The sequence below is a fragment of the Cetorhinus maximus genome, chromosome 17 (genome assembly GCF_964194155.1).
Source record: "Cetorhinus maximus chromosome 17, sCetMax3.hap1.1, whole genome shotgun sequence".
NCBI lineage: Eukaryota > Metazoa > Chordata > Chondrichthyes > Lamniformes > Cetorhinidae > Cetorhinus > Cetorhinus maximus.
This window is the reverse complement of record NC_135895.1, coordinates 63,735,693-63,879,871: the sequence shown is the minus strand read 5'-3', so window position 1 is coordinate 63,879,871 and position 144,179 is coordinate 63,735,693. Positions and strand designations below refer to the sequence as shown.

Here is a 144,179-nt window from a genome sequence, read left to right as displayed (position 1 = left end):
CACATCTTCCACCTCCACCCACAGGTTACCATTTGGTCTCAAATAGTCCCTACTCTTTCCTTAGTTATACTCTTGCCCTTTAGGTATTTATCTTTTGAGTATTCCTTGATTCTGCTTGCCAATATTTTTTCATGCTCCCTTTTTGCTTTACTGATTTCTTTTAATTTCACCTCTGCACTTTTTATTGTCCTCTGAACTTCCTGCAGTACTGAGCTCTTGGTATCTGACATAAGCTTCCCTTTTTTGCCTGAGGTTACCCTGTATGCTCTTTGACATAGCAGGGAGGCCTAGATTTGGGAGTCCCACCCTCTTTCTTTGTGGGAACATATTTGTTCTGAACAGTCTCTGTCTCCTCCTTGAATGCCTTCCACTGCTCTGACACTGATTTACCTTTAGCTGTTTCCTGTCCACTTTTACCAAATCACATCTCACCTTAGTAAAATTGGTCTTTCACCAATTGAGAACCTCTACTCCTGGTCTTTGTCCTTTTTAATAACAACTACCAAATGCTCTCCTTCTATCTACCCAGCTTCATTTCCTAAAACCAGAACTGCCCTTCTCTTGTTAAGCTTGCTATATACTGGCTAAAAGTTCTCCTGAATAATTTTCAAGAATTCTACACGTTCTATACATTTTACACTGAGTCTATCTCAATTAATGTTAGGGTAGTTGAAATCCCCTACCATGATGGCCCTATTGTTTTTGCATTTCTCAGCAATTTGCCTACAGATTTGCTGCTCTATCTCCCTCTGGCTATTTTAGGGTCTGTGGTGTTTTGTTGTGTGGTAGGGATTAAGGTGAGGTTTGGGGATTGTCTAGCCTCCCAAAAGTATGCTGCTCAAGTCCACAGTCTTTTTTTTATTGATTCACAGGATGTGGGCTTTGCTAGATGGGCCAACATTTATTCCCATCCCTAGTCGCCCTTGGGGAGGTGGTGATGAGCTGCCTTCTTGAACCGCTGCAGTCCATGTACTGTAGGTATACCCACAGTGCTGTTAGGAAGGGATTTCCAGGATCTTGACCCGGTGACAGTGAAGGAACGGCGATATATTTCCAAGTCAGGATGGTGAGTGACTTGAAGGGGGACTTCCAGGTGGTGGTGTTTCCATCTATCTGCTGCCCCTGTCCTTCTAGATGGTAGTAGTCATGGATTTGGAAGGTGCTGTCTAAGGAGCCTTGGTGAATTCCTGCAGTGCATCTTGTCGATGCTATACACTGCTGCTACTGTGCATTGGTGGTGGAGGGAGTGAGCATTTGTGGATGTGGTGCCAATCAAGTGGACTGCTTTGTCCTGGATGATGTGAAGCTTCTTGAGTGTTGTGGGAGCTGCACTCATCCAGGCAAGTGAGGAGCATTCCATCACACTCCTGACTTGTGTCTTGTAGTTGGTGGACAGGCTTTGGGAAGTCAGGAGGTGAGTTCCCACAAAGAAAGAGTGTGGGATTCCCAAATTTAGGCCTCCCTCCTATGTTAAAGAGCAAAAAAGGGAAGCTTATGACAGATGCCAAGAGCTCAGTATTGCAAGAAATCCAGAGGATTCCTAGCCTCTGACATGCTCTTGTAGCCACAGTATTTATATGGCTAGTCCAGTTCAGTGTCTGGTCAATAGTAACCCTTAGGATGATGAGATTCAGTGAAGGTAATGCCATTAAACATCAAGGGGCAATGGTTAGATTCTCTCTTGTTGGAGATGATCATGCCTGGCCTTTGTGTGGCACGAATGTTACTTGCCACTTGTCAGCCCAAGCCTGGATACTGCCTAGGTCTTGTTGCAATTGGACATGGACATTTTAACTAGAACTGTTCTTTCATCATATGTGCTCACAATCCATCTATCTGTCTTTATACAGGAGAAGGCAGCCCACAACAGGAGGAGGAGGGAGAAAACAGGATGGGGGGGATGTCTGAGCTCAGGCCCCTCATGCAATTTGAACAGTGGGCTCCTGAGCCGGTAGGGGAGAACCGTGACCATGCCTTTGCTAATGGCGAGGTCGGCACCCCCAAACATCTAGTGAGGAAGCATGCATAACCCAGACAATCTCGGAATATAAAGGTGATTGATGATTTCCAAGTTTGAGATAACCTACAAGAGCAGGTCAGAGACTAGGAATCATGCGGTAAGTAACTCACCTCCTGACTCCCCAAAACCTGTCCACCATCTACAAGGCATAAGTCAGGAGTGTGTTGGAATGCTCCCCACTTGCCTGGATGAGTGCAGCTCCAACAACACTCAAGAAGCTTGACACCATCCAGGACAAAGCAGCCCACTTGATTGGCACCTCTTCCACAAACATTCACTCCCTCCACCACCGACGCACAGTAGCAGCAGTGTATACCATCCACAAGATGCACTGCAGAAACTCACCAAGCCTCCTTAGGCAGCACCATCCAAAACCATGACCGCTACCATCTAGAAGGACAAGGGCAGCAGATGCATGGGAACACCACCACCTGGAAATTCCCCTCCAAGCCACTCACCATCCTGACTTGGAAATATATCACCGTTCCTTCACTGTCGCTGGGTTGAAACACTGGAACTCTGTCCCTAAAGGAACTTTGGGTGAACTCTCTCCCGAACAGCACTGTGGATGTTCCTACAATACATGGACTGCAGCGGTTCAAGAAGGCAGCTCGCCACCCTTCTCAAGGGCAATTAGGGATGGGCAATAAATGCTGGCCTAGCCAGCAATGCCAAAGTCACTCATTCTCTTGTCTCTCCATTCTAGGTGCCAGCAGGAAGACAATGAGGCTAGCCCTCGCCGTAGAAGTCAGCCCCAGGCCGGAGGAGACCTTGGAAGAGGACGAGGATGACTTGTCACCTGTAGAGCCATCACAGCGTTCAACTGCACCCTCCACCAGCCCAGAGACACACACCTCATTGGCTCATATATCTAATTTAGGCTCGAGCTCACACTCTGGTGGTCACCACCCAGACACATGTCTACAGCAGAAGGAGGCAGTGACAGCCAAGGTCTCTGGCACTCAGAGGACTCCTGGAGAAGCGACCCTGATAAGTCTGTCAGATGATGAGCCTCTGGAAGTGGTCATGGAGAGGATGCTTGAGTATCAGCGAGACACGGGAACATCAGGCAGATGTCCCGGAGGCCCTTAACAGAATGGCACATGAGGAGGAGGAGGAGACCATGTGCTCTCTAACGTAGTGGCTCTGACGTGTGAGTGCATCAAAGTCTCCATGGACAGGATGGCAGATGCCATGGAGAACCTGGTCCAGCAGGATGCCCAGTTTCTGCCGGAGATGTGCCCAGACCTGCACTCCATTGCTGTAGCTATGGGCGAGCTTTTGCAGTAGCTATGTGAGAGGGGGACAAGGCCCCTTCTCCTCAAGGTGTCAGGGAGGGGTTTTTGGACACCCAAAGGAAGGAGGAATGTCAGACAGGCCCCCTGGGGGCAACCACCCAGGAATCTCCAATGGCGTACAGCCATTCCCAATCCCCTCTGCCTGTGACCTCATCAGCTCCAGCTGCTCAGGCTCATGGGGGTGCACCTGCCCAAAGCAAGAGACCCAAAGTAGGCCAGGGCCCTCCAGGAAAAAGATTGTTGGTAGGTGAGTGATGGAGGTGTGATGAATTGAGCAGTGCCTGAAGCTAGAGATGCAGTTTGTAGGATATAACATTTGGAGATGTATGCATGACCTGCCTACACGTGTGAGGTCATTAAACCTCTTGCAACATTGCATCCAGTTCTTGGGCTAAACGCCTCACATTGACCTCTGCGATATCCGTTCCCACTATCTTCTCACCGAGTATCTGGAGGGCCACCTCGGGCACTCCAGCCCCCACCCCACCAATGCAGGAGATCATCCCTCCTTTCCGCCTCCTCCACCTAAATCTTCAGTGCAGCGTCCAAAAACCAGAGTGCATGCTCTCCCTCATGGTCAGTGATTGCTCTTTGTTGCGCAGCACTATTCTGAATGATCATAGCACCCCAGAAGTCAGAATGCAACTTGCTTTAAGGCGGGGGCAGGTTTGCTTTCAGTAGTTTCAGCAAGTGATGATATTGGGCCCCCTGCTGACGCATGCAGCAAATGAACAGTACAGTTAGCTGTAATGGCTGCACGTAGCAATCATTATAATGAGCAGGCAGCATGGAGATAATTGCACGTTGTGATCCTCATGCCCGGTAGGCCCCAATCTTTTCTCAATGTGAGCAAATCCAGTTTCTTTCGCCTTTCCAGATGACTTAAAAGTTCTGAGATCTGGAGTCACTTGGCTGACCTATGTTTGCAGCTGCAATTACTGTTTATATCTGGTAGTTTTTTTTATGTGGTTTTGCTCAGTTTTTTTAGCATCAGTTTTCTTTATGTATTTCAAGATCATCTCCATCGCCATTTGATACTGATACATTACTCAAAAAATTTCAACCTCCTTTATCTCAAGAGATGAAGGGACCACCTGGTTTGGTGTTGAGCCATGCAAATGAGAAGGCAACAAGTTCAATCACTGGTTAGCTAATCTCACCTAAGCAGCAATTAGGCATTACAACTAGAATCAGTGTCCAGACTGGTAGGAGTGAAAGAGGAAAAACAGTTAGGGTTCCAGCTCCTGACCACTGAGTCTTGCTGTAAAATGCTGTGTGTAAATGTTAGGAGAGAAGATGATCAGCCTTGTTTGTAATGCTTGTCCATTGTCAATTAGCCCATTGTTGATCAGATCAGTTCAGGACGGTTTCATCAGCCCATCCAAAGTGAGACAATTTGCAAACACTAGGGGTTTGCAGGATCAGACCAAAAGGACTGGAACTCTCAAAGACAACAGGTTTGGTAAGCGACAAAATGATTTAAAAATGGGGGTAAAGACTGTATCCATTAATGTGCGTAGTATTAAATCTACTACGCGATTTGTTGCAACCTTGGGTTACTTTGCCAAGGTCAAAGCTGACCTGTTTCTGCAGGAGTGTGCCATACCGCACCTCAGCTCCTGCAGGCACTGGTCATAATGGTGTTCCCATGGGCCATCGACCCGGTCGGGAGGAAATGACCCATATTCCTCCTGCCTGGGTATTCTGCTGTGGGGAGGCAACTTCACCATCTCTGAGGTTAAGGAGGTGGTGGGCGGGTGCCTCCTCATAGCAGACATATTATACAAGAATGCTCCACTCCGGTTAATTAATGTGTATGCCGTGGCTCAAAACAGCGAGCGGCTGGCAGTCCTTCAGCAACTCCCACTGCTGCTGGCAACTTCCAGGCCGGTCATTCTGGGCGGTGACTTCAACTGCATCATCGACGCAGCTGGATGATCTGTCAGGGCTGACAGCAGACTGGACGCCACGTCCAGACTCCTGATGGAAACAGTAAAAGATGCTAAGCTGCACGACATCATCAGCAATCCTGCAGATAGAGCGGAGCATAGATACACCTGGTCACGAGCAGACGGGTCCAGCCGTTCCAGGATAGATTTCCTGTTTGTGTCCCAAGCGTTCACGGTCAGATCCAACATCAAGCCGGTGTTCTTCTCTGACCACTGCCTCCTACTGGCTGACTGTCACTTACAGGAACACCAGAGGGTTGGCAGGGGGACATGGAAGCTGAATGTGCAACTGCTGCCCCCAGAGAACATTGAGGAACTCAAGAGGGATTACAAAGGTTGGAGAACTGTGAACCCCCTCTTTGAGCCCCTGACACACTGGTGGGAAGCGATCAAGGAGAACATCAAGAAGTTTTTTATTCTCAAAGGTGTCCAGAAAGCTAGAAAGGAACAGAGAGAAATGTTCCGACTCCAGAAAAACATGCAGAACCTGCTCCGCATGCAGTCGATGGGCGTCGATGTCAAGGAGGAACTCCAAGTGATGAAGAGCCAGCAAGCCTCGTGCTTTGCCTCGGAGGCCTCCAAGATCATCTGCCAGTCCAGAGACCACTCCGTGGAGCAGGATGAGATGTGCTCATGTTTCTTCTTCCAGAAGGTACACAGAGAGAGCTCTGTGATCAGCAGCCTGAAGGAAGGAGACAGCTCAGTAAAGTCATCGCAGTCTGACATTTTGAGGATCAGCAAATCCTTTTATGCTGGATTGTATGACGTGAAGCCCACAGACAGCACAGCCTCCCAGTCCTTCCTGTCCTCTATCACGGAGGTCTTAGACGACAATACACAGGAGAGTCTGGACAAACTGCTAACTCCTGATGAACTGACTAAGGCCCTTCGAGAAGAGTAAAACTCCCATAAGCGATGGCTTACCGGCTGAGTTGTATTCGGCCCGTGGGACTGGATCAGCCCAGACCTGCTAGAAGTGTACATGAGTATGCTTCTGGATGGCAGCATGTCAGAATCCATGAGGAAAGGCATCATCACCCTCATCTACAAGTGGAAGGGGGAAAGGGAGGAACTTAGAATTTGGAGACCCATATCACTGTTGAATATGGACTATAAGGTTCTGTCCAAGGTCATCGCCAATCGGATCAGGTCTGCTCTGGAGTTGGTGATCCACCCTGACTAGACCTGCATTGTACCTGGCAGAAAGATCTCTGACAGCCTCGTACTACTCAGGGATATCATTGCCTGTGTATGGACAGGGGTGTGGACACCTGCCTCATCAGCCTGGACAAGGAGAAGGCCTTTGACAGAGTATCGCACACCTACATGGCGGACGTGCTCTCCAAAATGGAGTTTGCTGGGGGGAATCCACAACTGCTCTGCACAAACATCAGTAGTGCAGTTTCAATCAATGGGTGGGAATCAGAAAGCTTTCCAAATAAATCTGGAATCAGGCAGGGCTGCCCTCTCTCCCCTGTCCTGTTTGTATGTTGCATAGAACCCTTTGCTGAGTCCATCAGGAAGGATCCGGGAATAAGAGGAGTGATGATCCCAGGCAGTAGAGGCACTTAAGTTAAAGCCTCCCTGTACATGGACGATGTCACCGTCTTCTGTTCGGATCCGCTGTCGGTGCGCAGACTGATCAACATTTGTGACCAGTTCGAACTGGCCTTGGGAGCCAAGGTAAATCATGGCAAGAGTGAGGCCATGTTCTTTGGGAACTGGGCTGACCGGTCCTTTGTCCCCTTCACCGTCAGGTCAGATGGCCTGAAGGTGCTAAGGATATGGTTCGGAAGGAACAGGGCATGCGTTAGAAACTGGAAGGAGCGAGTGGAAAAGATGAAAAGAAAATTGGGCATGCAGGAGTGACGCTCCCTCTCCAATGCAGGTAAGAACCTGGTCATCAGGTGTGAGGCACTCTTGGTGTTGCTGTACGTGGCTTAGGTCTGGCCCATTCCTCAATCCTGCCTGGTGACGATCACCCGAGCCATCTTTCGCTTTATCTGGAGGTCGGAAATGGATGGTGTTCGCAGGGAAATTATGTACATGCCTCTAGATAAAGGGGAAAAAAGCATACCCAACTCCGCCCTCATCCTGATGGCCACCTTTGTGTGTGACTGCATAAAGCTGTGCGTAGGCCCTCAGTACATAAACACTGTGTCACTACTTGCTGAGGTTCTACCTGTCTCCGGTGTTGTGAAGGATGGGTCTGGCCACGCTGCCGTGGAACGCTCCAAGAAGTTGGACCGTGCTGTACTACCTGTCCGTTATGGAGAAATTAATACAGAGAAACACCTTTGACCACAAGTCCATCAGGCAGTGGCCGGCACGTAACGTCCTAGAGGCCCTGCAGGAAAAGGAGGTGGTGGATCCTGTCAGATGGTTCACCGAACAGACTGTCAAAGTCATTTGGCAGAATGCCCCATCGCCAGTACTTTTCAATAAGCGCCAAGATGTATCTTGGCTGGTGGTGAGAAAGGCCCTCCCCTCAGGTCCTTCCTACATGCCAGGAGTCTCACCCCCTCTGCACGTTGCCCTCGAGGTGGCTGTAATGGGGAAGAGACCGTTGTTCACCACCTTGTGGAATGTACCTTTGCAAAGAAGGTTTGGAGAGAGATGCAGTGGTTTCTGTCAAGGTTCATCCTGAGCAGTGCTGTGACACAGGATTCTGTGGTCTATGGGTTGTTCCCAGGGACACACACTGAGACAAACATCAACTGCAGCTGGAGAATCATCAACTCAGTGAAAGACGCCCTTTGGTCTGCCTGAAACTTGTTGGGCTTCCAGTGCAGAGTTGTCCCCGAACGAATGTTGCAGGCTGGCACATTCCAAGCTCCAGGACTGCGTGCTGAGGGACGCACTAAAGCTTGGAGCAGCCGCCGCAAAGGCGCAATGGAGAAAGGTCGCTGTCTAAGACCTTTCTGCCATAGTGCACCGAGGGGCTGGGAATTGTATAGACCCCTCGCGCTGTCTGACTCAATGAATGTGTACAGTGAGTGTTAAATGTATTATAATTGTATTGAAGCACCTCAGAGTGCAACATGATCTATGTTGATAACTTAAATGCCATTACACTGGCTGACTGTCTGTTCTGATCATGTTGAGATGTCTGCAATGTTCATTGATTGTATTGAAGCACCTCATGATCTATGTGGAAAAGTTAAATATGATTGCACTTTTTGTGATGGCCATTTTGAAATGTTTTGTAACATTCTTTCAGATATTTTAAGAATAAAGTATATATTTTTTAAAACTAAGGATAGGGCAACCTTGCCATGTCATTCACAACTCAAGAACATTTTTTTTAAACTTATGATGATATATGAGAATGGACTCTGCAGGACAATATATGCCTATGGAATTATTTATCAGTATAGATTAGTAGAAAAGAAGAGAAATTTGGGAAAATATTTTTTTAAGTTTAGGTTTGTTGTGAGAAGTGACTGGTTATGCATCTAAATCTACTAGTATAGACATTGGTATTGAGCAGTGACTTATATATGCATAATTAATTCCCATCTTTGGGAACAGAACTATTCTAAGCAATCATGATCAATAATGTAATATTGGTTAATCAGCTTATTTTATGTTGATGCTTGTTTATTAAGGTGTAATTATAATTTTGTCCAGTTAACTGAACAATGCCATCAAATATTGACCCAGTTTAATTGCCATATTAAATTTCTTCTGTATTAGCTCCTTATTTCCACTTCTGTTCTTAAGAAATTGCTTTTTGTTTTGCCTTTTTTAAAGAAAAACTTTTCTTACAATTTTATTCCCCAAAGCTGTTGACATTCCCAGGATGTGTCTGCCACCCTACAATACCAACTCCAACTGGACATTCTTTATATTCAGCAAGTTATTTGACCTTGGTTGGGGCAGTCAGCCAATTTGAAATTGATCCTCTCCTTGCCTGACATCCACATATCTACATTTTGCAGTAGGCATTAATGGATTGCGATAAGGACTGGAAGCCCTGCCTGATTTCTCTGTCCTAGTCTAGGATGCTAATGAGTTTCCTACCATGGCACTGGCTGAGATTAGCGAATTCAACACAAACTTAAGCTCCATATGGGACTTTCTGATCTGGATGAGTTAGTGCTAAATTCATGAATTTACACGATCCATTTTTTAAATTCTTTAATGGGACGTGGGTGTTGCTTGCTAGACCAGTATTTATATTTTCCATCCCTAATTACCCTTGAGAAGATAATTTAAGGTAAATTTTGTAGGAATTATTTTACGTTCAATACAAAACAATGTGTTTGTGACAAAAGCAAACATTTTGCCAGCACTAAATAAGGACTATTGTATTTTAATATAAATTTATATGGACAGAGTAAATTTGATTTAAAAATTGGATAAGAAGGTCAGACAATGTGTGTTTATTGTCTTTCAGAATGAACAGAAGTAGGCATCCCAATAAAGTAGTTAGGGAATAATTGCTGGACCTGTGACATGCATAAAGGTACTGGTATTGGTCCCTCAAAGATGTGGTCTGCTTATGAAAACTGCCCTCTGTTTTAAGCACAAGGTTAAAAAAAAAAGCAAATTTAATACTATGGAAAATATAATTGTTGAATATAGATGCAATGTTGCATGATTTCCTGTAGTAAAAGAAAGACTGCAGTCTGATAATTTATATAGTGTCAAGGACATACCAAAGCACATCACAGCCATTGAAGTACTTTTGGAATGTGGTCACAATTTTTCCATCGGCAAATGCAGCAGACAGTTTGTGCAGTGCAAGCCCCACCAAATGTCATGACCAGACAAATTACCAAAAAATATGTTGTAGTGTTTTTGTTGGTTGAGCATAAACATTGGCCAAGAGTGCTCTGCTGCTCATCTGAAAACTGTATCATGGGATCTTTTAGCTTAGCTGTCTAAGTAGCCCACATAGAGCCCTGGTTTTATATCATATCTGAAAGACAACACTTCAGACAGTACAATGCTTCTTTGGTACTGTACTGAAGTGTCAGCTAGATGACATACTTTAGGCTTTGGATCAGGTTTTAAACCCACAACCTTTTGCCTTAGACACGATTACGCAATGACCGAACCAAGGGTTGATGTTAGCAATACAAAAGCAAAATATTTCAGATGCTGGAAATCTGAAATAAAACAGAAAATGCTGGAAATACTCAGCAGGTCTGGCAGCATCAATGGAGAGAGAAACAGAGTTAATGGGCCAGATTTTTGTGGAGCCTGTGGACCTTTAAAAATGGCTGATGGAACCCAGATGCAAAAGTTCCACCGCCATTTCTGACAAACCCAATTTTTGCTGGTGGAGAAGGGAGCGGATCAATGCTGGGTTCAAACAGACCCCATTTTGGCTGTTACAAAGGCCATAACGCACAGTGTGGGAGTCACGAATTGATGGAGTAGACATAAATGCTCTTGAAAGGTGGGTAAGGTCTGTATAACTGTCATGATCTCAAGCTTTTTAAATCCCCTGCTCTTTAAACATGAAAAAAAGGCTTAAGCTGTCAATGAGAGTAAAAAAGAGCCTCTGCTAGACTGCTTTGATTGACAGGCTATCTGGCATAGGTTAGAAAAAACATTACCATTTTTAATAGAGGTCTATTTTGGTATTTCCCTAAGGGCTATTATTATGTAATTATGAATGATTAAGTTTCAAAAGCCACAATTAATTCAGTGGGGATTCTGAGTTCACAGTTTGACAGTTTAAAAAGTCTATTCAAGGATTAGCTGTCTTTGATGTGGTGTCTGAATAGAAGTTTGTTTGTTTTTATAAGAGTTTAACCACTTGGGGAGATTCAAAAGCTTTGAATGGGTTCTATGAATATCAAATGTCTAGGAATGAGAGATTAGGTCGTTATAAGTTTATTTCTTTTTCATCTCCACATAGCTGCTGAGGTGTGCCCATGGTCGTTGCTGGGTGAGCAGCTATGGAGGTGGCATGGAGTGTACAATGAGCCATGGGGGTGAGGGTGCATGAGTTGGCATTGAGTTGGCGTGGAGGGTATGAGGGACCATAGCAGGTGGGTGGAGTCATGAGTGGGCATTGAGATGTCATGAAGGGTGTGGGGGCCATGGGCTGGCGGGTGGGGGGGGGGTGGCAGGTGGGAGGGTGAGGGCTATGAAGGGAGAGGGCTAGAGTGCCCAACAGCTTTTGAAACAACTGGAACAAAGTTAGAAAGTTGGCCTTCTAACCAACCTGCCATGGCACTCACCCGCCCCTGTGGTGAGCTATGTGCTGTTTCCTAGATCAATGGACCTGATTCTATCCATACCTGCCCTCCCAGAGCAAAAATTGTGCATTTCTGGGTACTTTTGATGGAAGCAGATCTGGCAAGTCAGGAAATTTCACTACTCGAGCTCCCATCTCGATACTGATAATCCGACCCCCAGTCTCCATCTCCATGTCTTCTCCAAATCCCCAGTTAATTTTTCAATCTCCCCCCCTCCCACCTCCGCATGCACCCAGCATTTGAGAATTTTCAGTAGTCCTGTTTTAAATAATATACACTGATTGAAAGAAGTGTCCTGAGAGAACATGGAATGTCGACCTGAAAAGGTTTCATGGCCTTATTCAAGCAGAGACACATGAAAGGGAGATCAAAAAGATGCAAAAGACAACTTTAATCTCCTGCAGTTGTGGAGAAAAAGACTGATTTGCATGTCTCAGCAGTCACCCAAAAATCCATCTCCTGTTGATTTATATCTCAGGATGTGTTTATAGTTCTGAGATGAATGCAAAACATGACTATTTCCTCTCCTGGAATACACAGAAAAAAATGGTTTAAAAAGCTAGCTACAGAGTATTGCAGTGTGTGCTGATGCTGTGGGAGTGACAGAAACAAGAAGAACTAGTCACCCCTGCAGTTTGCAGGCAAAGTCCCTTTCTCTCTCTGTAGCTGGAGGCAAGGCTCAGCAGAAGCCACAATCAAAAGGGAAATAGGACAGCCTCTTCAGCTACCCTGCAGAACTAAGTGTCTCCAACTAACTGCGAATCTTCCAAGGTCAGCTCTACTGGAATTTCCCAGCTTAACAGCCGCAATTATTTCGCCATCGATGCCTCACAGACAAGCAAGGACTGAGTTGTATTTTTTTTAACGTTAATTTGGACTCTTAATCTCTCATTTCTGATGTGTGTGTGTGTTGTATTTTTATTATTTGTCTCAGGTTTTAGTAACTAATAAACTTACTCTTTCTTTGACTCAAGAAAGCCTGGTTAAATTGGCTCCTTAATAAAAGTAAATACATTTGGACTGGAAAAAGGTAACCACAGGGAAAAGTTTTTTAAATTAGCCTCGTTGTGACCAACCGAGGGGATTGAATAAAGAAGGGGAGCCAGCTCAATTTCTCCTCACACAGGATCATAAAATTGGGGTCCTGTCCTGGTCATAACAAATGGGGATCTTGTCTGGGAATTTAACAAATTGGGGACCTCATTCAGGGACTGGTCCTAACAAATCAGGAGCTCGTGCCGAGATCCTTCTCACAGACGAAACAAAAGAATCAAAGTGGAGAAAGTAAATTGTTTCTTTGAAACCAATTTTAAAAACTGCAAAAAGGTTTTCTTAATCTGTACTACTAAAGTGTAAAAATGGCTACATTTGATGTCAGTGCTTCTCTAGCAGGAGGGGAAGTTACTTTTGAGGATTTAAAAGTTCTTCCCTCGAAGAGTTAAAAGAACTAGCTCGGCACTTAGGAGTAGAGATTTCCTCGGATGAGATGAGATGTGTAGTATTACAGCGCATGGCCAGAACATTACTTTGTGAATGTAAGGCAAGGCTACAAAACTGCTGAGAATGCAGGTAGAACAGCAACATGAGTTGGAAAATGAGAGGAGAAGAAGAGAAAGAGAGAGAGAGAGGAAAGGGCATGGAGAGAAGAGAGAGAATTTCAAGAAAGAGAAAAGGAAAGGAAAAGTGAGAGAAGGAAAGAGGAAGCTTTCCAAAGAGAGGAGAAAGAGAGGGAAAGGGGGAAGTTTTTCGAAGAAGACTGCATGAACTGGAAAGGAAGATAAAGGCAATGGAGGCAGGCAAAAGGAAAAATCACTCGAATCAAAAGGAGCTGAAAGGGCTGGAGGAAACCAGCTAGGATCTGTACTAATGCAGAGAATCCAGAATGGTTCAGAGGCCTTAAAGGGGTCAATAGAGCCTGTAAGGGTTGGAGTAGCTAGGCAAGGGATACTTGCAATCAAAGAGGCAGGGAACACGCAGCCAAAGTCTGCAGATAGGCAGAGAGCTGGAGAGTATTCAGGGGCCCAAGAGGAGGAGATATAACCAGTGAGTGTTGGAGTAGTTAAGAAACAGCTTCTTGAATTTAAAAACACCATGATGAGGTCTGTAGAGTTAACGAGGATCCAGAAAAGACTGATGGAATTTAAAATGGGCAAAAAGGATGGCCTGGAAATTGAGTTAGTTGGTACATTTTTTGCAGAATTAAACAGGGACTGGGGGGGTTCCAAGACAAGTAAGGAGACAGTGAGAGAGGTGCATGCCCAGCTACAGAGCCACTGGAAGTTAAAAAGGGCCAAAGACAGGCCTGCAGAAGTATAAAGAAACAAGTTAGAACTTGAGAAAGTTAAAGGATCAAAGCTAGACCAGTAGTAATAAAAGAGGTCCATGAGGGACCTGTAAAGGCTAAAAAGGAGAAGACCAACGATCTGTTTGGCAGACAGCTTCATGGCAGATTTAGACGGGAACGAGGAGAGTTCCAAACAGAAAGGCAGGTGGTGAGGGAGATGCCTCACTTGGTTGAAGAGCCACAAAGGAGTGCGGCAGGAGCTGAACGTCCACTTGGAAGTGGTAATTTTCCAGGAGACGTGGAACAGGCTAAGGGAAAGCAAATTCCCAAGACAATAGCAGGTGCTAATGAACCAATGTTCTGTTTGATTAATGCCTTCAAGGCAAATTTAAATAGGGAATAAGACAGCTGTGCCTATAGGGCTGCAACTCAGAAGTTGCTGTCATGACAATTGCACTGTGGATATGTGGGAAAAACTGCCCTGTTTAATGTTGATGTCCTACTGCAGGGGACATACCAAAGGGGCCGAAGGCCAACCTTCAGTAAAAACAAGGGTGCAAAGTGCATGGATGGTTATTACCAACCAAGTTGTTACAATGATCTTAGACCTTTACATACGGCTGTAAATGAAAGGAAGTTTCGTCGTATCAGGAGGAAAGTAACAGTAAGCTCCTCACTCTTGCTTATTGTAGCATCCATCAAGCATGGCACAGATCTAAGTTGGGACTTTCTGGTGTGTGTGGCTCCCTTCCACCACCTCAAACCTTTTTTAAAAGAAATATTCATGGGCTGCGGACGTTGCTGGCAAAGCCAGCATTTATTGCCCAATCCTAATTGCCCAGTGCTGTATTGGAGTGTCAGCCTAGATTTTGTGCTCATTGCTGGGGTGAAACTTGAACTTCATAACCTTCTGGCTTAGAGGTGAGTGAGTTACCTCTGAGCCACGACTAACACTTAACTATATATTATCATGTATTATAACTGACAAGATACCTGATTCTTATTGATGAGAATGATAAAGTGTTTCAATCAGCAACAATTTGTACTGTTAATCAATGCAGTTCATGCAAATTGTATTCATTTTGCTGAGCACGGAAGCTAAATTTAAAAATCTGTCTCATTATCATTAGTAATGTTTGTATTGACATCGGAGTCTTTAGAGATTAGAGTCATGCAGGCATTGAAGAAGATTTGGTATGCAGGAGAGGAGTTTGGGTGCACAATACATACAAATGTCAATTTTTATTTGAGTGCAGTCAAGTTCCATACAATGTTTTGCACCAGATGCTGCTAGATAGAATCATAAAAGCATAGAAGGTTTACGGCACAGAAAGAGGCCACTGGGACCATTATGTCTATGCTGACCAAAAAATGAGCCACCCAGCCTAATCCCACTTTCAGCATTTGGTCCGTAGCCCTGCAGGTTACAGTACTTGAGGTGCATATCCAGACACCTTTTAAATGGAATAAAAACAGAAAATGCTGTAAAAGCTCACCAGGTCTGACAGCATCTGCGGAGAGAGAAACAGAGTTAACGTTTTGAGTCCACATGGCTCTTCTTCAGAGCTTTGAAGAAGAGTCATACGGACTCAAAACATTAACTCTGTTTCTCTCTCCACAGTTACTGTCAGACCTGCCGGGTTTTAACAGCATTTTCTGTTTTTAATTCATATTTCCAGCACCCGCGATATTTTGCTTTCACCTTTTAAATGAGTTGAGGGTTTTTGCCTCTACTACCCTATTAGGCAGTGTGTTCCAGACCCCCAGATGAAGAAATTTTCCTCATCTACCCTCCAATCTTTCTACCAATCACTTTGAATCTATGCCCCCTAGTCACTGACCTCTTTGCCCTTCCCATCCACTCTATCCAGGCCCCTCACAATTTTGTACTTCTGAATCAAATCTCCCCTCAGCCTCCTCTGTTCCAAGAATAACCCCAACCTATCCAATCTATAGCTGCAATTTTCCAGCCCCGGCAACATCCTCCTAAATCTCCTCTTTACCATCTCTAATGTTACATCCTTTCTGTAATGAGGTAATCAGAACTGCACATAGTACTCAAGTTGTGGCTTAACTAATGTTTTATATGGTTTCAGCAGAACCACCCTGTTCCTATATTCTTTGGCTCGGCTAATAAACGAAAGGATTCCATATGCCTTCTTAACCACCTTATCAACCTGTCCTACTACCTTCAGGGATCTGTGGACATTCGCTCCAAGGTTTCTCACTTCCTCTACTCCTCTCAGTATCCTCCCATTTATTGTGTTATCCTTTGCCTTGTTTGACATCCCCAAATACACCACCTCACATTTCCCTGGGTTGAATTCCAGTTACTGCTTTTCTGCCCACCAGACCAGTCCATTGATATCTTCCTGCAGTTTACAGTAATCTTCCTTGCTATCTACCACATGACCAATTTTTGTGTTGTCTGCAAATTTCTTGATCATTCCCCTACATTTACATCCAAATTATTCATATATACCACAAAAAGCAGGGACCTAGTATTGAGCTTTGTGGAACACCGCTGGAAACAGCCTTCCAGTCACAAGCATCCATCAACAATTACCCTTTGTTTCCTGCCGCTGAGCCAATTTTGTATCCAGCTTGCTACATTCCCCTGGATCCCATGGGCTTTTATTTTTTTAACCAGTCTGCCTTGTAGGACCTTGTTGCTCAGGAGGGAATCGAGGAGAACCCACTGTCAAAGAACGGAATAGCCCCAAACATTACACTGCTGTAGTGTTCCCATCCCTCCCTCCTCCTCAAACCTAAAAAAAAAAGAGAGAGGAAGAGGCAGTGCCTTCAGGAGTGCACCAGACCTGTGAGGGACACTCTTCTGAAAGTGGATTTTAAAGAAAAAGCAACTGATTGGTGAGTAAATCCTGGGAGCAGACTCGGAGGGAGGAGCACCAGAGCGGTGTGTATAAATCTAGTTTACCTCGGGGATTCGCGGCCTTGTCTCCACGGAGCAGACTCGGAGGGAGGAGCACTGGAGCGGTGAGTATAAATCTAGCTTACCTCTGGGATTCGCGGCCTTGGTCTCCAGGGAGCAGTCTCGGAGGGAGGAGCACCAGAGCGGTGACCTCGGGGCACAGAGTAACTGAAGCCAAAACTGTAAAAATGACATCACAGGAAAGCTGTGACCTGATTGGTTGGTAGGAAATCTGCCCCAAATTTAAAAAAAAACACTGCAAAGCTAATTAATAAATTAATTAACTAAGTCGAGATGGCTGGGCAGGTGATGTGCTGTAGCTGTATTATGTGGGAGCTGGCAGATCCCATTGCGAGCCTCAGTGACCACATTTGCAGCAAGTGTTGGTTGCTGGAGGAACTCCAGCTCAGAATTGATGAGCTGGAGTCCGAGCTCTGGGTGCTGCGGCACATCCGGGACGGGGAGAGTTACCTGGATGCTTTGTTTTAGGAGGCGGTCACACCCGGTAGATTAAGTACCTCAAATTCGGTCAGTGGTCAGGGTCAGCAGGGTGTGACTGCAAGTGAGGCAGGTAGAGGGATCCTGTGTTCAGGAACAGAGGAGCCTCAGCTCTTGACCTTGTCCAACAGGTACGAGGTACTTGCTCCCTTGGTGGATGAGAAACAGGGCTGTAGGGAGGATGAGCCAGCTGACCACGGTACTGTGGCACAGGAGGCCATTCAAGAGGGGGGAGCAAAAAGACAAGTGGTAGTTGTAGGGGATTCTATAATTAGGGGAATTGATAGCATCCTTTGTAAGCAGGATCGAGAGTCCCGCATGGTACGTTGCCTGCCCGGTGCCAGGGTGAGGGACATCTCTGACCGGCTTGAAAGGATATTGGAGAGGGAGGGGGAGGATCCAGTTGTTGTGGTCCATGTCGGGACAAATGACATAGGTAAGACTAGGAAAGAGGACCTGTTTGGGGATTATCAGGAACTAGGAACTAAATTAAAGAACAGGTCCTCAAGGGTTATAATCTCTGGATTACTACCCGAGCCACGTGCAAATTGGCATAGGGACGCGAGAATAAGGGAAGTAAACACGTGGCTAAAGGAGTGGTGCGGGAAAGAGGGGTTCCATTTTGTGGGGCACTGGCATCAGTGGAACAGGAGGGATCTGTACCGTTGGGACGGTCTCCACCTGAACCGATCTGGGACCAATGTTCTAGCGAACAGGGTAAATAGGGTGGTCAACAGGACTTTAAACTAGAAAGTGGGGGAGAAGGGAAAGGTAAAACTCTAAGAAGTATGACTAATGGGAAACAAAGCAGCAGGTTAGCGTGTGGTGGGGTGGATTCAACTTCATGGAAAATTATGAAAAAACTGAAAAGAAAGGAGAGCCCAGGAGAGGCTATTAAATTCTCCAGAACACAAAATAGGACAGAGTGTTTGGAAAGGGCTAGGAATCTAACTTCAAGCACATCAGATAAAGGGACGACAATGAGAAAGGGGATGGGAAATACAGGACTGAAGGTGTTGTATCTGAATGCACACAGTATACAAAATAAGGTAAATGAGCTTGTGGCGCAGATTGAAATTGGCAGGTATGATGTGGTGGGCATCACGGAGACATGGCTACAAGGGATCAGGACTGGCAGCTAAATATCCAAGGATATACATCCTATCGAAAAGATAGGCAGGTTGGCAGAGGGGGTGGGGTTGCTTTGTTAGTGAGAAATGAGATTAAATCGATAGCAAGAAACGACATAGGGTCAGATGATGTAGAATCTGTGTTGGTAGAGTTGAGGAATCGTAAAGATAAAAAAACCATAATGGGAGTTATGTACAGGCCTCCGCACAGTAGTCAGGATGTGGAGCACAAGATACACCAGGAGATAGAAAAGGCATGCAAGAAAGGCAAGGTTACAGTGATCATGGGGGATTTCAATATGCAGGTAGACTGGGAAAATCAGGTTGGTAGTGGATCCCAAGAAAAGGAATTTGTGGAATGTCTACGAGATGGCTTTTTGGAGCAGGCTGTGGTGGAGCCCACTAGGGAACAGGCAATTCTAGATTTAGTGATGTGTAATGAGGCAGATTTGATAAGGGGGCTTAAGGTGAAGGAACCCTTAGGAAGAAGTGACCATAATATGATAGAATTTACCCTGCAATTTGAGAGGAAACAGCTGGAATCAGATGTAACGGTATTACAGTTGAATAAAGGCAACTACAGAGGCATGAGGGAGGAGCTGGCCAGAATTGACTGGGAGATGAGCCTAGCAGGAAAGACAGTGGAACAGCAATGGCAGGAGTTTCTGGGAGTAATTTGGGAGACACAGCAAAAATTCATCCCTAGGAAGAAGAAGCATACTAAAGGGAGGATGAGGCAAACATGGCTGACAAGGGAAGTCAGGGACAGCATAAAAGCTAAAGAGAAAGCATACAATGCGGCGAAGAGCAGTGGGAAACCAGGGGATTGGGAAGCCTACAAAGACCAACAGAGGACAACTAAAAAAGAAATAAGGAGGGAGAAGATTAAATATGAGGGTAAACTAGCCAGTAATATAAAAGAAGATTGCAAGAGTTTTTTTTAGATATATACAGGGTAAGAGAGAGGCAAAAGTGGACATTGGTCCGCTGGAAAATGATGCTGGAGAAGTAGTAGTGGGGAACGAAGAAATGGCGGAGGAACTGAATAGGTACTTTGCATCAGTCTTCACGGTGGAAGACACGAGTAACATCCCCAAAGTTCAAGAGAGTCAGAGGGCAGAGGTGAGTATGGTGGCCATTACCAAGGAGAAGGTGCTAGGAAAACTGAAAGGTCTGAAGGTGGATAAATCACCTAGACCAGATGGATTACACCCCAGAGTTCTGAAGGAGATAGCTGAAGAGATAGTGGAGGCGTTAGTGGTGATCTTCAGGAATCACTGGAGTCAGGGAGGGTCCCAGAGGACTGGAAAATCACTAATGTAACCCCCCTGTTTAAGAAGGGAGTGAGGCAAAAGACGGGAAATTACAGGCCGATTAGCCTGACTTCGGTCGTTGGTAAGATTTTAGAGTCCATTATTAAGAATGAGATTTCAGAATACTTGGAAGTGCATGGTAAAATAGGGCAAAGTCAGCATGATTTCATCAAGGGGAGGTCATGCCTGACAAATCTGTTAAAATTCTTTGAGGAGGTAACGAGTAGGTTAGACAAAGGAGAGCCAATGGATGTTATCTACTTGGACTTCCAGAAGGCCTTTGACAAGGTGCCACACAGGAGGCTGCTCAGTAAGATAAGAGCCCATGGTGTTAGAGGCAAGGTACTAGCATGGATAGAAGATTGGCTGTCTGGCAGGAGGCAGGGAGTGGGGATAAGGGGGTCCTCAGGATGGCGGCCAGTTACTAGTGGAGTTCCGCAGGGGTCAGTGTTGGGACCACAACTTTTCACTTTATACATTAATGATCTAGATGAAGGAACTGAGGGCATCCTGGCTAAGTTTGCAGATGATACAAAGATAGGTGGAGGGACAGGTAGTATTGAGGAGGCGGGGAGGCTGCAGAAGGATTTGGACAGGTTAGGAGAATGGGCAAAGAAATGGTAGATGGAATACAGCGTGGGGAAGTGTGAGGTCATGTACTTTGGTAAGAAGAATAGAGGCATGGACTATTTTCTAAATGGGGAGAGAATTCAGAAATCTGGAGTGCAAAGGGACTTGGGAGTCCTAGTCCAGGATTCTCTTAAGGTTAACTTGCAGGTTGAGTCGGTAGTTAGGAAGGCAAATGCAATGTTGGCATTTATTTCGAGAGGACTAGAATATAAAAGCAGGGATGTGCTGCTGATGCTTTATAAGGCTCTGGTCAGACCACATTTAGAATATTGTGAGCAATTTTGGGCCCCATATCTCAGGAAGGATGTGCTGGCCCTGGAGAGGGTCCAGAGGAGGTTCACGAGAACGATCCCAGGAATGAAAGGCTTAACATATGAGGAACGTTTGAGGACTCTGGGTCTATACTCGATGGAGTTTAGAAGAATGAGGGGGGATCTGATTGAAACTTACAGAATACTGAAAGGCCTGGATAGAGTGGACGTGGGGAAGATGTTTCCATTAGTAGGAGAGACTAGGACCCGAGGGCACATCCTCAGAGTAAAGGGAAGACCTTTTAGAACAGAGATGAGGAGAAACTTCTTTAGCCAGAGAGTGGTGAATCTATGGAATTCATTGCCACAGAAGGCTGTGGAGGCCAGGTCATTGAGTGTATTTAAGACCGAGATAGATAGGTTCTTGATTGGTAAGGGGATCAAAGGTTACAGGGAGAAGGCGGGAGAATGGGGTTGAGAAACTTATCAGCCATGATTGAATGGCGGAGCAAACTCGATGGGCCAAATGGTCTAATTTCTGCTCCTATGTCTTATGGTCTCATGGTCTTATGAAAGCCTTGCTAAAATCCATGTAGACCACATCAACTGCACTACCCTCATCAATCCTCCTTGTTACTTCCTCAAAAAATTCAATCAAGTAAGGCACAACATTCCCTTAACAAATTCATGCTGACTGTCCTTGATTAATCTATGTCTTTCTAAGTGACAGTTTATCCTATCCCTCAGAACTGATTCCAATAATTTGCCCACGACCAAGGTCAGATTGACTGTCCGGTAATTATTTGCTGTATCCCTCGCTTCATTTTTAAATAGAAGTACAACGTTAGCAGACCTCCAGTCCTCCAGCACCTCACCTGCATCCAGTGAAGATTGGAAAATGACCGTCACACCTTTTGCAATTTCCTCCCTGGCTTCCTTTAAATGCCTGGAGTATATTTCATCCGGCCCAGGTGATTTATCCACTGGATTCATGGTTCTGAAATTTTTTTGATTGAAGGACCAGTTTTCAAATGGATTAATAATCATGGACTCTTCATTTAAATATTATAACATAATACTCTAAATAAACATGTAAAGAGTTTTAAAAAATAATTCTTTTAAGAAAACAGTTTATATTTACATATATCAGTGAGGTGGGTGTGTCTGCTTCTCATTGCAAATATCTATCCATCCTTGCACTCTCCCCTCCTAGGTGAGTCAGCCAGTTCCTCTGCACGCCACTTTTGCCTCTAGGTTCATATTTCATGTTATTTTGCAGACCCTCAGGAAAATCTCTATGGGCCCCAGTTTGAGAATCACTGTGCTAAATAATTGAGAGGGAATAGCCTAGATTTTAAATGCAAGCAGAAGTAAATTGGAAGAAATTGAAGTTCCTACACTTCATCACTTTCCAACAGAAAGTTGCATGTACATAGGTTCGCTGAATACATCATGGATGCACCACTACATTTCTACTGCCCTTGCCTCACCTATTCCCACTTTCTCACCTGGCATTATGGTCACACTATTCCCTGCCCACTCCTTACCCCATCCCCACTTCTTCCCTGTGATTGCTTACTACCTTGTACATTGTCACATTTACCTGCACGCCAACAACATTCTCTTTACCCTCTCACATTTGCTACCACCTCTGTCCCTCAGCCTTACAACAATTACTTTGGCTTCTGGTGTATCAGCAAGGTCCCAGTTCCAACTCAACACTGGCCTATCCCCAACTTCCATCACCCCATCTCTTACCACTACAGTTGCACCCTTGATAATCTCTCTTCACTGCAATTCCAGTCCATGCACAGCCTCATCTGGAATGCAAGTTCACCCATTCTGTCTACACTAGTTCCCACATGAGAACTGGCAAATTGTTACACATCACCAGGCTCCTCAAATGAAAGGCTAAAATAATTTAAAAAGAGATAGAAGAAAACATATAAAAATAGAGAAAAACATAAGTCGAGAGAAAGGAACAACCAAAAGAGAAAATGGGCAGTCAGCAAAAGATATAAGAACAGGCGTAGGCCATACAGCCCCTCAAGCCTACTCTTGCATTCAATAAGATCATGGTTGACCCTACCTTGGCCTCAATTCCACTTTCCTGCCTGTGCAACATGACTCTTGGCTCCCCTAAAGTTCAGAAATCTGACTATATCAATCTTGAATATATACAATGGCCCAGCCTCACAGCTCCCTGGGGTGCAGAATGCGAAGGTTTCAAGACCCTCTGAGAGAAGAAATTCTTCCTCATCCCCATCTTCAATGGATGACCCTTTATTCTGAAACTATGCCCCCTTTTGCTTGATCTCCCCCACAAGGGAGATGTTGGGTCCCTTGCTGTTTGTGGTACATATAAATGATTTAGACTTGAATGTAGGAGGGTTGATCAGTAAGTTTGCGGATGACACGAAAATTGGTGGGGTGGTAAATAGTGAGGAGGATAGCCTTAGATTACAGGAGTATATAGACGGTCTGATCCGATGGGCTGATCAGTGGCAAATGGAATTTAAACCTGATAAGTGTGAGGTGATGTACATGGGCAGGACAAACAAAGCATTGGAATACACGATGATTGGTAGGACACTGGGAAGTACCGAGGATCAGAGGGACCTTGGTGTGCATGTCCACCGGTCCCTTAAGGTAGTGGGACAGGTAGATAAGATGTTTAAGAAGGCATATGGGATACTTGCCTTTATTAGTCGAGGCATGGAATATAAGAGCAGGGAGGTTATGCTGGAACTGTATAAAATGCTTGTTAGGCCACAGCTCAAGCATTGTGTGCAGTTCTGGAAGGATGTAAGATTGCACTAGAGAGAGTGCAGAGATTTACCAGGATGTTGCCTGGGCTGGAGAGTTTTAGTTATGAGGAGAGATTGGATAGACTGGGGTTATTTTCCTTGGAGCAGGGGAGATTGAGGGGGGACATGATTGAGGTGTATAAAATTATGAGGGGCATCGATAGGGTAGACAGGAAGGAACTTTTCCCCTTGGTGGAGGGATCAATAACCAGGGAGCATAGATTTAAGGTAAGGGGCAGGAGGTTTTGAGGGAATGTGAGGAAGAATTTTTTCACCCAGAGGGTGGTGGGAATCTGTAACTCACTGCCTGAAAGGGTGGTAGAGTCAGAAACGCTCATAACATGTAAGAAGTATTTGGATGTGCACTTGCAATGCCATGGCATACAAGGCTGTGGGCCTAGTGCTGGAAAATGGGATTAGAATAGTTAGGTACTTGTTTGACCAGTGCAGACCCGATGGGCCAAGGGGCCTTTTTCTGTGCTGTCGACCCCAATGACTCTATAACATGTCCAGTAACCTTTTATGTGGCACTGTTACAATCCCTGTTGAGACTGATCATTTTTAAAAAAGAAATTTGAACTTCCAGTTAATAGCTGATAGAATGATGCATCAAGATTTTGCATTTTATGATGTAGCAAATGACTATAAACACTATTAACTAAACACGGGCCTGAATTTTTTAGTCAGCGGGCAGGCTCGGCAGGAGCGGGCAGGGGTGGTCATGGAGCCAACCACCACCTGAGATCAGCTCTGCGCCGCAATTTTATGTGGGCAGGCCGATTAAAGCCCGCCCAGCATAAGACCCGAGCTGTAGCGCTTATCACTTCCTGTGCGGGTGGGGGCAGGAGGGAGAGTTGGAGCCAGCGCTCTTTCACGCATGTGTATGAAAGAGTGCTTCAATTTCCCAGAGGCAGGTCCATGCTTTTGAAATAAATAAATAAATGGATCGAAAATTTAATTAAACATGTCCCCTCATATGACTGTGTCACATGAGATGGGACGTGGTTTTATTTTTCAAAAATTTTTTTATTTAATTCATAAAAGCTTTAGGAAACCTCATCTCACATGTGGATGAGTCTTCCTAAAAAATGTGAAGGCTGTTTGGCCTTTTTGCCTGCCCGCCAACCTTAAGGTTGGACGGGCAGTGTTTACAATTACCTTAAGTACTTCCTTAATGGCCTTAATAGTCTGTTTAAATATTGGTGGGCACGCAGCCAACTCTGGCGTGCGCCTGCCAAACAAAACAGCGCGATGACGTCAGGACGCACGCCTGAAGTCATCGCGCGTCATTTTACATGCCAGCATGTCAGGCCCGCCCCCGCTCGACGACTGAAAAATTCAGGCCATGATCTTTGTAGACAACTTATACTTTACACCACAGAAAGAAACGTTCTTCTTTTATACTTCTCGCACATCACATGCTCCACAGAATTGCAGCCCTCATAGAAACAGTCCACAGTTGCTTCCAGCTTCCAATGAGTCCATGTTTTCCTTGTTTCGTCGAGTAGTAACTTTGAGTGACCACTTCCAGGGTGCTCCCCTTAGTTTTCGGAAAGTTGCCTGAATCCACTACCATGAAGAGAGCCTGTCCCGATGATTCTTCCCCTCTGGCCATGCCAGGATGAATCACCCTGGATCCTTAGATGGCTGCAGGATGCATCTCTTCAACTAGAGGACTGCTTCCATCCCGCATACAACTGTGGTAGTTTGCAAAGCCAAATGGTCTTTCTCTGCTGACCACACAAAAACTGCTGTCTGTGATGTTCACTGATTTGTAGGGAACCAGCAACCTTATCTTAAAAGTGGCCTCCTCTGCATTTTCCCCAAGGCAATGTGAATAAGGACATAAGAAAGAGGAGCAGAAGTCGGCCACTTGGCCCCTCAAGCCTGCCTCACCATTCAATAAGATCACGGCTGATCTGCTTGTGGCCTTAACTCCACTTTCCTGCTTGTCCCCCATAACCCTTGACTGCTTTGTCAATCAAGTATCTGTCTAACTCAGCCTTGAATATATTCAATGACCCAGCCTCCAATGATTTCTGGGGAAGAGAATTCCACAAACTAACAACCCTCTGAGAAAAGAAATTCCTCCTCATCTCTGTTGTAAATGGGAGACCCCTTATTTTGAAACTATGCCCCCTAGTTCTAGATTCCCCCACAAGGGAAAACATCCTTTTAGCATCTATCCTGTCAAGTCCACTTAGGATCTTAGATGTTTCAATAAAATCATCTCTCATTCTTAAAAACTCCAATGAGTACAGGCTCAACCGTTCCTCATTAGACAAACCCCTCATCCCAGTAATTAGTCTTGCATTGAGGTCGAAATTCCGATTAGGTATTCTTGAACCCAAGTCTCTTTCACCTTAGAAGTAAATGGACAGTTTACAGCACAACTGTTTATAACCTGATACTTTCAACACTTTTCTGGGACTTTGGGAGACTCAGCGTTTCCACTGTTAATACACAGGCTGCTGTCATAGTCTCTAACGATAAATGCCTTGCACCTTCTTCCCAGTAAAACAATCTAAGCCTCCCTTTGTTCTCTAACAATCAATTCAGTCAGACTTACTGTCAGGCAGACTTCAGAACAGGTCACATGACCCTCTTCATTTTACCCTAAATTTAGAAATACAGTCCCACAAACTAATCTTATAAATCTCATAATTTTACAGGTACCTTATTAAATGCCTCTTTGAAAACTAAATAAATTACATCTACTGGTTCACCTTTATTAACCTTACTCATTACAAGTTCAAAGAACTCAAAAAAAAAATTGTCAAACACGATTTCCCTTTCATAAAACCATGGTAACTCTGCTTGATTGTAATATGATTTTCTTAAATGTCCTACTGCTACTTCCTTCATTATAAATTCCCACAGTTTCCAAAAACAGATGTTAGGTGAACTGGCCTATGGTTTCCTGCTTTCTCTCTCCCTCCTTTCTTAAACATTAACGGTTTTCCAATCTTCTAGGAACTAGCAACTACAACACCGGCATGCAATAAAAAATGCTATTGAAGATCCTTATGCAGATTACAAATGTGCAATATTTATGGAATGGTGGTGAATTTAGTTGGTCATTTACACAGCTTTTCCAGGATTTCCACAGCTCTTTAACCAAAGTTAATGGTTAAGTGGGAGAAACCCAGCAGAAATTCACTCCAAACCTCTAGAAAGTATTTATTTCCTTTAAACCATTGACTATAAATTTATGGTATTTACTATCTGTATATAGTTAGCTGCTATATTTCAGGATTTTTGATGAATTTTCTACAGAAAGAATTTGAAAATGAGTTACTTTTCATATATTTTGAGCAAATTGTAATCTTAAGGTTTTTTGAAAAGGTGTCTCAATAAATGATGGTTATTATGATGAATTGTTTCTGGATCATTTCCCGAAGGCTAAACAATAAACAATCTATCAACTTGTATATAAATAGAGAAAGCATCTCACACCCACTGTTCTGAAGTACTTTGAATGGAGGGATGAATAGAGAAAGGCATTTTAAAACAGAAAGGCTGCAAGGGGAGACAGATCTTTAATCAGATAGCTGCAAAAGTTTTAGTCAGGCTCAGAAAGTCAGGAGTGCAGGGAGAAGTTATAAGACATCAGCTCTGATCTTTACTTCAGACACAATTCGAGAAGTCGAGGACAAGGGTAGCAGAACAAACAGGAAACCTCGTTGTCAATTCCCATTAAGCAGAATATGCAACTTTGAGTGTTGACCTTTGTCAAACAGTATACTTTTAACAGTGATATATAACTGATATTTCAATATGTAAAATCCATTATATCACTGTGCCATGTTATTCAATACATTATATATTTACAATATATACAATCTATTGCAATATAAACAATATATATTTGCAGAACACTGCCATGTAGTATACAATACATTTACAGTATAAATAAATAAATAGTATGTACAATCTATATTATGTAGATAATGTTAGGCATTTTTATACATTTCTGATATATTGCCAGGTCCTGTTATGCAGTCCGATTCATTTACAATGTATGCAATATATATTGATAATACCGATTATTCAGTATGTGATGTATCTATGAACATATGAAATAGATGCAGAAGTAAGCCTTTTGGCCCCTCGAGCTTGCTCTGCCATTCAATAAGATTGTGGCTGATCTGTTTGTGTTTCGAGCTCTATATTCCCATCTACCCCCAATAACCTTTGATTCCTTTGCCTAACAAGAATCTATCTACCTCTGCCTTGAAAATATTCAATGATCCCACATCTACCGCTTTCTGAGGCAGAGTGTTTCAAAGTCGCACAACTCTTTGAGAGAAAAAATTTCTCCTCATCTCTGAATATAAGGGTGACTCCTAAATTTAAAACAGTGCTCCCTAGTTCTGGACTCACCCACAAGAGAAAATGTACTTTCCATGTCCTCTTGTCAAGGCCATTCAGGATCTTATATACTTCAATCAAGTTACCCCTCACTCTTCTAAATTCCAGTGGAAACAAGCCCAGCTTGTCCAACCTATCTTCATAAGACATCCTGCTCATTCCAGGTATCAATCTAGTAAACGTCCTTTGAACTGCCTCCAATGCGTTTATATTCTGCCTTAAATAAGGGGACCGAAACTGAACACATTATTTGAAATGCAGTCTCACCATTGCCCTGTATAACGGAAGCATATCATCTTTACTTTATATTCAATTCCTCTCATAATAAAGGATAGCATTCCATTAGCCTTCTGGATTTCATGCTGTACCTACATACTAACTTTTTGTGACTCATGCATGAGAACACCCAGATCCCTCTGCACCTCGGAATTCCACCGTCGTTCTCTGTTTATTTTGGACAATCTCTATGAATCAGCAATTCCTTACTATGTAGTATAAAATACATTTACAATATTATTTGTTAATCCTGTTTTGGATCAACCGCATATGATACATTTACAATCTGTACAATCTCTGATATTTTCTATTCCCTATTGTGGAGTACATGATACATTTACAGTGTGTACTATATATTTGCTAATCCCTGTTATACAGTATATAATGCATTTAAGAAAAGTAATTAGCTATAGACTACAAGGGACCATAGGAACTCTCTCTATTGGTGAGAGCGAGACAAGTGGTTATATGGCTTGAAGGAAGCCTGTCTGCATCAAGTCTGGGGCAAGGCAAGGAGGCAGGCCTCCATGAACTACCACAGCTGGTATGGGGATTGAACCTGTGCCATTGGTATCATTCTGTGCCATTACATTCATAGTGTGAATTACATAAGAACATAAGAACTAGGATCAGGAGTAGGCAATTCAGCCCCTCAAGCCTGTCCCACCATTCAATACGATCATGGCTGATCTCATTTCGGCCTCAACTCCAATTTCCCGCCCTCTCCCCATAACCTTTCAACCTGTTACTAATTCAAAATTTGTCTATCTCCTCCTCAAATTTATACAGCGTCATGGCATCCACTGCACTCTGAGGTAGTGAATTCCACAAATTCACGACCCTTTGAGAAAAGTAATTCCTCCTCATCTCTGATTTAATTCTACCACCCCTTAGCCTAAAACAATGGCCTCTCGTTCTAGAATGCCCCACAAGCGGAAACATCTGCTCCACGTCTACTTTGTCTATCCCCTTTAGCATTTTATATACCTCAATTAGATCTCCTCTCATCCTTCTAAACTCTAGTGAGTATAGACCTAAACTGCTTAATCTCTCCTCATAAGACAAGCCTCTGGAATCAATCCTCTGAACCGCCTCCAATGCACCTACATCCTGTGTGAGTAGAGCTTAGGAATAAAAAAGGGGCAGCCACATTGTTAGGTGTTTATTATAGACCCCCAGATAGTCAGCGGGAAATTGAGGAGCAAATATGTGCACAATTTGCGGAGGTGTGTAAAAACAATAGGGTAATTATATTAGGTGATTTCAACTTTCCCAACATTAATTGGGATAGACATAGTGTTAAGAGCTTGGATGGAGTGGATTTCTTGAAATGTGTACAGGAGAACTTTTTAGGTCAATATGTAGAGGTCCAACAAGGGACGGTGTAGTGCTGGACCTAATTCTGGGGAATGAAGCCGGACAGGTGGCTGAGGTGCTGGTGGGCGAGCGTTTTAGTGATAGTGACCACAACATGGTACAGTTTAAGTTTGTTATGGACAAAGAAATAGACAAGTTGCAAAAAAATGTTTCGGATTGGGGGGGAGAGTGGATTTTAGTAAAATAAGGCAGGATCTGGCCAAGGTAGACTGGGAACAGATACTAGTGGGGAAATCTACAGAGGAGCAGTGGGGGGGCATTCACAAAGGGAATGGGGAGGGTACAGGCTCAACATGTTCCCTCTAGGGTGATAGGAAGGAGTAACAAGCCCAGAGAACCATGGATGACCAGAGATATTCAGGTTACGATGAGAAGGAAAAGAGAGGCTTTTAGCAGGTACAAGGGAAGCAAATCAGCGGAGGCATTAGTGGAGTACAGAAAGTGCAGGGTGGAGCTTAAGAAAGCAATTAGGAGAGCAAAGAGGGGATATGAGAAAGCACTGGCTGGTAAAAGTAGGGAAAATCCCAAGATATTCTATAAGTGTATCAATGGGAAGAGGATAACCAGGGAAAGAGTAGGGCCCATAGGGGACCAAGGGGGCAATCTATGGGTGGAGCCAGAGGACATCGGTAGAATGTCGAATGAATACTTCACGTCCGTTGATGAATGAGGATGAAAGTATCGACTTCGGGGAGAGAGACTGCGAGGTTCTTAAGCAAATTGATATAGGGAGTGACAAGGTATTGGAGGTGTTGGCAGGCTTAAAAGTGGACAAATCGCCAGGTCCAGATGATTTGTGTCCCGGACTGTTGAGGGAGGCAAGGAAGGAGATCGCAGGGGCTCTGACCCAAATTTTTAATTCCTCTCTGGGCACCTCTCGGGGAGGTGCCAGAGGACTGGAGAACAGCTAATGTGGTTCCGCTATTTAAGAAGGGTTGCAGAGATAAGCCAGGGAACTACAGGCCAGTGAGTCTCATGTCAGTGGTAGGGAAACTATTGGAGAAAGTTCTGAAGGAGAGTATCTATCTCCACTTGGAGAGGCAAGGTTTGATCAGGGATAGTCAGCATGGCTTTGTCAGAGGGAGGTCATGCCTAACAAATTTGATTGAAATTTTTGAGGAGGTGACCAGGTGTGTAGATAGTGCAGTTGATGTAGTTTATATGGATTTCAGCAAAACCTTTGACAAGGTCCCACATGGGAGACTTATAAAGAAGGCAAAGGCACATGGGATACAGGGTAATTTGATAAGGTGGATTCAAAATTGGCTTAGTTGTAGGAGGTAGAGGGTGATGACTGAAGGATGCTTTAGTGACTGGAAGCCAGTCTCCAATGGCGTACCAAAGGGATCTGTGCTGGGTCCTCTATTATTTGTCATTTATATAAACAACATTGATGACTATGTGGGGGTAAGATTAGTAAGTTTGCGGATGACACAAAGATTGGCCGGGTGATTAACAGTGAGGTTGAGTGTCTTTGGCTACAGGAAGATATAGACGGGATGGTCAAATGGGCAGATAAGTGGCAGATGGAATTTAACCCTAAAAAGTGTGAGGTGATACGCTTTGGAAGGAGTAATTTGACAAGGAAGTATTCAATTAACGGCATGAAACTAGGAAGTTCTGAGGAACAAAGGGACCTTGGCGTGTGTGTCCGTAGATCTCTGAAGGGGGAGGGGCATGTTAGTGGGGTGGTGAAAAAGGCTTATGGGACACTTGCCTTCATCAATCGAGGCATAGATTACAAAAGTAGGGAGGTCATGTTGGAGTTGTATATAACCTTAGTAAGGCCACAGCTGGAGTACTGTGTGCAGTTCTGGTCACCACATTAAAGGAAGGATGTGATTGCACTGGAGGTGTTGCAGAGGAGATTCACCAGGATGTTGCCTGGGGTGAAACATTTAAGTTATGAAGAGAGGTTGGATAGACTTGGGTTGTTTTCGTTGCACCAGAGAAGACTGAGGGACGACCTGATCGAGATGTACAAGATTATGAGGGGCATGGACAGGGTGGATAGGGAGCAGCTGTTCCCCGTAGTTGAAGGTTCAGTCACAAGGGGACATAAGTTCAAGGTGAGGGGCAGGAGGTTTAGGGGGGATGTGAGGAAAAACCTTTTTACCCAGAGGGTGGTGACAGTCTAGAATGCACTGCCTGGGAGGGTGGTGGAGTCGGGTTGCCTCACATCCTTTAAAAAGTACCTGGATGAGCACTTGGCACATCATAACATTCAAGGCTATGGGCCAAGTGCTGGTAAATGGGATTAGGTAGGTAGGTCAGGTGTTTCTCATGTGGCGGTGCAGACTCAATGGGCTGAAGGGCCTCTTCTGCACTGTGTGATTCTGTGATCCTTCCTCAAGTAAGGGGACCAAAACTGTGCACAGTACTTCAGGTGCGGTCTCACCAATGCCTTGTACAGTTGCAATAACACTTCCCTATTTATATACTCTATTCCTTTAGCAATAAATGCCAAAATTCCATTTGCCTTCCTTATTACCTGCTGTACCTGCATACTAACTTTCAGCGATTCATGCACGAGGACACCCAGATCCCTCTGCACTGAAGCATTCTGAAGTTTCTCTCCATTTAAATAATAAGTCACCTTTTTATTCTTCCGACCAAAATGGATAACTTCACATGATAATTGTACACCTCTGTTACACGGTATGATGCATTTAAAGTGTGTACCATATGATATTTTCTAATCCCAGTTGTGGAGCATATGATACATTTACAATCTGTACATGACATTTGCTAATCCCTGTCGTGCAATATATTTACACTGAGTACTTTATGTTATTTGCTAATGCCTGTTATGCTGTATGATACATTTACAGTATGTATACACAGGTAGAGTACCACAAATCCAGCTGCCCGAAAATCGGTGATGTCTAAAATCCAGACATTTTTTTCCACGCTCCAGCAAACTTTGACTCCACCCGACCCAGTGCAGATGTGGCAGAGATGGTTGAACTCACCCAGTAAGAGCAAATGACCCTTGCAGAATCCAGATACCTGTATTGAGTTTTGATGCCATTAAGGCCACCGAAATAGAAGCCACAGTCTTCAATTCAAACATTGCACTTGATTCCCAAAATGTCTTTTTTCAGCCATAATCATATTTGTAATCCTTGTTGCGCAGTATATTTATAATGTGTATTTATATATTTGCAATCCTTTTGCAGTGTATTTATAATGTGTACTATTTGATAGTTTTAATTCTATTGCAGTATATTTATAACGTGTATTATATTTGCAATCCTTGTTGTGCAGTATATTTATAATGTGTACTATTTGATATTTGCTAAAACCTTATTGTGCAGTATATTTGAAACGTCTATTATATTTGCGATCCTTGTTTTGCAGTATATTTATAATGGGTACTGCATATTTGCACTCCTTGTTTGCAGTATATTTATAACATGTACGAAATATTTGCTAAATCCTTGTTTTGCTGTATATGTGTGCTACATGATAGTTGCAATCCTTATTTTGCAGTATATTTATAATGTGTACTCAATATTTGCAATCCTTGTTTGCAGTATATTTATAACGTGTACTATATATTTGCTAAATCCTTGTTGTGCTGTATTTGAATAATGTGTACTATATGATATTTGCAATCCTGTTCAGAATATTTATAATGTGTACTTGCAATCCTTGTGCACTATATTTATATTGTGTACCATATTTGCAATCCTTGTTGTGCAGTATATTTATAATGTGTACTATGATATTTGTAATCCATGTTGTGCAGTATATTTACAATGTATACTAAATGATATTTGCAGTCTTGCAATTGTGCAGCGTATGCTTCCGGTCCAATCTACACGTCACGTGAAGTCGGTGCCGCACATGCGCAGTTCCTCCCCTGGTCCCGGATGTTCGGTGGCGCCATCTTGGGGAAGGAGCACGGCGCCGGAAGCGGCGCTGCTGTGTCGTGTTCCCTGTGAATATGAATAATATTCATACTGTGCATCAAAATGGAAATCGCGCAGTGATGGTATGTACAAGTCTACTTCACCAGATGGAGTTTGCTGTCGGCACAAGTGACTTGTGCCTGGTTTATCGGTAATTTTTTTTGACTCGGGTGTTTGCTGTTGTTCAGCCGTTTTCTGTTCAGTGTCGCTGCATGATTGACAAGCGAAGCAAATGAAAACTACACTGAGTAGTCTCTGAAAGGCAGCGTCGTATAGTCCACCATAACAGTGCATTATTTCACGAGCCAATTGCCATTTAAAAATTTGGATTCATGAAACAGAACTTCTGTCACTCTTGAACTACAGTAAAGGAAATGGTATACCAGACATTGGTTAGACCACACTTAAGAGTATAGAATAGACACTTTGGAGCCATGTACTGCTAAAAACATCACCCTTCCTGAGAAAGTTCAACACCAGGCAGCTCATTTTGTTAAAACAATTAATTATGAGATACTAATATCTCCCAGTTGGTCACGTTGCTGGGCTGGCAAAGCCCCTTGAACTGAAGAAAAGCCCCATAGGTTGCCATGCCTCTATGAAGTTTTGAATGAACAATTAAATATTTTTATGTAGCACATTAAGCCCAAAAGTGACTGAGCAAGGCGCTTTTTTTGCTAACTCCTCTTTCCCAAGAACAATCAACAATCTTCCACAAACCTTAATCTCTCTGCCCTCTAAGGATTCATTTGGGGAAAATCTGTTGAACTTTTTAAATTAATGTGATCATCGAATGCACTTATTGTGCACCTCCTGTGAAAATTCCCTGGTGGAAGACTACGGAGGGAAACCTTAGCAATTACTGATTTAGCTTCTTTGTTGCTGAATACAAACAGCACCGTGGATCATTTTTGATTCCTGTATGTGGCCATCTGGGTGGGAAACTGCCCAGCTGGTAAAGGCACCAAAAAGGTTAAACACTACTTTTTTTTCTGTAGCCTTGGTGTCATTTTAGAGTACTGTTATTGATGAGCTAACACATCTCTTAATTGTTTTAAATGACTGATGTGTGACCTATGCTGCACTTTATTCTATATCCAGCTTTGATTGGCATTTTTAAAAAATTAATTCACGGGACGTGGACTTTGCTGGTTAGGCCAGCATTTATTGCCCATCCCTAGCTGCCCTTGAGAAGGTGGTGGTGAGCTGCCTTCTTGAACTGCTGCAGGCCATGTGGTATTGGTACACCCACAGTGCTGTTAGGAAGGGAGTTCCAGGATTTTGACTCAGCGACAATGAAGGAACGGCGATATATTTCCAAGTCAGGATGGTGAGTGACTTGTTCGGGAACTTCCATGTGGTGGTATTCCCACCTATCTGCTGCCCTTGTCCTTCTAGGTGGCAGTGGTTGTGGGTTTGGAAGGTGCTGTCTAAGGAGCCTTGGTGAATTCCTGCAGTGCATCTTGTAGATGGTACTCACTGCTGCCACTGTGTGTCGGTAGTGGAGGGAGTATTTTACCATATCCAAAACTGTGTGGGGCCAGGGTAAGGAGAGTGAAGCAATTGCAGTTTAAATTTTGATATTTTCTTGTCAACCTTATCCCAGCTGTTTCTTTGATGTACCATATTAAAAGAGAAAGCATAGCTGATAATTCTGCAAAAGCCTGGTTACTTGGCAGAAAGTGGCAATTGTAATGTCACTCTGGTTGATTTGTATTTTAATATCAATTTCTTCTCCGTTTGAATTTGAAGTGGTATTATCTTCACGGTAAGATTCAAATAGGGCAGAAAATGCAATGGCTTGGAACCAAGACAGTAACATACTCTGCGAATAAAACCTGTGGTTAAAGTGTCCTATTCATTTTTAAGGTGAATATTTCTTTGTGGTGTCCTTCTAGGCTGTACAGTGAACAGCAACTTACATTTATATTCTTTTAACCTAGTAATTGTCACAGTTGTTGAGGGGATTAAATAATGTTGCGATTGCAAATTAACTGATTTCCCAAAAATAATTGTCAAGCTTCATTTGTGCCTTTTTCACAGAAGATTTACTCAACAGCAAAGATATCTCACTAGACACTTCATGAGTACTTATAAAATGGCTTACTCCAGATATTTTACATGGAATTACAACTCTTGGAGTGACCTCAAGATGCTGTCATTGCCAAACCTAAAGCAAGTAGTACTTTGATAATCCTTAACCTTGTTTCAATCATCACTTCTGTGTAAATACCATTGAAGTATAGGCACTATTAAATAGTGCATAATTAAAAGGAGTTCACAACTAATACATTTATCACAATATTAAAACTCCTTGTGACCAGTATAACCTGTTCAGATTCATTGTTATCTTTATCCTCTTCCTCATGTGTCATTTCAAAGACCCTGCCTGTTCATTCTGAGCAGTTCACCACATCATGATACTTAGAGTCACATCTAAAGCACCTATTAATGTTTCCTTGGGCATTCCTATTATTACTGTTCCAATTTCACGTTCTGCTGACATGACCAGATTTGCCGTATGTGCTTTCATAACATCATTCTGCCTACTTTCAATCCTTCAGTCACATTGGCTCCTGTGATGGTGTCTGGACTTTGTAGAAACCTGGTAACCATCAAGTCTTCTATTCTTTGTGTCACAGTGGAATACCTCATTTACTCCATGAAGACCGAAGGGAATTACCATTTCCCCAGGATCCTTTTTGAAGATAGCAGCCAGTGTTCAACAGCAGCTGCCTTTCTGAGAACCGGGCATCAGTTAGAACCACTTGCCTGTCCATGTGAGACACCATAGTGCAATCTAGTCATTCAAACGCTAGTACCAAACCCAGGTTCCCTAAATTGAACTCTAACAAATTGTACAAAAGGTTATCAAAGTTCATGATATGTTCTTCCACGGAATGTTTATTAATTTTCCAATAATCTATCAAGGCAGCGGCACAATGGTATACGGTCGTGAGGGCATTGCCCTGTGAGTCCTTAACATTGACCCTGAGTCCTATGAAGTCTTTTGGCATCAGGTCAAACATGGGCAAGGAAACCTCCTCCTGATTACCACGTACTGCCCTCCCTCAGCTAATGAATCAGTGCTCTTCCATGTTGAACATCACTTGGAGAAAGCACTGAGGGTGGCAAGGACGCAGAATGTATTCTGGGTGGGCGACTTCAATGTCCATCAACAAGAGTGGCTTGGTAGCACCACTGCTGATCGAACTGGCCGAGTCCTAAAGGACATAGCTGCTAGACTGGGTCTGCAGCAGGTGGTGAGAGAACCAACAAGTGGGAAAAACATACTTGACCTCATCCTCACCAACCTGCCTGCCGCAGATGCATCTGTCCATGACAGTATCAGTAGGAGTGACCACTGCACAGTCGTTGTGGAGACAAAGTCCCGCCTTCACATTGAGGATGCGCTCGATCGTGTTGTGTGGCACTAACTAAATGGGATAGATTTCGAACAGATCGAGCACTCAAGACTGGGCATCCATAAGGCCGTGGGCCATCAGCAGCTGCAGAATTGTACTCGAACACAATCTGTAACCTCATGGCCCGGCAAATGGCCCACTCTGTCATTACCATCAAGCCAGCGGATCAATCCTGGTTCAATGAAGAGTGCAGGAGGGCATGCCAGGAGCAGCAACAGACATATCTAAATATGAGGTGTAGACCTGATGAAGCTACAACACAGGACTACTTGCATGCCAAACAGCATAAGCAGCAAGTGATTGACAGAGCTAAGCGATCCTACAACCAACGGAACTGATCTAAGCTCTGCAGTCCTGCCACATCCAGTCATGGATGGTGGTGGACAATGAAACAACTCACTGGAGGAGGGGGCTTCACAAATATCCACATCCTCAATGATGGGGGAGTCCAGCACTTCAGTGCAAAAGATAAGACTGAAGCATTTGTTACAATCTTCAGCCAGAAGTGCCAAGTGGATGATCCATCTCAGCCGCCTCCGGAGATGTCAAGAAAAGGCTGAGGCACTGGACACTGCAAAGGCTATAGGGCCTGACAATATTCCGGCAATAGTACTGAAGATTTGTGCTCCAGAACTTGCCACGCCCCTAGCCAAGCTGTTCCAGTACAGCTACAACACTAGCATCTACCCGGCCATGTGGAAAATTGCCCAGGTATGTCCTGTACACACAAAGCAGGACAAATCCAACCCAGCCAATTACCTCCTTATCAATCTACTCTCGATCATCAATAAAGTAATGGAAGGGGTCATCAACAGTGCTATCAAGCAGCAGTTGCTTAGCAATATCCGTCTCTCTGATGCCCAGTTTGGATTCCACCAAGGCCACTCCGCTCCAGACCTCATTACTGCCTTGGTTTAAACATTGACAGTAGAGCTGAACTCACAAGGTGAGGTGAGAGTGACTGCCCGTGACATCAAGGCCACATTTGACCGAGTGTGGCATCAAGGAACCCTAGCAAAACTGGAGTCAATGGGGATCAGGGGGAAAACTCTCCAATCGTTGGAATCATATCTAATCAAAGGAAGATGGTTGTGGCTGTTGGAGGTCAGTCATCTCAGCTCCAGGACATTACTGCAGGAGTTCCTCAGGGTAGTGTGCTCAGCCCAACCACCTTCTGCTGCTTCATCAATGACCTTCCTTCCATCATAAGGTCAGAAGTGGGGATGTTCGCTGATAAGTCACGAATGGTGCTGAACATTGTGCGGTCATCAGGTGCTGAAACAGTCCATGTCCAAATGCAGCAAGACCTGGACAATATCCAGGTATGGGCTGACCAGTGGCAAGTAACATTAGCGCCAGACAAGTGCCAAGCAATGACCATCTCCAACAAGACAGAATCTAACCATCTCCCATTGACGTTCATTGGCATTACCATCACTGAATCCCCCACTATCAACGTCCTGGGGGTTACCATTGACCAGAACCTGAACTGGACTAGCCATATAAATGCTGTGGCAAGAGCAGGTCAAAGGCTAGTAATCCTACGACGAGTAACTCACCTGCTGACTCCCCAAAGCCTGTCCACCGTCTACAAGGCACAAGTCAGGAGTGTAATGGAATACTCCCCACTGCCTGAATGAGTACAGCTCCCACAACACTCAAGAAGCTTGACACCATCCAGGACAAAACAGCCCGCTTGATTGGCACCACATCCACAAACATTCACTCCCTCCATCCTTGACGTACAGTAACAGCAGTGTGTACCATCTACAAGATGCACTGTAGGAATTTACCAAGGCTCCTTAGACAGCACCTTCCAAACCCACGACCCGTACCATCTAGAAGGACAAGGACAGCAGATACGTGGGAACACCACCACCTGGAAGGTCCCCTCTAAACCACTTACCATCCTGACTTGAAAATATATAGCCGTTCCTTCACTGTTGTTGGGTCAAAATCCTGGAACTCCCTAACAGCACAGTAGATGTACCTACACCACATGGACTGCAGTGGTTCAAGGAGGCAGCTCACCACCACTTTCACTGGGCAGCTAGGGATGGGCAGTAAATGCTGGCACAACCAGCGAAGCCCACGTCCCGTGAGTGAGTGGAAAAAAAATTCTAACCAGGCCTCATGGAAAGTTAACAGCTGATCTTTCTTGTAAGTACCATCATATTCTGTTAGAAACTGCAAATCTTCAACAGCATCTAACTGACTCACATCTATCTCAGAGAATAACTTATTTCTGATTTTACTTTGTGCAGGAAGCTACAACACCAAGCCCATGCCTTGTTTTCTCTTTTCTGAAGTAGTAACCTGGGTCCACATATCAACCTCATTCTACCATTGGTCATATGGGTTCAAACTCAGAGAACATTAGAGGGTCATTGTACCCCAACAATTTAAAATTGACTTCTGCAATTTTCCACAATAGCCACAAGGATTTTAGTTTTATGCCCAAAAAAGGTTGTTTTTCTAGCTTTCACCTTTAGGTGACAATCCTATATTACTATGTCAACACAAGAGAGTTGGTGAAGAATAAAGCACGAGAACAAGCTTGTCCAACCTTTTCACTTGGGGATGGGCGGGGGGGGCAAAGTTCCATTTTTTTTCTCCATCAAGGGGCTGATGAGCAAATTTTGTAAATATAAGGTTTGGCACAACATTAAATATGAATTTCAAAATAAAGTTGAGGTATGAAGAAAAGAAACAACATGTTGAGCAAAACTAAAGCAATGTTAAAGCAATAAACAGATAATTAAAATAGAGCAATCAATAAAGATGAGCATTAGAGAGTGAGAGTCTGTTTGTCTGGCTCACTCCCAATCTCTTGATGGTTACTTACTCACTCACCGTCATCCAGTGCGTGAGTATGATTGCATGTTGGTGTGTGCTGATGGGAGAGAGTGTGATTGGGAATTCTGCGAGTGAGCCAGACACACACATGCTCCCAAGCTCACTCACTTGCGCGCACTCTCTCCCGCACTTAAGTCACTTGCTCACTCTCTCCCACACTCACTCACTCTCCCACACCGAGTCTCTTCACCCGCATCATTGCCACACGCACCACTCCATCCAACCTCTCTTGGCTCGACAGTGTCAACGCACGTTGCACAGCAGCCACTCCCTTCCCCACCCGGACTGCAGCCAGCCACTACCAACCCCACAAGACCTGGCAGCCAGCCTCTCCCCGCCCTACCCGGCAGCCAGTATCTTGCTCCCCACCCAGCCGCCAACCACTCCATCCTCTGCCCTCACACCAATTCCACCCCCCCCCGAAACCCGTTCCACCCCCGCCCCCCCCCCCCCCCCCCCCCCCCTGCCTCTGTGCGTCCCTCTCCTCACCCTCCTCTTCACCTGCACCCCCCCTCCTTAGGATTTGGGTGACTTGGAGGGCAACTTCCAGGTGGTGGTGTTCCCACCAATTCCCTGCCCTTGTCCTTCTAGATGGTAGTGGTTCTGGGTTTGGAAGATGCTGTTGAAGCAGCCTTCACTGGGGATAGTGCACTGTAATATCAAGCCCCGCTGTTCTACACACACACACACACGAGAGGTTTTAGGTCTTTTCCCTTTCAGGCTAAGAGCTATTCAGCTGCACTGTTCTTCACAGAAACCCTGGTCACCTGGCCAGGAGCCAACTAAAATGCTGTTGTCAGGCAGCTGCCTTGGTCCAGGACTCCTTTCTGGCACCATCCCGTCTTTCATGGCACACTCTGTTCCAGGACTGCAACGTTGTATATATCTCTGATCCTGTTCCAGTGAACATGTCTTTCAATAGCAACCATTGTAATTTTAGTTCCCAGTCCAAAAGAAAAATAAAAAGATATGTTCCATATACTGTTTCCCCACCACCGTCTCCTGTGCCCCCCATTGCTTCCCCCATACCTGTCCTCCCCCATACTTCTCTGCCCCCATACCTCTTGTCCCTCACACACCACAACACCTCCCTTGTCCTTGACCGCAAGTCTTCCCCCGGCCCCCTCTTTTCCCCTCACCACCCCCTCCTCCCCATTACCTCTTCCTCCAGAACACACATACTGCCGCCTGTGCTGCTCCTCCTCCAATCACAGACTGTTTCTCTCCTCTGCCTACCAGCAGCAAAGAAAATTGGTAAGCCCAATGATTGGGAGCACTTTAGAATCCAGCAAAGGATGACTATAAAACTGATAAAAGGAAAAGAGAATATGAATGCAAGCTAGCAAGCAACATAAAGGCAGGCTGTAAAAGCTTCTTTAGGTATATGGAAAGGAAAAGATTAGCAAGGTCAAATGTAGGCCCCTTACAGGTGGAGACAGAAGAATTTGTCAGTGGAGAATAGGGAAATGGTGGAGAAACTAAATGATCACTTTGCCGGTCTTCACGAAGGACGATATAGAAAATCTCCCAGAAATACGAGGGAGCCAAGGGACTTGTGAAAATGAGGAGCTGAAAGAAAATAGTATTAATAAAGAGGTAGCACTTGAAAAATTAATTGGTTTGAAGGTTGATAAATCCCCTGGACCAGATGAGCTAAATCTCAGTTTTGAAGGAGGTTGCTGTAGAGATTGTGGATGCGTTTAGTGTTATCTTTCAAAACTCTATAGACCCTGGAAAGAATCCTGCAGACTGCAAAGTAGTAAATGTAACCCCAGCATTTAAGAAGGGAGGGAGAGAGAAAACAGAGAACTACAGACCTGTTAGTTTGACGTCAGTAGTAGGGAAAATGTTAGAATCTGTTATAAAGTATGTGATAGGTGGACACTTAAAAAAAAAATGATATGATTGGGCAATGTCAACATGGATTTATGAAAGGGAAATCATGTTTGACAAACCTTTTGGAGTTTTTGAGCATGTTACCTGTAGCATAGTGGATATGGTATATTTGGATTTTCAGAAGGCTTTCGATAAGGCTCCACACAGGAGGTTAGTAAACAAAATTAGAGCACATGGGATTGGGGGTAATATATTGCTGTGGATTGAGAATTGGTTAACAGACAGAAAACAGAGTAGGAATAAGTGGGTCATTCTCGGGATGGCAGGCTGTTACTAGTGGGGTACTGCAAGGATCAGTGCTTGGACCACAGCTGTTTACAATCATTATAAATGATTTGGGGGCCAAATGTAATACATCCAAATTTGCTGATGACACAAAACTAGGGAATGAGAGTTTTGAGGAGGATGCAAGGAGGCTTCAAGGGGATTTAAACAGGCTGAGTGAAGGGGCAAGAATGTGGCAGATGGAATATAATGTAAATAAGTGTGAAGTTATCTGCTTTGGTCAAAAAAAACCAGAAAGACAGAGTATTTCTTTAATATGTTGATGTCCACAGGGACCTGGGTGTCCTTGTTCATGAGTCACTAAAAGCTAGCATGCAGATAAGCAAGTAATTGGGAAGGCAAATGGTATGTTGACCATCATCGCAAAGGGCTTTGAGTACAGGAGTAAAGATGTCTTGCTGCATTTGTATAGAGCCTTGGTGAGACCTCACCTGGAGAATTGTGTACAGTTTTGGTCTCTTTATCGAAGGAAGGATGTACTTGCCATGGAGGCAGTGTAACGGAGAGTCACCAGACTAACCCCAGGGATGGCAGAATTGTCTTATGAGGAAACTGAGCCTGTATTCTCTAGAGTTTCAAAGAATGAGCGATGATCTCATTGAAACATACAAAATTCTTACAGGACGTGACAGGGTAGGTGAGGATAAGATGTTTCCCCTGGCTGGTGAGTCTAGAACTAGGGGACACAGTCTCAGAACAGGGGCAGGCCATTCAAGAATGAGATGAGGAGGAATTTCTTCACTCAGAAGGTGGTGAATGTTTGGAATTCTCTCCCCCAGAGGGCTGTGGAACCTCAATCATTGAATATATTCAAAACGGAGTTACTAATGACATCAAGGGATATGTTGGTAGTGGGGGAAAATGGTACAAAGGCGGATGATTAACCATGATCTGAATGCTGGAGGCTCGATGGGCTGAATGTCCTACTCCTGCTTCCTATGTTTCCATAATTAATTATAGATCAAGACAGGACCCTAAGTCTAAGTGTTTTATCTTCTTTGTCCTCTTTGTCTTTTATCTAAACATTGCTGCAATCCTAGACTTAACTCTTCAATTATACCTCATTACAAACAACTGCTGAAATTTTTATAATTAACTCTCCTTCCTATTGATCCAATTTGTGACCCTTGCTCATGTGGCATAACTTAGTAACCTTTCTGTTTGGAGCTCATTTCAGAATGAAATGACCATTTTTCTTGATGTTGTTGGGGTGCTGGCATTGCTGATGAAATAAATTGTTCAGTGGTTGCACTTATAAATAAATGCAGTCATCAATATTTGCAATTCAAACCTCGATTAGCTGAATAAAACCATCTTTGGAGCTATTTTCAGCCAATCATATATGGATGGATAATACATGCTGATCTTACCTTCAATGCCCAAATCTCAGGAATGAATTAAAAAAAACATATTTCCACGTGTTGACTTTATGGACAAAAATGTCAGAATGATGGAGTAAAACAGGTATGTTTTTAAAATCGCGGTTTTAGATGTTAGAGAATACCAGAGAACCATAGAAAAGTTAGGGTGCAGAAAGAGGCCTTTCAATCCCTCGTGTCTGCGCTGGCCAAAAAGAGAAAAAAGAAACTAGCTGCTCATTTTATTCTCACTTTCCAGCACCTGGTCTGTAGCCTTGCAGGTTACAGTGCTTCAGATGCAGATCCAGGTACCTTCTAAATGAGTTGAATGTTTCAGCCTCAATCACCAACTTAGGCAGTGAATTCCAGAAGCCCACCACCCTCTGGGTGAAAACTTTTTTCCTCATGTTCCCTCTAATCCTTCTACCAATCACCTTAAATCTATGCCCCCTGGTAATTGACCCCTCAGCAAGGGGAAACAAGTCTTTCCTGTTAACCCTATCTAGGCCCCTCATAATTTTGTGCACTTCAATTAGGTCACCCCTTAGCCTCCTCAGTTCTAAGGAAAACAACCCTAGCCTATCCAATCTCTCCTCATAGCTGCAGTTTTCAAGCTTTGACAACATTCTCTTAAATCTCCTCTGCACTCTCTCCAGAGCAATTATTTCCTCCCTGTAACATGGTGACCAGAACTGTACACAAAATTCCAGCTGTGGTCTGACCAGCGGTTTATACAGTTCCATCATTGCACCCCTGCTTTTGTATTCAATACCTCGCCCAATAAAGGATAGCATTCCATATGCTTTCTTGACCACCTTGTCCACTTGTCTTGCCACCATCAAGTTAATATGTTAGAAATAAAGTAAATATTAAGACAAAATAACAGGAATGAGGGAAGAAAAGTATGAACAAAGTTTTCAAAATATTTTTTCTCTATCTAAAATTGTGTTTTTGAAGTGTCTACTTAATTGTGTATGGTTAGTATTAAGGTAATGAAGCCATATTTGGGTAGCTTTATTTCTCTAAGATATCTGTACTCTTCTAATTCTGGCTTCTTGTGCACCCCCGATTTCAATTGCTGCATCATTGGTGACCATGCTTTCAGTTGCCTAGTGCTATGAAAGGATAATAATTTTCATGATTTTCTCTGGTGTTTGTTGTAAAATAGGTTTATGGGTGTGAGTGTAGATGGTTCTGTCTGTGTGGTTTAATTACATTTGGAGTCAGGTAGACTGCAAGCTTGAAATTATCAGAAGAAACTAGGTATCAAAATGTACTTGTGACGCTAATGAGTAAACATGAATGCTGTCTTATCATATAAGGTGTGAAGGGAATTTGCATTTTCAGATAATTGAAGGGATTGTTTGGATTTTGAAGGGATGTTAGTCTGTTTACAACTAGCCAGATAAGTAAGGCTAAGGAGTGTGTTTATTTTCCCCAAAGGTTACTGACAATATTGGGCCAACATGAACGTTTTTATATTATGGGAAAGGTACAGTTCCAAAGACACATTGAACAATGGAAGTTACATATTAAAGAGAAACATATAGAAAGGAGAATGAAAGGCGATGGTGGGGGCCATGTAAGATCTAACAGGAATGTGTGAAACAGCCTTGAAGAAGAAGCCTCCAGCCATTTTGTACATAAGTCTGCTGTGTCCAGTAACTAAAGTTGGAGGAAGTTATTTGGAATTCCACTGTCAAGTGGGTACTGTGTTAACTCACTGGGGTTTTTTTAAAAAAACCTGTTCTGGACTGTTGCCTTAAAAGGGGTGTGTAACTGGGAGTCAGGTTAATTAGAAATTTTAGAATTTGTTGTAGTATTAAGTAATTGTAGTCTTAAGTATGTGCTTGAAATCTTTTATGTTGTTAATAAATATTTTTATTTATTTTTAAAAATCTCTCAAGGTCTTGGTGGGCTCATTATTTCCGAATTAAGTGCACACATCTTGTAATAAATACAAATTGCAAAACCGTTGTGATAGCGTGGCGAAGTTTCCCTTGTGGATTTGGTCCACCTGGCACACATCATCTGCCACATCATAACACTAGGCCCTAAGCTGTAGAATTACCTCTCTGCTCTTCACTTCCTCTCTGCCTCATTTTTCTCTTTTAAGACATTCCTTAAAATGTACCTCTTTGACCAACTTTTGGTCATCTGATCTGATATCTCCTTATGTGACTCAGTATCTTGTTTTATAATGCTTCTGTGAAGTGCCTTGGGATGTTTTATTATGTTAAAGGTGCTGTATAAATATGGGTTGTTGTAAAAGTTTTTGTCATGGGCATGATTTTGAGTTGAAAATATTTAAGCAAAATGGCTTATCCTTGGAATTGTTCCATTTTGGGGGTAGGTGTGGGGAGCTGGTGAGTAGAGGGTTTACTTGCTGCTCTTAGCTCAGTTTCACATTGGAAAGTGCAATTACTCATTGAGCCATTAGAGCAATGTTTGTTTCTTGAATTGCATGAGAACCCTTATCAATTTTAATGTTACAAAACTAATATTTCACTCTTTCGTTTCTCAGTGAGTTCTCTGTCTTGTGTTTGAAGTCTGCTTCGTTCTGGAATACAGCAAAGTGTTCCTGCATCAAGGCAAGGGAAGCTGGGATGGCAACATCTGCTAAAAGCTGAAAATGGAAGATAGCGAACCTGATGAAGTGGATAAACTGAAGGCGAAGTTTATGTCAGCATGGCACAATGTGAAGTACAGTAGGTATTGTTCGTACATGTTCAGAGTGAAGAGAATAAGGGTACAGATCGGGTTAACAAAGGACTGTTAAATTTCAAAACAACTGCCTGTGTTTAAAATCTACAAATCACCTCTAATAATGACTCGTATGAACCATACACACAGAACAGTGCCATGTTTGATCCCAGCTCTAAGTTTGCTGTTCTCAGCTGGGACAGCCGTCAAGTGGTACAGTTATCCTCAGCCCCTCCTTGGCTGGGATAAGAAACATTGGGTAGGGTTCCTCTTTTTGATCTTGCTTCAGTGACCCTATGTGGACGTCAAATGAGGATAGAATTGGGTTTGGCTGTGATGATCGCTATGATTGAATAAGCTATCGACACTCAATCTGGTCCCCCAGGTGAAGAGTCATAGAGTAATTCATGGCACAGAAGGGGGCCATTCGGCCCACCAAGTCCATGCCTGCTCCACACAGAGCAATCTAGTCAGTCCCGCTCCAATGCTAGGTCCCTGTAGTCTTGCAAGTTTATTTCCTTCAAGCATCCACCCAGTTTCCTTTTGAAATCATTGATTGTTTCTGCATCCACCACCCTCGTGGGCAGTGAGTTCCAAGTCATTACCACTTGCAGTGTAAAAACGTTCTTCTTCACATTCTTCCCCTGCATCTCTTGCCCAAAAGCTTAAATCTGTGGTCCCCAGTCCTTGTACAATCAGCTAATGGGTAGAGTTTTTCCTTGTCTACCTTATCTAAGCCTGTCATAATCTTGTACATCTCGACCAAATCTGCCTTTAATTTCCTTTGCTCCGAGGAGAACAACCTGAACCTTTCCAACCTTCCAACCTTGTAACCAAACCACCCCAACCCTGGAACCATTCTGGTAATTCTCCTCTGCACCTTTTAAGGACCTTCACATTTTTTCCCGAAGTGTAGTGACCAGAGCTAGATACAATACTCTATTTAGGGCCTAAGCAGAACCTTATATAGGTTCAACATAACTCCCCTGCTTTCGTACTCAATGCCTCTATTTATGAAGTCTAAGATTGCTTATGCTTTGCAAACCACTCTCTCAGTAGGTCCTGCTGCCTTCAGAGATTATTGCACGTGGAGCCCCAGGTCCCTCTGTTCCTGCGCACTCTTTAGAATTGTGCAATTGAGTCTATGTTGCCTCTTCCATCCCTTCTGCCAGTATGTATCAGCTCACAGCATCCACCACGACTTGCTTCTTTCTGTCCTTAAACCATATTTTTTTATCCAGTTACACACTGGCCCGCCTATTCAATAAGCCTCAATTTTATTAACCAGTTTTTCATGTGGTACTTTGTCAAACGCTTTCTTAAAATCCCATGGAACTATTTAAAAAAGAGCAGAAGAGTTCTCCCAGGTTTCCGATTAACATTCTTCAGGCAATGTATACCAAAAAACAAATCAACTAATCATTTGTTTCATTGCTGTTTGTGAAATCTTGCTGTGATATTTTCATACAAAGCAACAGTGTATCCATTTCAAATATGATTAATTGGCTGTGAAGATCTTCAGGACGTACTAAAGATATGAAAAGAGAACCTAAAGTTGGTGATGGGGAAACTTTTAAAGACATTAAGTTGGAACAAAATTAATTGGCACTTGGAAAAAATATGGGTTAGTAAATGAAAGTTAACACGGATTTGTGAAAGGCAAATTGTGTTTGACTAACTTTTGATGAAGTAATGAGAGGAATGATGACAGTAATGCAATTTATGTTGTGTTACACAGACTTTTAAAAGATGTTTGACTTGTTAGCAAATTGAAGCCCATGGAATTAAAGTGGCAGTTATTCTGTTGATAGAAAATTGACTAAGGGATAGAAAGCAGAGAGTAGTGGTAAACATTTGTTTTTCAATTTGAAGGGATTTGTGCAGTGGTGTCTGCCTAGGACCAATGTGGGGCCAGTGCTCTTTTTGATATATTAATGATCTAGACTTGGGTATACAGGGCATAATTATAAAGTTTGCAGATGACACAAAACTCGGAAATGTAGTAAACAGTGAGGAGGGTGGGAGGACATTGACAGACTGGTTAAAAAGGAAAAACATACCAGGTGAAATTTAATGCAGGGAAGTATGAAGCGATTTATTTTGGTAAGAAGAATAAGGAGACGCCATATAAATTAAATGGTACAATTTTAAGGTGGTGCAGGTACAGAGTTACACCTGCGGATATATGTACGCTAGGAGACACAATAGCATCGTGATTTTGTTATGGACTAGTAATCCAGAGGCCTGGACTAATGATCCAGATACATGAGTTCAGCTTCCACCATGGCAGTTGAGGAATTTAAATTCACTTTATTAAATAAAAGCTAGTGTTAGTAATGGTGACCGTAAAACTGCTGGATTGCCGTAAAAACATCTGATGTTCTTGAGGGAAGGAAATCTGCCATTCTTTCTTGGTCTGGCTAATGTGACTCCAGACCTACAATAAGGTGGTTGACTCTAAACTGCCCTCTGAAATGGCCTAACAAGTCACTCATTTGGAATCAAGATGGTGACTCACCACTATCTTCTCAAGAGCAATTAGGAGATGGACAATAAATGCTGGTCTTGTCAGCAATGCCCCACATCTCATGAATGAAGGGAAAAACAAGTATTTGAAGGTACCACAACAAGTTGAAAAGGCTGTTATAAAGGGATCCTTGCCTTTATAAATAGAAGTAAAGAATGCAAAAACAAAAAGATTATGCTGAAAAGAACACTGGTTAGTCCCCAGCTGGAATATTGTGTCCAATCTGGGCACCAAACGTTTGGAAGGATGTTAAAGCTTCAAATAAAGTGCAGAGGATATTCACTAGAATGGTACCAGGGATGAAAGATTTCAGCCACATTGCACTCCTTCCATGGCCAATATGTCCTTCCTAACAGATGATGCCCAGAATAGCTAACAATACTCTAGGTGTGATTTAACAAGGGCTTTGTATAGCTAAAGCATGAGTTTTACTGCCTTGTATTCTATTCCTCTAAATCTAAAGGCCAGCATTCCATTGGCCTTTGTGATTATTGGACTCCCAAATCTCTTTGGACCTCCATTGTTTCTAGCTTTTCACCATTTAGAAAGTACTGTGTTCTATTTTTAGGTCCAAAGAGGACGACCTCACATTTTCCTACTTTGAAATCCATTTGTCACAGTTTTGCTCATTCACTTAATTTACCAATACCTCTTTGTAATATTATGCTTCCATCTACATTATTTACAAGGCCATCTATCCTTCTGTCATCTACAAATTTGTGTATGTGGCTTTCTATCCCGTTATGTAAGTTAATGATTTTCAAAATCGCAAGTGGTTTTTCTGGAAAAAATAAGGAGCAACTGTTTCCAGTTGCAGAAAAGTTGGTAACCAGAGGATGCAGATTTAAGGATTAAAAGATTAAAGAAGTAGAGATGACAGTAGGAGAAAATTGTTACACAGCTAGTTGTTATGATCTGGAATACATGTATGAAAGGCGGTGGAACCAAATTCAGTAATAAATTTCAAAAGGGAATTGGATAAATATTTGAAGGGGAAATGTTTGCAAGGCTATGGGGAAAGAGCAGGGTAGGAAGACTAATCGGATAGCTCTTTCAGAGGGGTATCAAGGGCACAATGGCCTTCTCTGTGCTGTATCATTCTATGATATAAATGCAAGTACACTTCCTTTACACTGCTGCTCTGTAACAAAGTGAAGTTGATTTTCTTTAAATTTCAGATTATTGTGTAAAGTATTTTGGAATCAAATAAAATGCTCTAGCTGCTAAGTTTGTTCTGTAACCTTTCTTGACAAAAGACCTTATCACGATAGAGTTTTATAAAATGTGTGGTATTTTAAATTTGGGTGTGAAATATGTTTGAAAAACATGGTTTTAAATGTTAGTACAGATTTTTTTTAAATGTCAGTACATATAAACTATATTTCAATCTTTAAAATCATGAAGTGTGCGTGTAATTTTCTGACTGTCACCCCCCATAAAATGAAATGTCAGTAAACGTTCTCAGAGGGATATTCAACCCAGCTGAGTTTCATAGCTGAGTGTGATCCTGTCCTTACCGGACTTCCAGACATGCATGCTTTCCAGAAGGAATCTTGGGTAGCAACCGGTGATGGGAGCTTTTTTAAAACTTCCTTTCTCTAACCCAGGCTCTGAGACCAAATTTAGTGCTCTTACTGTTGCCCTGACTTCAGCTAACTTTGCACAAACATGGGACAAAAACTGGTCTGCACGACTCAATTCCTCGCTAGATAGTGGAATTATTAACTGAGCCTTCAGAGACAATGGGCAAATATTTGCTTGGCAATTGCAGGTTTCAATGTGCAATTCAGCTCGGTGCCCTGTTCTGCAACCAGTTCACTTTAAGTATTTTTAAAAATGTTGGTGGTGCCAACACGATAAATGACCCATATATCATCTCCCATCTCAGCAACAAAGTCAATTCTTATGTCGCTGCCTGCTTCTCCCTCCCACCCCCGCCGTTGCCATTGAATGCTTTAATGAAATCTAATTTCTTTAGATGCCAACTGTGCAGCTTTTTGCCAATGGCAATTTTTTTAAAAGAAAGTTAAAACAATGGCCTTCTGTATTCTGTTTGTGAGTGAAGTTTTCTGGGTCGCTCTGGAAATAATTGGAAATGTCGCATGAAGTGCTTTGTAGTGTTGCTAGCTAATAATACTCTTCTCTGTCTTCTCTCCCTTCAGGCTGGGTTGTGAGAACCAAAACAAATTTTAGCAGAAACTCCCCTGTCTTTTTGCTGGGAAAATGCTATCATTTCAAGTCAGAGGGTAAGTACAAATACTTGCTTTTGATTTTCTTAAATGCTTTAATGTTTTCAGTTTATAATTTGGGGTGGGGGAGGTAGCATGGGTTTAAAGCTGCTATAGGTTACACAGTGTTACTTCACTTCTGGGACTAAATTTGAATATGATGTACAATATATATTATTTATTATTATCTAAACAGTGAGAGTTTGCAGAGCTCTGAGATTCAGAGGGATCTGGGTGTCCTAGTGCATGAATCACAAAAGATTAGTATGCAGGTACAACAGGTAATTAGGAAAGCTGATAAGCTGATAGAATGTTATCATTTATTGTGAGGGAAATTGATTACAAAAGTAGGGAGGTTATGCTTGACTTGTACAGGGCATTGGTGAGATCACATCTGGGGTATTGTGTACAGTACTAGTCTCATTTAAAGAAAGATGTAAACGCTTTAGAAGCAGTTCACAGAAGGTTTACTAGACTAATACCAGGAATGGGCAGGTTATCTTATGAGGAAAGGCTGGACTGGTTAGGCTTGTGTCCGCTGGAATTGAGAAGAGTAAGAGGTGACTTAATTCAAACCTTTAAGATCTTGAGGGGTCTTGACAGGGTAGATATGAAGAGGATGTTTACTCTTGTGGGAGAATCTAGAACTAGGGGTCACTGTTTAAAAATAAGGGATCAATCATTTAAAACAGAGATGAGGAGAATTTTTTTGTCTGAGGGTTGTGAGTCTTTGCTCAAAAGGTGGTGGAAGCAGAATCTTTGAATATTTGAATGTGGGGTTCAGGTTACATTCAGATCAGCCATGGTCTTATTGAATGGTGGAGCAGGCTCGAGGGGCCAAGTGGCCTACTCCTACTTCTTATTCATATGTTCGTATGTATGTATGTAGACTATATAATCCACAGCATGTTGATCAGCCTCCAAAAGAGAAAGGTTGCGTGATAGGCATAGATCTCTCTGAGAACTAGGTCCCACCTGAAACATTGGCCTTCTTTTTTTCTGTTGATCGAGTTCCTGAGCATTTTCAGTTTTTATTCACCTTTATGTTTGTAATTTCTCTTTTTTGCCTGTGGGATGATGCCAGATCACTCCTCTGGATATTGAGGTTATATGTGAAATGAGTTTTGGTGCAGTAACCCTTTTCCCAAAGCATGCTTACTTGTAGAATAAAATTGGCCAAACACCAATTAACTCTAAATTGTAGGCTGGGAAAATGAGAAAAAAATGTCACAATTCTGCAGTTGACGTCAAGGGGTACAGTTAGGATGAAGTTATAGGAGCCCTCTGTTGCGCCTATCTTGTTATTTCCTTAAGAGGAAATACTTGATTCTTTCATTTCTGTTAACCAAATGGATCATGCAGTTCTGATTGGATCATGTTACAGAAATGCAGTAAAGTTGTCATGATACTTGAATCTAAAAATGATATGATTCTGATTCTTCTTCCCCCCCCTGTATTGAAGATGGTTCCATATCATACAAAGGTGCTTCAGGATGTTAGAGTACAACTACAGCCTTTCATGTTAAGGGGGCTTATTTAATCCACTTCTGGTAGTTATAACTGAGTGATAGAGTTCAAAGAAATTTCCACAGCTGAAGAAAATACCTTCCTATTGACTTTGGAGTCACTTTTTAAAAAGAGAAATTTGTTGTTTTTTTTCCAACTTCCAACAGAGCCTAGGGAGAGTCTCATTAAACAGAGTTGCACTTTAACAGTAGACTAACACATTGGGTAATGTATGATATGATATTTCTGTTGTACAACTGTGTAACCTTTGGCTGAGCAAGAGCAACACCACAGGAGACATGGTAATAAAACACACCACAACAACTTGTACTAAAACATTCCAAAATGCCTCCCAGGAACATTATCAAACAAAATTTGACACCAAGCAACATGAGATATTGGAGCTGATGACTAAAAGCTTAATCATAGAGGTAACTCGTTGTAAGGAGCATCCGAAAGGAGAAAAGAGAGGCAGTTCCAGAGCTTGGAACCTTGTCAGCTGAAGGGCACAGCTGCCAATGTGGAGCAATTAAAATAAGGGATTCTCAAGAGGCTAGAATTGAAGGAGTGCAAAGATTGCGAAGAGCAGTAGGGCTGGAGGGATACAGCGATAGGGAAGGGGAAGACCGTGAATGAATTTGAAAACAAGGATGTGAATTTTAAAATCGAGGCATTGCTTGACCGGGAGCCATTGTAGGTCAATGAGCACAGGGGTGATGAGTAAATGGGACTTGATGTGAGTTAAGACACAGACAGCAGAGTTTGCATGACACCAAGTTTATGGAGGGTAGAATGTGGTAGGTGGCCAGGAGTACACTGGAATAGGCAAGTCTGGAGGTAATAAAGGCATGGATGAGGCTTTTAGCAGCAACTGAGCTGAGGAGGGGTGAGGTTGGGCAATGTTATTATGGAGTTGAAAATAGATGGTCTTAGTAATGGTGCAGATACTTGGTTGGAAACTCACCTCCACCAAGTGTAACACCATGGTTGCAAACAGGTTGGTTTAAGCTCAGACGGTTGGTTTAAGCTCAGACAGTTGCCAGGGAAAGGGATAAAGTTGGTGGCAAGGGAACGAGGTTTGTGGTGGGGACCGAAGACAATGGCTTGTATTTATATAATTTATCACATCTCTCAAACCTCTTAAAGTGCTCGACTATACAATGATACTTTGAATTACAATTACTATATAGACAAAGTAAGATTCCATAATGAACAAATCTGTTTTTTGAGGTTATAAATGTTGGCCTGAAACTGGGAAAACTCCCTGCTCTTTTTTGAACGGTACCATTGAGTTCTTAAAAGCCACCAGAACAAAATCAAGTGCTTATTTGAATGATAGCATCTCCAATGATACAGTATTCCCTCAGTACTGCATTGTCAACAAAGATTGTGTTTAGTTGCTGGAGGAGGGTTTGATTCCACAATCTTATGATCAGAGGTGAGAGTATTGCCAACTGAGCCAAGTTGATATGAAGTGAATTATATCAAAGGAGAAAGTAGAAGTAATGATCCAGTGGTTCAGTTCAAAACTTCCAAATGTTATTCAGGGAAACATACAAACAAATATTGTTTTATCTTGATTTTACACTTTGAAACTGCCTAGGAATAGGTAATGTGTAAAACACTCAAAGTTGACTTTGTTCTCCACAAGAAACTTAAAAATTGCATAATCTCAAAATGCTTGGAGTGCTTTGAAAAATTGTTACTCACTATTGAAAGTATTGTCCATTTGGCTTGTATTGTGCCGTTCTGAGAATGTTGATCCATGGTAATCACTCATTCCAACTCCTTTTGATGCTGTATGTCTTCTTCAGGAGATCGTTATTTTAGCTGAGCTGGTTGAAGCTAATAGAAGAGTATTTCAGTGTGATTTGTTCATTTTGTAAGAACATAAATAACAATGCCTGAGATAGCATTTTTTTTAATAGTGCAGTGTCTTATTATCATCACTTGATGTCACTGCAACCAACAGTTAGATTAAAATAAGTTACATCATTGTGATACCTGATTCTCGCCACTGAGTGGCATTGCTAGAAATCAAGTTGTGTGTGGCAGTGCTTAACAGCACTACCCAGTAGCTGGTACTCAATATCACATTGTCATTTGATATCCAGTGTAAGAATGAGGCATTATATGTGTCAGGAATTTGCAAAAAATGACATTTGTGAGTGCAAAGGTGTTTAAATAAATTGTGTGTTTTGGGTGGAATGATTTGCTAAACATTGGAAAAGAAAACGAGAATTAAGGAAAACGGAAGAATTTCAAAAGGAAATTGGATGGGCACTTGAGAGAAATCAACCTGCAGGGCTATGAGGTTTTGCAGAGTAGTGGGACTGATTGAATTGCTCTGAGAGAGCTGGCATTGACTCGATGGGTCTGATGGCCTCCTCTGTGACACTCTAACAATTTTAATAACTCTATGACTATGAATCTCAACCATTGAAGTGAGAGACAAAAGCTGATGATTCAGAAAATATGGGAATTTTATATTCGTTCATGGGGTGGCAAGGTCAGTATTTATTGCACAAGCATTGTTGCAATTAAGAAGCTGGTGGTGAACCGCTGCAGTGCGTGTGGTGTAGGTACACACACTGTTGTTAGGGAGGGAGTTCCATGATTTTGATCCAATAATGATGAAGGAATGGCATTATATTTCCGGAGGATTTCTGACTTGGAGGGGAACTTGCAAGTGGTGATATTCTCATGCACCAGCTCCCTTATTCTTCTACGTCAAGCTTGTCCAACTGTTTTGCATGGGGGCCACATTTCAATTTTTTTCCTCACTCAGGGGACTGATGAGCAAATTTCGGAACGAAAAGGTTTGGCACCACACTAAACATGAATTTTTAAAAATGCTGAGATATGAAAAGAGCAAAAAAAAGAGCAAAAAACAATGCCAAAGCAGTAAATTGATCATTTTAAAAAGTGAGTAAGAAGTAAAGATGGCTATTAGAGAATGAGTGTGTTCGTGACTGGCTCACTCCTAGTCTCAGCATGTTCATCAACACCCATTGAGAGAATGGGTGAGAGTATGCTTTGGCATGTGGGGTGGAGGGGGGTTGAGGGTGAATGAGAACCCTGAGACTGGGAGTGAGAGAGAGAGAGAGACACACATGCATGCATTTGAACACACACTCTCTCTCACACTCACTCTCTAACACACTGTCTCATTCACACACACAATCTCTCTCAGTCACACACACACTCTCAGTCACACACTCTCCCTTCTCTCTCTCACACATCATAAGATGTAGGAGCAGAAGTAGGCCATTCGGCCCATCGAGTCTGGTTCAGCATTCAGTGAGATCATGGCTGCTCTGATAATCCTCAACTCCACTTTCCTCTCTTTTATCCATAACCCTTGATTCCCTTACTGATTAAAAATCTGTCTAACTCAGCCTTGAATATACACACACTCACTCACTCTCTCTCCCTCACACATACTCTCTCACTCTCACACACGCACTCATACTCTCCACTCTCCCACTCACACTCCAGTGGGTCCTGCTCTCTCTCTGGGCCCTCCCATGCCCCCTCACCCCGGCCCCGATCTTACCTCAGGCCTTCCTCTTGCCTCAGGCCCTCCCAGGCCCCAACTCAGACTCCGTGCTCTTCCACCCCATCCTGTCCACCCCAGTCCCCGTCCCCAGTGTCACCTCTGTACTTACTGCCATGCTCCGAGCTCTGGAGGCAGGGAACTGAAATTGAAAAAAACTTACTTACCTTTCCACTTCTCACTGTTTATCCAATCACAGGTTGATTCATAGTGAGCCTATCAACAGAAAATGCAGTGAGAAGCCAGTCTGTGATCGGATGAGTAGTGAGCTGCATTTTTCAAACCTGAGTCTATTCAATAGAGTATTTTATATCCAGTGATATTTGGCAGGCTGAGTCCAGTAGGCCTGGGTGCCATAACCCAGCCCTAAGGCTGCAAGTTGGACAAGCCTGTTCTACGTGGTTGTGGTTGCAGGTTTGAAACATGCTGTCAAAAGAATTTTGGCAAGTTACTGCAGTGCATCACGTAGATGGTATACCCTGCTGCTACTCTGGATCAGTGGTGGAGGGAGTGAATGTTTAAAGCGATGGATAGGCTGTCAGTCAAGTGAGCTGCTTTGTCCTGGATTATGTCAAGCTTCTTGAATGTTGTTGGAGCTGCACTCATTCAGGCAAGTGGAGAGTATTCCATCATACCCCTGACTTGTGCCTTGTAGGTGGTGGACAGGTTTGGCGAATCAGGAATTGAGTTACTCACTGCAGGATTCCCAGCTTTTGACCTGCCACAGTATTTCTATGCTATCCAGGTCTTGCTGCATGTGGGCATGGATTGCTTCATTATCTGAGGAGTTGTGAATGGAACCAAATACTGCAATCATCAGTGAACATCCCCCAATTCTGACTTTATGATGGAGGGAAGGCCATTAATGAAACAGCTGGAGATGGTTGGGCCTTGGACACAACCCTGAGGAACTCTTGCAATGATGCCCTAGGGCTGAGATTATTGGCTTCCAACAGTTACAACCAACCTTCTTTGTGTTAAGTGTGATTCCAGCAAGTGGAGAATTTATCGCCTGATCCCTGATGGCTTCAGGTTAAATGCTGTCTTCGTATCAAGGGTAGTCACTCTCACCTCGCCTCTTGCATTTAGCCCTTTTGCCCATCTTTGGACTAAAGCTTTTTAAAAATTCTTTCATGGGCTGTGGGCATTGCGAGCTAGGCCAGCATTTATTGCCCATCTCTAATTGCCCTTGAGAAGGTGGTGGTGAGCTGCCTTCTTGAACAGCTGCAGCCCATGTGATGTAGGTATACCCACAGTGCTGTTAGGGAGGGAGTTCCAGATTTTTGACTCAGCGACTGTGAAGGAACAGCGGTATAGTTCCAAGTCAGGATGGCAGGTGGCTTGGAGGGGAACTTGCAGTTGGTGGTGTTCCCATGCATCTGCTGCCCTTGTCCTTCTAGGTGGTAGAAGTTGGGTGGGTTTGGCAGGTGCTGTTGAAGGAAATAAAGATGGCCTTTAAAGATCTGAAACTGTGTAGTCTTGGCAAAACTCTAACTTAGCATTGAAGAGCAGGCTATTGCCGAAGTGTCGCTTGATACCTCTGTCAAAGAAACCTTCCATCACTTTACTGATAATTGAGAGTAGACTGGTGGGGCAGTAATTTAGCAGATTGGACTTGTCCTTTTTTTTTTGCAGACAGGATATACCTGGACAATTCTTCATGACGTCAAGTAAATTCCAGTTTGTGGCTGTACTGGAAAAGTGTGGTTAATTCTGGAGAATAGGTCTTCAGCATTATAGCTGGGACAACTTCAGCCTTTCCCATATCTAAAGCACTTAGCTGTCTATTGATATCATGTGGATTGAATTGAATTGGCTGAAGATTGGCATCTACAATAATGGGAAACTCAGAAAGAAGCAGAGAAGGGTCTCCCACTTGGCACTCTGGCTGAAGTTGGTGGTAAATACCTCAGCCATATTTTTTGCATTCACATGCATAAGAGTACAACATGGAGAGGCAAAATGAATGCACATTGAGAGAAAACAACATGGAGAGGCAGTATTAGTCTAAATGGCTCTATTTTATTGGGGGGAATGCATAAGGCCACAGGGCAAATTGAGAAAGCGGTTAAGAAGGCAAGAGTGATACTAGGGTTTGGAAGTAGGAATATTGAATTCAAAAACAAGGAAGAGATGCTAAACCTTTACAAATCTCTTGTTAGACCTTTGTTTGCCAGCGTATTGCGATAATTCTGGGCAGCACACTTTTGGAAGGCTGTCAAGGCCTGAGAGAGGGGACAGGATGATCCCAGGGATGAAGGTCTTCAATTATGTGGTGAGGTTGGATAAACTGGGATTATTCTCCTTTGAATAGAAAGGCTGAGGGGATATCTTTTTGAATTATTCAAAATTAAGGGATTTTAATAGAGTAAGTGGGAAGAAACTGTTCACTTTGAAACCATTAACTTTGGCAAGTGGATTGGCAAGAGGTCATTGATATAAAGTAATTAGCAAAACAAATAGAGGGTTGTTAAGATCTGGAACACATTGCTTAAAAGGGTGATGGAATCAGATTCCACAAGGACATCCAATTCCAGAGTTGGCAACTCTCTGAAAAGAAGTATTTCCTAGTGGCTAATCTGATTCTATTTTCACAATTTTTACAGTTGCATCCTAGCGGTGCCCTGTTTATCTAGTTCAAATAACCTATTCAGTTGAACAGAACCTAATCCCTTCATTATTTTAAAAGCAACAATCATGCTTTTTTAGCATAATAAGCCCCAGTTCTTCAAGCCTGTCCTGATAAATGCCCTTGAACTAGAAATCTAGTTAGTGGCCTTTTTCTGAACATTTTCCAGGACCCCTCTATTTCCTATCATGTAAGGAGACCCAAACTGAACACACTGTTTTAGGTGTGACCTTTTACAAGCTAGTAATTGTATTTCTGGTTTCATTTTTAATTGTCCTAGCTATACATCCTCGGTGCTTTGCAACAGCCTCAGAACACCAGCTCATACCCTTAAATTTGTTATTAATTAGAACACCCAGGACCACCTCATGTTCGGCAGCATTGAATCCACAAACTTTTTTGCTGTCTCTCTGTCTTGAATTGTCCCTGCCTATTTGCACACATTTTTATCTAGAAAGCCAGTTGATGAAGGATAGAACTGGAGCCAATCTTGCGCACTTTGAGAAGCATTGTTTATATTGATTGGAACACAAGTGAATGTCCCACCACCTACATACAGTTAAACAATCAATATACCATTAATACAGTGCACTGTGCTTATCTGTATTGAAAGAAATATGTGACAAGGGCCCTTTCATGTGACTAAATCTACCTATAGGTTTTTTTTTTCATTATGGGTATTAACTCCATATATCTTTGTCATCCACTTCCAACAGCAGCCAGAAATTGTACACAGGATGTCACAAGATCAAGAGATTCACAGTTTAGTATCACTGAGTTAGTATTGAGAACAGTTTTAAAATATGAATGGATTATTTTTGTAATATATTGGTTATCAATAATAATTCGAATATTAAGGAATTAGTTTCTTATGCATTTGACTCATTGAAGAGGAGAAGCTTGCATTAAATGCAATTCCTCAGAATATTTCCAATTCAGATGAGGACATTTTGGAGTTGTGTACAAGGAGTCAGATTAATATCTCTACATAGAATTTGGCATTATGTTGTTTCTATTGGCACCAGACTGATTTCTGTTCCCAATTTATGCCTTGTGCTGTTAACTATTTCTTAGTTTGTTCAAGAGCAGATTAAAGGGGGCCCCTATATTAATGCAGAATCAATCTCTCATTTCCCCTCATCCTATTGAGTGCCATTTGTTGAAGATGCCATTTTTCAGATGGTTTGTTCTGTTGAAGTCCTTTCTGCCTGAAACAAATTAACTGGTCATTTATCTCATTGCTGTTTGTGGCGCTTTGCTGAGCACAAATTAGCTACCAGGTTTCCCTAAAATACAGCATTGACTACTCTACATATGATACTGAATAGATGCAAGTTCATTCTTTCAGTTGTTAGTGTATTTTAGCAGTTTACTATTGAGGAAGGGCAGTCTTGAGGAATACTGATTTGTTTTAAAGTGTGCCCCCAATGTTTGCCTTTTTAAAAAAAATACATTTTTTAAAGTCAAATTTCTATCTAAATAAGGGAGGGAAAAACTGCTTCCCTGCGAGCTGCTACAGTGGTGGACAGCAGACATCTGTTTCATAAAGCCAATGTATTAATTGTAACATGGGGCTGCAATAACAGACATATTCAGAGATGACCACCCCTGCTCCCCCTCCACCGTCTGACAATTGGAGGGCATTTTTCGTCAAATGTGCAACAACATCCAGTGAATAGGATTTTTTTCATAGAGTTGCATTGGTGCTAATAGATGCCTAGATAAATCTGAATTGTCACTTACTGAAGACTGTAGCTTCTGCAGGATGCTGCATGTCAGTGCTGGAGCAACTTGGACATTGTATTATAGAGAGGCGGCCATTTGTGAATCCATACCTCAGAATGAATAAAACCCTTTAGCACGGGGGATATAAAAGGGAGGAATCAGAGAAAATTTGACAGGAGAGGCAGGGAAGTAGTTTGCCATGGTGTTCCCAGATAATGTTGGTTTTGTTATATACAAAATGCTACATGTACATTAGGGAAGTTTCTGGATAAATAGTACCTGATCCGCAAAGATAATCAAGCAAGTCTCAAATGTTCATCCATCCTCAATCTCTACCATTCAAACCTTGCTTGCACTCATATACAGACAGAATTAAACACCATTACTGTGCCTGTCAGTTTATTATAACTAAGCACTTCAGGGACTTTTTTTTAATGTTTTGCTGTTTGCATTTTCCAGGAAGGGATGAGAGTGCATCAGGCTGCATAGATGCAGCTGCAAGCACTGAAACGGTTTTGTGTAATGTGAATCAATTCCGTAAGGACTTCATCACTAGGATCTGGCTAACGTACCGCCGTGAGTTCCCTCAGTTAAAAGGGTGCACACTCACAACAGACTGCGGCTGGGGCTGCACGCTGAGATCTGGTCAAATGTTGTTGGCCCAAAGCCTTCTGCTCCATTTTCTTGGGCGAGGTGAGTTTGTTTTGTTCTAATGCAAACCTATAGTAGATTTTACATTGCTAGTTTAGTAATTTGTTAAAATGCTTAGTGGCTGAATTCAATGAACCCTACATGTCAGAATGAACCCTAGCTTGATCACTGTTCTGTGCTATGTTAGTTGCCCTGTGTTGGAGTGGTGATGGCATTGCAACATTTGACCATTGAAAGGGAGTCTCAATTGCAAATCGCTATCTGGTGACCTATATTGGAAATATACATGCTTAATACAGCAAATAAAAACAGGATAAGGTTCTGCTATGAAGAATAGCCAACTAGGCGCTGTACCAGTGTGCACCAGGCTTTTGTGGACCCAACCCCAGGAGAATCAAAGCTTTCAGAACAGGCAAAGAAGGAACAGGGAGGGTAAATTCAATGGCAGAGAAGTAGTGTACCATTTATGTCTATCTACAATAAATAGCCTTAACTCATTTGATTGTAGTGCCAGACATTGTGAACATGCATAACCTTTAATATTTTCTATATTTCTGCACTGCCCCATTATATTCCTTGGCAGAGAGATCAGGTAGATGACCTGATCCAGTACCTCTCCCAGTGCTAATCCCACTCTTGTACTTAGCAAGAATCATTGCACAGCAGTGAGGACTGGGGAACCCAGGTAGACTTTCTCCTATTATCCTAGGGACACTGAGATGAATTGAGATGCCCCTAATGCAGTGCTGGATAAGATTGACTAACTCAGGACATGGTGACGCTGGGGCACCTGCGTTCTTCCCCGCTGCTACATCTGTGAAGTATTTGCCTGTTGTTCCATTAGTAGAATCTCTATGAATATATTTTTTCAAAGTCTAATTGATGGATCATATTCCCTTGCAGATTGGCTCTGGCCGGATGCACTTCAAATGGTTACTTTAGAATCTGAGTTATTCAAAGCCAAGTCATCAACAATGTCTGATAGTGATGCAGGTTTTACCTTCCTGCCACATTTAGAAAGACCACTACAGGATATGAGTGAACAGCTGGGTTCACCGAGTAACAAGAAACAAACTCTGAAGTTAAATCCTGTCAGTACAACAAGTGAGGATGAGAAGTTGCATAGGAAAATAATCTCCTGGTTAGCAGACAACCCAGCAGCTATATTTGGAATGCACAGACTGATAGAGCTGGGAGAAAACTCTGGCAAGCGAGCTGGGGATTGGTATGGGCCAGCTGTTGTTGCCCACCTTTTAAGGTGAGTGGACATTATGGTTTTTTTATTGAAAAACTTAGTTCAGGACTCTACCAAGGCTTAAAAATGTAGACAAGACAAGTCAAGTAGAAGAAAGGGAAGAACTGTTGGCGCGATAGAGATTCTAGAGTTTTTGGATGCTGGAAATTCAAGTAGCAGATTGCAATGCATCTTGATTATTCTATGGTGAGACTTTAAAGAGGAAAAGGGGGAGCCTGCAATGGCACATTTGCAGCTTTGAAGAAATAAGAAAAATTGGTTAGAGAAATTACTGTATCAATGAAACAGAGAGGGCGATAAGGAAAGATGGAGACTAAAGAGGGATCAAAATTTGACCAACTTTTGCTTTATATTCACTATTTTGAGTAAATTTTCTCTCCTGCTTTGTCGACCTAGCCAGGTCACCACAGCCAAAAGAGCTGGCATATACCATCTGGATGATACCAAGTTGTGTCTCTTCCTTCTGCCTTGCCCTCCTAAAGTGGCTGAATGGAGTAACGCTCAAATTTGAATTTATTTGCATGCTGTGGCACTGGGCCCAGTTCAGTTTATTATTGCATTTTATTCCTTTGAACTTTTTTGTAATGTAGCAACTGAGAACTTTGCAGTAATAATTGTAGATGTTTTGATCAATTTGTCATTGGAATGTGGGTGATGCTGGCAAGGCTGCATTTATTGCTCAAATTTGTAGCTTTGAGAAGGTGGTGGTAGGCCTCCTTGAACTACTATGGTCCTTGCTCCTAGAGTGCGGAATTAAAGAATATTGTCTTCGTGACCATGAAGGAACAGCAATTATATATTCCCAGATCAGGATAATGTGCAACTTGGAGTGGAGTTTGGAGGTAATCATATTTCCATAACATTACGGCTTTGTGCTTTTTGATAGAGGTCACGGGGAGGGATCTGCTGTCACCTTGGTGATTTGCTTCAGTGAATCCTTTAAATAGTATATCCTGCAGCCACAGTGCGACAGTGATGGAGGGGATGGATATTCAGTCCACCGTCAGGAGTGCTGATCAAGTGGATTGCTCTGATCAGGGTAGCATTGAGTTGCTTGAGTGTTGTTGCAATTTCAACCATCCAGGAGAGTGGTGAGTATTCCATCATGCTCCTGGGTTGAGATTTGTACATGCCACAGAGGCTTTGAGGGTTCAAGAGGTACGATACTCAACATACATTACTGATCCTCTGCCCTACTGTTGTAAGCACATTATTGAAATGGCTGACTCAGTTAAGCTTCTGGTCACCCCCATGATGTTGATGAAGAGGGTGCTTCGAGATAGTGGTGCCTTTGATGCTCAGAAGAGATGTTTGGCCTTTCTCTTGTTTGAGATGGTCATTATGTGACACAAATGTGCCACTTGTCAGCTGCAGTCTGGATGTTGTCCAAGTCCTGCTGTCAGAGCTGGCATGGGCTGTTTCATTATCAAAGGAGTTGTGAATGGAGCTGAGCACTGGAATTGTCAATGAAAAAACATTTTCTGGCATTACAATGGTGGGAAAGTCATTGATGAAGCAATTGCTTTGATGAATTACTGCAGTGATATTCAGGACTGTGATGAGTGTCCTCTGACAACTAAAATAATCCTCTTTTGTGTCAGATATGATACAAACTGCCAGAGGGTTTTTCCTTCAACACCTGTTGACTTTATTTTTACTCGGCTTTGGTTGAATACAGCTTTGCTCATGAGGGCAACTACTTCCACTTCTCTGACATTCAGCACTTGCATCTGTGTCTGGATCAACCTTTGAGTTCTGAAATAAATGGTTCAGCCTGAACCTGAAGTGACCATTGGTGAGCAGTTTATTGGTGATTTGGTGTTGCTTAATGATTACTTTGATCAGGAGGAGCCTGATAATCGGTGAGGTTAGATTTATCATGGGTTTTTAGCAGCTATGGCATGCCTGGGCAACTTTCTAGATTGTTGGCTGCAAGCCAGTGTTGTTGTACTGGAACAGCTTGGCTGGGGTGAGGGGCGGCTAGTTCTAGTGTTCAGGTCTTCAACATCACAGGCAGGATGTAGTTCGAGCCAATAGCATTTGCTATTAAAATAGCCCATAGTAATTGTGACTAATTGACAAGATGAGTGACCAATGAACTGCTTGGTAATGAAACTCTTTTGCATTTCAGGTACCCCATGTTAGGATCTTTTCCTTCCCCTGCACATTGTGTACTCTCACTCCAACAGAACGTCTTGCCTTTTTTCTCCATCTGACAAAAGTCCTTTTCACTCTTAGTGCTCCCCCGCCCCACCCACCCAATCTCAATAAAATTTGTTCCAATTTTTTCTTCCATCATGTCCCTGAATGGTCTCTCTTTTATTTATCTTTCTTTCTCCCTTTCCTTTCTCTCTGTACCCCTGAGCTGGGGAATTCTCTTCCTCTTTCTTGAACAAGTTCATTAGTATCACAAAGATTGGAAAAGACCAATTTGGACCACCAGCTCGAGTTCAAAACAGAATTCAGAGTTGGGAAGTTGCTTCAACACTGAGCATTGGGACAGCTCATACAGTACTCTCCTCCCTAATCCTCAACAAAATTGCACTCTTCAAAAGTGATCTAAGCGCATTACAACTTTAAAAGATGTAAATTTATTGCCCTGTGTGATGTAAATGCCCTGCACAGTTTGAGCCCCACATGTACTTTTTATTCATTCATGGGATGTTGGCACCGCTGGCTAGGCCAGCATTTCATTGCCCATCCCTAATTGCCCTTGTTCAGAGGGCATTTAAGAGTCAACCACATTGCTGTGGATCTGGAGTCACATGTAGGCCAGACAAGGTAAGGACATCAAATTTTCTTCCCTAAGGGGACATTAGTGAACATTAGTGGGTTTTTACAATAATCACCAATGGTTTCATAGTCATCATTAGACTTTTAATTCCAGATTTTTATTGAATTCAAATTCCACCATCTGCCATGGCAGGATTCAAACCCAGGTCCCCAGAGCATTACCCTGGATCGCTGGAATACTAGTCCAGCAACAATACCACTACGTCATTGCCTCTCCACTTTGAATAGGTCTGGATTGGTCTAAGGTTCTAGCCCCACTTGCAGAGATTGGAGGAAGATGTGTCTCCATTGGGGCAAGATTGGTGATTTTTAAAAGAAATAGCAGCACTTTTTGATTTTTTTCTTTTAACATTGACACTATACAGCACAGAAAGTAAATCTACTACATTTTCCTTCCATTTGAACGTCCATCACATGAGCATACAAATTAGGAGCAGGAGTAGGCTCCTCAAGCCTGTTCTGCCATTCAGTAAGATCATGGCTGATCTGAATGTAACCTCAACCCCACATTCTGCCTACCCCTGATGACCTTTCACCCCCTTATTAATCAAGAAATTACCTAGCTCTGCCTTAAAACTATTCAAAGACTCTGCTTCCACCGCTTTATGAGGAAGAGAGTTCCAAAGACTCTCAACTCTGAGAGAAAAAATTTCTCCTCATCTCTGTCTTAAATGAGCGACCCCTTATTTTTAAACAGTGACCGCTAGTTCCAGATTCTCCCACAAGAGGAAACATTCTCTCTACATCTGTCCTGTCAAGACCCATCAGAATCTTAAATGTTTCAGTTAAGTCGCCTTTTACTCTTCTCAATCCCAGTGGATACAAGCCTTACCTGTCCAGCCTTTCCTCATATGACAACCTGCCTATTCCTGGTATTAGTCTAGTAAACCTTCTATGAACTGCTTCTAACATGTTTACTTATTTCTTTAAATGAGGAGACCAGTACTGTACACAATACTCCAGGTGTGATCTCACCAATGCCCTGTACAAGTCAAGCATAACTTCCCTACTTTTGTAGTCAATCCCCCTCACAATAAATGATAACATTCTATTAGCTTTCCTAATTATCTGTTGTACCTGCATACTAACCTTTTGTGATTCATGCGCTAGGACACCCAGATCCCCCTGAATCTCAGCACTTCAACCTCTCACCATCTAGATAATAAACTTTTTTATTCTTCTTGCCAAAATGAACAATTTCATATTTACCCACATTATATTACATTTGCCAGATCTTTTCCCACTCAATTAACCTGTCTATGTCACTTTGTCACCTCCTTACGTCCTCTTCACAATTTACTTTCCCACCTATCTTTGTGTCTTCAGCAAATTTAGCAACCATTCCTTTGGTCCCTTCATCCAAGTTATTTCTATTAATCAAAAAAAGTTGAGGCCTCAGCACTGATCCCTGTGGCATACCACTCATCACATCCTTCCAACCAGAAAAAGACCCATTTATGCCAACTCTCTGCTTCCTGATAGCTTGCCAATCTTACATCCAATATGTTACCCCCTACACCATGAGCTTTTATTTTCTGAAATAACCTTTGATGTTGCACTTTATCAAATGCATTCTGGAAATCTAAGTACAGTACATCCACTCATTCTCCTTTATCCACAGCACATGTGACTCCTTCAAAGGACTCCAATAGATTGGTTAAACATGATTTTCTTTTTACAAAACCATGTTGACTCTGCCTGATTGCCTTGAATTTTTCTAAGTGCCCTTCTTTAACACCTTTGATAATAGCTTCTAACATTTTCCCTTTGACAGATATTAGGCTAACTGGCCTATAGTTTCCTGCTTTCTGTCTCCCTCCCTTTTTGAATAAAGGAGTTATATTTGCTATTTTCCAATCTAATGGAACTTTCCCTGAATCTAGGGAATTTTGGAAAATTAAAACCAATGCATCAAATATCTCAATAGCTACCTCTTTCAAGGCCTTAGGGTGAAATCCATCCGGATTTGGCGATTTGTCAGCCCACAGCCCCATCTACTCAGTACCTCTTCCCTGGTGATTGTAATTTTCACGAGTTCCTCGCTCTCTTCCATTTCCTGATTTACAGCTATTTCTGGGATGTTACTTGTGCCCTCTAAAGTGAAGATCGCCTGCCACCTCCCTACTTTCCATTATCAATTCCCCAGACGCACTTTCTATAGGACCAACACTCACTTTGTTAACTTTTCTTATTTAAATACCTATAGAAACTCTTAATATCCATCTTTATATTACTAGCTAGCTTTCTCTCATTCTTTAATTTTTCCCTCCTTATTAAACTTTTTGTCATTGTTTGCTGTTCTTTATATTCTTTCCAATCTTCTGACCTGCCACCTGCCATTGCATAATCATATGCGTTTTCTTTTAAGTTTGATACTGTCTTTAAATTTTTTAATTAACCTATGGTGGGCCCTCCCCTTGGAATTTTTCTTTCTCATTGGAATGTACATGTTCTGCGTATTCCGAAATATCCTTTTAAATGTCTGCCACTGAACTTCCATTGGCATATCCCTTAACCTCATTTGCCAGTTATCTTCCTTTTTGCTCGCCCCACTTGGATGGCTTCATGTACCACGGTGTCATGGTCAGTTTGCCCATCCGCCCTGCAGCCCCTGCTCTCATGCAAACAAGCTGAGAGAACCTCAAATATATTAGACAATTGCAAAGGCTCATACTCCTGCACTCCTGCCCTCTGGGTCCCCTTATCTGCCTCACACGCAGTCACACCCTCCTGTCCCTGGCCACTGACCAAATCAGAAGACCCTATCCTAAGTGGTGTGACTGCCTCCTGGTATAAAGTATCCAGGTAACTTTCCCCCTCCCTGATGTGTTGCATAGTCTGCAGCTCAGCCTCCAGCTCAATGACTCTGAGCTGCAGTTCCTTGAGCAGCAAATACCTACTGCAGATATGTTTCCCCCTGGATCACAATGTTATCCAGGAGCTCCCACATGCTGCAGCCTTGACACACCAGCTGTCCTGCCATCTTTGATGTGTTTTAAATAATTACTTAATTATATTAATCATTTATCTTGCTTTCTAACATATGTTATTAACTTTACGACCAAGTTATGTACTAGTTTAAACCTTAGGGATAGAATAGAACTTACCAGTTATTCACCAAACAGCTAGTAGTAGAGCAAGAACCAATTTCTATTGGGTGAGAAAGATAGAAAGAGGAAACAAACGACTCCTCCCCTCTTCACTGAACTCCCCTCTCACCAAACTCCAAGGCCAGAGTTTTACACCCCGCAGGTGGGCACGTGCCTGACCCGTCTGGCCTCGAAATAGCGTGAGATGTTGTCGGTGGAGTGTCTGGACGTCATCGCACACTTGTGTGATACCTTGCTTGGCAGGCGAGCGTGGCAGTCGGAAGCGCACCAGCTGACATTAAGGAGGAAATTGAAAGCAATTTTTTTGTGGCCCATCCATTTTTACGGCTGGCGGACGAGCCATTTGGCCATGAAGGCTTTACGTCTTTGCTCAAACCTCGACCCAGGGTGGGGTGAAATCTCTGTGGGGAAATAAAATAAAAAGAGATATTTGGGGACTGGTTTTTTTTAATGAGGTATCCTTTCAGGCGCTTGATCATGCTGCATGGAGATATTTTGCAGCATTTTTGTTGTTTCATTTATTCTGTGGAGGTCTGCAGCTCCCTGAGGCAGCTCCCTGCCTTCAGGGAGCTCACTGGAAGTGCTCACCAGCACCCACAGTGACGTTGGCATCTGCGCCCCCCCCCCCAAAACCCCCGGCAGTGCTGAGCCTTTCTCAATGCGTGTTTCATGCTGGCTGGCCATTAATTGCGTGAAATTGCAGTCGGGGGCCTGTTTCCCGTCCGCTCCTGGGCTCACCGATTGTCTGGGCCCGACAAGCGAAAAATTCAGGTCCAAGTCTTCAGTTATTTAGCTGCACTCCTTTCTATCATAGTATTAAGAATTTTAAAAGTTCTTCTTTGAGAACTGCTTGAAAATTAACCAGTGGGGAGACTGAGTGATGATACAGATTGTCATACTTTGATCTACTGCTTAGGCTTTAAAACCAATCTCAATCTGATGTATTATAAGGATCCTGTGAGAAAATGAGTGATCTCATTACAGATTCCAAATCAATATTAAACTGGTAAGCTCACTCAGAAAGGCTGTAAAGATGAGGAAAATAGGGAAAAAACATAGTGGTACAAGAGAGGGTGCTTGTCTGACATTGGGGTTAAGGCATATTTTGGGGCAGAGCAGAGCTTTTTAACTATGCATCTAATGATACTATAATTATAAGTTCTTGATGTTGAAATAGGGTTCCAGAAATGGAAAAGAACTAACACTTTGAGTGCAAAAAAATGCACTTTAAATAAAAAAAAGTTGCTCGAATTGCTGTACAATATTGATGCATTGTACTCTGACTTAGGATCTTTTCCTTACAGGAAAAATTCAGCTGTTTTGAATTTTTATAAAATAAAATCAGTCCAGTTCAATTAGCATTGATTTCAAGGTGACTGTCTAAATCTATTTAAATCCATTGCTTAGGAGAGCGGTGGAAGATGCAGTGGAGCCCGAGCTGCAAGGAATAACAGTTTACGTTGCTCAGGACTGTACGGGTGAGTGACACGGTATGGTAATGAGAAAAACTGACTGGGCATCTTGCCCAGTTCTGCCAGTCATCTGAAATTGATGATGCCAGGCAGTGTTTAACATTATTGAACATAACTCATGTCTGATGTGTTAAGCCAATGCTTTTGTGTTCTACATGAGGTAATTTTAATCATTTTTTTAATACTTTCACTTCAAAATGAAGATCAAGGGGGTCGTGGCTGCATATTCAGTCTTGTGTAAACAATGTCATTGTTTTAGTAAACTATGACACCCATTTTCACTTAGTGTAAAAAGCAAAAATGCTTGAATCAATGGTCAATCAGCATCTGAAATAGAAAGTAAAAAACAAGTTAACAATTAGTTGGAATCATGCAACTGGAGAGCTTCATGATTGAAATAAAGAGAGCAGAATAAAAAATCTAGGCTGCAGATGTGGTGATGCATTTTAATTACCTGTAAATTTATAAATTCATGTACAGTATTTACATCTCAGGAACATGGTGCAAAGGGCTGTATGCTTAAAAATGTCAACTCAAGTAGGCATGAAAAAGGCAAAAGAAAGACAACAGTCTTGGTTTTAACCTAACTCACCTGATGAGAGTAAGTTGGTTTGTGTCAGATCCTCAATTTACACCCAACCCGCGTGAAGTCAGGTGGGGTGTAAATTGAGCGTCCAAACTAAACTCTGCTAGTTAGGATAAAATCAGTGCTAAAAAGGTGAGTGCATTCCGTTTGTTCCAAACTTCCACCGTTTATAATCTTTTTCCTCTATTTTAACTGACTGTTTAATTGCAGTTGGCTTGGCCTTTTTATAAATGTTAAAAAATGCATTTTATTCATTGAAATATGTTTATTGCTTCTTAGTATTCTGTACATCAAAGGTTATTATGGAAAATAAAAGCACATGGTGTAGAGGGTAACATATTAGCATGGATAGAAGATTGGCTGGCTGGCAGAGAGTATGCATAAATGGGTCTTTTTCGGATTGGCAGGATGTGACGAGTGGAATCCCACAGGGGTCTGTGCTGGGGCCTCAACTTTTTACGATTTACATCAATGACTTAGATGAGGAGAGTGGTAGCTAAATTTGCAGATGACACAAAGATAGGTAGGAAAGTATGTTGTGAAGAGGACATGAGGTTGCAGAAAGATATAGATAGGTTGAGTGAGTGGGCAAAGATCTGGCAAATGGAGTTTAATGTGGGAATATGTGAAATTGTTCACTTTGGCAGGAAGAACAAAAAAGCAGAGCATTACTTAAATGGAGAACGGCTGCATAACTCTGAGGTGCAGAAGGATCTAGTTGTTCTAGTACATGAGTCTCAAAAAGATAGTATGCAGGTAGAGCAAGTAATTAAGAAGGCTAATGGAATGCTATCCTTTATTACAGGAGGAATTGAACATAAAAATAAGAATGTTATGCTTCAGTTACACAGGGCGTTGGTGAGACTGCACCTCGAATACTTTCTGCAGTTTTGGTCTCCTTATTTAAGGAGGGATGTAAATGCATTGGAGGCGGTTCAGAGGAGGTTTACTAGATTGATACCTGGAATGAGTGGGTTGTCGTATGAGGAAAGGTTGGACAGACTAGGCTTGTTTCCGCTGGAGTTTAGAAGAGTGAGGGGTGAGTTGATTGAAGTATAAAAGATCCTGAACAGCCTTGACAAGGAGGACGTTGAGAGGATGTTTCCTCTTGTGGGTGAGTCCCGAACTAGGGGGCACTGTTTTAAAATTAGAGGTCCCCCTTTTAGAACAGAGATGAGGAGAATTTTTTTCTCTTCAAAATGTTGTGTGACTTTGGAACTCTGCCTCAGAAGGCTGAGGAGGCGGGGGTCATTGAATATTTTTAAGGCGGCGGTAGATGGATTCTTGTTCGGCAAGGGAATCAAAGGTTATCGAGGGTAGATGGGAATGTGGAAATCAAAACACAAGAAGATCAAACATGATCTTATTGAATGACGGAGCAGGCTCGAGGGGATGATTGGTCTACTCCTGTTCCTATTTCTTATGTTCTTATGTAGAATCATAAAGTGATGGACTGAAATATGTCACTACTTAATATTTATGAATTACACATTTCTAATCCTATAATATATTTGAACAGTTGTGGTAGCACCTGTGATGTTACTTCATGTTATAAATTGTCTAATGTATTACGGATGTTGTTAATGCACTATCCCTTAACCTCTTGAATCCAGGCTCAAATTCATCTCAGAAGGAATAAAAGTCTACCCCTGTTAGCTGTAAAACGTCTTACATGAAAGAACTTTGGTGAAGTCTCAATCTGGGCCCACAGTACAAAAATAGCTTTAATTTGGCACAGGTTGACACAAAAATTGGCAACCTCCCTCAGAGGTTACAAGATTGTTGGTGTGTTAAAAGGTAAAATATTTCTCAAATTCTGAAGAAAGGCTGAAATGCATAGCGGTAGACCAGCAGAAGCTTTCTTTGAACTTAATTGTATAGAATATGCTATTTGTATTTATATTATTTTCAAAAAGATAATAGAATAATTTTTACATCACAGAAATCTGATATTTTTAGTTGTGAAGACCAAAGCCGAGTCCAAAGTCAGTGACTAAGTAAAATAAGTTATTTTTATTAATGAGAAACTGAGATGAAAGCCTGAGAGCCATTGTAAGGACATCATCATGGTTGAAAAGGGTGAAACTATTAAATAAGTGTGTCCATTAAGCTTGGGTTTCTAAAGCCTGAAGTATATCAGACTAAAGGAGATGACACAAATTCAATGTCCTGAGAGAGAATAAATTGGAATAGGAGGCACAGGGAAAAGGAAGAACATGTAGAAAAGCACATTTGGAGTTTTGGAAGAACAAAACTATTATTAAAGTGTTACTCAATGTCTTTTTCAGTTTATATTGCTGATGTAATAGAAAAACACTTGCAAGCTATTGGATCTGGAATACCAAAGTCATCAGACAAGAGAGCTGTTGTTATCCTAATACCAGTAAGACTTGGAGGGGAGAAGGTCAACCCCGAGTACAAAGAGATTGTAAAGGTAATGGTGCTGGAACCTCTTACTTTAGGATCTGTCATTCTGTGGTGTTTTATAAATCCTTTTCTCATCTTAATTTCAAATCCTTCCATTTTCCAAAAGGACTCATATTAGATCACCAGTGATGAGGATTTACGAGGAAAAATTAATTTAAAATCCTTTCTGTGCTGCTTGGTTTTATTCTGAGATGGAATGGCAATTGGGATGCTGCAATAAGCCGTGGTATCTCTGCCAAGGAGGGGTAGAAAAGTTAGCCAACTTCCTGCTGCTGATTATTCTCCAGTAACTTCTGCAGAGTACTGTGTGTGTACACGCATCTAATGAAAACAATATTCACCTTGATTGTCGCACCATCCACCGTTACAAAGCTTGTAACACTGTGTTGCACCTCTCGTAAATAATTTCCATTTGAGTAAGATACTGGAGAATGGTTGGCACTGAAACAAGAAGTAGTGGGGAGATGGATAGAGTGAAGAGCAAATAAACTACCAGGATATTGCTGTTTAAAGGTATACAGATTGGTGGGAGTCGGGTGTTGGAAGGCCAATAAATATAAGCATACCATCTTGACCTCTAATTTTTGCACCACTTGAACTCAGTCAGTTGAAAGGCCTTTACTCTAATCATTTTACAACATGATATTGTGTAATTTTACTGAAGCAACTGTATCCAGACCAAGGTATTGTGAAATAGTTTATAATCGATCGCCTAAATAAATACATGCTTTGCTGACCAGATTGGCATCCAGGTATTGCAGGGGCTGCTGAACTTACTTATTGTCAGCGAGCACTTTATGGTTTTTATTTAATGTTCACGTCAAAGATTGATCTGTTAATCTCTAGACTCTGTGTTTCTCACTAGTTTAAAACCAGTCATTAAAGTCACGTTTCAGGCAATGCCATTTTCTTTAGGCTTGCTGGTGGTGAGGCAAGTGGCCTGAGGTACAACATTGTTAAATGGGCAAGCTGCTTCTGGTGGCGAACAGGCGCTGACAGTTCATCTAAATAATGTAAACAAGACCCAAAGCTCATGTTCCAGCTGACCTCCAACCTCCCAGTTGGGACACGTGCTGTCTGCACCCCATTGAGGTGAAAACCATAATCTATTCCTTGGATATTCACTTCTTGCTGGGCTGCAGTTCCATAGCAGAAGGTGACTTCACCACCTTGGCCAAATGGCTGTTGCTTAATTGTGCCTGTAGTTTGGAATGCAAGGTGAATCACAACCATTTCTGCCCTTGGTGTCGATGCAACCACATTTCCAACAGAGATTCTTTGATAGAATTAAGAAGGGGAAACTCCTCAGCTCACTAACTCTGAGAGAAATTATAATACATCCTCTGTTATTCCAGCTGAGTTTAACCTGTTTAGCATAGACTTGGAATTGAATCTAGGACATTTCTTTGTTTGGCCCAGCTTCTGAGCATGGGTATATGCTTATTTTGTATTTTTACTGAAATTAGTTGCAACATTTTCTAAACCATTAAGGCATCATTGAATGGTCCTATAAGAATACTGTCTTTTTCTGTGTTAAAAGCCTCTTGAACCACACAATAAATTACCCTTTCCTGTGGCCTTGAATTTATCCACATGATAAGCTTTTATTGCACTTCACTTAACATATGGAAAGTATGCTAACTAAGCATGCTTAACTGGGCAGGTAATAAATACTTTTGAGTATTTCCAGGGTCAAGGCTGCTTCGTCATTTAAAAAGTACACTGTTTCTATGTTCATTGTAGGGAGTTATCTATAAATGAAAGTCAAGGCCAACAGCTGATTAACATTTGTGTTCTTGTGATCAGTGGAGATATTTGGTTTGAATATTTATAAATCCCTTAATTTGTAAAAAAAAATCAATGCTGTTTAAAAAAAAAATTTGAAGCTTCCTGATGGCTCAGTGGATAACTGAATTTTCCAATATATTAATGACCCATTCAGATCAGTAGAGTCCAAGATTCCTAAATGAGCTATTATCTGTCAGAGTATTTCCCCCTGTTAAGAGGGGAAAAGTTAGCTAGGGTACCTGCTCCTGATGTATTCCAATCACCCTCAGTAGGAAACTGAATACATCAGATAAGGGTAAAATCAGGCTTGGCAGAGGTGCCCTCTGTAAAACCTGCCAACTTTTCAGGAACAGACACAGCAATTTGTTTGGATTGATATTGGATGAAATACAGCGCTTGTGGAGCCATACTTCAGTATAAGTCCAAGTGTAACACTGCTGTTCTAGAAAGGAGGAAGAGAGAAAATGGAACTACAGGTCAATTAGCCTGACATCAGTCATTGGGAAAATGAAATATATTAATTAGGAAGTCCTAACAATGCATTAGAAAAGCTTAGTATGATCAGAACAAGTCAACATGGTTTTACAAAAGGGAAACCCTGTTTGACAAACTCAGAATATTTTGAGGATCTAACTACTGTAGATCATGGCATATAAGGCGACCCCGTTTTTCAGCCTCAAAAATCATGCTTTTGCATATACTCAGTGTATAAGTCAACTCCCCTTTCAGCTGCGAAATGCTATACTCGCAGTAGTAGTCGGCCTCAATTTTTCACCCCAGAAATGCAAGTTTTACTTACCTTATACTGTGAGTCAGCATATGGGATCAAGCAGGAATACAAGCTGTGCTACGAAGAAGATGCACGGGCGTTTAAGATACGCCCACAGGGCAAACCGTGCATGGCATGGCGAATGATAAATAGAAATGGGTCCTCCAGCAAAACAAATGAAGTATGAAGCTGCTTTCAGGCTAAAAGTTATAACATTTGCTTACTCATCAAATAACTGTGCTGCAGCGAGGGAATTCGGTTTTAGTGACAAACTGGTGTGAGAATGGAAGAAGAATGAATCTGCCCTGAAGGAGATGCTGAAATCCAAATGTGCCATCAGAACAGGAACCAGCCACTGGCCTGATCTTGAGAACAAGGAATTGGTCCTTGAAAATCATTGGAATGGCTACAACTTATCCAGAAATGCAATGCCTATATATACACACTTAAGTGGGCCAAATCAAACTCCAAGTCCAGCAAAGATTTCAAACCAACAGCTAGTTGGTGTAGCTGCTTTATAGAACAAAACATTCTGGTGTGGCAGCAGAAGACCAAGAGAATACCAAAAGACCTCGAAATTAAAATTGTCTGTTTCAGTGGCTCATCATCAGACGTAGGCAAAAACACGAGTACCCATTATGTCACATCAGCAACATGGATGAAACACCCATGAATTTTGATATGTCCAGCAGCCAAACTGTGGAGTGGAGAGGTTCGAAAACAGTTCTAATGAAAGTGGCAGGATATGAGAAGACAAGATTCACAGAGGTACTAGCCTGCATGGCTGACAGAATGAAATTAAATCCTATGGTAATCTTCAAATGTAAAACTATGCCGAACATCAAGTACCCTGTTGAGGTTTTTGTGCATGTCCATGGCAATGGATGAGGATGGAGTGAAGTTATGGATTGATAATGTGTGGAATAGGTGTCAGAATGGCCTATATAAAGAATGCAGCTTCTTATTGTAGGACGTGTTCAGATCCCATATAATCAATGAGATCAAGAGGTGCCTGTGAAGAAATAACACCCACATTGCAGTTACCAGGTGTCTAACGTCCGTAGTTCAACCTTAGGATGTATGCCTCAACAAGCCATTCAATGATTATGTTTGCATCGAATGGAATAGCTAGATGGTTGACAGAGAAAAAACCTTTACAAAGAGTGGAAATCTGTGTGCTACCCACTTAATGTTTTGTGTGGTTTCATTATCAAATCGTGGGATACTAGTGTCATCAGATCATTTTTAAAAATGCGGAATATCGAAATTCAGTGGATGGAGAGAAAAGTGATTTGTTGTGAGAGATGATTCTGAAAGCAAAAGCAACACAATTCTATCTGAGCCAGAGTGGAATCCTTACAATGATGCCATAGCCAAAGTGACTCAGAATAGTGCACCCTGGTTTATATCTCCTGATTCCATCAAATGCACTGGAAATAAAAATTGGGAGAGATTTGCACTTTGCGTCAGATGCCAAAGACAATGAATGTGACAGTTTTAAAATGCTTTGATTGTGGCTTAAGGTATCTTTGTGCAATTAATTAATTCAACAAACCATGCCACATTAATTTAGTATGAATTACTGGTGCTTTTTTCACATTTCAAAATGGCGACCACCTATACCAACGCGGTTTGCATTTTATGCTTAGCGAATAAGTTTTTGGAAGGCTTTTTAGAGACCCCAAAGGTCGATTTTGACGCCACGATCTATGGTAGTAGAATAGATAAAGGGAAACTGGTAGATGCAGTATTTAGATTTCCAATAGGCATTTGATAATGTTCCACACAAAATGTCAATGCACAAGATAAGGGGTCATGGAGTTTGGGGTGATATATTAGCATGATTAGAGGATTGGTTAATCCCCAGAAAGTAGGGATAAATGTGACATTTTCAAGTAGGCTGGCTGTGACAAGTGGAGTGCCACTAGGATCAATGCTATAGGCCTCAACTATTTACGACCTATATTAGTAACTTAGATGAAGAGATGGAGAGTAATGTATCTAAGTTTGCTACTGATAAAAAGTTAGGTAGAATGTAAGCCGTGAGGAGGACAGAGAGAATCCACATAAGAATTTAGACAGGCTAAGTGAGTGGGCAGCAAGGTGGCAGATGAATATAATTTGGGGAAATGTGAGGTTATTCACTTTGGTTGTAGGAACAGAAAAACAGAATATGTTTTAAAAGGCATGAAACTTGTAAATGTTTATGTTCAGAGAGACTTGGGTATGCTCATACAAGGAAAACACAAAGTATGCAGGTACAGTATGGAATTAGGAAGGCAAATAGCATGTTGGCCTTTATTGTAAGGGGATTGGAGTAAAAGAATAAAGAAGTATTGCTACAATTGTCCAGGGCTTTGATGAGCATTCATTCTGGCAGCATCCGTGGAAAGAGAAACAGAATTAACATTGAGTCCATATGACTCTTCTCCAGAGCTGAAGAGAGTAGAAATATGATGGATTTTAAGCTGGGGAAAAAAATTGGATTAATAAAAGCATCAAGGTGGAGGAGAAAGTTCATGGTCTGAAGTTGCTGAACTTTATGTTAAGTCCAGAAGGCTGTAAAGTGCCCAATCGGAAGATGGGGCGCGGTTCCTCCAGTTTGCGTTGGGCTTCCCTGGAACACTGCAGCAGGCCAAAGACGGACATATGGGCATGAGAGCAAGATGGTGAGTTGAAATGGCAAGCGGCAGGAATGTCTGGGTCAAACTTGTGGACTGAGTGAAGGTGTTCCGCAAAGTGGTCACCCAGCCTGTGCTTAGTCTCTCCAATGTAGAGGAGGCTGCATTGGGAGCAGCGAATATAGCGCTGCTTCACCTGAAAGGAGTGTTTGGGGCCTTGGACAGTGAGGAGGGAGGAGATAAAAGGGCAGATGTTGCACCTTCTGCATTTGCATGGAAAGGTGCCATAGGAAGGGGATGAGGAGTTACGAGTGATGGAAAAGTGGATCACGGTATCATGGAGGGAATGGTCCCTATGGAATGCTGATAGAGGTTGGGGAGGATGTGTTGTTGGTGGCATCATGCTGGAGTTGGTGGAAGTGGCAGAGGATGGTCCTTTGAATGTGGAGGCTGGTGGGGTGAAAAGTGAGGACGAGGGGGACTCTATCATGGTTCTAGACGGGAGGGGAATGGGTGAGGGCAGAGGTGCAGGAATGGGTCGAACACATTTGAGGGCTCTGTCAACCACAGTTGCGGGGGAACCCTCAGGAAAAAGGAAGACATGTCAGAAGCCCTGTTTTGGAAGGTAATCATCAGAACAGATGTGACGGAGGCAAAGGAACTGGGAGAATGGGATGGATTTCTTACAGAAAGCTGGGTGTGAGGAGCTGTAGTCGAGGTAGTTGTGGGGTTTGGGTGGGCTTGTAATGAATATTGGTGGACAGTCCATCACCAGAAATGGAGACCGAACGAGAGGCCAAGGAAGGGAAGGGAAGTGTCGGAGATGGACCATGTGAAAGTGAGAGAGGATGGAAATTGGAAGCAAAATCGATAATTTTTTCCAGATCCAGACGAGAGCATGAAGCGACACTGATGCAGTTATCGTTTACCAGAAAAGAAGGGAAAAAAAGTGTTTGGTAATATTGGCATGAGTTGGAAAAAGCTGAACCTACCCTATCACACTTTCACTTTTTTTTGAATAGGGGATCTTGAGTCTTGAGTTCTGCGTTGGAATTATTGGTGGAAAACCAAAACAGTCTTTCTACTTTGTAGGATTTCAAGGTTTGTGCATTTTACTTAATGTGATTTTTTTCTGTAAATACTTAGCAATATAATTATAGATTTTGCCCATCTCATCTTTGTGTTAAGACAGTATTTTTGAATTGTCTAATATTAGGGCGTTGTCGGTGGTGGGGTTATGTTTAGATGAGGTTATTATATTAACTTTCTGTTAATTTAACTGTCTTTGCTGATGTTTCATTTTCGCAACAGAGTGTGGGTTCTAATATACTAAATAAACAGTGACAACATGAGACTATTAACTTCTTAAAATAACAAAATGTACCTCATTAGTTTGCTTTTGTTTCAGTGCTGCAAACTGGAGAGATGCTATCTATTGTCCTGAAGGATAAGAGGATAGAATATCCAAATGTAATTTCTGACATATCATCCAAAAATGCCAACTTTTTGTAATATGTTTTGATGTGAATTGAATTATCATTGTGCACATAATTTAGTGCAATATTCTTTAATAACCTTGCACAGTGCCTATAAACCGCTTATAAAATAAAGTTAATTTTAACATACAAAATTATAATATCAAGATAAATAACTTTTTCAGATTTAATGCAACCAAAAAGACTAATGTTAAGACCTAATACACTGTAAATGATTTTATTCAGAAGAGTGTACTCTTCCTTCAGAGCCCACTGACAACTGTACTTATAAAATAGCAGTATCTTTCTGTTTAAGATTGAGAAATGTGTTAAATAGTAATTGGTCCTCTCCACAGCCACGTTAATCCTGAATTTTTTGGCATGAATTATTTGAAAAGTGGCTTTTGAATCAATTGACAATATTTTTCCAATTTGCACTTGCCTCCAAAAAAGATAAAAGGTTAACAAAAATATTAAGCAAGAACAAAGTGACATTAAAGTTTTTTTTAAAATTAGAAAACCTAAAAAGTAAGAAAAAAGGTTGATGGGATGCATACAGATAAAGGGTATATGTTGTTTTAATCTTGAATTTTTTTAGAGTTAATTTTTATACAGTTTAGCATTAAAATTCTAACTGTACCCATGTTTAGCCTGCGAGCACTGGCAATCTAGCTCATGAATTTCAAGCAACTTGTGTTTTTCTTTATATTTCTTACTCCCTGGTTTGTCCTGTTCGAACTTTTTTAGGTTTGTACAAAGTTGTTTCTATCACTGCTGCTTGATTAATGGGTAAATCTAAATCACAACACCAAAGTCTATTACTAATAGCAGTTTGAGATTTGCACAGATTAATGGAAACATGAGTTTAAACTTTGTGTTCATGTGTGAACCAAAATAACTCACAAATATTGGGCACTCCTGCTGTAATGGCTTTCCCAATGGCTTAACAAGTTTATCCAATAGTGACTGAGCCACACAGGCCAGGAATATTCTTAGTCTGATCCCTGGGCTGTGTTAAATTAGCTGGTACAAGGATGCTAAAATTGGCCTCAGTGCTCTTGGATTAAGGAGGAGAAAAACATCCAAATCACTGATTAAAGCTGTAACTCCTAGAAATGGGAATATTTAGAAATAGCCTGAAGGGCTAATGAGGTAACCTTGTTGTGTTTTCCCTGTAATCAAATAGCCTGCTAATACTCGTTCTCATTACATATGAATAATACCTGTTTAAGTGAATCACCAGAGAATACCAACATCTCTGGAATTCCGACAAGGAGTAAAGGACATCAGGAAAGGATGACTGAAAATTACGGAAAAATGATTTTAAAAATTTCAGAAATAAAACAATTTTTAGCACTTAGGAAGCTGTACTAGCGTAATATTAGTGCTTGATTCAGAGTTATAACAACAGAAGAAATTGAATTCATAAATATGGTAATCTGTAGGCTTGTAGTAGGAAAAATGGCCATCAAAGCTGTAAATATCCACCTGGTTCATTCTCTCAATATGTGGCGGAATCATAATGCTCTCTGAAGTGACCCAGCATGACATTCAGTCTTAAACAATCACTATAGAATAAAATCATAAGAGAAATGTTGAATGCACCTGTTGGCAATGATAAGGATGAGACTCCAGCAATCCCAGCTCAGTCAACCCTGCAAAATCCTCGTCACTAACATGTGCCTGTGTTGGGAGAATTGTCTAGTCGGGCAATTGACTGACCGTCATACTCAAAATCTTATCTATAAGCAAAAGCCCCAAACTCCGCCGTTACCATCACTGGTATACAGTTAGCACAGTGGCATACAGTTGGGTAGGCTTACCAAACACATATGATGATTACTGCCTATAAGCCTCTACTCCTCCCTGCCCCCGACCAACCCCCACAATCCTCCGCTCCACTCACTTGACAATTCAGGTACTGCTTTATATTGTACCTGAAAGTAATGGCTGTCGAACTGGGATTGCATCAGGTGGTGAAGGAACTTAGCTTACTTCAACCTCACCAGCCTGTCTACAGTAGCACCGGCAGTGATGACCACCATGCCGTCTTTATCCTTGTAAAGACAAAAGCCTCATCTTCACAGTGAGGACACCTACCATTCTGCAGTGTGACATTATTGCTGTGTTAAGTGATGCAGACTAAGGACGCATTTAGCAGTCCAAAACTCGACATCCATGCAAGAGCAGAATTGTGATCACAATCTGGAACATCCTGGGCCTACATACCCCTCACTCCTCCCATTAACTTCCCATTTGGAGACCAACCCTTGTTCAGTCAAGAGTGTATAAGGATATATCAGGAGCTCTATCATTTTGTGGCTTCCAAAAGTATGTGCATGTCCCACAACCTGTACCAAGAAGGACAACAACATGAATGTCATGTGAGCACCAGCTTCTCCAAGTTCCAACCAAAGTTACAGAGTGTCCTGTCTTGACCAGATATAGCTGTTGCTTCATTATTGCTGGGTCATTATCTCGGAATTTCTGAATTAACGCTATCAGCAGAAGAGTGTAGTGGTTCAAAGAGAAGCCCCATCACCTTTTTAGGGCAGTCACAAATGAGTAAAAATAGGAACCTTACTTAAGTATCAAAGATATTGATGTGTAACGATGTATTGCGATCCATCAATATTTTAACAAGATATAATTTGAAATCATGAATAGCCAACTCAGCTTACAAAGGAAGTACTTTTTTGAGGAAATAACTCAAATAGTTGACAGGCGAATGTCTATTGATGTCGTTTATATGAACTCCCAGAAGACATTTGATATGGTTCCACGTTAAGAGACTTTTTAAATTTCGCTCATGGGATGTGGGCATCGCTGGCTAGGCCAGCATTTATTGCCCGTCCCTAATTACCTTTGAGAAGGTGGTGGTATGCTTCTTGAACCACTGCAGTCCATGTTTTGTAGGAACACCCATCGTGTTGTTAGAAATAGAGTTCCAAGATTTTGATCCAGCAACAGTGAAGGAACAGTGATATATTTCCAAGTCAGGATGGTGTGTAAGGAGGTGGTGGTGCTCCCATGCCTCTGCCGCCCTTGCTCTTCTAGGTGGCAGAGTTCTTGGGTTTGGAAAGTGCTGTCGAAGGAGGCTTCGTAAGTGCTGCAGTGCACCTTGTAGATGGTACACACTGCTGCTACTGTTTGTCGGAGGCGGAGGGAGTGAATGGTGGATGGGGTGCCAATCAAGCAGGCTCTTTGTCCTGGATGGTTTTGAGCTTCTTGAGTGTTTTGGAGCTGCACTCATCCAGACAAGTGTAAAGTATTCCATGACACTGACTTGTGCCTTGTAGATGGTGGACAGGCGGTGAGTTACTCTCCGCAGAACTCCCAGCCTATGACCTGCTCTCGTAGCCACAGTATTTATATGGCTGGTCGATTTCAGTTTCTGGTCAATGGTAACCCCAGGATGTTGAAAATGGGGAGATTCAGTGATGGTAATGCCATTGGATGTCAAGGAGAGATGGTTAGATTCTCTTTTGTTGGAGATGTTCATTGTCTGGCACTTGTGTGGCGCGAATGTTACTTGCCATTTATCAGCCCAAGCCTGAATGTTGTCCAGGTCCTGCTGCATATGGACACAGACAGGTTCAGTATCTGAGGAGTTGCAAATGGTGCTGAACATTGTGCAGTCATCCATGAACATCCTCATTTCTGACCTTATAATGGAGGGAAGACTATGAACTAAAATTAAAGCTCATGGAATTAAAGGCAAATTATTGACCTGGTTAGGAGATTGGTTAGATGGGAGGGGAAAGAGATTATGCTTAATAGGTATGTACTCGAATTGAAAGGAAGTGATTAGTGTTGTCCCATAAGGATCCATGCTGGTTTCTCAACTTTTCACTATACTTGTGAATGACAATAGTCAGCCATATGTTCAACAGAAACTACTGGAAGCACTCAGCAAGTCTGATAGCATCTCTGGAGAAGGGAACAGAGCTAAAGTTGCAGGTTAATGAACATTCATCATTGACCTAAAACATCAACTCTTTTCCTCTCTCCCTGATGTTGCCAGACCTGCTGCATATTTCCAGCATTTTTGGTTTTATTTCAGATTTCAAGCATTGCAGTTTTGGCTTTTGTAACCTGATATCTAAGTTTGTCACTGACAAAAAGATTGGTGGTATAAGAAATAGTGCAATGGAAGCATAAAATCACAAAGAGATGATGATTGATTAAGTGATTGGGCAGAACTATGGCAAATGGACTCATTGCAGTTAAGTGTGAGGTCATCCGTTTTGGAGCAAAAAAGGATGAATCTGAGGATTATTCTAAATAGCGCAAAGCTAGAAACATTGACGATCCAAAGAGATCCTTGTGCATAGTTCACTAAAATGTAGCAGTCAGGTATAAAATATAATTAAAAAGGCTGTTGGAATGTTAGCCTTTTTGACTAGAGCACTAGAATAGAAGGTGGAGTGTTTTTTTGTTACAGCTTTACAACAGCCTAGTTAGACTTTAACTGGAAGGATAGAAAAGCAGCATTATTTAAATGGAGAGAGACTGCAGAACTGTATGGTACAGAGGAATCTGGGTGTTGTACTTGAATCACAAAAAATTAGTACAGCAAATGATTAGGTAGGCAAGTGGAATGTTGTCATTTGTTGCAAGGGGAATGGAATATAAAAGTCGGGAAGTTTTGCTGCAGTTGTACAGGGCATTGGTGAGACCACATCTGGAGAACTGTGTACAGTTTTGGTGGTCTTAAGAAAAGACATAATTGCATTAGAAGCAGTTCAGAGAAGGTTCACTTGACTGGTGGGATGAAGGAGTTATGAGAACAGGTTGGGCCTATATCCATTGGAGTTTAGAAGCAGGGGAGGTAGTCTTATCGATATATATAAAATCCTGTGGGGATGACAAAGTGGATGCCGAAAGGATGTTTCCTGTTGTGGAAAAGACTAGAGTGAGAGAAACAGTTTAAAAATAAGGGGTCTCCAATTTAAGACTGAGATGAAGAGAAGTTATTTCTCTCTGATGGTTGTCAGCCTGTGGAATTCTCTTCCTCAGAGAGCAGTGGAGGCAGAGTCATTGAATATGTTTAGGGCTGAGGTAGATAGATTCTTGACTAACAAGGGAGCCAAAGGGTAAAGGGGGTAGACAGGAAAGTAGAGACCACAATCAGATTAGCCATGATCTTATTAAGTGGCAGAGCAGACTCAAGGGTCCAAATTGCCTGATTCATGTGTTAATATGTTTTGTTTGTAAAGATATGCCCTTTGCCTTCTTTAACCATCTTATCTACCTGTCTTGCTACATTCTGGGATCTGTGGATATGCATTCCAATGTCCCTGTGCTCTTCTACACTTCTCAGTATCATCTTACTATTTATTGTGTATTTCCTTGCCTTGCTTCCCCAGTCCAAATGTATTATCCCCCATTTGTCCAGATTGAATACTATTAGTCACTTTTCTGCCCACCTGACCAGTCCATTAGTCATTCTGTACTCTCCAGCTTTCTCCCTTACTATCAAATACATGGCCAATTTTTGTATTATCTACAAACTTCTTAATCATGCCTCTTACATTTGAGTTTCAATCATTGATATACACCACAAAAAGCAAGGGATCTAGTATTGACCCCTGTAGAACCCATTGGAAGCAGCCTTCTAGTCATAAAATCAGCTGTTGAGCATTGCCATTTGTTTCCCACTTTCCCAATTTTGAATCCATATAGAAAATGTTGGAAATACACAGCAGGTCTGGTAGCATTTGTGGAAAGAGAAACTGAGTTAGCTTTTTAGGCCTGTGACCTTTCATCAAAATGATCTTGGACCTGAAATGTTAACTGTTTTTCTCTCCACAAATGATGTCAGGTATAATGAGTATTTCCGGCTTTTTCTCCTTTTTATTTCAGAGTTCCAGCATCTAAGGTGTTTTGCAGTTTTGGATCCAATTTTTACTTTTCTAATCAGTCTGCCATTTGCAACCTTGTCAAATGCCTTCTAAAATCTAGACTACATAAAATGCGTTACCCTCATCATCCTCCCTTCTTACCTCAAAATATTCAATCAAGTTAGTCAAACATGACCTTTGCTTCACAAATCCATGCTGATTTATCCATTAATTTGCCCACCACTGGGATTAGGCTGACTGGCCTGTAGTTAATCAGCCTAACCCTTTTCTCCCTTTTAAAGAATGATACAACATTAGCAGTCCTCCAGTCCTCTGGTGCTATGCCTGTAACCGGAGAGGATTGGAAAATGTTTGTCAGAGCCTCTGTTATTTCTTCCTTTGCTTCTCTATGACAGCTTGGCATGCATTTCATCCAAATCTGATGATTGATATACCTTCATTGATGCTACGTCCCTTAATATTGCCCATCTCACTGTTTATGACATCCAGTATTTTACACCGCTCCTGCTTAACTACAATGTCTGTATCTTACTTGTCTTTAATGAACACAGTTACAATGGCCCATAACTTCTGAGTTCCTGGCCGTTATACCACTGGGGAACCCCCACGAATGTCCCCAGGTAAGGATTGCACGGCAATTGCCTGGGAAATTCAAACTTCCGTTGGGCAATTACCCTGCACTGGGAACCATCCAAAACTCTGATTTAAATCACAAAATTCAGATGGTTCCAACTGTCTCACAGCAAGTTACCTAGAAAAAGTTAGAAGAATTAAAACCGCTTCTAAGTCCTGGACAACTATAGTACTGACCCACCCTGACCCCTTCATAGAACCACAGAAATCCCCCCACCCACCCAGCCCTCCACAGGACCTCCAACTACTCCCTCCCCATTCCCCCCCCCCCCCCCCCCCCGGCAGGTCTCCCCCCCACCCTTCCAACCATCTTCCCAACCCCTGACTGCAATCCCACCCACTGCATCCCCCCCCACCCCCCCATCCCAGGGACCCTTGACTAACCCCACATACCCTCCCTGACTGCCCTTACCATCCCCCGACTGCTCTCGCTACCCCTGATCGGTAAGGGCCATGCGAGGAGACAGGTGATTACACCAGATGAAATGGAAACTGAATAAGTAGCGAATTAGGTTCATGTGGTAAGTTCTGGTAATTCCTTTTCAGGTTTTAACTATAGATTAAGAATCAAGATCTGACATAGTACTAACCTTTAAGTAAGCTAGGTTAGCTTGTTAAGTAGAGAACTGCTTGGGCTTGGAGTGGCAGTTATCTGCCTATCACAGGAAAGCAGTTGGTTCAAATGTTAATTACTGTAGCAGTAAGCTAAACTAGCTAATGACTCATCAGAGGGTCTATAAAAGCAACAGGCGACTACGCCTGTGTGAGACAGAGACTGAGTGAGTAGTGAATTAGGTTCACGTGGGAATTTGATACACGGGGAAAAGAGGTGTGGTATATATCGGAACTATCCTAAGTTAATTAAATGAGTAATTAAATTAAGTTAACTAAATAACAAGTAACAATGGCAGGACAGGTGTTATGTTGCAGCTGTGGAATGTGGGAGCTTTTGGGCGGCAAGGCGATCCAGGACAAACACATCTACAGAAAGTGTAAGCAGATAGAGGAGTTCGGATCAGGATTATTGACTTGGAATCCGAACTGCAGACACTGCGCAACATAAGGGAGGGGGAGAAACACCTGGACACTTTGTTCCAGAAGATGGGCATGCTTCTTAGAATAGGGTTGTCTGTTTTGATCAGCAGTGAGGGACAAGAGGATGTGACAATGAGTGAGGCAGGTAATGGGACTGAGTAGACAATAGTGGAGGAGCTTCAGACTTTCAAATTGTCAAACAGGTTTGAGGTGCTCACAAACTGTGTGGTCGAAAACAAGGTCTGCAAGGAGGATGAACAGGTTGGCCATGGCACCATGGTACAGGAAGCCATTCAAGTGGGGGGAGCAAACAGGAATGTAGTGTTAGTAGGGGACAGTATAGTGAGGGATTGACACTGTTCTCTGCAGCAAAGATTGAGAGTCCAGAGGCTGTGTTGCCTGCCTGTTGCCAGGGTTTGGGATGTCTGCTCAGGGCTGGAGAGGAACTTGCAGTGGGAAGGGGAGGATCCAGTTGTCGTGGTCCATGTAGGTACCAACAACATAGACAGAACAAGGGAGGAGGTTCTACATGGTCATTATGAGAATCTCATACCAAATTAAGAAGCAGAACCTCAAAAGTGGTAATCTCTGGAATATTACCTGAGTCGCATGCAAATTAGCAGAGGGCAAATAAGATTAGAGAGAAAAATGTGTGGCTCAAAGACTGGTGTGGGAGAAGTGGGTTCCAGTTTGTGGGGCACTAGCACCAGTACTGGGGAAAATGGGGGCTGTACCGTTGGGATGGTCTACACCTGAACTGTGCTGGGACGAGTGTTCTTGCGGATCGCAAAACTAGGGAAGTAGAGAGGGCTGTAAACTAAACAAGGACGGGAAGGGAATCAAGTTTGGGCAGATGTGGCAAATCAAGGGGTAGATTCAAGGCAGGAGACTATAATAGTAATATGGGAAATGAGGGTCATAAAATAGCAGGAAGGGACGGAGAGATAAAACCTGAGGATACACCAATAGTCAAGACTAGGTGTTACAAAGATAACAAAAAGACAAAACTAAAGGCTCTGTATCTGAATGCACGTAGCATTCATACTAAAGTAAATGAATTGATATTGAAGTAAACAGATATGATCTGATAGCCATTACAGAGACATGGCTTCAGGATGACAAGGATTGGGTCCTGAATGTTGAGGGATATATGACATTCAAAAAGAATAGGAAGCTAAGTAGAGGTGGAGGAGTAGTACTGTTGATCAAGGATGGCATTGGTGCAATAGTTAGAGATGATCTTGGTTTAGGAGATCAGTATGTAGAATTAGTTTGGGTAGCGATGAGAAATAGTAGGGGAAAAAAGTCACTAGTGGAAGTGGCCTACAGGCCCCCTAACAGTAACCACAATTTAGGACAAAATATACAAAGAGAGATATTGCGTGCTTGTGATAAAGGGGCAGCAATAATCATGGGTGATTTTAATCCACATACAAACTGGAAAAATCAGGTTGGCAGTAGTAGCCTGGGAGAGGCGTTCATAGAATGCTTTTGAGAGAGTTTCTTAGAGAAGCATGTTCTGGAACCAACCAGAGAGCAGGTTATATTAGACTTGGTATTGTGTCATTTGACAGGATTAATTAATGACCTCAGAGTGAAGGCAGTCCTAGATAGCACTGACCACAATATGATTGAATTTTACATTCAGTTTGAAAGGGAGAAGAGCGGGTCTAAGACTAATATTTTAAACTTAAACAAGGGCAACTATGTGGGCATGAAAGCTGAGCTAGCTGAAATGAACTGGGATAGTAAACTTGGGGATAGATAAATAGAGAAGCAGTGACAGATATTTAAGGGGATATTTCAGAATATTCAGAATAAGTATATTCCTAGTATAAGGAAAAATTCTAAGGAGAGGACCCACCATCCGTGGTTAACTTAAGAACTCAAGGAAAGAGCATATAACTGCGCAAAGATGAGTGGCAGGTCAGATGATTGGTCAGAATATAAAGAATGGCAGTGAATGACTAAAAGGTTAATCAGGAATAAGAAATTAAGAGTATGAGAGGAAGCTAGCTAGAAATGTAAAAATGGATAGTAAGAGTTTCTACAGGTATTTAAAGAGGAAAAGAATAAGTAAAGTGAGTGTTGACCCTCTAGAGAATGACAATGGGGAGTTAATAGTAGATAATAAGGAAATGGCGAATGAAATGAACAAATATATTACTTCTGTTTTCATTATAGAGATACAAAAATCATTACAGTAATAGCTGTAAATCAGGTGGAAGGGAGAGGGGAACTTGGTGAAATTACAAGCATTAGGGAAGCGGTACTGCGAAACTGACTGAGCTGCGGGCTGGCAAGTCTCCGGGTCCTGATGGACTTCATCTCAGGGTCTTAAAAGAGGTGGCTAATGAGGTAGTAGATGTGTTAATTTTCCAAAATCCCCTAGATTCTGGTAAAGTTCCATCGACTAGAAAGTAGAAAATCTAACCCCTTTATTCAAGAAGGGAGGGAGGCAGAAAACAAGAAACTATAGGCCAGTTTAGCTTGACGTCTGTCGTGGGGAAGGTGTTAGAATTGATCATTAAGGAGGTTATAGCTGGGTACTTGGAGAAACTCAAGTTAACCGGGAAGTGTAAGCATGGTTTTGTGAAAGGGAATTAATGTTTAACCAATTTATTGGAGTTCTTTGCGGGAGTAACATGTGCCGTGGATAAAGAAGAACTTGTAGACGTTCTGTACTTGGATTTCCAGAAGGCATTTGATAAGGTGGCACATCAAAGATTATTGCAGAAAATAAAAGCTCATGGTGTAAGGGTAACATATTAGCTTGGATAGAAAATTGGCTGGCTGGCAGAAAGCAGAGAGTATGCACAAATGGAGGTCATGCCTGACAAATCTGTTAGAATTCTTTGAGGAGGTAACGAGTAGGTTAGACAAAGGAGAGCCAATGGATGTTATCTACTTGGACTTCCAGAAGGCCTTTGACAAGGTGCCGCACAGGAGGCTGCTCAGTAAGATAAGAGCCCGTGGTGTTAGAGGCAAGGTGCTCTTGGATAGAAGATTGGCCGTCTGGCAGGAGGCAGAGAGTGGGGATAAGGGGGTCCCTCTCAGGATGGCGGCCGGTGACTAGTGGAGTTCCGCAGGGGTCAGTGTTGGGTCCACAACTTTTCACTTTATACATTAATGATCTAGATGAAGGAACTGAGGGCATCCTGGCTAAGTTTGCAGATGATACAAAGATAGGTGGAGGGACAGGTAGTATTGAGGAGGCGGGGAGGCTGCAGAAGGATTTGGACAGGTTAGGAGAATGGGCAAAGAAGTGGCAGATGGAATACAACGTGGGGAAGTGTGAGGTCATGCACTTTGGTAGGAAGACTAGAGGCATAGACTATTTTCTAAATGGGGAGAGAATTCAGAAATCTGGAGTGCAAAGGGACTTGGGAGTCCTAGTCCAGGATTTTCTTAAGGTTAACTTGCAGGTTGAGTCGGTAGTTAGGAAGGCCAAAGCAATGTTGGCATTTATTTCGAGAGGACTAGAATATAAAAGCAGGGATGTGCTGCTGAGGCATTATAAGGCTCTGGTCAGACCACATTTAGAATATTGCGAGCAATTTTGGGCCCCATATCTCAGGAAGGATGTGCTGGCCCTGGAGAGGGTCCAGAGGAGGTTCACGAGAACGATCCCAGGAATGAAAGGCTTAACATATGAGGAACATTTGAGGATTCTGGGTCTATACTCGATGGAGTTCAGAAGGATGAGGGGGGATCTGATTGAAACTTACAGAATACCGAAAGGCCTGGATAGAGTGGACGTGGGAAGATGTTTCCATTAGTAGGAGAGACTAGGACCCGAGGGCACAGCCTCAGTGTAAAGGGAAGACCTTTTAGAACAGAGATGAGGAGAAACTTCTTTAGCCAGAGAGTGGTGAGTCTATGGAATTCATTGCCACAGAAGGCTGTGGAGGCCAGGACATTGAGTGTATTTAAGACCGAGATAGATAGGTTCTTGATTGGTAAGGGGATCAAAGATTACGAGGAGAAGGCGGGAGAATGGGGTTGAGAAACTTATCAGCCATGATTGAATGGCGGAGCAGACTCGATGGGCCGAATGGCCTAATTTCTGCTCCTATGTCTTATGGTCTTAAATGGGTCTTTTTCGGATTGGCAGGATGTGATGAGTGGAATCCCACAGGGGTCTGTGCTGGGGCCTCAACTTTTTAAGATTTACATCAATGACTTAGATGAGGGGAGTGAAGACATGGTAGCTAAATTTGCAGATGACACAAAGATAGGTAGGAAAGTATGTTGTGAAGAGGACATGAGGTTGCAGATAGATATAGTTTAACGTGGGAATATGTGAAGTTGTTCACTTTGCCACTGTGCATCAGTGGTGGAGGGACAGTGTTTGTGGATGGGGTGCCAATAGAGCAGGCCACTTTTCCGTGGATGGTGTCGACCTTCTTGAGTGTTGTGGGAGTTGCACTCATCCAGGCAAGTGGGGAGTATTCCATCACACTCCTGACTTGTGCCTTGTAATTCGTGGACAGGCTTTGGGGAGTCAGGAGGTGAGTTACTCACCGTAGGGTTCCTAGCATCTGACCTCCTCTTGTAGCCACGGTATTTATCTGGCTAGCCCAGTTCATTTTCTGGTCAATGGTAACCCCCAGGATGTTGATAATGGGGGTTCAGCGATGGTAATATCATTGAATGTCAAGGGGTGACGGTTAGATTCTCATTTGTTGGAGATGGTCATTGCCTGGTACTTGTGTGGTGCAAATGTTACTTGCCATTTGTCAGCACAAGCCTGGATATTGTCCAGATTTTGCTGCATTTGGACATGTGACTCCTCAGATACTGAAGAAGTCCGAATGTTGCTGAATACATCAGCGAACGTCCCTACTTCTGACCTTATGATGGAAGGAAGGTCATTGATGAAGCAGCGGAAGATGGCTGGGCCTAGGACACTACCCTGAGGAACTCCTGCAGTGATGTCCTGGGACTGAAATGATTGACCTCCAACAACCACAACCACCACCCTTTGTGTTAGGTATGACTCCAAGCAGCGGAGAATTTTCCCCCGATTCACATTGACTCCAGTTTTGCTAGGGCTCTTTGATACCATACTTGGTCAAATTCTGCCTTGATGTCAAGAGCAGTCATTCTCACCTCACCTCTGGAATTCAGCTCTTTTGTCCATGTTTGAACCAAGGCTGTAATGAGGTCAGGAGCTGAGTGATCGGGCGAAAGCCAAACTGAGCCTCATTGAGCAGGTTATTTCTAAGCAAGTGTTGCTTGATAGCACTGTTGATGACCCCTTCCATCACTTTACCGATGATGGAGAGTAGAGTGATGGGGCGGTAATTGGCCGGCTTGGATTTGTCCTGCTTTTTGTGGATGGGACATACCTGGGCAATTTTCCACATTTCCAGGTAGATGCCAGTGTTATAGCTGTTCCGGAACAACTTGGCTAGGGGCATGGCAAGTTCTAGAGCACAAGTCTTCAGTACTATTCCCAAAATATTGTCAGGGTCCACAGCCTTTGCAGTGTCCAATGCCTTCAGCCATTTCCTGATATCACGTGGAGTGAATTGAAAAGGTTGAAGACAGGCACCCGTGATGCTGGGGATTTCTGGAGGAGGCAGAGATGGATCATCGACTCGACACTTCTGGCTGAAGATTGTTGCAAATGCTTCAGCCTTATCTTTTGCACTGATGTGCTGGGCTCCCCCATCATTGAGCCTGGGGATATTTGTGGAGCCTCCTCCTCCTTTGAGTTGTTTAATTGTCCACCACCTTTCACGGCTGATGTGGCAAGACTGCAGAGCTTAGCTCTGACCCATTGGTTGTAGAATTGCTTAGCTTTGTCCATTGTTTGCTGCTTACGCTGTTTGGCACGCAAGCAGTCCTGAGTTGAAGCTTCGCTAGGTTGACACCTCATTTTTAGGTTTGCCTGGTGCTGCTCCTGGCATGCTTTCCTGCACTCCTCATTGAAGCCTCTTGGATGCCCAGTCATGAGTTGCTAGATCTGTTCAAAATCTATACCACTTATCATGGTGGTAGTGCCACACAACACGATGGAGGGTATCCTCAATGTAAAGACTGGACTTCGTCTCCACAAGGTCTGTGCGGAGGTCACTCCTACCAATGCTGCCGTGAACAGATGCATCTGCGTCATGAGGTCAAGTATGTTTTCCCCTCTTGTTGGTTCCCTCACCACCTGCAGCAGACCCAATCTAGCAGCTATGTCCTTTAGGACTCAGCCAGCTCAGTCAGTAGTAGTGCTACCAAGCCACTCTTGGTGATGGACATTGAAGTCCCCCACCCAGAGTACATTCTGTGCCCTTGCCACCCTCAGTGCTTCTTCCAAGTGGTGTTCAACATGGAGGAGTTATCTTCTCATTGAATGCCTCCCTTGCCTATCACTACATTACCTTTAAGTAGCTGTTTCTAAGTCCACTTTTGCTAAATTGCATCACAGTTTAGTAAAATTTCCTTTTCTCCAGTTGAGAACTTTTACTCCTTGTCTATTTTTGCCCTTTTCTATAGCTATGCTAAATCTAACTGAGTTATGATTAATGTCACTAAAATGCAGTCACTGATCCTTCTACCTGTTCAGCTTCATTCCCTGTAACTAAGTCCTGAACTGCCCCTACTCTAGCCAAAAATGTTATCCTTCATGCATTTTGAGAATTTCACCCCCCCCCATACATTTTACATGATGCAAACCCAGTTAATATTTGAGTAGTTGAAATCCCCTGCAATCACTGATCTATTGTTGTACCTCTCAGAAAGTTACCTGTACATTTGCTCTTCTATTTCCCTCTGATTGTTTGCTTGGGGTCTACTATAGACCCCCAATGTGATTGCCCCTTTTTTGTTCTTTGATTCAACCTTTATGGTCTTGTTGATGATCCTTCCAGCATACCATCCCTCCTCACAGCTATAATTGTTCCTTTAACCAATATTGTAATCCCTTCCTTTTTTAAATCCCTCTCTATCTGAAGGGGGCAGGTTCCTGCTAATTGTTGGTCCAAACTGTCAACGCCTCTAGAGTGAAGTTGTCAGTGTTGATGGAAGGTGGAGTCTCTACGTCCTGGCCCTAACTTTGGACTTCCTGATGCTGATTGTCAGGCCAAAATCCTTGCAGGCCCACAAAAACCGATCTACAAGCTTTTCCAAGTGAACTTCAGTAAGGGATACCAGGCGCAGCTGGTATGTTAAAGTTGAAAAGTCAAGTGTGAGCCAACTGCAAACTTAACAAAAATACAAAGCTCCATGTTTACCAGGCCGGTGTTCTCAGCACCCTCCTTTACAGTAGTGAGGCATGGATAACTTGTGCAAGCCAAGAAAAGCAGCTGAACAACTTCTACCTCTGCAACCTCAGATGAATATTGGGCATCCCCTGGCAAGACAGATTGCCAAATATGGAAATACACCAACATGCAGGGTTCCCTAGCATGTTTTCCCTAAAGCTTCAAGTTGATCGGGATCAGAGTCAATGCACAGGAAGTCCTTGCTGCTGACCACAGTTGCTGGAGACAAAGTAGCCAGGAAGGGGGTGGAAAAAGCAGAGGACAAAATAAATGACCAAATGGTGGAAAAGAGCCTTCCGGGAAGGAAAATCATTAGTTGACCTCAGGCCTACGCTCTTCATCTGTGCCAGCTGCGGAAGGGACTGCCACTCTCGAGTCGGCCTCTACAACCACAATGGATTATGTTCAATAGATAAGTGACGAACACCCTGGGTGCAGTCCATTGCCTCCTGCGATGGATGGATGCTTAACACTCTCATCTCACCTCAAAATCATGCAACCAGGAATACTGAGCTGGCATACCTGCCCTCCTTTAAGCCATGTTTCAGTAAGTTCTATAATGTCGTATTTCCAAGTGTCTAAATGTGCCTTTAGCTAATCTGCCTTGTTCACTAGACTCTCTGCATTGAAGTACCATTAGGCACTATCACTTTGTCTATATTCTAGTCTTTGTTTCCTCTGCCTTCTATAGTCACTAATTTTCTGCCTTATATTTCCACCTTTGCTTCTCTCTCTTCTGAATTTACTCCCAGATTCCCATCTGCCGTCAAACTAGTTTAAGCTCTGAAGAAAGGTCATACGGACTCGAAACGTTAACTGTTACCCGCTGCACAAAGATGCTGTCAGACCTTCTAAGTTTTTCCAGCATTTTCTGTTTTTGTTTCAGATTTCCAGCATCCACAGTATTTTGCTTTTATATTAAGCTAGTTTAAGCCTTCTCCCTCCCCACATCCAGCAGTACCAGCAAACCTCCAGACAATGATATTGATCCCAGTCCAAGTGCAGTCAGTTCAACTTGTACAGTTCTCATTTCCCCCAGAATCAGTCCCAATGGTGCAGGTATCTAAAGTCCTCCTCCTGCACCACCTGTCAAGCCACACGTCCATCTGCACTATTAAGCTCCAGTAACTGTTAGGCAATAAAGACTGAGACCAAGACTGACTCCTTCGGATAGAGTTTTATTTCTAATGCATAAAACACTCCACAGAGAGAACGTGTCTCACCTGTTATCCCTTTTATACAACCAAATGGGCACTTAGGTTGTTAACTAATAACTAGCAATTGAATTCCTTTAACTGTTTCCTTCCCCAACATGCACAGTCCTACAATTTCTGTACTTGGGTGACACCGGGGCTAATCTGGAGAGTTCGTATTTATTAATTTCTCCCTAGCTCCTTAAAATCTGCCTGCAGGATCTCGTCTGCATTCCTGCATATGTCATTGATACTGATGTAGAACATAACCTCTGGATGTTCACCCTACCACCCCAGTGTTCTACAGCTGCACAGTGACATCCATGACCTTGGTACCAGGGAAGCAACATAGCATCCTGGAATTAAGTCTGTGGCTGCAGACATGCCTCTCTGTTCCCCATATCTTTTAATTCACTAATGCTATTGCTTTTCTGGATTATAGAAGGTTAAGGAGGGATGAGTTGATTTTTTTTAGGACTTTGAAAGGATTTAATATGGTAGATAGAGGTTGGTGGGGGAGTCTAGGATAAGGGGACATAACTTTAAAATCAGAGCCAGGCCATTCGAGAGAAGAATCACTACTTGACATATAGGGTGGTAGAAGTATGGAACTCTCTTTTATAAAAAGCAGTAGATGCTAGCTTAATTAATAATTTTAAACCTGAGATTGATAGATTTTCACTAGACAAGGGCATAAAAGAATACTGATCCAAGGCAAGTGGATAGAGATAAGAAATGCATCAGCCATCACCTCAGTGAATGGTGGAACATACTTGAGGGGCTGAATGGCCTGCTCCAGTTCCTATGTTCTATGAATGCTGTTGTTTACTCCTTTGGATTATACAATTGAATAGTTTGATATTGTATTTCAGCAAAGATTAAAATTACAAAACACAAATGGGCCATTTGCACAACCAGTCTTTTGCTTTTATCTTAGTCTTTTGTTGGTGTTCATCCTCCACATGAGCACAAGTCCTAATCCCATGATCCTTTCTTCCAATATCTAAATCCTTCAGCCACCTGTCAATTCAGTGTTAAATGTTGACATGATCTCTACTTTAATCACTAACTCTGATTTGCATTCCACAGCCTTGTTTCTTCCTATGTAAAAATAATTTTCTCCTCTTTATTCGAAGTCTTTTCCATTTAATCTTGTATCTATGCCCCTCATTTCAAATCCCCCAATCAATGGAAACAACCTGTTTCTATCAAATCACCATATGACCTCCTCTATGTTAATGAAAACAGGCCTAATTTTTCCGAAGTCTTTATTTGTATTTGAATTTTATCACACCAGGCACCATCCTAGTGAATCTGCACTGTACTTCTCTTTTACCTCAAAATCCTTCCTATAGCACGAAGCCTAAAATTGCACTTAGTACTTCAACTGTGGTCCTTTGGTTTGATATAAATTTGCCATTACATTTCAATTTTTATATTCTATACCCCTTGCTACACAACTCAGCATTCCATTAGCTTTTTATAGCCTGTACACTTGAGGTACTGCTTTTAATGTCTTGTGAACCTGACCTCTCCACCCTGCCACCCTCTCCTCTTCCCCATTCAAATTGTAATTATTTTATTACTTACTATATCAAAAGTGTTTTAATTCACATTTACTGACACTGTATTCCATCTTCCACTTCTTTGCACAGCCATGTTATTCTTGGAAACTCCTTTGGTCCTCAGAATTATTTTACTATGCCTCTTATTTTATAATTTTCTACAAATTTGGACACCAGCACAGGAGCATCCCTAAACTTAGATGCTTAGAGTGCTTACAAGAGTGACTAGCATCACCACACCTGAGAGAATGTCTGGAGCAGGATTCTAAACTTATAACATGCTGACTGTTGCCTCCAGTGCCTTATATGAGTCACCATTCTCTACATGTTAGTCAGATGAGACAAACCCTGTTCTTTCTTGACATCCCTGCTTGCGACTTTTTCATCATGAGTCATTGGATAGTGGCTGGTTTCCTTTCTCTTCTGTAGTATAGAAAGCATTGAGACCAATTGCCTGGAGGTCAAACTTGGCCTCAGCTATATACAGTTCTTTTACCAATTGTTTTTTTATATTTAGTAATTTTTGGAAAATTTTAAATAAGATTGAAATTGCTATGTAAAAATTTTGCTTGGACAGCACAATTTGACAATTCAGAATACAATCTTGTCTGAAAATAGGCTTCAAACAGCAAACTCTGTGTTGGCAGAATTATATGCTGGGCATTATTTTACTCATTGTACAAACTGTAGAGATGAGACTGGAAGAAGATGTCTCATTAGGTATTTTTGAATTTCTTATCTTCTGTTTTGTTCTTCAAGATGACAGTTTGATATACATGGATCCTCATTATTGCCAATCATTCGTGGATGTCACAACAAAGGATTTTCCACTTGAGGTGAAGTTTTGTATATTATGTGAAATGTTGATTTTATTTTTCTCCTTTATGATTGAATTAAAATGATTTCATTTTATGCCAAAGTACACTTTATTCCTAATATAAACACAATTCCATTTTAGTTAAAATTACAGCTGGGAATTTACCCAGCGGGGGTAACTCCCGATATCAGGACCAAATGTGGGTCCTGAGCCCGCTCAAGTGGGTAGCGGGACCTAGGTGGCAATCTTCCCAGTGGCAGCCTTTTAATTGACTGCCACCAGGCCCACGGACCCATTCTCTCCATGCTGCTGGCCCAATTAGAAAGCCCAGCAGCTATAGTAGCACCACCGAGAGAGGTGGCCGTTGCTGAGGCTGTAGAGAGAATGAAAGGGCACCTCTGTTTTGCAGCATCCTCACAAGCAGGCAGGCCCCAGTGACTGGAAGGGCAGCCCTTCAGCGTTGGGGCCCTGGGAGCCCTACCTTGGACCATAGAGCCCCCTGGAAGGCCTGGGAAAATGGCTGTCGACTGGGCTTTTAATTATTTAATTAATAATCTGGCGTGCCACCAGTTGGCATAGTTCTTCGAGCTTTGACTTTTCCAATAATTTAATTCTTTTGTAAACTTGGTGAGGCATGTTCTTGATACCATGATGGCAGAATGGAACATATTTCAATTTCAGCCTCTCCCATCTGGGGTATAGTGCAAGTTAGATGCAGATCAAAACTTCCTCTGTAGGCTCCAACCTCACAAACATATCCACGAGTGTGACATTTCCATTTACCACTGTGGTCATTATGTGTCCTTTCTGAATGAGACTGATGCTAAATTACATTCAATTCAATACTGTGGGTGTACACTAACCAGGAGCTGGTTTGAGAACAACTGAGATTCATTTCATGTTGGATTTTTGCAGTGAAAAGAATGAAAAGAACCTTTCATCCCATCTGCCTTGTTAGACTGGAACATAAACCCCAATAGTGTCCATCTCACTGCGCTCTGCTTGCTTTTCCATTAATAACACTGCCCTACACAAGATTATTTACGTTGTGTTCTACAGTGAGTCAGTTATGGAGTATGCATTATATCAATAATTAGTAGATGAAGTGGATTTTCTGTAGAAAAATGCATGTTAAGGAGAGAAGGTTGATGTTTCATACAATTGTATTGGAGTAACCTAAACTAGTCTTAAAAACAAAAAACTACTGCGAATGCTGGAAATCCAAAACAAAAACAGAATTACCTGGAAAAACTCAGCAGGTCTGGCAGCATTGGCGGAGAAGAAAAGAGTTGACGTTTCGAGTCCTCATGACCCTTCAGCAGAACTGAGTAAAATTAGGAGAGGGGTGAAATATAAGCTGGTTTAAGGTGGTGGTGGGTGGTAGAGAGGTTGGGGGTGGGGGTTGTAGGGACAAGCAAGCAGTGATAGGAGCAGATAATCAAAAGATGTCACAGACAAAGGAACAAAGACAAAGTGTAAAAGGTGGTGATATTATCTAAGAGAATGTGCTAATTAAGAATGGATGGCAGGACACTCAAGGTACAGCTCTAGTGGGGGTGGGGTGGAAAGACTGACAGGGCATTACAGTTATAGATTTAAAAATAATGGAAATAGGTGGGAAAAGAAAAATCTATATAAATTATTGGAAAAAACAAAAGGGAGGGGGAAGAAACAGAAAGGGAGTGGGGATGGGGGAGGGAGTTCAAGATCTAAAGTTGTTGAATTCAATATTTAGTCCGGAAGGCCGTAAAGTGCCTAGTCGGAAGATGAGGTGCTAGACTAGTCTTGATGTGCCTTTGGATGTTTTGATTATGTTTAAAGGTGCTATATAAATACAAATTGTTATTCTGGCAGAGCTTTTGCTGGTAGACTAATTCTGCTACTTTGTTCTTTCAGTCATATCACTGTCCTTCTCCGAAAAAGATGTCATTTAGTAAAATGGATCCCAGCTGCACCATAGGGTTTTACTCGCACAATGAAGATGATTTTGAAAAAATAATTGATGAGGTAACAAAGGTGTGTGGTAAGAATTGTTGATGCAATAAGTCGGGAGGAACCATTAAGCTAAGTGTTTCTCTAGGAATATATCAAAACTGTTATTACACTTGAAGTAAAGAACTCCCCTAGAGGTTTAATGGAAAAATACAAACATGGTGTGGTATTGAGCCTTACAGACCTGGAAAGTCCCAGATTCAGTGGAGTTAGCCTTTCTCATCAGCGGGGAAGGGACAGTGGTGTGGGCCATTTACAGTAAACTTGGGTGTTCTTGTGCTAGAGAGTAGAAAAATAATCCAGGATTGCCACATCGCTGCATAGTACACTTTCCACTTCAGGCATTTACTGCCACTCTTAGAGCAATACATTGCAGAACCTTCCCGGGAACAGCCTATTTTAGATCTAGTAATGTGTAATGAGGTAGGATTATTAGATCTCGTAGTTAAGTATCCTTTAAGGGGTAGCGATCACAACATGGTAGAATTTCAAACTCAATTTGAGGGCGAGCAACTCAGATCTTCAACCAGTGTCCTCAACTTAAATAAGGGCAATTACGAAGGTATGAAGGAAGAGTTGTCTAAAGCGGGCTAAGAAAATAGACTAAGAGAAAGATCAGTGGATGAGCAGTGGCAGACATTTAAGCAGATATTTCATAATGCTCAGCAAAAATTTATCCCGGTCAAAAAGAAGGACTCGATGAGAAGGCTGAACCATCCGTGGTTAACAAAGGTGGTCAAGGAGAGTATCCAATCAAAAACTAAGGCATACAAAGTGGCGAAAACTAATGGTAGGCCAGAAGATTAGGAATTTTTGAGGAACCAGCAGCGGATGACTAAAAAGCTAATAAAGAGGGAGAAAATTGATTATGAAAGTAAATTGGCAAGAAATATAAAAACAAACAGCAAGAGCTTCTACGGGTATATCAAAAGAAATAGGGTAGCTAAAGTGAGCGTGGGACCCTTGGAGGATGTGACTGGAGAATTAATAATGGGGAACAGGGAAATGGCAGATAATTTAAATCAATATTTTGCATCAGTCTTCATGGTGGAGATAAGCAAGGAGCTAATGGGAGGAAAGATCTTGCAACAGTCTCTATCACGAGGGACAAAGTATTTGAGAAACTAATGGGCCTAAAGGCAGACAAGTCACCACGACCTGATGGCCTGCATCCAAGGGTTTTAAAGGAAGTGGCTGCAGAGATAGTGGAGGCATTGGTCGAAATATTCCAGAATTCACTGGATTCCAGGAGGGCCCCACTGGATTGGAAAATTGCTAATGTGACGCCCCTGTTCAAGAAGGGAGGGAGACAAAAAGCAGGAAACTATAGGCCAGTCAGCCTAACATCTGTAGTTGGGAAAATGCTAGAGTCCATTATTAAGGAAGAAATAGGACATTTAGAAAAGCTTAACGCAATCAAACAGAGTCAACATGGCTTTGTGAAAGGGAAATCATGTCTGACAAATTTGCTAGAGTTCTCTGAGGATATAACAAGCAGAGTTGATAAAGGGGAACCGGTAGATGTGTATTTGGATTTCCAGAAGGCATTTGATAAGGTGCAATTTACAAGGTTATTGCACAAAATAAGAGCTCACTGCATTGGGGGGGTAATGTATTAGCATGGATTGAGGATTGGTTAACACACAAAAGACAGTCAGGATTAATGTGTCTTTTTCAGGTTGAAAAGACATAACTAGTGGAGTGCCACAAGGACCAGTCCTAGGGCCTCAATTATTTACTATCTATATTAATGGCTTGGAGGAGGGGGCAGAGTGTAATGTATTCAAATTTGCTGACGATACAAAAATAGCTGGGAGGGCATGTTGCGATGAGGGCATAAGGAATCTGCAAGGGGATATAAACATGTTGAGTGAGTGAGCAAAAACTTGGCAGAAGAGTTTAATGTAGGAAGGTGTGTGGTCATGCACTTTGATAGGAAAAATCAAAAGGCAGACTATTATTTAAATGGAGAGAGACTCCAAAAAAGTGCAGCACAGAGAGATCTGGGTGTTCTTGTGCATGAAACACAAAAAGTTAACATGCAGATGCAGCAAGTAATTAAGAAGGCAAATGGAATCTTAGCCTGCATTTCTAGGGGGTTGGAGTTTAAAAATAAGGAAGCCTTGTTACAACTGTAGAGGGTGTTGGTGAGACCGCACGAGGAGTACTATGTACAGTTTTGGTCCCCGTATTTAAGAAAGGATATACTGGCATTGGAGGCAGTTAAGAGGAGATTCACCAGGCTGATTCCTGGGATGAAGGGGTTGACTTGTCAAGAACAGCTAAACAGGTTAGGCCTTTATTCATTATAGTTTAGAAGAATGAGGGGTGATCTTATTGAAATGTACAAGATTCTGAGGGGGCTTGACAGGGTAAACGTTGATGTTGAGAAGATGTTTCCACTAGTGGGGGAATTGCGAACCAGGGGATACAGTTGCAGAATAAGGGGACACTCATTTAAGACTGAGCTGTGAAGGAATTTTTTCTCTCAGATGGTAGTGAATGTCTGGAATTCTCTACCTCAGAGTGTTGTGAAGGTTAGATCACTGAAAGTATTTAAAGAAGAGTTAGATAGATTTTTGAAATATTGTGGAGTTGAGAGCTATGAGGAGCTGGCACGAAAGAGGAGTTGAGGCCTGGGACAGATTAGCCATGATCTTATTGAATGACGGGGCAGGCCTGAGAGGCCAAATGGCCTACTCTTGCTCCTATTTCTTATGTTCTTATTTTTCAGCTCTAGGGCAGTGTAATGTGGTTATATACAGAATAAATCTCTCTGTGCTTTGTCCCAATCTTAGAAAAATGTAAACTGCTGCAGTGTAGTGACAATTTGTTTCTTTCAGTAGCCAATCTTTGGCTCCTCTAAGTGATGTTGGTAATTGAGTGTCAATTATGTTTGGTGGACCTGTACCCATTAGCTTGGTATTAACATTTTGCGTAGGAATTTTATAGCCTCCAGGCTGAGGAAAGCATCATACCTCAGACTAGTGTAATTCCTGAGTTTGGATCTATTTTAAAAATAAGTGCGCTAACCTATTGTGCTACCCACTACTACATTGTTAACACATTTGTGCTTCCATTTTAGTGTCTTTTAATCAATAGTATCAAATTTCAGATGCCAAATTCAAGCTAAAATATGGTTAGTTGGAGAACTGCTGTTCACACCTTTTTGAGTGTTGGAGGAGGGCTAGTAGGAAGCAGACAATTCAAAGGAATGCACTTTTCAAGTGCATCTCATTTATTTGCAGATTAGCTCTGGCAGGGTATTGAGAAGACACTGGCAAGTTATTCTCTGTCAAAAGTGCAAAAGGTGTTGAGTTGAGATATCCTCATGGTTGTATTTCAATTTCATAAGAACATAAGAATTCTTGTGAAAAGAAGATCAAGAGGCCAGCAAACCTGTCCTCTTTTGAATGGCCTCTCCAGCTTCTCACTATAACCCCTAGTCGTTCCCTCTGTAGAAACTTACATAATTGCTTCTTGAAGGCATTTATATTATCCGCTTCAAGAGACTTTTCTGATTTATTCTACATCTCTATAACCTTTTCAGTGAAAAAGTTCTGCCTCATTTCCTTTTTTCATAATCTACCTGTTCGTAACTTGTATCCCCTGGTATTTGAATCCTTAAGCGCAATGAGCAATTTGACTGGGCCACCTTTGTCAATTTGGTTCAATTAGCTCGTATCCTCAAGTTCATTTATTTTTGGGTCCTATAGTTGTTGCTCTTCTTTCCAACTTATCAGTGTGTTTTTTTTAAGGCAAGATGTTGATAACTACCTGCAATATTCCAAAACACATATCTTGTCAATGAGTAGTCTAGGGTTAACTTAACCATTTTTATTAATGCTGTTCATTTGGCCTTGCGGCATTTTCCAAATAGCTGTCCAATATTGTCACCAGCAGGTGGCAATATTGAAAGTAAAATAAATTGGAGCTTAGCAAATCGCCTACATTAGCAGTCTGACTTAAATGAAGCTTACACTGTGTGTAGTTCTGATAAATTATTTCATTTGTGACACAAATTAAAGTTAGTTTGAATTTGAAAGAAATGATTCTATTAATGAATGTGAAAATGTGCTTAACTGTACGGAAATTTAACTTATCTTGAAGTTCCAATTCTGCATAAAATTAGAATGAGCAATTTTAAATGTAAAAACTATTGATTTAGCAGATACATACCTAACTGTAGTTCAGATATGGTCAGAATATTAGCAAACTGTTGCTCAGGTGCTTTCTAAAAGGTATCCTATGTAATTCTTTGTGCTTTTCTGCCTTTTTTTTCATTGCTCATGCAGTATAAATCAGTCACGAGTTTTTAATATGAAAAATAGAAACTCAGCCTTTCCACCCCACCTTATATTTCAACATAAGAGCAATATTTTGCGGGATGTAAAATTGGTGTTCAAGCCTATCCTGTGGGTTTTTTGCCTGGTGAGTTGAATTAAAATTGCACCCAGTCTCCCTTTCAAAACTGGTAGTCAAGCCCTGCTTAAAAAGCCAACTTGGCACATTTATTCACTCCAATTTTTGCCTCATCTTTAAACTCCCTTTTATCTCTAAGATCTTTGAATGCGTCATTGCTTCCTTTTCCATCCATCTCATAACTTGAGAACACTACTTTTTAGTGTCAGATATTGCTAGCACTTGACAGGATTTGGAGATCCTTTTCATACATTAACCCTAATTTAATGCATTTTTACAATGCACAGTTGTTTTGCTTCAGTTATACTGCAGATTTGGTGTCACCATAATAATACTTCACAATAAAAAAATACAAAAAATGCAATTTAACACTAAAAATGTCAACAAAAATTTACAGTTTTCTGTCAATGGGGAGATAAACTGAAAAAGGTGCTCTTACACAATTAGTGAGTACATCATTGTACTCAGGCCAGTTGTTTTAGATTTGAAACTTTAAAACAATTCAGGCGACCTTTAAATATATGATGTTGAAGAGAAGTGGATGCCTCCATCAGCTTTGTTCAATCATTTGTAGTTTCATCAGATGTCAGTGAACAACATTGTGCACCTGAATACACATTTATGAAATTCTACCTACTGCCATTTAGCAGTGAGGTGAGCAGATGTAATCTAACTGTCTGCTTGCAGTATTGTTAAAATGTGACCACTGGCTCCCCAATGGCTCAGTCGGTAGTGATACTCCTTTGTGTGATAGAGCCATGCAGGACAGGAAGTTTCTCTTTTGGTCACTGGATTATGCGAAATTGACTCATTTCAGCTTGGCCAGTGGTAGGGTGTTACAATATGCAGATAGGGAAATATTAACCAGGTTTTTTTCTCTGAATAATTACCCAAGGGCTGCTACTCTAAATTACAGTCTCTGAATTCTGAAAAATGCACAGATAGACTTTGGAGCCAGAATTTTATTGAAAATCGGGTTGTCCCGCTCCGGGACTAAAAGCAGAATCTGAGCCCACCCGGATGGATGGCAAGACACTGGGCAGCATTGCTAATTAAGAGGCCGCTGCTGGGACTGCTGTCATTTGAGGATGGTGGTTGCCTCCCAGAGCTTCCAACCCAATCAGAGGGCCAACCATTCGGCAACCTCTGAAGCGCCATCGATAGAGCTGGCCGCTGCTGAGGCTGTAGGGAAAAGAGTGCACCTCCATGTTGAGGCCAAGAAAATACTTTAATTTAATATGCCAGGGCTAGAAGGGTGAATCCCTCCCTCCCCAAATTGACTGTGCTCTTATACCTCTACCAGGACTGTCACTATTCATGCATGTTCCTAACTACGTGTATCAGCAGGCTACAGTGGCCAAACCTGGTACTTTCCACACCCTGGGATGGATTTTACTAGCCCTGTGAAGACTGGCTGGGAGGTGGGGGCAGCAGGGGCAGCCATTGCCCTGGAGGCCCCTCTGTCGGCCATGGAATGGCCATTAAGGAAGGGCCCAACCCCCCCACTCCACGGAAATACGCTGAGAGGCGCCTGGATTTTCCTCGTGGCCTCCCATGTGTGGGGGGCCCATCCTGACACCAGTAAAATGGATACAGGAGCAGAGCTTAATTGGCACATTAATTGGTTTAATTGACCAAAGGCCTCTGGTCAGCAGACATCCTTGTCGCTGCCTTTCTGTTCAGAATATCCTGTGGCAATCTCCCCACCCAACCCCTTCCACTGCCATTTTACACCTCACCTGCCTCCCAACCCCTCCAGCCCAGGTTGTGCAAAGAACCAGGTTTGGCTACTGTAACCTGCTGATACTTACTCGGTAGAGTCCTGCATGAACAATGACAGTTTTGGTAGAGGTATCAGAGCATAGCCAATTTGGGGGTGGAGGGAAATGGAACTGAATACCACAGTTAAAAATAAAACATTAATTTTCCTTTTATAGAAAGAGATGTGATTTGCAAATATGAAAATAAATTGAAAGGTATTTTATTTCTATTTAAACTTTAGGTTCTGAATTCACCGTCTTCCAAGGAGAAATATCCACTGTTTACTTTTTCAAGGGGACATGCTAGAGATTATGATATTGATAAACTTTGCACGCCAAAAACTGATTCAGCTGTACAGCCCTCAGAGACTCAAAGGAGGAAAGCGGAGAGATTGAGTAATGAGGAGTTTGTCTTGCTCTAACGGAATTTCATGGTCAATGCAGTGGACTACCCTGTCAGTGCTGGCATCTGCTGTGGGTATCCATTCGTACTGATATACAAAGAATCTGTAATTATATAGCTTGATGCTGCTGATTTAAAAATACTTTGCTAAGATACAAAGTGGATATTTTATTGTATGTATAAAAAGGTAATCTTCCCTGATATGATAGTTTCTGACTATGTATAGTAATGAAAATAAACTTTTTTTTAATTGACCATACAGAAAGTTATTTAAATATTGGGTTTATTTTCCCATCTGAACATCTTTTCACATCTACAGTTTCCTTCATACATCTTTTGTTTTTCCAGGCTCTAAGCTAAATCACAACCACTGGAGACCAGAGGAAAGATTGATCAGGGGTCATCACAATGAGACTGATAACTGAACCAGAATTGTGCACCAGCCAAAAGGTTTCTCTGCCATCCTATAACATAAATTTCCACACCCATATCCCCTTGGTCCTGCTATCTTATTGCAGCCTCTGCACCCAAGGCCTTGAAGGCTGATACGGCAACCTCTGACCACTTCCTCATCTCCCATAATTCCATCACCTTTATTTTGGGATAAAATCTTTCTTAACTCCTTCAATGGTAGAATTTATCCAAAATGCAGCTTTCTGTATTCTGTTCTGCAATAGGTGATACTTGCCCTTCACTTGGCCTTGTTGACCTGCACCCAGTTCCCTGTCCCCAATTTAAGATTGTTGTTCTCACTTTAGCTAGAGTTTTGGGGTTGATGACACTCTTTATGGGTGAATTAAAAGATGCAGCCCTTTGCATCCTTATTGGTGAATTATAAGAGGCATAGAGAATTTATCAGTGGGAGTTATCCTGACCTGAAAAATCAAAGATTTAGAAAGATCATAATTGAGCGATGCAATTGGTTGCTGATTACATACTCTATCCTGATGTTCATTGCATGGTTTTTGATTGATTTGTATTTAGTTAATGGCATAATTGAGCGAATCATAAATTGTTTGTCCAATGCACATGTGACACTCAAGAGACCCACTGCAAATTATCTGCAGAATTTTTAATTATATCAATATACCCTCTTTGCATGGGTCTACAGATCATATAGGTAAAAAAAAAATCTCCTTCCTCAAATGGTGATTCATGGAAAATGCCAAGTTATTTGACCATGGAGGAAATGTACTTCAGGCTTGAGCTCAATCCTGACCTTAAGTGTAAACATTCCCACCTTTCAGCAGGAACCACTGGATAGCAATTAGGGATAGGAGCGAAGCAGTTTTCCCCCTTTCTTTCCCTAGGTGGTGAGGCCAGTTATGGCATTCCCTTTGTTGTGCTTGAGGAAATCAACAAAATCGACTCAATAGGAACTGGACATGGGACCTAGTTCCAAAGAGTTCAGCATATACGTTTTCAGGGACGATATCACCTCCTTGATGTGAGAACAATTTTGATAGTCAAGTGTTTAAAAAGTAACAAGACATTTGTCAAAAGGACACTGACGCAATTTACAGCAAATTATTAAGAAAGATAATGTATGTGTCTGGTTATATTTTATTTTGGGGGAAGGGTGGCAATTATTTTTATGCTTATCTGGCCAATGTTGGAAATGGAGCAATATCCATTTCAGGTACCCTGTGTCATCATCAAATGCTCTGAGATCATTAATTGCATGGTTTAGATGTAAAGTTCCCTCTTCGTGGCCTTATCTTGCACTCATAAGTGAGGCGTAGCATTGATTAGATGCAGGGTAAAGTTTCCTTTTTACTGCCCCATTAAGCACTTTCAAGTCAGGTACAGAAATGCTTCTTCCTTCCAGCTTTCCCTTGAGTTTTCTCCCTTTAGTTCTGTCCTTGCAAAGCACTAGTTTACAATATGAAAATAGAAAATTGCTGAAAATACTCAGCAAGTCAGGCAGCATCTGTGGAGAGAGAAACATCTGTTTTTTTCTTTCCACAGATGCTGCCTGGCATTTTCTGTTTTTATTTCAGACTTCCAGCATTCACAGCACTTTGTTTTTGCAAAGCACTAGTTTATTTTGGCTATAGTGTTAATGCAACATCTACCTTGAATATCTCACTCAAGTGATCATTCTAATGTGTTCACAATCCAATCCTATCTCACCCAAATGTCCACACGCACACATATTCCACCACAGATTACAGGATTGTAATCAGCTGTGGGAATGCTGGCTGAATTTTCCCCTTTCAAGAACAAGGATCCTGACTGATTATAGCTTTGCCACTGGCTGATCCCAACTAACTCAAGTAGGCCAAAGGTTGAATCTGTAACCTTCAAGATCCATATAATTAAGTATCCCAGCAAGCAAATGTGTTCACCGTTAATCAAGAACATTAGTTTACCTTGAAGATTTGTAAAACATGTTGAAAAACACAAACATCAAACTTGAGAAATGTGAGAAAGTTATCTAGTTATTTCAACTTATGGTTGTACACTGTGTACTTAAACCACAGGAAACAGCCCACATGTAAAATCTGTTTTTATGACTGTTCAATTGGCAGTGTAAGCAATGGTTTGTTGTCATGCTAAATACAAATTCTTGTAGTTATGGGTTGGTGCCTGGCTTTTTTCATCTGTATTTGAGAGCCCATTGAATTGATGGTAAACAAGGGAACAGAAGGAGAATTCATTGTGGGCCTCTTGGTTACAGATTAAAAATGGTTGGTATGAAGCAATGAAAGAATAATTTTTAATTTAATTGTGTGACCATGAACATTTTGTAATCGGTCAGAGGGGTTCACTTATGTCCTTTTTGGAAATGGCAGTGGAGAGTTACACACATTATAAATTCAAAAACATGACCACATGTTCTGAGGATTTTTTTGTTGCAGTTTCTACATGAAAGGTTGCTTGTACTGGGATGCTTTTCTCTTGAGGGGATACACTGTTCAGAGTGTATTTACAGAGAGGTATGAATATTTGATTAAATGAGTCATGGTCTCTGGAGAAATTTAATAACTGTGGCATACACAGCACGCTCCTTTCACTGTTAACACAGCTGCCAATAATGTCAGTGACATTCAGACCTTCCAAATCTAATATATTCTGTGGAGTAAATTCCTGGTTACAAAGAGATCTATAAAGTGACACTATTCAGATATCAGTTTTGAACTATTATCAGACCAATTTACTGTGTCTAATTTGTAAAGATTTTTTCCTGCGGAAATGAGTAGCCATGGGAAAAAGACAGAGCTTACACATTGAGCACATGACACTTAAGGCCGCATAACTTCAGTCATTTTGCTTAAAAGAAGCTAATGGTAGAAAAATAACATTAATGTGCAAACAGTGCCATGGAAACAATTTTTAAGTTTGAGGTTCAGTGCAAATGAAGCAAGGTTTTTAAAAAAAATCAATTTCCTTCCCCTTTTCAGTTCCAGTGGTTCATCGGCCTTAGGCTACTTGTCCACAGTGACCACTCCTCATGCATGAATGACTGCTGGCCAGCTATTCCCTCATTGAGGGAGAGAGAATCACAGTCAAGTCTAATTCTATCCACACCTTCCATCTACACACTTTCCAACAGGAATCACCACTGGGAGGTGGAGATTAAATTGGACTTTGAGAGTCACTCGGGCTACTTAAACTTTAACCCCAAACATTTTGATTAGCTTTCTCCCCAGTAGCATCCAATATTTTTTTTTGTGATGGAAGTTTTTAAAACTCAGAAGAGAAAGCAAGAAAATGAGGCAAAGTGATTTGGTGAAAAGGGCTGAATTAAAAATTACATCTGCTTTACAAAATTAAAGAAACACTGATGGAATTATTTCCTGCACAAACCTGGAAACTTTGCAGAAGATGGTCAAATTCTCAAAATTACTGTTGATGTGCCTGTGTGATACCTTTGCTGCCAAAAATAAATAATAGCCTTTATGATGCCACTGTATTGGATTAAGAGTCAGGACTGAGACATTCAGGTGAGGAGAAACAGAGAATAGCAGGAACTGGGATGTTACAAATCCTGCATCAGAAGTGTACTCAGGCCACTATCTTGCAGAAGTCTGGCAGCAGATCAGCAGGGACTTGACGAAAAGGCAACATTAGTGAGCAACATCAATGATTCAAATATAGACAGCATCGGTGGCGGGAGGTGGGGAGGTGATGGGGTGCAGTGGCTAAGGAATTAACAGCATTGAGGACTTTAGCAAGTGGCAACTCAGTCGATCCAAACATGTTTAACAACAGCAAGAAGCAATCAGGAGAGTGAAGCCTGTAGAATTTATCATCTCTATTGCACAGGACGCTGAGGCGATTTGTAATAACACTATTGCCATACCAGCTGAGATCAGGAAACTCAGCAAGATTGGTTATAAATGTGTGACCTTTCTGATCTATATAGTTCAGCAGTGTTCTGGGCTTTAACTAAGGGAGGGTTATTTCACTGCAAGTTAGAGAAACTGTGGACAACATGCAATGGAAAATAATTTCCACATATTTCAATTGATACATGTTTATTAGATTGTCTTCTAAGTGCACTCAATATAATTGCTGTCATCCATTGTGGATACAGCAACATAACAAAAATACAGGGGAGAATTTTCCCCCTGTCGGGCTGGCCGGCCAGGAGCGGGTGCGGGTGAGCACGCCCGCTCCCAACCGGCCCACCCAATGGGGAGAAAATTAAGGCCAGCCCAGTGTGACACGCACCCAGAAGTGCTCAGTGGTACCTGTACGGGTGGGGGGAGGAGGGAGATTCAGGGCCTGCGCTCTTCCGTGCATCTGCGCGAAAGAGCGCAGAAATCTCCCTGAGGAACGGAGCTGCCTCAGGGAGATTAACTTAAGTTATAAATGTGGAAAAAAAATTATTCAGACATGTCCCCCCATGTGACAGTGTCACATAGCACTTGGCTGGGACATGTTTATAAATTTTCATAAAAATTTATACTTAATTAATGAAACCTTCATGAAACCTCATCTCGCCCGCGGATGAGGTTTCATGAAAAATGCGAAGGCTGCCTGGGCTCTTCGCCTGCCTGCAAACCTTAAGGTTGGATGGGCAGCTTTCTCGATAGGCTTAATTAGTTCATTAATGGCCTTAACAGGCCTTTGACAGTTTGGCGGGCGCGCAGCCAACTGTGCTGCGCGTCTGCCGAACAGAAGATCAGAATGACGCCCGGTGACGTTGGGACCCACGCCCAACGTCACCGCGCGTCATTTTACCCGTTGGCATGTGGGGCCCACCCCCGCACACCGAACAGAAGATTCTGCCCGTAGAAATAAACTTTCTATCTTGAAAATATTCCTTTCAAGCTAATGAGATTAGCAGAGGCAATCATAGAGTTTAAGGTCCATCAGCAAAACCTCCTTTGAATTGTTTGCACCAGCTCAGTTCTTTTATTTGGGATGATTGGAAGAATCTGTTAACTCCTTCAAACCCTATTCCCAAATGTAAATTAAATGCCTGGTACACAGACTTGCAGTTTTTTTTTAAATGAGTTGTATTTTTTTGATCAAGTACACTGACTATACACTTGCCTTTTGTTGTCCATGGACTGAGGGCAAGGAAGCACTAAGCAAAGCAATAAAGCAGGACAGCTCAATCTTCAGTGGTAGCATGGGCTGCCCTATGCAAATATTCCAACTTTGTGGAGTCATTGCAGCAGCCCAGTAATTGAACTCAACTAATGGGCCGATTTTATATATACAGTTGGCTGACAGCTGAAGCAGCCCATGCTACTGCTTTTCCCAATGCTGCCTCTGTGCATGGCAAGTAGGACTCCAGTTCAGGAAGTCATAAAATTGTAGCTCATGGATGACCCATTTGGTTCAAAAATCCCTAAAATAATTTCTGAAGGTTGCTCAACCCAATAAAAATTTAGGGCTGGAAATGCTTGGCAAACCAATGAACATCTGAAAGAGAGAGACAATGTCTTGAGTGGAAACCTAAATCACAATTGATCTGGAGCAGTATCACAACCCAAAGAAGGAAAGGTGGGATAAGAAAGATGAGGGAGGCAAAGTATGAGGGCACAGAGAACAGAGGATCATGTTTACTGACAGTTGGAGATGTTCAGAAAAGAAGCCATCCAATCTTCCCACTAGAGTTGGTTTCCCCATTATTGAGGTAGCCGTATTGTGTGCAGTAACACAATGTACGAGACTGATGGCACAGGTGCCACACATTCATAGGGTGTTAAGGAGTCCTGGTAGCATTGTGGGTAGAACTGAAGGGACAAGTGCTGTCATTGTACGAAACAGTGCCTGAACAGTAGGGTTATTGATTTCATTAGAAATTAATTCCCTTTCTTTAAAGGAAATAATCTGCTTTGATGGGGGTCTTGTGGTGCAGTGGTAGCATTCCTAACTCTGGGCTTAGAAGCTTCAAATTCAAGTCCCGCTTCAGGAATTGATGGCCATAGAAGGTTTTTTCATAACATGGCCTAAAGGTTGATTATCAGCCTCTAAGTCCTTCCAATATATCTGATGGCAATACGGGAAAGTTCCCTTGTCAGCCATACTGCAGAAGGCAATACCAAACCACTGCATGTCTTTGCCAGGCATAATCATGGACCAACCCAATGGAAGTCCATGATCACCAACACCCTCTTAGGGCATGGTACCTGGAGGAGGTGGAGGAGATCTACTTTGAATTTCATGAGTTAAGTTCAGTATGGTGGGAAGGTAATACATTTATATAGCAACAAAAATAAAAGAAACACATGCTGGAAAAATGAAATAAATGCAGAAAATAGTGGAAAAGCACAACCAGTCATCTATAAGAGAAAAAAGGTTAATATTTTATTATCAACCATCATTATTTTATGATGTACAAAAACATTCACATCTGATGTTTTACTGGCCTAATAGTACTTCTTGATAAAGATAATTTTGACAGTGTACTTGTAAAGATTCATCACAACAGTTTCAGCTGTGCCATAGAAAAACTGGAAGAATATTTTTGCCCCTGTCCACCTTTAACACACAAGCAATTAATAGTTTGTTACAGGGCTGCAATAAACATTGTGCTAACTCAATGGCAGTCAGCTGTAATTGTGATCATGAATCAGATCAATTGATAATCACAGTGAGCAAAGCATCAGCAACTTAATGTTTTAATCCAATCTTTTGTCGAGCATGAAATGTTTACATTAAAAACAAAAGGGTAATGCTTCATGGGTAGAGATCTGAACATTACCAATTATATCTTTATAAAATGTTCAAACATTTTTTTTTGAAAATAATCATTTTCATTTTTAGTGAGTTGAGGATAAACTGCTACTACTTTCCTGACAGGTGTAATCAATCACAATTTATAACCTAGAAAGGAACGTGTTTAAGTAAGAACAACTGGATAGTAATGGTTTCTAAATTAGGAGGGTCAAAATATGCAGTATGATTGGTGGGTGTTGGTGGGAGGGTGGGAGTGGAGATTGAGTAATGTTAATTAAATTTAAATGTTAATGTTGCTTTAGAAATATGAAAAATAGTTTAAAATATATCAACAAGTATTATCCTTAGAGTAATGTAATCTCTAAATACACATCGGAGTTTTGTATCAAAGAGAGGCATTTCATATAAATTGTTTACCAGTTCAATGAAGAGTGCAGGATGGAATGCCAGGAGCAGCACCAAGCATACCTAAAAATGAGGTATCAACCTGATGAAGCTACAACTCAGGACTACTTGCATGCCAAACAGTGTAACAGCATGCGATTGACAGCTAAGCGACCCCACAACCAACAGATCCAGGCTAAGCTCTGCAGTCCTGCTACATGCAGTCGTGAATGGTGGTGGACAATTTAGCAACTCACTGGAGGAGGAGGCTCCACAAATATCCACAATGATGGGGGAGACCAGCACATGGGGGCAACAGGTAACTCTGAAGCATTTGCAACAATCTTCAGCCAGAGGTGCCGAGTGGATGATCCATCCCAGCCTCCTCCGGAGATCCAGCATAACAGATATCAGCCTTCAGCCAATTCAATCCACTCCACGTGATATCAAGAAATGGCTGAAGGCACTGGATACTGCAAAGTCTATGGGCCCTGATAATATTCTGGCAATAATACTGAAGACTTGTGCTAATGAACTTGCTGTGCACCTAGCCAAGCTGTTCCAGTTCAGCTACAACACTGGCATCTACAATTTGCAATGTGGAAAATTGCCCAGGTATGTCCTGTACACAAAAAGCAGGACAAATTCAACCCGGCCAATTACTGCCCCATCAGTCTACTCTCGATCATCAGTAAAGTGATGAAAGGGATAATCAAAAGTGCTATCAAACGGCACTTGCTTAGCAATAACCTGCTCACTGATGCCCACTTTGGGTTCCACCAGGGCCACTCAGCTCCTGACCTCATGACAGCCTTGGTTCAAACATGGACAAAAGAGCTGAAGTCCAGAGGTGACGTGAGAGTGACTGCCCTTGACATCAAGGCTGTATTTGACTGAGTGTGGCATCAAGGAGCCCTAGCAAATCTGGAGTCAATGGGAATCAGGGGGGAAAATCTCTGCTGATTGTAGTCACACCTAGCACAAAGGAAGATGGTTGTGGTTGTTGGAGGACAATCATCTCAGTTCCAGGACATCACTGCAGGAGTTCCTCAGGGTAGTGTCCTAGGCCCAACTATCTTCAGCTGCTTCATCAAAGATCTTCCATCATGAGGTCAGAAGTGGGGATGTTTGCTGATGATTGCACAATGTTCATCACCGTTCGTGATACTGAAGCAGTCCATGTCCAAATACAGCAAGACCAGCAACTGGCAAGTAACATTTACGCCTCACAAGTGCCAGGCAATGACCATCTCCAACAAGAGAGAATCTAACCGTTGCTCCTTCACATTCAATGGCATTACCATCGTCAAAAGAGAGAATCTAACCATTGCCCCTTTACATTCAATGGCATTACCATCGTTGAATCCCCCAATATCAACATCCAGGGGGTTACCATTGACCAAAAACTGAACTGGGCTAGCCATATAAATACTGTGGCTACAAGAGTGGGTCAGAGGCTAGGAATCCTGCAGCGAGTAACTCATCCCCTAACTCCCGTAAGCCTATTGTCCATGCACAAGTCAGGAGTATGATGGAATACCCTTCACTTGCCCGGATGAATGCAGCTCCAACACTCAAGAAGTTCGACATCATCCAGGGCAAAGCAGCCGCTTTATTGGCACCCCATCCAAAAACATTCAGTCCCTCCACCACTGGCGCGCAGTGACAGCAGTGTGTACCATCTACAAGATGCATTGCAGGAACTCAACAAGGCTCTTTCAACAGCACTTTTCAAACCCACGACTGCTCCCATCTAGAAGGACAGGGGCAGCGGACACAAGGGAACACCACTGCCTGGAAGTTCCCTTCCAAGCCGCACACCATCCTGACTTGGAAACATATCGCCATTCCTTCAATGTCACTGGGTCAAAATCCTAGAACTCCCTCCCGAATAGCACCATAGGTGCACCTACACCAAATGGACTGCAGTGGTTCAAAAAGGCAGCTCACCACCAGCTTCTCAAGAACAATTAGAGATGGACAATAAATGCTGTCCTGGCCAGCGATGCCCACACCCCATGGATGAGTAAAAAAAAGTTACCTCTTCTTACCTGAAAGCATTGGGAATGAAAATAGACTTAAACAATAGCAACGTTACTGCCCATTTTCCACCTGCTTGATTTTGTTTTCTATTGAAGCAAATGGAAAAGATCAGGCAGTGAGCAAAAGGGGCTACTGATTGTCACCTGTATTGCACTACCGCTAAAGATTAACTTTACTCCCATTGACTCTTGCTGGAGTACGTACCACAAGTGCCTCAACCACAGAGCTACTTGTTTTGTGTACCCAAAGCAATGAGTGTTGTTTGGCTTTTGGACTTTGGGGCGCAGCATAATTGAGCTGGATCTTGTCCTCACTAAGTGTAGATTCACGTGCACACATGTTGGCACACACAAAAGCTCCTGGGTAGCATTCAGAAGTAAGAACACTGATTTTTTTTCCCTCTTTACTTGCCCAGGACACTGAGAACAAAGTTAATAATTCAGTTGAGTTCAGTAAATTGAGAATACACTAGGGTCAGCAGCTAAATCTGTGTAATAAAAACAGAAAATGCTGGAAACTCTCAGCAGACCTGGCAGCATTTGTGAAGTGAGAGAGTTAACACTTTAGGTTGATAACTATACATCGTTACAATTGGGTAAATATGTGTAGTAGGAGTATGACAATTAACTTCAGCACCCTGAGAAAGGTAGGGATAATAAGCCACAGTTCTCCTCCCTGATTGTTATCCCACATAGTAAACAACAGTCAACAAAGCTTTAGATGGGGAAGACAACCTAAATTAACTGGTGCCAATCCCGTGATGGTGTGTAGGCATCCAGAAGACATTTGATAAAGTTCCAGACTAAATTGTTAATTAAGCTCAAAACTGGGAATTCAGGACAAAACTTAGTTATGGATGAGAAATGGACTGAAGAGGCAGATAGAAAACAATGTGCATTAATTAGAGAGGCAATGTCAGAATGGGTGAGATGGGGGCAGAACATTGACAGAGATGCCTCATCGTTGCCCTTCCTCATGTACAACTAATTTATATCAATGACTTGGATTCAGAAACTCAACATTAGCAGAAGATACCAAATTCAAAACGACAGTGGAATTGAAAGGGCAGCATGAGTTAAAGCAAAATCTGTGTTTGAACATTTTCATGCAGACAAATATAAAGTCTTCTACATTAGAAAGAGAAATGGGGTGCAGATATTCTCCCTGAAACATGTTGAATTAGTAAAGCATGAGGAGGAAGAGACCTGGAAGTCAACGTATCAAGTTATTGAAACTCAGCAATCATGGTATGTGATACAACGACAAGGGTACATTGATTGCAGACTGCAACATGAGCACTGTGTCCAAATGTACTCAAATTGCACCTTAAGCATTGAGTACTATCCTAGTTAGCCTACACGTTAAGTACTGTGTAACATCTGGTCAGGCTGCAACGTGAGCACTATGTCCACTACTATCAGAATGCACCTTTAGCACTGCGTCCGGTTCTGGGCAGGCTGCATCCTGAGCATTCTCTCTAGTTCTGGTCAGACTGCACCTTGATCACTGTGTCCAGTTCTGGTCCTTCAACACTGTGTCGGTTCTCGTCAGACTGCCATTGAGAACTCTGTCCAGTTCTGGTCAGACTGCACCTTGAGCATTGCATTCAGTACTGGTAGGACCTGCAACATGAGCACTGGGTCAAGCTCTGTCCAGAATGCACCTTGAGCTCTGTGTCCAGATCTGGTTGCATTGCACCTGGAGAACTGTGTCCCATTCTGGTCAGACTACACCTTGAGCACTGTGTCCAGCTCTGGTCAGACTGCACCATGAGCACTATGTCCAGCTCTGGTCAGACTGCACCATGAGCACTATGTCCAGCTCTGGTCAGACTGCACCTTGAGCACAGTGTCCAGCTCTGGTCAGACTGCACCTTGAGCACTGTGTCCAGCTTTGGTCAGACTGCACCTTGAGCACTGTGTCCAGCTCTGGACAGACTGCACCTTGAGCACTGTGTCCAGCTCTGGTCAGACTGCACCTTGAGCACAGTGTCCAGCTCTGGTCAGACTGCACCTTGAGCAAAGTGTCCAGCTCTGGTCAGACTGCACCTTGAGCAAAGTGTCCAGCTCTGGTCAGACTGCACCTTGAGCACTGTGTCCAGCTTTGGTCAGACTGCACCTTGAGCACTGTGTCCAGCTCTGGACAGACTGCACCTTGAGCACTGTGTCCAGCTCTGGTCAGACTACAACTTGAGCACTGTGTCCAGCTCTGGTCAGACTGCACCTTGAGAACTGTGTCGTCAGATTGCACCTTGAGCACTGTGTCCAGGTCTGGTCAGACTGCACCATGAGCACCGTGTCCAGCTGTGGTCAGACTGCACTTGGCGCACCATGTCCAGCTGTGGTCAGACTGCACATTGAGCACCGTGTCCAGCTGTGGTCAGACTGCACATTGAGCACTGTGACCAGCTGTGGTCAGACTGCACCTTGAGCACCGTGTCCAGCTGTGGTCAGACAGCACCATGAGGACCGTGTCCAGCTCTGGTCAGACTGCACCTGGAGCACTGTGTCCAGCTCTGGTCAGACTGCACCTTGAGCACTGTGTCCATCTCTGGTCAGACTGCACCTTGAGCACTGTGTCCAGCTCTGGTCAGACTGCACCTTGAGCACTGTGTCCAGCTCTGGTCAGACTGCACCTTGAGCACTGTGTCCAGCTCTGGTCAGACTGCACCTTGAGCACTGGGTCCAGCTCTGGTCAGACTGCACCTTGAGCACTGTGTCCAGCTCTGGTCAGACTGCACCTTGAGCACTGTGTCCAGCTCTGGTCAGACTGCACCTTGAGCACTGTGTCCAGCTATGGTCAGACTGCACCTTGAGCACCGTGTCCAGCTCTGGTCAGACTGCACCTTGAGCACTGTGTCCAGCTCTGGTCAGACTGCACCTTGAGCACTGTGTCCAGCTCTGGTCAGACTGCACCTTGAGCACTGTGTCCAGCTCTGGTCAGACTGCACCTTGAGCACTGTGTCCAGCTCTGGTCAGACTGCACCTTGAGCACTGTGTCCAGCTCTGGTCAGACTGCACCTTGAGCACTGTGTCCAGGTCTGGTCAGATTGCACGTTGAGCACCGTGTCCAGCTCTGGTCAGACTGCACTTGGCGCACCGTGTCCAGCTGTGGTCAGACTGCACATTGAGCACCGTGTCCAGCTGTGTTCAGACTGCACATTGAGCACTGTGTCCAGCTCGGGTCAGACTGCACCTTGAGCACCGTGTGCAGCTGTGGTCAGACTGCAGCTTGAGCACCGTGTCCAGCTGTGGTCAGACTGCACCTTGAGGACCGTGTCCAGCTCTGGTCAGACTGCACCTTGAGCACCGTGTCCAGCTCTGGTCAGACTGCACCTTGAGAACCGTGTCCAGCTGTGGTCAGACTGCACCTTGAGCACCGTGTCCAGCTCTGGTCAGACTGCACCTTGAGCACCGTGTCCAGCTCTGGTCAGACTGCACCTTGTGCAGCGTGTCGAGCTCTGGTCAGACTGCACCTTGAGCACTGTGTCCATCTCTGGTCAGACTTCACCTTGAGCACTGTGTCCACTTCAGGTCAGGCTGCAGCTTTAGCGGTGTGTCCAGTACTGCTTAGACTTGACCTTTAAAACTCTGGCCTGTTCTGATCAGAATAAATGTTGAGCACTGTCTCCAATCCTGGTTAGACATCACGTTGATCACTGTGTCCAGCTCTGGTCAGACTGCACCTTGAGCACTGTATCCAGCTCTGGTCAGACTGTACATTGATGACTGTGTCCAGCTCTGGTCAGACTGCACCTTGATCACTGTGTTCAGCTCTGGTCTGACTGCACTTTGTGCACTGTATCCTGCTCTGGTCAGACTGCACCTGGAGCCCTGTGTCCATCTCTGGTCAGACTACACCCTCAAAGCCATGTCCAGCTTTGGTCAGAATGCACCTTGAGCATTGTGACCAGCTCTGGTCAGACAGCACCTTGAGCACTGCGTCCAGCTCTGGTCAGACTGCACCTCTGAACGCTGTGTCCAGCTCTGGTCAGACTTCACCTTGAGCACTGTGTCCAGCTCTGGTAAGACTGCACCATGATCACTGTGTCCAGCTCTGGTCAGACTGCACCTTGAGGACCATGTCCAGCTCTGGTCAGACTGCACCTTGAGCACCGTGTCCTGCTCTGGTCAGACTGCACCTTGAGCACCGTGTCCAGCTCAGGTCAGACTGCACCTTGAGAACCGTGTCCAGCTCTGGTCAGACTGCACCTTGAGCACCATGTCCAGCTCTGGTCAGATTGCACCTTTAGCACTGTGTCCAGCTCTGGTCAGATTGCACCATGAGCACTGTGTCCAGCTCTGGTCAGACTGCACCTTGAGCACTGTGTCCAGCTCTGGTCTGACTGCACCTTGAGCACTGTGTCCAGCTCTGGTCCGACTTCACCTTGAGCACTGTGTCCAGGTCTGGTCAGACTTCACCTTGAGCACTGTGTCCACTTCTGGTCAGGCTGCAGCTTTAGCGGCGTGTCTAACACTGCTTAGACTTGACCTTAAAGACTGAGGCCTGTTCTGATCAGAATACATGTTGAGCACTGTCTCCAATCCTGGTCAGACTTCACGTTGGTCACTGTGTCCAGCTCTGGTCAGACTGCACCTTCAGCACTGTGTCCAGCTCTGGTCAGACTGTACACTGATGACTGTGTCCAGCTCTGGTCAGACTGCACCTTGATCACTGTGTCCAGCTCTGGTCAGACTGCACCTTGAGCACTGTATCCTGCTCTGGTCAGACTGCACCTTGAGCCCTGTGTCCATCTCTGGTCAGACTGCACCTTGAACACTGTGTCCTGCACTGGTTACACTGCACCTTGAGCACTGTGTCCAGCTCTGGTAAGACTGCACCTTGATCATTGTGTCCAGCTCTGGTCAGATTGCACCTTGAGCACTGTGTCCAAATCTGGTCAGACTGCACCTTGAGCACTGTGTCCAGTTCTGGTCGGACTGCACCTTGATCACTGTGTCCAGCTCTGGTCAGACTGTACCTTGAGCACAGTGTCCAACTCTGGTCAGACTGCAACTTGAGCACTGTATCCAGCTCTGGTCAGACTGCACCTTGAGCACTGAGTCCAGCTCTGGTCAGAATGCAACTTGAGCAATGTGTCCAGCTCTGGTCAGACTGCACCTTGAGCACTGTGTCCAGCTCTGGTCAGACTGCACCTTGAGCACTGTGTCCAGCTCTGGTCAGACTGCACCTTGAGAACCGTGTCCAGCTCTGGTCAGACTGCACCTTGAGCACCATGTCCAGCTCTGGTCAGATTGCACCTTTAGCACTGTGTCCAGCTCTGGTCAGATTGCACCATGAGCACTGTGTCCAGCTCTGGTCAGACTGCACCTTGAGCACTGTGTCCAGCTCTGGTCTGACTGCACCTTGAGCACTGTGTCCAGCTCTGGTCCGACTGCACCTTGAGCACTGTGTCCAGGTCTGGTCAGACTTCACCTTGAGCACTGTGTCCACTTCTGGTCAGGCTGCAGCTTTAGCGGCGTGTCTAACACTGCTTAGACTTGACCTTAAAGACTGAGGCCTGTTCTGATCAGAATACATGTTGAGCACTGTCTCCAATCCTGGTCAGACTTCACGTTGGTCACTGTGTCCAGCTCTGGTCAGACTGCACCTTCAGCACTGTGTCCAGCTCTGGTCAGACTGTACACTGATGACTGTGTCCAGCTCTGGTCAGACTGCACCTTGAGCACTGTGTCCAGCTCTGGTCAGACTGCACCTTGAGCACTGTGTCCAGTTCTGGTCGGACTGCACCTTGATCACTGTGTACAGCTCTGGTCAGACTGTACCTTGAGCACTGTGTCCAGTTCTGGTCGGACTGCACCTTGATCACTGTGTCCAGCTCTGGTCAGACTGCACCTTGAGCACTGAGTCCAGCTCTGGTCAGAATGCAACTTGAGCAATGTGTCCAGCTCTGGTCAGACTGCACCTTCAGCACTGTGTCCAGCTCTGGTCAGACTGCACCTTGAGCACCGTGTCCAGCTCTGGTCAGACTGCACCTTGAGAACCGTGTCCAGCTGTGGTCAGACTGCACCTTGAGCACCATGTCCAGCTCTGGTCATATTGCACCTTTAGCACTGTGTCCAGCTCTGGTCAGATTGCACCATGAGCACTGTGTCCAGCTCTGGTCAGACTGCACCTTGAGCACTGTGTCCAGCTCTGGTCTGACTGCACTTTGAGCACTGTGTCCAGGTCTGGTCAGACTTCACCTTGAGCACTGTGTCCAGGTCTGGTCAGACTGCACCTTGAGCACTGTATCCTGCTCTGGTCAGACTGCACCTTGAGCCCTGTGTCCATCTCTGGTCAGACTGCACCTTGAACGCTGTGTCCTGCACTGGTTACACTGCACCTTGAGCACTGTGTCCAGCTCTGGTAATACTGCACCTTGATCATTGTGTCCAGCTCTGTTCAGACTGCACCTTGAGCACTGTGTCCAAATCTGGTCAGACTGCACCTTGAGCACTGTGTCCAGCTCTCGTCAGACTGCACCTTGAGCACTGTGTCCAGCTCTGGTCAGACTGCACCTTGAGCACTGTGTCCAGCTCTGGTCAGACTGCACCTTGAGCACTGAGTCCAGCTCTGATCAGAATGCAACTTGAGCAATGTGTCCAGCTCTGGTCAGACTGCACCTTGAGCAATGTGTCCAGCTCTGGTCAGACTGCACCTTGAGCACTGTGTCCAGCTCTGGTCCGACTGCACCTTGAGCACTGTGTCCAGGTCTGGTCAGACTTCACCTTGAGCACTGTGTCCACTTCTGGTCAGGCTGCAGCTTTAGCGGCGTGTCTAACACTGCTTAGACTTGACCTTAAAGACTGAGGCCTGTTCTGATCAGAATACATGTTGAGCACTGTCTCCAATCCTGGTCAGACTTCACGTTGGTCACTGTGTCCAGCTCTGGTCAGACTGCACCTTCAGCACTGTGTCCAGCTCTGGTCAGACTGTACACTGATGACTGTGTCCAGCTCTGGTCAGACTGCACCTTGATCACTGTGTCCAGCTCTGGTCAGACTGCACCTTGAGCACTGTATCCTGCTCTGGTCAGACTGCACCTTGAGCCCTGTGTCCATCTCTGGTCAGACTGCACCTTGAACGCTGTGTCCTGCACTGGTTACACTGCACCTTGAGCACTGTGTCCACCTCTGGTAAGACTGCACCTTGATCATTGTGTCCAGCTTTGGTCAGACTGCACCTTGAGCACAGTGTCCTGCTCTGGTCAGACTGCACCTTGAGCACTGTGTCCAGTTCTGGTCGGACTGCACCTTGATCACTGTGTACAGCTCTGGTCAGACTGTACCTTGAGCACTGTGTCCAGTTCTGGTCGGACTGCACCTTGATCACTGTGTCCAGCTCTGGTCAGACTGCACCTTGAGCACTGAGTCCAGCTCTGGTCAGAATGCAACTTGAGCAATGTGTCCATCTCTGGTCAGACTGCACCTTGAACGCTGTGTCCTGCACTGGTTACACTGCACCTTGAGCACTGTGTCCAGCTCTGGTAATACTGCACCTTGATCATTGTGTCCAGCTCTGTTCAGACTGCACCTTGAGCACTGTGTCCAAATCTGGTCAGACTGCACCTTGAGCACTGTGTCCAGCTCTCGTCAGACTGCACCTTGAGCACTGTGTCCAGCTCTGGTCAGACTGCACCTTGAGCACTGTGTCCAGCTCTGGTCAGACTGCACCTTGAGCAATGTGTCCAGCTCTGGTCAGGCTGCACCTTGAGCACTGTGTCGTCAGATTTCCCCTTGAGCACTGTGTCCAGGTCTGGTCAGACTGCACCATGAGCACTGTGTCCAGCTCTGGTCAGGCTGCACTCGGAGCACCGTGTCCAGCTGTGGTCAGAATGCACATTGAGCACCGTGTCCCGCTGTGGTCAGACTGCACCTTGAGCACTGTGTCCACTTCTGGTCAGGCTGCAGCTTTAGCGGTGTGTCAAGTACTGTTTAGACTTCACCTTAAAGACTGTGGCCTGTTCTGATCTGAATACACGTTGTGCACTGTCTCCAATCCTGGTCAGACTTCACGTTGATGACTGTGTCCAGCTCTGGTCAGACTCCACCTTCAGCACTGTGTCCAGCTCTGGTCAGACTGTACATTGATGACTGTGTCCAGCTCTGGTCAGACTGCAACTTGATCACTGTGTCCAGCTCTGGTCAGACTGCACCTTGAGCACTGTATCCTGCTCTGGTCAGACTGCACCTTGAGCCCTGTGTCCATCTCTGGTCAGACTGCACCTTGAACGCTGTGTCCTGCACTGGTCACACTGCACCTAGAGCACTGTGTCCAGCTCTGGTCAGACTGCACCTTGAGCACAGTGTCCTGCTCTGGTCAGACTGCACCTTGAGCACAGTGTCCTGCTCTGGTCAGACTGCACCTTGAGCACTGTGTCCAGCTCTGGTCAGACTGCACCTTGAGCACTGTGTCCAGCTCTGGTCAGACTGCACCTTGAGCACTGTGTCCAGCTCTGGTCAGACTGCACCTTGAGCACTGAGTCCAGCTCTGGTCAGACTGCACCTTGAGCACTGTGTCCAGCTCTGGTCAGACTGCACCTTGAGCACTGTGTCCAGCTCTGGTCAGACTGCACCTTGAGCACTGTGTCCAGCTCTGGTCAGACTTCACCTTGAGCACTGTGTCTACTTCTGGTCAGGCTGCAGCTTTAGCGTTGTGTCCAGTATTGTTTAGACTTCACCTTAAAGACTGTGGCCCGTTCTGATCCGAATATACGTTGTGCACAGTATCCAATCCTGGTCAGACTTCCGCTTGATCACTGTGTCCAGCTCTGGTCAGACTGTACATTGAGCAATGTGTCCAGCTATGGTCAGACTGCACCTTGAGCACTGTGTAGTCAGATTGCACCTTGAGCACTGTGTCCAGGTCTGGTCAGACTGCACCATGAGCACTGTGTCCAGCTCTGGTCAGACTGCACCTTGAGCACTGTGTCCAGCTCTGGTCAGACTGCACCTTGAGCACTGTGTCCAGCTCTGGTCAGACTGCACCTTGAGCACTGTGTCCAGCTCTGGTCAGACTGCACCTTGAGCACTGTGTCCAGGTCTGGTCAGATTGCACGTTGAGCACCGTGTCCAGCTCTGGTCAGACTGCACTTGGCGCACCGTGTCCAGCTGTGGTCAGACTGCACATTGAGCACCGTGTCCAGCTGTGGTCAGACTGCACATTGAGCACTGTGTCCAGCTCGGGTCAGACTGCACCTTGAGCACCGTGTGCAGCTGTGGTCAGACTGCAGCTTGAGCACCGTGTCCAGCTGTGGTCAGACTGCACCTTGAGGACCGTGTCCAGCTCTGGTCAGACTGCACCTTGAGCACCATGTCCAGCTCTGGTCAGACTGCACCTTGAGAACCGTGTCCAGCTGTGGTCAGACTGCACCTTCAGCACCGTGTCCAGCTCTGGTCAGACTGCACCTTGAGCACCGTGTCCAGCTCTGGTCAGACTGCACCTTGTGCAGCGTGTCGAGCTCTGGTCAGACTGCACCTTGAGCACTGTGTCCATCTCTGGTCAGACTTCACCTTGAGCACTGTGTCCACTTCAGGTCAGGCTGCAGCTTTAGCGGTGTGTCCAGTACTGCTTAGACTTGACCTTTAAAACTCTGGCCTGTTCTGATCAGAATAAATGTTGAGCACTGTCTCCAATCCTGGTTAGACATCACGTTGATCACTGTGTCCAGCTCTGGTCAGACTGCACCTTGAGCACTGTATCCAGCTCTGGTCAGACTGTACATTGATGACTGTGTCCAGCTCTGGTCAGACTGCACCTTGATCACTGTGTTCAGCTCTGGTCTGACTGCACTTTGTGCACTGTATCCTGCTCTGGTCAGACTGCACCTGGAGCCCTGTGTCCATCTCTGGTCAGACTACACCCTCAAAGCCATGTCCAGCTTTGGTCAGAATGCACCTTGAGCATTGTGACCAGCTCTGGTCAGACAGCACCTTGAGCACTGCGTCCAGCTCTGGTCAGACTGCACCTCTGAACGCTGTGTCCAGCTCTGGTCAGACTTCACCTTGAGCACTGTGTCCAGCTCTGGTAAGACTGCACCTTGATCACTGTGTCCAGCTCTGGTCAGACTGCACCTTGAGGACCATGTCCAGCTCTGGTCAGACTGCAGCTTGAGCACCGTGTCCTGCTCTGGTCAGACTGCACCTTGAGCACCGTGTCCAGCTCAGGTCAGACTGCACCTTGAGAACCGTGTCCAGCTCTGGTCAGACTGCACCTTGAGCACCATGTCCAGCTCTGGTCAGATTGCACCTTTAGCACTGTGTCCAGCTCTGGTCAGATTGCACCATGAGCACTGTGTCCAGCTCTGGTCTGACTGCACCTTGAGCACTGTGTCCAGCTCTGGTCTGACTGCACCTTGAGCACTGTGTCCAGCTCTGGTCCGACTGCACCTTGAGCACTGTGTCCAGGTCTGGTCAGACTTCACCTTGAGCACTGTGTCCACTTCTGGTCAGGCTGCAGCTTTAGCGGCGTGTCTAACACTGCTTAGACTTGACCTTAAAGACTGAGGCCTGTTCTGATCAGAATACATGTTGAGCACTGTCTCCAATCCTGGTCAGACTTCACGTTGGTCACTGTGTCCAGCTCTGGTCAGACTGCACCTTCAGCACTGTGTCCAGCTCTGGTCAGACTGTACACTGATGACTGTGTCCAGCTCTGGTCAGACTGCACCTTGATCACTGTGTCCAGCTCTGGTCAGACTGCACCTTGAGCACTGTATCCTGCTCTGGTCAGACTGCACCTTGAGCCCTGTGTCCATCTCTGGTCAGACTGCACCTTGAACGCTGTGTCCTGCACTGGTTACACTGCACCTTGAGCACTGTGTCCAGCTCTGGTAAGACTGCACCTTGATCATTGTGTCCAGCTCTGGTCAGATTGCACCTTGAGCAGTGTCCAAATCTGGTCAGACTGCACCTTGAGCACTGTGTCCAGTTCTGGTCGGACTGCACCTTGATCACTGTGTCCAGCTCTGGTCAGACTGTACCTTGAGCACAGTGTCCAACTCTGGTCAGACTGCAACTTGAGCACTGTATCCAGCTCTGGTCAGACTGCACCTTGAGCACTGTGTCCAGCTCTGGTCAGACTGCACCTTGAGCACTGTGTCCAGCTCTGGTCAGACTGCACCTTGAGCACTGAGTCCAGCTCTGGTCAGAATGCAACTTGAGCAATGTGTCCAGCTCTGGTCAGACTGCACCTTGAGCACTGTGTCCTGCTCTGGTCAGACTGCACCTTGAGCACTGTGTCCACCTCTGGTCAGACTGCACCTTGAGAACCGTGTCCAGCTCTGGTCAGACTGCACCTTGAGCACCATGTCCAGCTCTGGTCAGATTGCACCTTTAGCACTGTGTCCAGCTCTGGTCAGATTGCACCATGAGCACTGTGTCCAGCTCTGGTCTGACTGCACCTTGAGCACTGTGTCCAGCTCTGGTCTGACTGCACCTTGAGCACTGTGTCCAGCTCTGGTCCGACTGCACCTTGAGCACTGTGTCCAGGTCTGGTCAGACTTCACCTTGAGCACTGTGTCCACTTCTGGTCAGGCTGCAGCTTTAGCGGCGTGTCTAACACTGCTTAGACTTGACCTTAAAGACTGAGGCCTGTTCTGATCAGAATACATGTTGAGCACTGTCTCCAATCCTGGTCAGACTTCACGTTGGTCACTGTGTCCAGCTCTGGTCAGACTGCACCTTCAGCACTGTGTCCAGCTCTGGTCAGACTGTACACTGATGACTGTGTCCAGCTCTGGTCAGACTGCACCTTGAGCACTGTGTCCAGCTCTGGTCAGACTGCACCTTGAGCACTGTATCCTGCTCTGGGCAGACTGCACCTTGAGCCCTGTGTCCATCTCTGGTCAGACTGCACCTTGAACGCTGTGTCCTGCACTGGTTACACTGCACCTTGAGCACTGTGTCCAGCTCTGGTAAGACTGCACCTTGATCATTGTGTCCAGCTTTGGTCAGACTGCACCTTGAGCACAGTGTCCTGCTCTGGTCAGACTGCACCTTGAGCACTGTGTCCAGTTCTGGTCGGACTGCACCTTGATCACTGTGTACAGCTCTGGTCAGACTGTACCTTGAGCACTGTGTCCAGTTCTGGTCGGACTGCACCTTGATCACTGTGTCCAGCTCTGGTCAGACTGCACCTTGAGCACTGAGTCCAGCTCTGGTCAGAATGCAACTTGAGCAATGTGTCCAGCTCTGGTCAGACTGCACCTTCAGCACTGTGTCCAGCTCTGGTCAGACTGCACCTTGAGCACCGTGTCCAGCTCTGGTCAGACTGCACCTTGAGAACCGTGTCCAGCTCTGGTCAGACTGCACCTTGAGCACCATGTCCAGCTCTGGTCATATTGCACCTTTAGCACTGTGTCCAGCTCTGGTCAGATTGCACCATGAACACTGTGTCCAGCTCTGGTCAGACTGCACCTTGAGCACTGTGTCCAGCTCTGGTCTGACTGCACCTTGAGCACTGTGTCCAGCTCTGGTCCGACTGCACTTTGAGCACTGTGTCCAGGTCTGGTCAGACTTCACCTTGAGCACTGTGTCCACTTCTGGTCAGGCTGCAGCTTTAGCGGTGTGTCTAACACTGCTTAGACTTGACCTTAAAGACTGAGGCCTGTTCTGATCAGAATACATGTTGAGCACTGTCTCCAATCCTGGTCAGACTTCACGTTGGTCAATGTGTCCAGCTCTGGTCAGACTGCACCTTCAGCACTGTGTCCAGCACTGGTCAGACTGTACACTGATGACTGTGTCCAGCTCTGGTCAGACTGCACCTTGATCACTGTGTCCAGCTCTGGTCAGACTGCACCTTGAGCACTGTATCCTGCTCTGGTCAGACTCAACCTTGAGCCCTGTGTCCATCTCTGGTCAGACTGCACCTTGAACGCTGTGTCCTGCACTGGTTACACTGCACCTTGAGCACTGTGTCCAGCTCTGGTAATACTGCACCTTGATCATTGTGTCCAGCTCTGTTCAGACTGCACCTTGAGCACTGTGTCCAAATCTGGTCAGACTGCACCTTGAGCACTGTGTCCAGCTCTCGTCAGACTGCACCTTGAGCACTGTGTCCAGCTCTGGTCAGACTGCACCTTGAGCACTGTGTCCAGCTCTGGTCAGACTGCACCTTGAGCAATGTGTCCAGCTCTGGTCAGGCTGCACCTTGAGCACTGTGTCGTCAGATTTCCCCTTGAGCACTGTGTCCAGGTCTGGTCAGACTGCACCATGAGCACTGTGTCCAGCTCTGGTCAGGCTGCACTCGGAGCACCGTGTCCAGCTGTGGTCAGAATGCACATTGAGCACCGTGTCCCGCTGTGGTCAGACTGCACCTTGAGCACTGTGTCCAGCTCTGGTCAGACTTCACCTTGAGCACTGTGTCCACTTCTGGTCAGGCTGCAGCTTTAGCGGTGTGTCCAGTACGGCTTAGACTTGACCTTAAAGACTGTGGTCTGTTCTGATCAGAATACATATTCAGCACTGTCTCCAATCCTGGTCAGACATCACGTTGATCACTGTTTCCAGCTCTGTTCAGACTGCCCCTTCAGCACTGTGTCCAGCTCTGGTCAGACTGTACATTGATGACTGTGTGAAGCTCTGGTCAGACTTCACCTTGAGCACTGTGTCTACTTCTGGTCAGGCAGCAGCTTTAGCGTTGTGTCCAGTACTGTTTAGACTTCACCGTAAAGACTGTGGCCCGTTCTGATCCGAATACACGTTGTGCACTGTCTCCAATCCTGGTCAGACTTCCCCTTGATCACTGTGTCCAGCTCTGGTCAGACTGTACATTGATCACTGTGTCCAGCTCTGGTCAGACTGTACATTGATCACTGTGTCCAGCTCTGGTCAGACTGCACCTTGATCACTGTGTCCAGCTCTGGTCAGACTGTACATTGATCACTGTGTCCTGCTCTGATCAGACTGCACCTTGAGCACTGTATCCAGCTCTGGTCAGACTGCACCTTGAGCACTGTGTCCAGCTCTGGTCAGACTGCACCTTGAGCACCGTGTCCTGTCCTGGTCAGACTGCACATTGAGCACTGTGTCCAAGTCTGGTCAGACTGCACCTTGAGCACTTTGTCCTGCTCTGGTCAGACTACACCTTGAGCCCTGTGTCCATCTCTGTTCAGACTACACCATCAAAACCGTCTCGAACTGTGGTCAGACTGCACCTTGAGCACTGTGTCCAGCTCTGGTCAGACTTCACCTTGAGCACTGTGTCTACTTCTGGTCAGGCTGCAGCTTTAGCGGTGTGTCAAGTACTGTTTAGACTTCACCTTAAAGACTGTGGCCTGTTCTGATCTGAATACACGTTGTGCACTGTCTCCAATCCTGGTCAGACTTCACGTTGATGACTGTGTACAGCTCTGGTCAGACTCCACCTTCAGCACTGTGTCCAGCTCTGGTCAGACTGTACATTGATGACTGTGTCCAGCTCTGGTCAGACTGCACCTTGATCACTGTGTCCAGCTCTAGTCAGACTGCACCTTGAGCACTGTATCCTGCTCTGGTCAGACTGCACCTTGAGCCCTGTGTCCATCTCTGGTCAGACTGCACCTTGAACGCTGTGTCCTGCACTGGTCACACTGCACCTAGAGCACTGTGTCCAGCTCTGGTCAGACTGCACCTTGAGCACAGTGTCCTGCTCTGGTCAGACTGCACCTTGAGCACAGTGTCCTGCTCTGGTCAGACTGCACCTTGAGCACTGTGTCCAGCTCTGGTCAGACTGCACCTTGAGCACTGTGTCCAGCTCTGGTCAGACTGCACCTTGAGCACTGTGTCCAGCTCTGGTCAGACTGCACCTTGAGCACTGAGTCCAGCTCTGGTCAGACTGCACCTTGAGCACTGTGTCCAGCTCTGGTCAGACTGCACCTTGAGCACTGTGTCCAGCTCTGGTCAGACTGCACCTTGAGCACTGTGTCCAGCTCTGGTCAGACTTCACCTTGAGCACTGTGTCTACTTCTGGTCAGGCTGCAGCTTTAGCGTTGTGTCCAGTATTGTTTAGACTTCACCTTAAAGACTGTGGCCCGTTCTGATCCGAATATACGTTGTGTACTGTATCCAATCCTGGTCGGACTTCCGCTTGATCACTGTGTCCAGCTCTGGTCAGACTGGACATTGAGCACTGTGTAGTCAGATTGCACCTTGAGCACTGTGTTCAGGTCTGGTCAGACTGCACCATGAGCACCGTGTCCAGCTCTGGTCAGACTGCACTTGGAGCACCGTGTCCAGCTGTGGTCAGAATGCACATTGAGCACCGTGTCCAGCTGTGGTCAGACTGCACCTTGAGCACTGTGTCCAGCTCTGGTCAGACTTTACCTTGAGCACTGTGTCCACTTCTGGTCAGGCTGCAGCTTTAGCGGTGTGTCCAGTACTGCTTAGACTTGACGTTAAACACTGTGGTCTGTTCTGATCGGAATACATATTCAGCACTGTCTCCAATCCTGGTCAGACATCACGTTGATCACTGTGTCCAGCTCTGGTCAGACTGCCCCTTCAGCACTGTGTCCAGCTCTGGTCAGACTGCACCTTGATCACTGTGTCCAGCTCTGGTCAGACTGCACCTTGATCACTGTGTCCAGCTCTGGTCAGACTGCACCTTGAGCACTGTGTCCAGCTTTGGTCAGACTGCAACTTGAGCACTGTGTCAAGCTCTGGTCAGACAGCACCTTGAGCACTGTGTCCAACTCTGGTCAGACTGCACCTTGAGCATTGTGTCCAGCTCTGGTCAGACTGCACCTTGAGCACTGTGTCCAGCTCTGGTCAGACTGCACCTTGAGCACTGTGTCCAGCTCTGGTCAGACTGCACCTTGAGCACTGTGTCCAGCTCTGGTCAGATTGGACCTTGAGCCCTGTGTCCATCTCTGGTCAGACTGCACCTTGAGCACTTTGTCCAGCTGTGGTCAGACAGCACCTTTTGCACTGTGTCCAGCTCTGGTCAGACTTCACCTTGAGCACTGTGTCTACTTCTGGTCAGGCTGCAGCTTTAGCGGTGTGTCCAGTACTGTTTAGACTTCACCTTAAAGACTGTGGCCTGTTCTGATCCGAATACACGTTGTGCACCGTCTCCAATCCTGGTTAGGCTTCCCCTTGATCACTGTGTCCAGCTCTGGTCAGACTGTACATTGATCACTGTGTCCAGCTCTGATCAGACTGCACCTTGATCACTGTGTCCAGCTCTGATCAGACTGCACATTGAGCACTGTGTCCATGTCTGGTCACACTGCACCTTGAGCACTGTGTCCTGCTCTGGTCAGACTACACCTTGAGCACTGTGTCCAACTCTGTTCAGACTACACCATCAAAACTGTCTCCAGCTTTGGTCAGACTGCACCTTGAGCATTGTGTCCAGCTCTGGACAGACTTCACCTTGAGCACTGTGTCTACTTCTGGTCAGGCTGCAGCTTTAGCGGTGTGTCCAGTACTGTTTAGACTTCACCTTAAAGACTGTGGCCTGTTCTGATCCGAATACACGTTGTGCACTGTCTCCAATCCTGGTCAGACTTCACGTTGGTCACTGTGTCCAGCTCTGGTCAGACTGCACCTTCAGCACTGTGTCCAGCTCTGGTCAGACTGTACACTGATGACTGTGTTCAGCTCTGGTCAGACTGCACCTTGAGCACTGTGTCCAGCTCTGGTCAGACTGCACCTTGAGCACTGTATCCTGCTCTGGTCAGACTGCACCTTGAGCCCTGTGTCCATCTCTGGTCAGACTGCACCTTGAACGCTGTGTCCTGCACTGGTTACACTGCACCTTGAGCACTGTGTCCAGCTCTGGTAAGACTGCACCTTGATCATTGTGTCCAGCTTTGGTCAGACTGCACCTTGAGCACAGTGTCCTGCTCTGGTCAGACTGCACCTTGAGCACTGTGTCCAGTTCTGGTCGGACTGCACCTTGATCACTGTGTACAGCTCTGGTCAGACTGTACCTTGAGCACTGTGTCCAGTTCTGGTCGGACTGCACCTTGATCACTGTGTCCAGCTCTGGTCAGACTGCACCTTGAGCACTGAGTCCAGCTCTGGTCAGAATGCAACTTGAGCAATGTGTCCAGCTCTGGTCAGACTGCACCTTCAGCACTGTGTCCAGCTCTGGTCAGACTGCACCTTGAGCACCGTGTCCAGCTCTGGTCAGACTGCACCTTGAGAACCGTGTCCAGCTCTGGTCAGACTGCACCTTGAGCACCATGTCCAGCTCTGGTCATATTGCACCTTTAGCACTGTGTCCAGCTCTGGTCAGATTGCACCATGAACACTGTGTCCAGCTCTGGTCAGACTGCACCTTGAGCACTGTGTCCAGCTCTGGTCTGACTGCACCTTGAGCACTGTGTCCAGCTCTGGTCCGACTGCACTTTGAGCACTGTGTCCAGGTCTGGTCAGACTTCACCTTGAGCACTGTGTCCACTTCTGGTCAGGCTGCAGCTTTAGCGGTGTGTCTAACACTGCTTAGACTTGACCTTAAAGACTGAGGCCTGTTCTGATCAGAATACATGTTGAGCACTGTCTCCAATCCTGGTCAGACTTCACGTTGGTCAATGTGTCCAGCTCTGGTCAGACTGCACCTTCAGCACTGTGTCCAGCACTGGTCAGACTGTACACTGATGACTGTGTCCAGCTCTGGTCAGACTGCACCTTGATCACTGTGTCCAGCTCTGGTCAGACTGCACCTTGAGCACTGTATCCTGCTCTGGTCAGACTGCACCTTGAGCACCGTGTCCAGCTCTGGTCAGACTGCACCTTGAGAACCGTGTCCAGCTCTGGTCAGACTGCACCTTGAGCACCATGTCCAGCTCTGGTCATATTGCACCTTTAGCACTGTGTCCAGCTCTGGTCAGATTGCACCATGAGCACTGTGTCCAGCTCTGGTCAGACTGCACCTTGAGCACTGTGTCCAGCTCTGGTCTGACTGCACCTTGAGCACTGTGTCCAGCTCTGGTCCGACTGCACTTTGAGCACTGTGTCCAGGTCTGGTCAGACTTCACCTTGAGCACTGTGTCCACTTCTGGTCAGGCTGCAGCTTTAGCGGTGTGTCTAACACTGCTTAGACTTGACCTTAAAGACTGAGGCCTGTTCTGATCAGAATACATGTTGAGCACTGTCTCCAATCCTGGTCAGACTTCACGTTGGTCAATGTGTCCAGCTCTGGTCAGACTGCACCTTCAGCACTGTGTCCAGCACTGGTCAGACTGTACACTGATGACTGTGTCCAGCTCTGGTCAGACTGCACCTTGATCACTGTGTCCAGCTCTGGTCAGACTGCACCTTGAGCACTGTATCCTGCTCTAGTCAGACTGCAACTTGAGCCCTGTGTCCATCTCTGGTCAGAATGCAACTTGAGCAATGTGTCCAGCTCTGGTCAGACTGCACCTTGAGCACTGTGTCCAGCTCTGGTCAGACTGCACCTTGAGCACTGTATCCTGCTCTAGTCAGACTGCAACTTGAGCCCTGTGTCTTTCTCTGGTCAGAATGCAACTTGAGCAATGTGTCCAGCTCTGGTCAGACTGCACCTTGAGCACTGTGTCCAGGTCTGGTCAGACTGCACCATGAGCACTGTGTCCAGCTCTGGTCAGGCTGCACTCGGAGCACCGTGTCCAGCTGTGGTCAGAATGCACATTGAGCACCTTGTCCCGCTGTGGTCAGACTGCACCTTGAGCACTGTGTCCAGCTCTGGTCAGACTTCACCTTGAGCACTGTGTCCACTTCTGGTCAGGTTGCAGCTTTAGCGGTGTGTCCAGTACTGCTTAGACTTGCCCTTAAAGACTGTGGTCTGTTCTGATCAGAATACATATTCAGCACTGTCTCCAATCCTGGTCAGACATCACGTTGATCACTGTTTCCAGCTCTGCTCAGACTGCCCCTTCAGCACTGTGTCCAGCTCTGGTCAGACTGTACATTGATGACTGTGTGAAGCTCTGGTCAGACTTCACCTTGAGCACTGTGTCTACTTCTGGTCAGGCAGCAGCTTTAGCGTTGTGTCCAGTACTGTTTAGACTTCACCATAAAGACTGTGGCCCGTTCTGATCCGAATACACGTTGTGCACTGTCTCCAATCCTGGTCAGACTTCCCCTTGATCACTGTGTCCAGCTCTGGTCAGACTGTACATTGATCACTGTGTCCAGCTCTGGTCAGACTGCACCTTGATCACTGTGTCCAGCTCTGATCAGACTGCACCTTGAGCACTGTATCCAGCTCTGGTCAGACTGCACCTTGAGCACTGTGTCCAGCTCTGGTCAGACTGCACCTTGAGCACCGTGTCCTGTCCTGGTCAGACTGCACATTGAGCACTGTGTCCAAGTCTGGTCAGACTGCACCTTGAGCACTTTGTCCTGCTCTGGTCAGACTACACCTTGAGCCCTGTGTCCATCTCTGTTCAGACTACACCATCAAAACCGTCTCCAGCTGTGGTCAGACTGCACCTTGAGCACTGTGTCCAGCTCTGGTCAGACTTCACCTTGAGCACTGTGTCTACTTCTGGTCAGGCTGCAGCTTTAGCGGTGTGTCAAGTACTGTTTAGACTTCACCTTAAAGACTGTGGCCTGTTCTGATCAGAATACACGTTGTGCACTGTCTCCAATCCTGGTCAGACTTCACGTTGATGACTGTGTCCAGCTCTGGTCAGACTCCACCTTCAGCACTGTGTCCAGCTCTGGTCAGACTGTACATTGATGACTGTGTCCATCTCCGGTCAGACTGCACCTTGAGCACTTTGTCCAGCTGTGGTCAGACAGCACCTTGAGCACTGTGTCCAGCTCTGGTCAGACTTCACCTTGAGCACTGTGTCTACTTCTGGTCAGGCTTCAGCTTTAGCGGTGTGTCCAGTACTGTTTAGACTTCACCTTAAAGACTGTGGTCTGTTCTGATCCGAATACACGTTGTGCACCGTCTCCAATCCTGGTTAGGCTTCCCCTTGATCACTGTGTCCAGCTCTGGTCAGACTGTACATTGATCACTGTGTCCAGCTCTGATCAGACTGCACCTTGATCACTGTGTCCAGCTCTGATCAGACTGCACATTGAGCACTGTGTCCATGTCTGGTCACACTGCACCTTGAGCACTGTGTCCTGCTCTGGTCAGACTGCACCTTGAGCACTGTGTCCAACTCTGTTCAGACTACACCATCAAAACTGTCTCCAGCTTTGGTCAGACTGCACCTTGAGCATTGTGTCCAGCTCTGGACAGACAGCACCTTCAGCACTGTGTCCAGCTCTGGTCAGAGTGCAGCTTCAACGCTGTGTCCAACTCTGGTCAGACTGCACATTGAGCACTGTGTCCAGCTCTGGTCAGACTGCACCTTGAGCACTGTGTCCAGCTCTGGTCAGACTGCACCTTGAGCACTGTGTCCAGCTCTGGTCAGACTGCACCTTGAGCACAGTGTCCTGCTCTGGTCAGACTGCACCTTGAGCACAATGTCCTGCTCTGGTCAGACTGCACCTTGAGCACTGTGTCCAGCTCTGGTCAGACTGCACCTTGAGCACTGTGTCCAGCTCTGGTCAGACTGCACCTTGAGCACTGTGTCCAGCTCTGGTCAGACTGCACCTTGAGCACTGAGTCCAGCTCTGGTCAGACTGCACCTTGAGCACTGTGTCCAGCTCTGGTCAGACAGCACCTTGAGCACTGTGTCCAGCTCTGGTTAGACTGCACCTTGAGCACTGTGTCCAGCTCTGGTCAGACTTCACCTTGAGCACTGTGTCTACTTCTGGTCAGGCTGCAGCTTTAGCGTTGTGTCCAGTATTGTTTAGACTTCACCTTAAAGACTGTGGCCCGTTCTGATCCGAATATACGTTGTGCACTGTATCCAATCCTGGTCAGACTTCCGCTTGATCACTGTGTCCAGCTCTGGTCAGACTGTACATTGAGCAATGTGTCCAGCTATGGTCAGACTGCACCTTGAGCACTGTGTAGTCAGATTGCACCTTGAGCACTGTGTCCAGGTCTGGTCAGACTGCACCATGAGCACCGTGTCCAGCTATGGTCAGACTGCACTTGGAGCACCGTGTCCAGCTGTGGTCAGAATGCACATTGAGCACCGTGTCCCGCTGTGGTCAGACTGCACCTTGAGCACTGTGTCCTGCTCTGGTCAGACTTTACCTTGAGCACTGTGTCCACTTCTGGTCAGGCTGCAGCTTTAGCGGTGTGTCCAGTACTGCTTAGACTTGACGTTAAACACTGTGGTCTGTTCTGATCGGAATACATATTCAGCACTGTCTCCAATCCTGGTCAGACATCACGTTGATCACTGTTTCCAGCTCTGGTCAGACTGCCCCTTCAGCACTGTGTCAAGCTCCGGTCAGACAGCACCTTGAGCACTGTGTCCAACTCTGGTCAGACTGCACCTTGAGCATTGTGTCCAGCTCTGGTCAGACTGCACCTTGAGCACTGTGTCCAGCTCTGGTCATACTGCACTTTGAGCCCTGTGTCCATCTCTGGTCAGACTGCACCTTGAGCACTTTGTCCAGCTGTGGTCAGACAGCACCTTGAGCACTGTGTCCAGCTCTGGTCAGACTTCACCTTGAGCACTGTGTCTACTTCTGGTCAGGCTGCAGCTTTAGCGGTGTGTCCAGTACTGATTAGACTTCACCTTAAAGACTGTGGCCTGTTCTGATCCGAATACACGTTGTGCACCGTCTCCAATCCTGGTTAGGCTTCCCCTTGATCACTGTGTCCAGCTCTGGTCAGACTGTACATTGATCACTGTGTCCAGCTCTGATCAGACTGCACCTTGATCACTGTGTCCAGCTCTGATCAGACTGCACATTGAGCACTGTGTCCATGTCTGGTCACACTGCACCTTGAGCACTGTGTCCTGCTCTGGTCAGACTACACCTTGAGCACTGTGTCCAACTCTGTTCAGACTACACCATCAAAACTGTCTCCAGCTTTGGTCAGACTGCACCTTGAGCATTGTGTCCATCTCTGGACAGACAGCACCTTCAGCACTGTGTCCAGCTCTGGTCAGACTGCACCTTCAACGCTGTGTCCACCTCTGGTCAGACTGCACCTTGACAATCTGTCCAGCTCTAGTCAGACTGCACCTTGAGCACAGTGTCCAGCTCTGGTCAGACTGCACCTTGAGCACTGTGTCCAGCTCTGGTCAGATTGCACCTTGAGCACTGTGTCCAGCTCTGGTCAGACTGCACCTTGAGAACTGTGTCCAGCTCTGGTCAGACTGCACCTTGAGCACTGAGTCCAGCTCTGGTCAGAATGCAACTTGAGAAATGTGTCCAGCTCTGGTCAGACTGCACCTTGAGCACTGTGTCCAGCTCTGGTCAGACTGCACCTTGAGCAATGTGTCCAGCTATGGTCAGACTGCACCTTGAGCACTGTGTCGTCAGATTCCCCCTTGAGCACTGTGTCCAGGTCTGGTCAGACTGCACATTGAGCACCGTGTCCAGCTGTGGTCAGAATGCGCATTGAGCACCGTGTCCCGCTGTGGTCAGACTGCACCTTGAGCACTGTGTCCAGCTCTGGTCAGACTTCACCTTGAGCACTGTGTCCACTTCTGGTCAGGCTGCAGCTTTAGCGGTGTGTCCAGTACTGCTTAGACTTGACCTTAAAGACCGTGGTCTGTTCTGATCAGAATACATGTTCAGCACTGTCTCCAATCCTGGTCAGACATCACGTTGATCACTGTGTCCAGCTCTGCTCAGACTGCCCCTTCAGCACTGTGTCCAGCTCTGGTCAGACTGTACATTGATGACTGTGTCCAGCTCTGGTCAGACTGCACCTTGAGCACTGTGTCCAGCTTTGGTCAGACTGCACCTTGATCACTGTGTCCAGCTCTGGTCAGACTGCACCTTGAGCACTGTATCCTGCTCTGGTCAGACTGTACCTTGAGCCCTGTGTCCATCTCTGGTCAGACTGCACCTTGAACACTGTGTCCTGCACTGGTCACACTGCACCTAGAGCACTGTGTCCAGCTCTTGTCAGACTGCACCTTGAGCACAGTGTCCTGCTCTGGTCAGACTGCAGCTTGAGCACAGTGTCCTGCTCTGGTCAGACTGCACCTTGATCACTGTGTCCAGCTCTGGTCAGACTGCACCTTGAGCACTGTGTCCAGCTCTGGTCAGACTGCACCTTGAGCACTGTGTCCAGCTCTGGTCAGACTGCACCTTGAGCACTGTGTCCAGCTCTGGTCAGACTGCACCGTGAGCACTGTGTCCAGCTCTGGTCAGACTGCACCTTGAGCACTGTGTCCAGCTCTGGTCAGACTGCACCTTGAGCACTGTGTCCAGCTCTGGTCAGACTTCACCTTGAGCACTGTGTCTACTTCTGGTCAGGCTGCAGCTTTAGCGTTGTGTCCAGTATTGTTTAGACTTCACCTTAAAGACTGTGGCCCGTTCTGATCCGAATATACGTTGTGCACTGTATCCAATCCTGGTCAGACTTCCCCTTGATCACTGTGTCCAGCTCTGGTCTGACTGTACATTGAGCAATGTGTCCAGCTATGGTCAGACTGCACCTTGAGCACTGTGTCGTCAGATTGCACCTTGAGCACTGTGTCCAGGTCTGGTCAGACTGCACCATGAGCACCGTGTCCAGCTCTGGTCAGACTGCACTTGGAGCACCGTGTCCAGCTGTGGTCAGACTGCACATTGAGCACCGTGTCCAGCTGTGGTCAGACTGCACCTTGAGCACTGTGTCCAGCTCTGGTCAGACTTTACCTTGAGCACTGTGTCCACTTCTGGTCAGGCTGCAGCTTTAGCGGTGTGTCCAGTACTGCTTAGACTTGACCTTAAAGACTGTGGTCTGTTCTGATCGGAATACATATTCAGCACTGTCTCCAATCCTGGTCAGACATCACGTTGATCACTGTGTCCAGCTCTGGTCAGACTGCCCCTTCAGCACTGTGTCCAGCTCTGGTCAGACTGTACATTGATGACTGTGTCCAGCTCTGGTCAGACTGCACCTTGATCACTGTGTCCAGCTCTGGTCAGACTGCACCTTGAGCACTGTGTCCAGCTTTGGTCAGACTGCAACTTGAGCACTGTGTCAAGCTCTGGTCAGACAGCACCTTGAGCACTGTGTCCAACTCTGGTCAGACTGTACCTTGAGCATTGTGTCCAGCTCTGGTCAGACTGCACCTTGAGCACTGTGTCCAGCTCTTGTCAGACTGCACCTTGAGCACTGTGTCCAGCTCTGGTCAGACTGCACCTTGAGCACTGTGTCCAGCTCTGGTCAGACTGTACCTTGAGCACTGTGTCCAGCTCTGGTCAGATTGGACCTTGAGCCCTGTGTCCATCTCTGGTCAGACTGCACCTTGAGCACTTTGTCCAGCTGTGGTCAGACAGCACCTTTTGCACTGTGTCCAGCTCTGGTCAGACTTCACCTTGAGCACTGTGTCTACTTCTGGTCAGGCTGCAGCTTTAGCGGTGTGTCCAGTACTGTTTAGACTTCACCTTAAAGACTGTGGCCTGTTCTGATCCGAATACACGTTGTGCACCGTCTCCAATCCTGGTTAGGCTTCCCCTTGATCACTGTGTCCAGCTCTGGTCAGACTGTACATTGATCACTGTGTCCAGCTCTGATCAGACTGCACCTGGATCACTGTGTCCAGCTCTGATCAGACTGCACATTCAGCACTGTGTCCATGTCTGGTCACACTGCACCTTGAGCACTGTGTCCTGCTCTGGTCAGACTACACCTTGAGCACTGTGTCCAACTCTGTTCAGACTACACCATCAAAACTGTCTCCAGCTTTGGTCAGACTGCACCTTGAGCATTGTGTCCAGCTCTGGACAGACAGCACCTTCAGCACTGTGTCCAGCTCTGGTCAGACTGCACCTTCAACGCTGTGTCCAGCTCTGGTCAGACTGCACATTGAGCACTGTGTCCAGCTCTGGTCAGACTGCACCTTGACAATCTGTCCAGCTCTGGTGAGACTGCACCTTGAGCACAGTGTCCAGCTCTGGTCAGACTGCACCTTGAGCACTGTGTCCAGCTCTGGTCATACTGCACCTTGAGCACTGTGTCCAGCTCTGGTCAGACTGCACCTTGAGAACTGTGTCCAGCTCTGGTCAGACTGCACCTTGAGCACTGAGTCCAGCTCTGGTCAGAATGCAACTTGAGCACTGTGTCCAGGTCTGGTCAGACTGCACCATGAGCACCGTGTCCAGCTGTGGTCAGAATGCGCATTGAGCACCGTGTCCAGCTGTGGTCAGACCGCACCTTGAGCACTGTGTCCAGCTCTGGTCAGACTTCACCTTGAGCACTGTGTCCACTTCTGGTCAGGCTGCAGCTAGAGCGGTGTGTCCAGTACTGCTTAGACTTGACCTTAAAGACCGTGGTCTGTTCTGATCAGAATACATATTCAGCCCTGTCTCCAATCCTGGTCAGACATCACGTTGATCACTGTTTCCAGCTCTGGTCAGACTGCCGCTTCAGCACTGTGTCCAGCTTTGGTCAGACTGTACATTGATGACTGTGTCCAGCTCTGGTCAGACTGCACCTTGAGCACTGTGTCCAGCTTTGGTCAGACTGCACCTTGATCACTGTGTCCAGCTCTGGTCAGACTGCACCTTGAGCACTGTATCCTGCTCTGGTCAGACTGTACCTTGAACGCTGTGTCCTGCACTGGTCACACTGCACCTAGAGCACTGTGTCCAGCTCTGGTCAGACTGCACCTTGAGCACAGTGTCCTGCTCTGGTCAGACTGCACCTTGAGCACAGTGTCCTGCTCTGGTCAGACTGCACCTTGAGCACTGTGTCCAGCTCTGGTCAGACTGCACCTTGAGCACTGTGTCCAGCTCTGGTCAGACTGCACCTTGAGCACTGTATCCAGCTCTGGTCAGACTGCACCTTGAGCACTGAGTCCAGCTCTGGTCAGACTGCACCTTGAGCACTGTGTCCAGCTCTGGTCAGACTGCACCTTGAGCACCGTGTCCAGCTCTGGTCAGACTGCACCTTGAGCACTGTGTCCAGCTCTGGTCAGACTTCACCTTGAGCACTGTGTCTACTTCTGGTCAGGCTGCAGCTTTAGCGTTGTGTCCAGTATTGTTTAGACTTCACCTTAAAGACTGTGGCCCGTTCTGATCCGAATATACGTTGTGCACTGTATCCAATCCTCGTCAGACTTCCCCTTGATCACTGTGTCCAGCTCTGGTCAGACTGTACATTGAGCAATGTGTCCAGCTATGGTCAGACTGCACCTTGAGCACTGTGTCGTCAGATTGCACCTTGAGCACTGTGTCCAGGTCTGGTCAGACTGCACCATGAGCACCGTGTCCAGCTCTGGTCAGACTGCACTTGGAGCACCGTGTCCAGCTGTGGTCAGACTGCACATTGAGCACCGTGTCCAGCTGTGGTCAGACTGCACCTTGAGCACTGTGTCCAGCTCTGGTCAGACTTTACCTTGAGCACTGTGTCCACTTCTGGTCAGGCTGCAGCTTTAGCGGTGTGTCCAGTACTGCTTAGACTTGACGTTAAAGACTGTGGTCTGTTCTGATCGGAATACATATTCAGCACTGTCTCCAATCCTGGTCAGACATCACGTTGATCACTGTGTCCAGCTCTGGTCAGACTGCCCCTTCAGCACTGTGTCCAGCTCTGGTCAGACACATTGATGACTGTGTCCAGCTCTGGTCAGACTGCACCTTGAACACTGTGTCCAGCTCTGGTCAGACTGCACCTTGAGCACTGTGTCCAGCTTTGGTCAGACTGCAACTTGAGCACTGTGTCAAGCTCTGGTCAGACTGCACCTTGAGCACTGTGTCCAACTCTGGTCATACTGCACTTTGAGCATTGTGTCCAGCTCTGGTCAGACTGCACCTTGAGCACTGTGTCCAGCTCTGGTCAGACTGCACCCTGAGCACTGTGTCCAGCTCTGGTCAGACTGCACCTTGAGCACTGTGTCCAGCTCTGGTCAGATTGGACCTTGAGCCCTGTGTCCATCTCCGGTCAGACTGCACCTTGAGCACTTTGTCCAGCTGTGGTCAGACAGCACCTTGAGCACTGTGTCCAGCTCTGGTCAGACTTCACCTTGAGCACTGTGTCTACTTCTGGTCAGGCTGCAGCTTTAGCGGTGTGTCCAGTACTGTTTAGACTTCACCTTAAAGACTGTGGTCTGTTCTGATCCGAATACACGTTGTGCACCGTCTCCAATCCTGGTTAGGCTTCCCCTTGATCACTGTGTCCAGCTCTGGACAGACTGTACATTGATCACTGTGTCCAGCTCTGATCAGACTGCACCTTGATCACTGTGTCCAGCTCTGATCAGACTGCACATTGAGCACTGTGTCCATGTCTGGTCACACTGCACCTTGAGCACTGTGTCCTGCTCTGGTCAGACTGCACCTTGAGCACTGTGTCCAACTCTGTTCAGACTACACCATCAAAACTGTCTCCAGCTTTGGTCAGACTGCACCTTGAGCATTGTGTCCAGCTCTGGACAGACAGCACCTTCAGCACTGTGTCCAGCTCTGGTCAGAGTGCAGCTTCAACGCTGTGTCCAACTCTGGTCAGACTGCACATTGAGCACTGTGTCCAGCTCTGGTCAGACTGCACCTTGAGCACTGTGTCCAGCTCTGGTCAGACTGCACCTTGAGCACTGTGTCCAGCTCTGGTCAGACTGCACCTTGAGAACTGTGTCCAGCTCTGGTAAGACTGCACCTTGAGCACTGAGTCCAGCTCTGGTCAGAATGCAACTTGAACACTGTGTCCAGCTCTGGTCAGACTGCACCTTGAGCACTGTGTCCAGCTCTGGTCAGACTGCACCTTGAGCAATGTGTCCAGCTATGGTCAGACTGCACCTTGAGCACTGTGTCGTCAGATTGCCCCTTGAGCACTGTGTCCAGGTCTGGTCAGACTGCACCATGAGCATCGTGTCCAGCTGTGGTCAGAATGCGCATTGAGCACCGTGTCCCGCTGTGGTCAGACTGCACCTTGAGCACTGTGTCCAGCTCTGGTCAGACTTCACCTTGAGCACTGTGTCCACTTCTGGTCAGGCTGCAGCTTTAGCGGTGTGTCCAGTACTGCTTAGACTTGACCTTAAAGACCGTGGTCTGTTCTGATCAGAATACATGTTCAGCACTGTCTCCAATCCTGGTCAGACTTCACGTTGATCACTGTGTCCAGCTCTGGTCAGACTGCCGCTTCAGCACTGTGTCCAGCTTTGGTCAGACTGTACATTGATGACTGTGTCCAGCTCTGGTCAGACTGCACCTTGAGCACTGTGTCCAGCTTTGGTCAGACTGCACCTTGAGCATTGTGTCCAGCTCTGGTCAGACTGTACCTTGAGCACTGTGTCCAGCTCTGGTCAGACTGCACCTTGAGCACTGTGTCCAGCTCTGGTCAGACTGCACTTTGTGCACTGTATGCTGCTCTGGTCAGACTGCACCTTGAGCCCTGTGTCCATCTCTGGTCAGACTACACCCTCAAAGCCATGTCCAGCTTTGGTCAGAATGCACCGTGAGCATTGTGACCAGCTCTGGTCAGACAGCACCTTGAGCACTGCGTCCAGCTCTGGTCAGACTGCACCTGTGAACGCTGTGTGCAGCTCTGGTCAGACTTCACCTTGAGCACTGTGTCCAGCTCTGGTAAGACTGCACCTTTATCACTGTGTCCAGCTCTGGTCAGACTGCACCTTGAGCACTGTGTCCAGCTCTGGTCAGACTGCACCTTGAGCACTGTTTCCAGCTCTGGTCAGACTGCACCTTGAGCACTATGTCCAGCTCTGGTCAGACTGCAACTTGATCACTGTGTCAAGCTCTGGTCAGACTGCACATTGAGCACTGTGTCCAAATCTGGTCAGACTGCACCTTTTGCATTGTGTCCAGCTCTGG

At 44.4% G+C, this 144,179-nt stretch overlaps 1 protein-coding gene across 3 annotated transcripts; it reads left to right on the top strand.

Moving 5' to 3' along the window:
- The first annotated feature begins 33,222 nt into the window (after positions 1–33,222).
- atg4c (autophagy related 4C, cysteine peptidase) lies at positions 33,223–106,114 on the top strand. Of its 3 annotated transcripts, none has more exons than XM_078561324.1 (11): positions 33,223–33,348; positions 45,610–45,793; positions 50,478–50,561; positions 60,419–60,652; positions 61,628–61,868; positions 69,176–69,246; positions 72,115–72,260; positions 78,454–78,532; positions 97,215–97,291; positions 99,169–99,288; positions 105,689–106,114. In XM_078561324.1, exons 2-11 carry the CDS (start codon positions 45,718–45,720, stop codon positions 105,866–105,868), a joined length of 1,308 nt encoding a protein of 435 aa, XP_078417450.1. In that variant the 5' UTR covers positions 33,223–33,348; positions 45,610–45,717; the 3' UTR covers positions 105,869–106,114. The 3 variants fall into 3 exon arrangements, with proteins under 3 accessions (XP_078417450.1, XP_078417448.1, XP_078417449.1); XM_078561322.1 differs by having other exon boundaries at positions 61,514–61,868; XM_078561323.1 differs by having other exon boundaries at positions 33,232–33,348; positions 45,635–45,793; positions 61,514–61,868.
- Positions 106,115–144,179: the final 38,065 nt, after the last annotated feature.

Excerpts from the sequence above, each read along its gene's own strand:
- atg4c (XM_078561322.1), top strand. The coding sequence starts at position 45,718 with ATGGAAGATAGCGAACCTGATGAAGTGGATAAACTGAAGGCGAAGTTT. Across the intron at positions 78,533-97,214 it reads CTACTTTGTAGGATTTCAAG|ATGACAGTTTGATATACATG; the intron begins GTTTGTGCATTT and ends TTGTTCTTCAAG. Across the intron at positions 97,292-99,168 it reads CAAAGGATTTTCCACTTGAG|TCATATCACTGTCCTTCTCC; the intron begins GTGAAGTTTTGT and ends TTGTTCTTTCAG.